We start from the raw sequence: 144,179 nt of genomic DNA, 5'->3' as shown, positions 1-144,179 counted from the left end.
TATTAGAGTTTTAAATCATCTACTTTACATGAGATTAAAATGTTTTTAAATAATTTCTTAGCCCAACTGTTGTCCTTTGAAAATGTACAACATGAAGCAGATATATTGCTCTAAGGACATGAGTAAGGAAACATAACTATCTTCTAAACGTAACCCTGCTCTTGATATTTCATCACTCTCTCATTGCCACTTAGTTTTATCCATCCTCATCTCTTACCGTGATTAATGCAGTATCTCCAACTAATCTTATTTCTACCCTTGAGTTTTAAACCTTCAAATAGATGCCAGAGTGATCTTTGAAAGACAGAAATTAATATCCAACAGTTGCCTTCTCAAACTCTTTAATGACTATTTGGCCTCCATAGAATTCAGTCTAAACAATTCACCATGGTTCTGGTGTCTGATGTCAGTGAATTCATCTTCTACCCCTTGTATTTTTCTGAACTTATTTTCTGCTAGCCTCCCCTGAATCTCATTCTTCTCTAACCATGTTTTTGCTTCCCTCAAAACCACACCAAGCTTATTCCAACTTCAAGCACATTTCACTTGCTGCTCTCCTGACCTGAGAACTTCTTGGCTTAGAGTTTGCATGGGTTATTCAATCATTTTATTCAGGCCCCTATTCCTATGTCAGCTTCACAGACAGAGTCCCCCTGGCCCTATTTAAATTGGCCACATCCATTTCCCTTCATACATATTATCACTTTATGCCCTTACAATGCCTTATTTTATTAGAACTATCAAATCTTATGTTTATTTGTTCATTTTTAAGAATCCAAAACATGCTTTAGAATGTGAGTTTTGTAAAGGCATGGAGGTATTGCTGATGTTCATCACTATTATTTTAGGACCCAAGATAATGCCTAGATTGGTGCTCAATAAATTTTTATTGGAAATATAAATGAACTAAGGCTATTCTATAACAAAGTAAACACAGTAGACTTAAAAATTTACATCAGTTTTTACTTAAGTGTCCTTGGATAAAAATAAACATAATCCATTTCTATTTCTGATGGTAACATATTTTACCCTTATCTACAAAGTATATTTTGGCTATTAGAATTATTAGGATTTTAGAATGGAAGTACCTCTTTCTCCTTTCTGGGTTGGATGCTGAAGGAGGAACATATGCAAGAATCATTGATGAAACAGGGAGTAAAACATTAAAATCATTAATTTAATTAATTAAATGAGCTCTATTCAAAAATTCTGAGAAAACCCAGATTGGAAGACATGACTTGAGTAAGAGGCTGAAGTGGAGGTCTCCTACCTACATATTTACTCTGTATGTTGTGTAAAAAAAAAATTTCAGTCGCATTAAATCTAAAGGAATTTAATTGAGCAATGAAGGATTCACTAATCAGGCAACTCCCAGAGTCACAGAAGACTTAGAGAAATTCCAGAGCACCATATGGTGGAAGAAGATTTATAGACAAAAAAAAAAAAAGGAGGGAAATGACATACAGAAATTGGAAGTCAAGTATAGAAACAACTGGATTGGTTACAGCTTGGCATTTGACTTTTTTGAACATGGTTTTAACCGTTGGCTGTTTTGTTGGCCAAAACTCAGTGATTGGTGCAAATGTGGGCTACGGTCTGTTTACACCTCCACTTGTCATAGTTCACAATGTACAGAAAAACCTTTAGGCTGAACTTAAATATACAAGGAGGCAGTTTTAGGCTAGACTTGATTAACAAGTGAGATCTACATTTACACGTTTCTAAATTGTAATATGTTCATAGTGCAAAAAAACTCTAAGATACACCTTAGATACCCAGTAATCAGAAGATCCAAGAAAACTGTCAGTTTCTGCCCAAGAAAGCCCTGCCAAGGTCAAGCTTTTCACTCTCTTCAAATATGTAATATGCTCCCACTTCAATCTTATTTTCAGAAGATAATTTCACATCCTAATTTATAGAGCAAAAGAATTAATATAACAGAAACTCCCCCAAAATTGTTTTTAGTAACCCTCCACATCTACAGGTATATTTTTACACCTACCTTATACTTACAGAGAAAGTATACCTTCTCAAGTAAATTGCTCAGCTTGTGGTAGGAATCCCTCTCACTCTTGTTTCCTGAAGAGACTTGCCTCATCATTTAAGCCATCCTTGTTCTATAATTTCAGTCATTCTCTCTGCTAGATTCTTCCTACATCCAACATGTTCTCCAATATGTCCAAGTGTATCTAACATTGAAAATGAAAGCTAAACTAACTTGTTCGCAAAATCCCTCTTCCAGCTACCAACTGGTTTTTCCTCCTTTATAGTCAAATTTATTCTGAACACTTACTTTTTTGGAAACAGTGGCTCACTTCTGTAATCCCAGTACTTTGCGGGGCCAAGGCCAGGGTATTGCTCAAGGCCAGGAGTTTAAGACTAGGCTAGGAATCGTAGAGAGACTCCATCTCTGCAAAAAATATTTTTTCAAAAATTAGCTGGACATGGGTGGCATGTACCTGTAGTCATAGCTACTCGGGAGCTGGAAACAGGAAGATCACATGAACCCAGGAGTTCAAGGCTACAGTGAGCTACAACTGTGCCATTACACTCCAGCCTGGTCAACAGAGCAAGATCCTGTCTCTCTGTCTCTCTCATATATATTATATATAATATATATAGCATGTGTGTGTATATTGTGTATATACATATGTACACACACATACATATACACACATATATATGTATATATGTGTGTATATATACGTATGTGTGTATATACACACAATATATACACACACACAGACACACACACATATACATACATATATATAGCTACATTTTTTTTCCTCACTCATCTGCTACTCTATTCTGGTTTAAACCCCTGTCGCTTCATCAAAGGGTGTCTTGCTGAAGTAACTGAATCCTATGAGCTTTGATTAGTTCTTATTTCAGTAAGTTACCACTGGTTTTCCTCTCCCTTTTTCTAACAACTGTCTACTTTCCTTCTGTAATATCAGTTTTCCTGATTTTTCTTCTATTTTTCTGGTTTCTTCTTTATCATCTCCCCCTTGAGGCTCATCTTTCTCTACCAAATTAATAAATATTGCTTCTCAGGTCTCAGCTGTATATCATCATCTTCATCTGTGGCCTTTCTCTCACATGATTTCAACCACCCTCATGATTTCAGTTATCCTGTTTTACATTGGCAATTCCTAGATGTGTAAGCTTATTTGTGTAAGCTTAATAAATCTATAGCCCACGACTTATTCAGCACCACCACTCTGGTGAGACAAATGTGTCCAAAACCAAACGCATAACACTTTTATTCCTCAAACCTGATCCACTTCTATAGCTTCCTATTGCAGTAATGCATCATAGCTATTGTTCTGCAAACCAAGATCAAGGGGCATCTGTGAAACCTAAGTGTCTTATTCCCTACAGAAGTCTTATTATTTATACCTGCATATTACTCCCAATCCACCCTCATCTACTTCTTCTACTCTTCCTCTTACCCTAATTAAAGCTGCTTACACACTTCTCACTGGGAAAACTGCAGCATCCCCTTAACTTGTCCCACCACATCCACTTTTGCTTCATTGCAACTTGTTTTTCATGTTGCACCCAGGTGATCTTTTCAAAATCAAAACCTAATTATGTTTCTTCTTGAATATGTTTTCAAAGATTTCTCATTACTCTCTGGAGAGATAACAGAATCACTATTGGCTAATAGAGCTTGACTCTTAGGGCTGAGAAAAGGTCCTAAAGCACATGGCTTACTATCAGCTAAAAAAAAAAAAAAAAACATTCTCTTATTTAGGAAGAGGAGGATTGACAGCCAACCCTGTTTGCTACCCTGCCATTTAGTAAGGAACCCCTCTGAACACATCATTCTACTGTGCTTTGCTTGGTGTCTATTCAAGTGGTTACAGATGGACATATGTAACCAATTTTCATTGACAAGAACAACCTTTTGTGGGATTAATAGTGACATTGAAATGGCTTACACCTTTAAATAGTTCTTCTGAAAGCTGACCACTACAGTCACAACTGGGACACAAAAGGAATTCCACCACCTAACCGGATTGTCTTTATTTCAAATAACACTTCGCTGTCCTGGAAATGTAAATGGTCCACGAAGACCAGCTAAATTTCTTTATAGTCAGTGTGCTTGCCGCTTTGTAAATGATGCTCTAGTCATTGAGCGTTCTCTTCCTATTTCCTTGTTTTCCTCCTGACTCTACTGGACACACCACAGCATGGCATTTCTCTCACTTTCTGTTTGTTCCTCGTTGTTTCTCCTTTTCCTTTAATACATTCCAAACACACATCGCTGTGTCTTCAATATATGCAGAAACAGCATGAATTCCAATCATCAAGACAATAACAAAACCTTAGAACAGACAAAAAGAAAATCCCTGCAATTGTATCTTGTTTACTGTGTTGCTGGTTTGAATAGACTCTGCAGGGGATTGTCTCTATAAAACTATTGTACACGATATTGAGTTTTAAGGTCACTAAACAGTATGATTGACTGTAGATAAACTGAATCAGAGATGAACTTTGTTTTTCTTGCCTTTCCAATCCATATTCTTTGTTTGTATTCCATTTTTCAGTATCACTCCCAACCAACTGTTGCCCCACTTCCTGGATCTCACAGCACCCTACTGAGCCTTTACCTCTGAATTTTGTGTATCTATCTATGGCCAGTGGCAGGTCTCTGAATTTTATGTATCTCTATGGCCAGCCATGAGACCCAGCTGTGATATACCATTTGGCAATATATATGTAAACTTATCAAAAATTACTGGCTGTGCCTCATCTAAGCCCAAATATCTGAGGATGAATTAAATAAATTTGGCTTATTAAATCAAGGTTATCTATGAGTTATCTTAATGGCTTTCCAGATTATATTTTACTTTTAACAGCAGGCACAAAAATAACCCAGTGATCTACCTATAAATTTAAAATGCCCTATTGTGGTCAATAATGATTATATCTCATAGGGAAGAGAGTGGTCATAGGTACTGCAATCCAGAGGCAGGTCTCAGAAATTTGCTCTAGTCATGTGAGCTCAAAAATTGCATAACTACCACTATGCTGCACAGTGAGTGTGGAACTTGGTAGTCAACTTTGCCCCTCACATTGAGTAACAGTAAGATTATGTGGATGACAGACATAATAAACACAAACCTAATAAGGTAAATCTGAAAAGTAGATTCACATTTCAAAAAAAGAAAACTGTTATGGTACCTGCTAAGTATGCCATTTTTAAAAGAAATTAAGAATAATTTAAGCATATTTTAATAGAGGTAAATTAACTTTTAATATGAACACATTGGCTCTAGTATTAGCTACTCGTTATGGGAAAGTAATAAGAAGGGGACATATCAAGTTTCTAGGGTCTTGAGGTTTTGTGAAATTTCGTAGAGCTCTATTTTATAATTTGTGTGCATGTGCACAAGTGTGTGTATAGATGCATATTCAATTTGCATTTTTTAATATGTCTAGAAATTTGAAGTGAGATCTTTTTAATGAAGTTTGTCTCTTTTCCATGTAGACCTATTCATTCTAATTTTGTATTCCTTTTAGTCTCTGTTTTCAATCCGTGAGTGGTCATTAACCAACTTTAGCAGATTTGCTGAATTGAAAAAAAAAAATCAATAAAATACTCTGTGGTAAATCTGTCCAGACAGGATAAGGTCATAAATCATTGCAACCTCTCTGCACATGAGGCAGCCTCAACATGGATCAGTAGATAAGAACCACTTATATCTGAACATAGTAAAAACATTGACACTAGACCTAAAGAGTCCAAGATTCTTCTATTTCTTCCATTACAAGTGAGGGTAAAAACCCAATAGCCAGACAAATTCATAGAAATTGAGAATTTCAAAACATTTTAGAGACCATTAATCACAAGCATTTCATTTTATAAATGACTAAATAGTAGCCAAAAAATTAAATAATTTGTGTAAGGACTGGCCCAACTATGTGACAGAAATAGAATCAGACCTCAAGTCTCCTTATTCTCAAGTCAGCACAGTTTCTCTCTGAGTTTCCTCTCCCTCATCCTAAAGAAAGCTCTTAACATGTACAGTAATTTCCTCTTATCTGCTGGGGATTTGTTCTAAGACCCCAGTAGACGCCTGAAACCACAGATGGTGCCAAACCCTCTGTATACTATGTGCAAATCTGTTTTTCCTTGCTTACAATTTCATGGCTAGAAGATTCATTCTTACCACAGACCTTACAACTTCACCATAAAGTTTTGATTTTCTTTATTAAATTTAGAAATTTTACGTTTTTAGTTAAAAGAAGCACTTTTATCAGCTCTCTTTGGTGTATACAAATTTTCCACATGACTAATCTTGTGCTTTAGGACAATTATTAAGTAAAATAAGAGTTACTTGATTCCAAATACCGTGATCCCGCAACAGTCTATCTGATATTCAGGAGGGCTACTAAGTTACAGGCAGATTGTGTATGTAGCATGAGGCACATGTCCCATGTGGGACAGAGCAGGATGGCAGGATGGTGTGAGACTTCAACATCATATTCAGAAAGTTGTACAATTTAAAATTTATGAATTATTTTTTGATTTTTTCATTTAAGGGAAGACCACTGTATGTGTGTATATATGTGTATGTACATATATTCCATGCAATCCCACCATATTCTTTTTTGAAAATGAAAAGCTTCATCTGCCATGGAGTTTCTCAATTACTCTCCAAATAACAGCTTTAAAATTGCTTCAGAATCATTTCAGCTATTAAAATGTGTGTATCTCAACTACTAAATTGTGGCTTCATTTATTAATTGACATTATTGACTGTCTAGTTTATGCCACACACTACAATTAGTGCTTGGTACTCAGAAATAATCAGGAAAATGGCATTTGCCATTGTAGTACCTTAGGTCATAGATAGATATTAAAATAGTCATCAAAAAAAGTGTATGAAATACAGCATTTGACTTCATGTTTTATGTTTCACTGCTGACAGCTTTTGAAACCCACGACTTCCTCTTCCCTTTCTGCCCCACATCTGGGAGAGCAGATATGAAAGCCCCAGTGCTCCCTCCTTTGTTTCTAGTCGTATGCGCCCACACTGCCTCTGACACACACACATATACATACATATATACATGAAAATTGCCCCATAAGAAAACGGACTTTATTTTTAGCAACCACTCAATTATTCTACAGTATTTCTGAGTACCTCCTGTGTGCTAGAAACCATAGTAGGTATACCAATTAGATAGTAAATAAGACAGATACAGCTCTACCTTCACAGAATAAAGGAGAATTAAAAAAAATCATTACAGTAGAAAGATAAGTGTAATAAGTATGTACCAGAAAATCATGGGAGCTTATACATAGGCTAATCCTATGTACAGGAGCTCAGCCAAGTCTAGAAACTCATATTAAGCTTCCTAGAGGAAGTGACATTCATTTATTTATTTGTAGCTTAGTTCAGGGGTACATGTGCAGGTTTGTTACATAGGCAAACGTGTCACGGGGGTTTGATGCACAATTATTTAGTCACCAAGGTCTTAAGCCTAGTATCCATTAGTTACTTTTTCCTGATCCTCTCCTTCCCCCCAGCCTACCCTCTAGAAGGAGCAGAGCAGACCTGATTCACAAATGATTGTGTGTGTCTACTCTAATTTGGATGGGGTTACATAAAGAGCTGATACAAGGTATTCATCTCTGTATCACCTAATTTAAAACTCAGGCCAGAAAAACAGTGGACATTGCTCAAAAGTACTGCAAACTGAATGAACAACCTTTAGTTACATGGAACAATAATGCTTTGACAATAAAGTCAAGGCATTATTGTGTTTGTGACTAAGACCTGCAACAAGAGAGATTTATTTTAGGAATGTAAGAGTGGTTCAACACAAAAGACAATGCAATATACCACATTATTAGAAAGGAGGAAAGACACCCACATGAAACTTTCAATCAATGCAGAAAAGAAATTGGCAGAATACAACATTCTTTCACAATTAAAACAAAAACCAGAAAACTTGGTGTAGAAAGGACCATCTTCAACGTGACATGAAAACTACATAGCCAAAGTAATACACAATGGTAAAAGACTGAAAGCTTCCCTCCTTAGATGAGAAACAAGGCAAGGATGTCCACTTTTGCCACTATTATTTAACATTGTACTGAAAGTTCTAATTTTACTCATAACTTATACCACATACAAAATCATGCAAGCTGCTCAAAACTGAAATGTTTGTTCAGTTTGTAGTATTTTTGTTATCGGCATCCACTGTTTTTCTGGCCTAGGTTTTGAACCTAAACATAAAAGCTAAACCATAAAATTCTTTAAAATACGTAGAGATAAATTTTTATGACCTAGGATTTGGAAATAACTTTGGCCATAAATTCTTGCCTCAAAAACACAAGCAATCAAGGAAAGAAATATGTAAATCTGACTTCATTAACATTAAAAACTTTTGTTCAGCAAAGGACATTACTAAGAAAGTACAAATGAAACCTATAAAATGGGAGAAAATATTTGATGCCATATATCTGATGAGGGTTCAATGTCCAAAACATATAAAGAACTTCTACAATTCAACAATGAAAAGACAAAAAAAATTAAAAATGGGCAAATAACTTAAAATATTTTAACTCCAAAGAAAATATAAATGGAAGTAAACAGATGAAAAGATAAACAGCATTATTAATTATTAGGTAAATGCAAATAAAAGCCACAATAAGATAGCACTTTACACCTAACAGCATGGGTATAAGAAAATATGAAAAGGAAACAGCACGTATTGGCTAGGAGGTAGAAGAACTGGAATCCTCATATTATGCTATCAGAAATGTAAAACGGTGCAGCCTCTGTGGAAAAGTTTAGCAGTTCTTCAACAAGCAAAACATGAAATAACTATTCGACACAGCAATTCTACTCTTAAACTATACACCAAAGGATTGCAAACAAGGACTCAAACAGATATTTTTATATCTATGTTGTGCACCATTACTCAACAATAACCAAAGGTAGAAATAACCCACGTGCCCATCAACAGATGAATGGATAAGCAAAATGCAGCATGGAAATATGATGGAATATTATTCTGACATAAAAATAAATTAGTTCTGATATGTGCTGCACCATTAATAAACCTTGAGAACATGAAATATGCTAAGTGAAAGAAATCAAACACAAAAGGACAAATATTGTGTAATTAAATAAAATCTTTAGAATAGGCACATTCATAGAGACAAAAAATATTGGTTACAAGGGCCTGGGAGGAGGAAGAATAGGAGAGTTATTACTTAATGGGTACAGAGTTATTAGGTGCGATGATGAAAAAGTTTTGGAAATGGTAATGGTGATGGTTGTTCAACATTGTGAATGTATTTAATGCTATTAAAGTATACATTTAAAATGATTAAAATAAGTTTTATGTTATTTGCAGTTATTACACTAAAATATTCAAAATAGGCAAAAACATAATAAATTTATATTATAAGTAATATACATCTTTTAAGATCGATAGACAAATAGATATCCTTTTTTTTTAGTATACTTTAAGTTCTGGGGTACAAGTGCAGAATGTGCACTTGTTTGTAACAGGTTACATAGGTATACACGTGTCATGGTGGTTTGCTGCATCCATCACGCCGTCATCTACATTAGTTATTTCTCCTAATGCTATCCCTACCCTATCCCCCAACCTCCTGCAATCCCTCCTCTCACCTCCACCCCAATAGGCCCTGGTGTGTGATGTTACCCTCCCTGTGTCCATGTGTTCTCATTGTTCAACACCCACTTATGAGTGAGAACATGAAGTGTTTGGTTTTCTGTTATTACATCACTTTGCTGAAAATGATGGTTTCTGGCTTTATCCATGTCCCTGAAAAGGACATGAACTTATCCTTTTTGTGGCTGTATAGTATTCCATGATGTATATGTGCCATATTTTCTTTATCCAGTCTATCTTTGATGGGCATTTAGATTGGTTCCAAGTCTTTACTATTTTGCATGTATGAATTCTACCAGAGGTACAAAGAGGAGCTTGTACCACTCCTTCTGAAACTATTCCAAACAATACAAAAAGAGGGAGTCCTCCCTAACTCGTTTTATGAAACCAACATCATCCTGATACCAAAACCTGGCAGAGACACAACTAAAAAAGAAAATTTTAGGCTAATATCTATGATGAACATTGATGCAAAAATCCTCAATAAAATACTGGCAAATCTAATCTAACAGTACATCAAAAAACTTATCCATCATGATCAAGTTGGCTTCATCCCTGGGATGCAAGGCTGGTTCAACATACACAAATCTGTAAACGTAATTCATTACATAAACAGAACCAAAGAGAAAAACCACATGATTATCTCAATAGATGCAGAGAAGGCCTTCCACAAAATTCAACAGTCTTTTATGCTAAAAACTCTCAATAAACTAGGTATCTATGGAATGTATCTCAAAACAATAAGAGCTATTTATGACAAACTCACAGCCAATATCATACTGAATGGGCAAAAACTGGAAGCATTCCCTTTGAAAACTGGCACAAGACAAGGATGCCCTCTCTCACCACTCCTATTCAACATAATACTGGAAGTTCTGGCGGAGGCCACCAGGCAAGAAAAAGAAATAGACCTCCTTTCAAAGTCTTTGGCTTCTTACTTGAAAAATGTCTTCCCAATATACTCATAAGCCCAAATGCAATATACAGTGTGTTTGGAAGATAGAATAGACGTAAATTCTTTAAAAATTATATAAGTATTTCAAAAAGAGATGAGTAATCCAATGCAGGCTGAGAGTTAAATAATATATGTTGAAAATAAATAGATCTCTGAGAACTGCTTAACAAGGTCTTACGATCAATACACTGAAGGGAATGTTCTAAGTTTTAGTATTGTCCTTATTTAAAAAAAATTAATATCAGGATACTCATTTTGAAATAAAATTATTTATTATTACAAAAACCTGTAAACAGATAAATCCACCAAATACTGTATTTCCAAAAAGTGTGCTTTGCCAAATATTTCCTATAAAATTGTCCTTATAAGAAAAACACAAATATAGTTATTATTTATGTCTTTGTTATAAATTATAATACAATTTCTACATGCTATCATTTAAAATGTAAAGAGCTTCTTAAAAAAATGTTAAATACCGATATCTTAATCTTTACATTCTTTTCCTCTTTTTAATCTATAAATACATTTTGGTATTTTTTTGACATCTACATGTTTTAAATGTTTCTCTTGAAAAAAATGTATACCTAAACAATAAACACCACGTATCTATATACTACAACACATCTAAGGAAAATTAATGTCAGCAAAATCATACTATTATTGAATATCTTACTCTTTGTGGGTATATTACTTACCTCTATGTGTCTTTATGATTCTTATTTATGAGAAAGGCAATATAATTTTGTAAACTTATTTTATAAGGTAATTAAAAAGAATTTAAATTATGGCAAAACCACTGATAATCAGCATATAAGATGTTTGACAAAATATGTAAACTCTCCTCTTTTTAATCAATAAAGATTTGCAAAATTGTAGTTATTTTCTTCTTTATTAACTTTGCTAGTCTAGTAAATTTGGCAAGAAAACAATAAACAGATTTTATTCAACCATTTGTCAACAGTAACAAATTCTTATATTACTTTGGGATGTAAACCATGTGTCCTGTGAAGGATTCATTGACAAATGCATTTATGCTTTTCTACTCTATTGACAAGCTTTTAAACATAAAGAATTGGTCTCTATGATTCATATTCTGATTTAACATAGGAAGTAGGTTATGCTAGGTAAAAATCTAAAGATACTTTTGATGCTCAAAGCTAAATGCATTTATATGTCTAAATGAAATTGTGCCTTCCGATTAGAATAGGTATGAATAAAACCTGATACTAAAATATTCACAATTAAGGCAAATATTTATATTTACATAAATAAGCATATTTTGAAATAGTACAATAAAGAAAAGATAGCTAGATGGAAAATGATAAAGATTAAATCATCTACAATAATGTTTTATTTTTTGTTTTATATTGAAATAAATAATTTTAATGATGTAAAAAATTCATCATATCATCAAAAAACATTATGAAAAACTTTGCAGTCAAAATAACCACATATTTTGATTTCTTTATATATGAAATTTACTGTGGTTTTAGCTGCAAGTCACAGAAACCTCAACTCTAAAAGTATTTTTTTCTTTTTGAGACGGAGTCTTACTCACTGTCACCCAGGCAAGTTCAGTGTCACGCTCTTGCCTCATTACAGCCTCTGCCTCCTGGGTTCAAGCTTTTCTTCTGCCTCATCCTCCTGAGTAGCTGGAATTACAGCCATGCACCCCTTTGCCGAGCTAATTTTTGTATTTTTAGTAAGGACAGTCTTGCACTATGTTTTCCAGGCTGGTCTCAAACTCCTGAACTCAAGTGATCTGCCTGCCTCAGGCTCCCAAAGTGCTGAGATTACAAACATGAGCCATCATGCCCAGCCAAACAGTCTGAAATTATAAAAAAATTAATTATTTCACTTAAGAGAAAATGCAAAACTATGGTAGGCTTCTGAGTTGGTTAATACATTGGATTAATGATGTCATGAAAAAACATAGTTCTTTCCACTTCTTCTGATACTGAACGAGTTGTCTGTTGACTTTCAGCTCCATTCTAACTGTTGGCACTCTTCTCTAAGTCACAGAGCGTGAGAAACTCTAAACTGCATTTTAAGACATCATTGAGCCATGTGGTTTTTCCCTGGCAATGTGTTTTTGCTCAACGGCATCACTGAGTGACAGTGGATGACTGCAGGCCAATACAGAAAATATCAGGCATTATTGGCATTTGTGGGGTTTTCAGCAGCAGAGTGAGAAGTGCAGGCCCTTGCACTCCTGTTCTGCGGCACTAGCACTACCTTTTGCAGATGGCCATCCAGTGTAGGGTCAAGGGTTTCAGCCCAAAGGTTTTACAGCATTATAATAGGTACCTGTATTTTTTTATTTTTCATTTTTAATTTTCCAGCCTTGTACTTTCTTTCCTACCCCAGCCCTTCCAATGGCTTTATAATTTTCTGCATTAAATCCTTGTCTGCTTGAAATACCCAGGGTTGCTATTTTTTCTGACTGGACTCTGATTGATGTAGCCAACAGGCTGGAGCAAGATGGCAGCAGTTCTGAGCATTAATCCAGTTATGATAATATTCATAGGGAGAGAAAAAAATGTGTCTCTTCTGCAGCTCTCTCTGAAGATTTCAGCATCTTTACTACAGAAGACCCCTTCAGATAAACATTTATTTCACATTGGACAGTACTGTCTTAAGATGTGTTAGTAATTTTAGGCATCATACAATATTAAAAAAAAAAAGCTCATTGTTTCCAAAGATAAACTTTTTTTCTCTCTCAATTAAGCATTTAGATGTCGACAGTTTGAGACTAGTAGTACATTGATTCTGGTGTTAAATAAGACAGAGTCAACTTCAGCTTTTTTAATCCACTCTCTAGGATGTGATTCTAATACTCATAATCTAAGATCACTCTCTAGCTTTCAAATCCATATTGAATATGCCAGGATGGAGGAAATGGGGAGAAAAGGACCTGTTTCTCTCTTTGGGACATGATCCAGGCCTTCCACAAATCACTTCGGCTCATGCACCAGTGTCCAGAACATAGGAATAGGGAGATGCTAACTTAAGAGGAGAGGAAAAGGAAATTATCTTTATCCTGAGCATTTTTGTGTTTGGGTAAAAATTACAAATTCCATTAAATTATAATAAGATAATAGATACTGTGGGGAAACCATTAGTCTTAGCCAGTCTGCTCCTTTTGTATTATCAATGTATACCAATCTTCCTACAATAAAAACATTTTTGCTCTCTTCCTAAGAGAGAAAAGCACCAAGCCTCATCACTTTATTGCATCCAGCAAGAACCAGGATCCCGTAGTGATTCTTCCTTCTGTAAATGTAGCTTTTTGTGGATAATCTATAGATTAAACTTATCTGCTCCCAAAACAATACAGGATAAGTGTTCACATTTAGAAAAGTGTCATGGCAATTTGTACATCCCACTGGACAGCAGTAGCAAACATGTTCCTTTCTGCAAGTAGAATCAATTTATTAGCCACTTGGCAGCTGCTTGTTCTACTTTCTGCAGATAACTGTCCATCATCTTCCACAGCCATGTTTGACATGCACTTTAAAAAGAATGGTATTCTTAGGGGCTTTTACAGGCCACTTACTGCTGGTGCAGGTTTAGGAATCAAACATTGTCTTAAGGCAGGCTTGTAGTGCCATTGGCAAGCAAGTTTCTTGAACCCTTGATAGAGTTAAGATTTGTTTCCAGTTAACTCCATGTGCAAATTACCACAGGCAAAGTTCTCATCTAGCCACAACTTTTTCAACCTCAGGACACATACCGGCCTCTGTACTGCACTTATTCCACTCCATCTCAACTTTCTTAAGGTTCTCTGAAAGTATAATTTTGACTTGTTTTAGGTTAGGTCTTCCCTACACCCAACACAGAGTCCCTTTCTCTTATGTTGAAGTTGCTTATTTGGGAATCTGCAAAGTCCAAGCATGAGGGATTGGAAATTGAATAGGGAAGGAAGCAAAGATAGATCTACAGATAAATATAGATTTATTTCATATTGGTTTTGTTTCCTTGGAAACACTAATACAGGTATTATCAGGCAAAGTAAATTAAATCTTTCACAGAAATGTTCACTGTAACAGAGGCTGGAATCAGAAGTAAATTAAGAGGAAGTAAAGCACCTGCACAGATGAAGACTGACAACAGTGGCAAAGTACCATCCTGAATCTGATCTTTGCTGCTGAACTCGCTCCCATTCTCTTCCCTTAACATTTATTTTTTTTTTTCTGTTAGTAAAAAACTCATTTATTTTTGTAACAGCATAGATAAAAGCAAATATTAATATATATGTATATGTATTTATTAGTGAACATACATATTTTTTTTTAATTTTTTATTGGATTATAGGTTTTGGGGTACATGAGCAGAGCATGCAAGACAGTTGTGTAGGTACACACATGGCAGTGTGCTTTGCTTTTCTTCTCCCCTTCACCCACATTTGGCATTTCTCCCCAGGCTATCCCTCCCCACCTCCCCCTCCCACTGACCCTCCCCTTTTCCCCCCAATAGACCCCAGTGTTTAGTACTCCCCTCCCTGTGTCCGTGTGTTCTCATTTTTCATCACCCACCTATGAGTGAGAATATGCGGTGTTTCATTTTCTGTTCTTGTGTCAGTTTGCTGAGGATGATGTTTTCCAGATTCATCCATGTCCCTACAAACGACACAAACTCATCATTTCTGATTGCTGCATAATATTCCATGGTGTATATGTGCCACATTTTTCCAATCCAGTCTATTATCAATGGGCATTTGGGTTGATTCCAGGTCTTTGCTATTGTAAACAGTGCTGCAATGAACATTCGTGTACATGTGTCCTTATAGTAGAACGATTTATAGTCTTTTGGATATATACCCAGTAATGGGATTGCTGGGTCAAATGGAATTTCTATTTCTAAGGCCTTGAGGAATCACCCCACTGTCTTCCACAATGGTTGAACTAATTTACACTCCCACCAACAGTGTAAAAGTGTTCCTTTTTCTCCACATCCTCTCCAGCATCTGTTGTCTCCAGATTTTTTAATGATCGCCATTCTAACTGGCGTGAGATGGTATCTCAATGTGGTTTTGATTTGCATCTCTCTGATGACCAGTGACGATGAGCATTTTTTCATATGATTGTTGGCCTCATATATGTCTTCTTTCATAAAGTATCTGTTCATATCCTTTGCCCACTTTTGAATGGGCTTGTGCTTGAAAAAGTCTTTAGGCCACACTGATCTTTCCTACAAAGACTACTGCTTTCCAGCCATGACATGTATCTGCTTCCATTTCACATAGCAAAACACTCAGATTTTTGTGCCCTGCACAGTCCTGACTTATCATGCTCTCAATCAGTTTCAATTACAGGCTGCAGCAGATAGTACCTCCTTTTATCTAAGCAATATTCCCTTTCATCTCCGTTTGCAGGTTGACTAGCTCTAGCCTGAGTCATATCACCACTGAAGAACTTGTTGAAAGCAATAAGAAACAGCAAGACAACAGCATTCTGAAGATTTCCTTCCATATAGGGAAAAGAGTTAAATAAGCCCATTGCTATCCTTTAAAATGTGGGAAGCAATAATTTTACTAACAACTTTGCCACAGCATAACAAATATCATGGATTTTTCGAAACATTGTGTGAGTTACATAGGGCAGGGCTTCCAAGTAAAGAGGTCTAATGTTTGTAAGAGAACTATCTATTACAGGAGCCCCAGATGAAGTCATTAGTGAAGTCAGAGGGAAACTAAGAGAGGGGCATCGAAGTTACAGGTATCAAGTGCTTCAAGGAGGAGAAAGTGACTGTACCAAATATCTGTCACAGGTTGGAAAGTGAGTTCTGAGAACTGACTACCAGGTTTAGCAATGAGGTGGCCTTGAGTGACAATGATGGGAAATGCTTCTTATGAATGTAGATTCCAAGACTCCTTGTTTTTTGGAGAATATTCATCAATCCCAAGGAAACTATCTACACAGTCTCCTGAAATAAAACAAAAAGAGTCCTTGCTTTTAAGCATAATGGTGATGATTTGAAACAAGCACTTCTAAAAAATGGCATTAAACCTAATGGCATTATTTACTCCAAATATAATTTCAAAAGACCTATATGTGTAAAATAAACTATTGCTAAGAGAGACATTTTTTAAATCAAATATTTCCCAATAACAGGAAAGAACATCAAGTTTTAATTTTTAAAATTATAAAATCATTAATATAACCTAAACAGTCAAAATTTATAAAATAGAAATTTTAGTAATAAATGATGTTAACTTTATGAAGAATGTCAAACATGAGCTTAAATTCTGATTTTTCTAATACTCCTCTATGTAGCTCAAGAATATTGTGCTATTCACAATTAATTTTTCCTTTAATCAAAAATTAAAAGTAACTAACATCACTATTTGGAAAGGAGGAAGGGAGATAAGTTGGGAGGCAATCAAAGAAGTATGAATTGGATTCCTTGTTGACACTGTATACATATATAACTATATATTGTATTTACATAATTATATATATTATGAAAAATTATGATAGACTTTGAATAAAACCATTAAATGAGTATGACTTAGGCAGGTAGTAGACATGCCCTACTACCTGCAAATAACCCCCCGGTCTCTCTACTTTTTTTATATAAAGGACAGACCAGTTTTTCCATGGGGAACTCTTAAACTCATTAGATATGTGGTATTCATTATAATTAGTTTCACTTAACACCACAAAAAGGACTTGTTCACAGGCTATTTTACCCTCTTCTTCCTCTCTAGTTGATTAGCTGTGTTCATTTTTAAATGGAAGATATACTCTAGATATTTAAATGTAGGGCACCTATCCCTTTCAAATTTCAGAAAGAAAAGCATGCTTCAGTTTCTGTATGGAGAGCTCTGATACCCTGCCCCTCTTAATGAAGGAGGAAAGAATACTGCCTCCCCTATTCTTCTTTGTCTTCCTCTCTTCATCAGCATTGAGCCTCTCTACACTTTTTCGGACCAAAAAATATTTGTCTCATTCCAGGAAATTCAATATGTGTACTTTACGAAGTAAATGGAGGAGGTTAGTCTTTAATTACAAAAATAGAACAGTGATGGTATTAGTTCTTAAACAGTATAAAACATAGATGCCTTACTGCATCAGAAAGCCTTCTTAGGACTTCACGTTCAATAAATGGCAGTTAACAAAAATGTTTTGGCAACTTACTCGACAGTTTTACTAACAGGTTTTTATTCATGATGATGAATCTAAGGCATATATTGGCACTAGGCATTGAAAAATAATGTGAAGACATTTTAAATTGCCTTATTAACATCTTAAAACGCACTTATAAGGGAAAATATACTTTTACATTTATAACAAGAAAATCATGAAAATGTGCATACATGCAAACAAAATGTAATTATAATTCCAACTAATGTTAACTACTTTGTTAATTGCCTGAAGCATACTCAGCACTTACATGAATTTCTTTCATTAAACCTGAATATTAATATTTTCACCATGACCATTTTATAAATGAAGAAATTGAGGCATAGAGATAAAATGATTCACCTAAGGTTACCTTGTAAGGAGAAAAGTTACACTCAACTCAGATGCCTCTGATTCTAATCCCCATGCTTTTAATCACTATGATATACTGCAGTTGATTAAAGATAGAATTTGAATGTGAAAGCTTGGATTCCAATTTCTAATGTGACCACATCACCATGTATTCACCTTCTAGGGGGAAAAAATCTAATATGTACTGACATTAATGACAATACTACTTTAGAGGCATGTTCCAGAGAAAAATAATACCATTCAAATACATTTTTTAATCTTTGTTTTTTGGGGGTGGAGTTTTGCTCTGGTTGCCCAGGCTGGACTGCAGTGGTGCTTTTTTGGCTCACCACAACCTCCACCTCCCGTGGTTCAAGCGATTCTCCTGCCTCAAGCTACCTAGTAGCTGGGATTACAGGAATGTGCCACCATGCCCAACTAATGTTTGTATTTTTAGTAGAGACAGGGTTTCATCATGTTGGCCAGACTGGTCTCAAACTCCTGACCTGGTGATCTGCCCACCTTGGTCTCCCAAAGTGCTGGGATTACAGACGTGAGCCACTGTGCCTGTCTCCAAATATATTTTTAAAGTTTAATTTTTTTTTTTGGTTTAACTTTGTTTCCTTATTTTCTCATGCTAGAATTAAAGGAAAAACAAAGACTAAACAATTAACATTCCTGGGTCATAGGTGAGTGTGTGTGTGTGTGTGTGTGTGTGTGTGTTTGTGTGTTTGTGTGTGTGTGTGTGTGTGCATGTGCATCTATGCTTACAAATATGAAAATACAACTTGCAAGAAAAGACAAGATCCAAGTTTGCATTTGTGCAAATAGTAAATACTGGAAAACCAGTGATCTCCAGTACAATAAACTACCACTTTCCTTTTGTCATGAATCAAACTCAGGGTATTTAAAACTTACAGTATTTCAATTGAAGAAAGTATGTCTACGTTAGAAAATGTATGAACGTAAAGTGTGTTCATTTAGAAAGTTTAGTAAATATTAAAAAATAAAAAAATTAAAATTAACTCAATATCCACAATATGTGCTGTTATTGTCAATGTATCATATATATTTGTACATAAACATAAACATACATATACATAAATACATATATACTTATACATTATAAATGTATGTTTATATTTATAGATAAAGTTTTATATACTTATATTTTAAAATCTTATTATTTTATTTTATTTTTAGGATATTACTAGATGTGACTTTTAAAATTTCTATGTTAAAAATCACTTTTAGAGATGATTTTTAATAACTCCTGGATACTATCTTGTTATGAGCCCTCATGAAGATGTGTTTTTAATGTCAAATAACAAAGTTTTCTAACTACTGGTAGTGTAGATCCTAAGGAAAATAAAAGAGTCAGTGGTTCTTGATCCACAGGAGCAAATGCCTAAAGAGTTCTAATGCCTTCAGTTGGTTGAGCAAAGGACAATGGTTATAAATTATGTGAGAATAAATTATGTGAATAGTAAGAATCGCAATGCTTTTCTGGGAGTTCAGTGAATCTTGGTCATTCATTAAGAGATAAGCAAAACTCTGGAAGCTCAATGTGGTGCACAAAGATCTGGATCAACAGTGGGGGCTAGATCAGTTGATAGCATTATCTACCAGTTGATGCATAAGACTATCTGTCTGCAGCTACCAATGTGGCATCAACGAGCAGTGACAGGAAGGACTGATCAGAGTCCATCCTTGTCACACTCAAGCAAATGTTGGCCTGCTACCCTCTTGAAATGCATAAACTCCAGAGTTTTAAGATCATTTAGGACAGAAGGTTTCCACAAGAGTGGAATACTGACATACACAATCTGGCAAATAGGAACCTGAGCACATTTTAATGTGGAAAACAAAAGATACATGATGGTATTCCCCCTCAAGTTAATGAACAATTCAGGAAATTTATCATATAATGCTTTCACTAATATCACTTTAATAAAACTTTTGCTAAATTTTGATATAAAAAAGTATCTATCAGTCTACACTTTATTGATGGAAATATAAACTAGTAGAGCCATTATGGAAAACATTATGGAGGTTCCTCAAAAAAGTAAAAATAAAACAACAATATGATCCAGCAATTTTGCAATTTCACTGCTGGGTTTAGATCCAAAAGAAAGGAGGCCAGCATATTAAAGAGATACCTGCACACTCATGTTTATTGAAGCATGATACTCACAATAGTCAAGGTATGGAATCAACTTAAGAGGCCATTAATAAATGAATGAATAAAGAAAACATAGTATATCTACACAATGGAATACCATTCTGCCATTAAATAAGATGAAATTATATCATTTGCAACAACATGGATATAACTGGAGGACATTATGTTAAGTAAAATAAGCCAGGTACAGAAAGACAAATATTGCATGTTCTCACTCAAATGGTATCATGGAGGTAGAGAGTAAGAATGGCGTTTACCAGCATCTGAGAAGGGAACAGTAAAGGAAGGAATAAAAATAAGTTGGTTAAGGAATACAAAAATACAGTTAGAGAAATACATTCCAGTATTTAATAGTGTAGAAGAAAAATTATAGTTAATAATTTATTGTATATTTCAAAATAGCTAGAGGTAAAGAATTATAATGTTCTGACACAAATAAAAGTTAAATGTTTGAGGTGATGGATATCCCACTTTCTCTGATTTGATCATTGTATATCGTACACAGGTATCAAAATATCACATATACCCCAAAGTTGTGTACAACAATTACATATCAATCTAAAAATCTACCTTTTATTACTTATACGAGCTTCTGTGAAGGGCACAAACTGATTAAAGAATGACTAAAGGGATGATAACCTATTTTAGAAAAGGTGGCAGAAAAGATCTTTAGGACAAGGTGACATTTAAGTTGAAAAAAAAGAATAAGAAGCAAGTCAGATGAAGAGGAGGAATAAGAACATTACATGAAAAAAAATAGCTACTAGAAAGCCCTGCAATGGAAAATATTATAGCGTATCTGGGTAAACAATCTAATACCCGCATGAAGGAAGTGCAGACAAGATGCATTTGGGAGGATTGATAGGGGCTAAAATCTACAAGGCTAAGGATTTTGATTTTATTTTAGATGCAAGTTAAAGTCATTAAATAGTTTGAAAAAAAAGTTGAAATGATCAGATTTGTAGGGAAAATTACATAAAAATTTCTCAAAGTACAACAAGGGAGAAATTATATGGCATAGATTAAGATGATGACGATGAAAATGAAAAGAAATAAGAATATATAATACATATAATATATATAAACTTGAATATAGATTATAGAAAACTCCCTGATGTATTCTGTGTTAAAAATGAAGAAAACTAAAGAATAACGGCTTATTCCCAGGTTTTGCTTTGAGTCAGTATACAAATTGTCATGCCATTCATTGAGAGAAAAAATTTCCAGAATATCAACTGATATAGAGTGATTGCCAAAGTACCTTAAAGGGAAAGTATAAATGAGTATCTACAAATAATAGCAACTCCCATGCAAAAAAAAGAAAATGTAAGAAAATGCACATCTGTGGTCCCAGCTACTAGGGAAGCTGAGGCCGAAGAATCGCTTGAACCCAGGAGGCAGAAGTTGCAGTGAGCCAAGTTTGCGCCACTGCGCTGCAGTCTGGCGACAGAGCAAGACACCATCTCAAAAAAAGAAAAAAAGAAAAGAAAATGCACATATATCTCCTTATTTGTGCTAAAAGAAATGTAGAAATGATAAACCAGAAATTAGTGTAATTGATTATCTATAGGAAGCAGATAGAAACTGGGCAGAAAGAACAGTAGAATGGGAATGGAGTAGAAGGAATGACATTTCTAGGAGTATACCTTTTTGTATAATCCTGACATTGAAACAATGGAAAAATCTTACATTTCTAGGTAAATAAATATTTTAAATCAAGCAGGATTTGGAAAGATATCAAAATGGAACACAAACTGTGACAAATGAGCCTAACTTTATTGCAAACAAATAACAAAATTACACTGAAGAAAGTGGAGAACAACTAAACTAAAACTTTAGAAAACAGTATCTTAACCATACACTGTTGAGCTTACACATACTGTGAGGGGAAAGACAAAAAGAACTGTACACAAATACTGTACTTGTGTGTTAGTCCATTTTCATACTGCTATGAAGAATTACCTGAGACTGGGTAATTTTTGAAGAAAAGAGAATTAATTGACTCATAGTTCCACAGGCTGTACAGGAAGCATGCTTGGGAGGACTCAGGAAACTTCCAATCATGGCAGAAGGGTGATAAGGAAGAAAACACTTTTTCACAGAGTGACAGGAGAGAGAGCAAGGAAGTGCTACACACCTTTAAACAACAAGATCTCATGAAAACTCACTATCACAAGAACGGCAAGGGGAAATCTGCCCCCATGATCCTATCACCTCCCTCTAGGTCCCTCCCCAACACTGAGAATTACAATTCAACACGCGATTTTGATGGGAATACAGAGCCAAACCATATCAACTTATTAATTTTTTTTCATAGTTCACAAAATTCTTATGTGTATTCTAGGACTGAACAAATGTAAGTAAATAGAATGTGGATAGTGAAAATCTGGTTTCTCACTGTTAAAGAAAGAAGTATAAGGTGTAGGGAAGGGGTCCAAGTTTAGTTTTCTGCATGTGGCTAGACAGTTTTCTCAACATCATTTATGAAATAGAGAATCCTTTCCCCATTACTTGTTTTTGTCAGGTTTGTCAAAGATCAGATGGTGATAGATGTGTGGTGTTATTTCTGAAGGTTCTGTTCTGTTCCTTTGGTCTTTAGAAATAAAAATTTCTCAATTTTTATTTGTGTGTTTTGGTACCAGTACTGGGCTGTTTTGGTTACGGTGGCCTTGTAGTATAGTTTGAAGTCAGGTGGTGTGATGCTTTCGGCTTTGTTCTTTTTGATTAGGATTGTCTTGGCTATATGGGTTATTTTTTGGTTCCATATGAAATTTAAAGTAGTTTTTTTTTTCTAATTCTCTGAAGAAAGTCAATGGTAGCCTGATGGGGATAGCACTGAATCAATACAGGACTTTGGTCAGTATGACCATTTTCACAATATTAATTATTTCTATCCATAAGCATGAAATATTTTTCCATTTGTTTGTGTTCTCTCTTATTTCCTTAAGCAGTGATTTGTGGTTTTCTTTGAAGAGGTTTTTCAAATCCCTTGTAAGTTGTGTTCCTAGGTATTTTATTCTCTTTGGAGTGATTGTGAATGGGAGTTCACTCATGATTGGGCTCTCTGTTTCTCTATTATTGGTATACAGAAATGCTTGTAATTTTTGCACATTGATTTTTTATCCTGAGACTTTGCTGAAGTTGCTTATTAGCTTAAGGAGGTTTAGGGATGAGATGATAGGGTTTTCTATACATACAATCATGTCATCTGCAAACAGAGACAACTTGACTTCCTCTCTTCCTATTTGAACACTCTTTATTTCCTTCTCTTGCCTGATTGCCCTGGTCAGGACTTACAATACTATGTCGAATAGGAGTGGTAAGAGACGGCATCCTTGTCTTGTGCTGGTTTTCAAAGGGAATGCTTCCAGCTTTTGCCCATAAAGTATGATATTGGCTGTGGGTTTGTCATTAATAGCTATTATTGTGAGATATATTCCATCAATATCTAGTTTACTGAGAGTTTTAAAAAATCAACTCAAGATGTATTAAAGACTTAAATGTAAGACCTAAAACCATAAAAAAAAAAAAAAAAAAACCCTAGAAGAAAACCTAGGCAATACCATTCAGGACATAAGCATGGGCAAAGACTTCATAACTAAAACACCAAAAGCAGTGGCAACAAAAGCCAAAATTCACAAATGGAACCTAAGTAAACTAAAGAACTTCTGCACAACAAAATAAACTGTGTCATCAGAGTGAACAGGCAACCTAAAGAATGGGAGAAAAATTTTGCAATCTATCCATTTGACAAAGGGCTAATATCCAGAACCTACAATCAACTTAAATTTACAAGAAAAAAACAACCCCATCAAAAAGTGAGTGAGGAATATGAAAGACACTTCTCAAAAGAAGACATTTATGCAGCAAACATACTTTTAAAAAGCTCATCATTGCTGGCCATTAGAGAAATGCAAATCAAAACCACAATGAGATCATTAAAATTGACCAATTAGTATTGAGATCATTAAAAAGTCAGGAAACAACAAATACTGGAGAGGATGTGGAGAAAGAGGAATGCTTTCACAGTGTTGGTGGTAATTTAAACCAGTTCAACCATTGTTGAAGACAGTGTGGCTATTCCTCAATGATCTAGAATCAGAAATACCATTTAACCCAGCAATCCCATTACTGGGTATATATCCAAAGGACAATAAATCATTCTACTATAAAGACACATGCACACATACGTTTATTGCAGCACTGTTCACAATAGAAAAGACTTGGAAACAACCTAAATGCCCATCAATGATAGACTTGATAAAGAAAATTTGGCACATATACACCATGAAATACTATGCAGCCATAAAAAATGATGAGTTCATGACTTTTGCAGGGACATGGATGAAGCTGAAAACCATCATTGTCAGCAAACTAACAAAGGAACAGAAAACCAAACACTGCCATGTTCTCAATCCTAAGTGGGGGATGAAAAATGAGAACACCTAGACACAGGAAGGGGACATCACACACCAGGGCCTGTCAGGGTGTGGGGGGCTAGGGGAGGGATAGCATTAGGAGAAATACCTAATGTAGATGACAGGTTGATGGGTGCAGCAAACCACCATGGCACGTGTATGCCTACGTAACAAACCTGCACATTCTGCACATGTATTCCAGCACTTAGTGTAATTTTTAAAAAAGAAGAGAAAGAAAGAAGTTACAAATTAAAAAAGATTGAGAGATAAGGGCAAAATAAACCCTGAGTTGGACTGGAATCCAGGTATCAATTTGCACTTACACTTTTATAGACTGATAATCATACACACACACACACACACACAGGTATATACACACATATAAGCACACAAATAAATATAAAAACAGATGTTAAGGTGTGTATGTCAATTCTGTCTGCTGATAGGGCAGTTAGGCAACTTGAGTAGTAGTAAATATAACTCATGCCAAGATGCTAGGACTACAGGTGTGTGCCACCACACCTAGCTAATTTTTTTTTTTTTTTTGGTTGAGATGGGGTTTTGCCATGTTGCTCAGGGCATAACATCATTTCTGTGATGCTCCTGCCAAGTATCACATAACCTCAGTCTAACCTTGAGAACATATCAAACAAACTCGATTTGAAGGACATTCTACAAAATAACTACGTAGGATTCTCCATAATCTCAAGGTCATGAAAGCCTAAGACCTATTCTAGATTGAAGGAGAATAAGGAGATATAACAAATAACTGAGATAAATGAACCTGGATTTGAACCTAGACTGAGAGACAATAGGCAATATTCAAGTATGGTCTGTAAGGCAGTTAATAGATTGGTATTAGTGCAAATTTTCTGACTTCCATGATTGCACTGCGGTTATGTAAAATATGAACACTTGAGAAAGCTGAGTAAAGGCTATACGGGAACTGACGCCTTTATGTTTGAAATGTTTTGGTAAATTAAATTTAATAATATAGTTTAATAAAAGTTTGAAAATTTCTGAACCTTTTAAAATTTCCTATGAAGAAAAGCATCTCGTTTAGGAATATTACAAATTTGATGGAGAAGATAATATTTACAAAAGATTCATAAGGTGTGGTGAAGGAAACAGTCAACCCTGAATGATGACTTTTCAAAACCTTATACAATTAAGTGTCATGATGAGTGGAATGCATGAACTACACAAATTTTGGGGGCATTAGAAAACCATAGAATCATAGAATTTTCTCACTGTAAAGGCCCTTAGAATTTATTTTTTTCAACTTCTTAGCTTCAACCTCTGCTGAAATATTCAGACAGGGAGTTTATAATTTTAAAATGCTATCTATATTGTTTTGAAAGGTTCCAACCATTAAAATGTTCATCCTTTTATGAACTTAAGCCTGGCTCACTGGTCTAACATCTGTTTGGAACAGCCTAGCCCTTTTTTCATAGGACAATGTCTCAAATATTTTAGAACTGATGTCACCTAGTTACCACCTAGTCTTGCCTCGTTCATCTATTCCCAGTTCCTTTAGCTATTTCTCATTTATTTTAGATTCCAGACAAATCATGGCATTGATCACTCCCTAGCATGATAACTCATTTGTCAAATGTGGCATTTTAAAACTGGAAGAGGTTGTTTATTGTTATTTATAAAAAATTCAAACATAGTATCTCCAATCAGGCAATAATTCTTAGCCTTAAATGATTCATATACACCAGTTGACAAATAAAATGAAAAAAAAAATCCCAAAGGATTTTATTTCTAAGGAGTTAGAGTATGCATTTATCTATAGGGTACAGGTATTGTCAATTTTCTTTCCATGCATCGACAACATTGCTCTGTGACAAAGGAGAAGGGAACGCTCCATTGATGTTGCCTAACTGTGTTGGTATAAACATCATGCTATGAACTAGAAGTTAGATATTAGAAAGGATTCTTTTTTACCACTATACATGCATAATACAATTTTCCCTATTCTTTGAATATTTCCCATCTTGATCCCTCATCCATTATCCCTTAAGCATGTTCACTAAACTGCATCATAAATATCAAAGTGGACCACTTTGCTTTGTTTTTTATGAGATTATTATGCTTACTAACCAATATTTGAGCTCTTAATATGGGCAAATCATTCTAACTAGCAAAGTGCAGAGGTTCAGAGCATAAAGTTTAAAGTGTAACACCTAGGCTCAGGCAAGCAGCTTAATCTAACCAAGCTTTCCTTTTCTTTTGTGTAAGGTAAGAATAATTGTAACATAAAGTGGACGGTAAAACACATTTAAGTACTGCCTATTCAGAGCTTATTTGACTTATGGCAGCAAGTGTACATCCACTCCTGCCACCATGATGATGATGATGATGATGATGATGATGATGATGAAGTTACCAGCAGGTGTACAAAATAAGAACAGGTGAATAAGCCACAAGATTACCTCTGTGTAAATTTCTTTCCTCAGGCTAAACACCTCTGCCCTCTATCCCTTTGTTCTCACTCTTCAACTATTAAGGACTTCATAAGGCAGCTCAGGTCCCTCTCTTATATAATGCTTTCCTTAACTACTCTTTTAGAATTAGCTTAAAACATGTTGCTTACACTCATATTATGTACAAAATTCTGCAGCGAAATTTATAACACTTTATTGCAGTTTGCGTGTTCTTCATCAGATTGCAACTCTTTTGAGAAAGAAAACTGTCTTATTCCTGGAACATAAAATAGTTCCAAGCACATAGCAAGTTATCAATAGATAATGTTTTGTAAATAAAATAGTAAATAAAAAATTAATGATTGTTTTATGCTACAAGTCACAATGCTTTGTTAAGTGCATCAAAGTTATTTTTTTCTAATATGGAATAGAAAATTATTAATAAAAGTTTGGGCTCACTCATGTATGCACAATATTAAGAATGAGATTTCTCATAATTTGTATAGTTCCATATGCAACCCTAACAAGTGAAGATTAATTAATTGTGGACTGCCTTGTATTTATATTAATATATTCTCAAGGTAAAGCCATCATATCATACAGAGTTTAGTTGAAAAGTTTGAGAGTTTTAATGTTTAAATAATCGTGAATCTATCTCTCTTATGTAATTCTGTATTCTTATATTTTAAGATAATATTAACATTTTAACTTCTTTGAATATCATCATTTCCAAACTCAGTGGGGGCCTTAACATAATAGCAAGTTTGAAAACTAATACAAGAGAGGTAAATGTCCAACAATTTGAACCTGTTTTTATTAGTCTCAACATTTCTTTAAAAATAATTCCTATTTACCACAATATCTACTACCCCTTAAGTCTTTTTTCCTACTAAAAACAAGAAAAAAAATCATGTTGACAGTTCCAGAATTATCCACGAGGGGGCAAACTTATAACACATGCACAACGCAGGGAAAATTAATAAACTGGACTCACTGGAGAATAAAAATGGCAACTGAGTCATTAATGACATTAAGCCCATATTAGAAAAAAACAATGTTAGCATAACTCTTTGAAGATAAGGTTTTTGTTTAATTTCTACTTTTTATTCCTATTTTTAATGCCAGAGGAAGTACGTACATCTGAAATTTAGGGTCAGACATAACAAAATCATACAAATGTCTCTTTAGTGATAAGCAAAGCACTTGAAAACACTGTAAGCTCTGTTGTACTTATTTGTAATCTGACAGCTTTACATATTAAAAGTAGTTTTTAAAAATATATTTCTGAGATTACTTTATCAAAAATGTGTATATCACCTAAGATGCTATCATCGTCTTAAGAGTCAAGAAATTAGAGACAGGAGTTCAGCTAAAAGAAAAATGGAAAATTTCTGTACCATACAGTGAACTCTGAGTTCTAGTTGTGTTTGTCCTTAACACACTGTTTTAAGTCAGGGTTTTCAGCCCTTGTGATTCAAAAAGTTAAAATTAAGTGTAAGACTAGTGCCCACAGTCTTAACGTTTCAATTCCCTGCTTACCCAGATCAGAGTCCATGGTTCCCATTGGAATCACTCTGATGTATTCACTCCAAGCTCCAGTGACCATCACTCTTGGTTGTATTGGCTGTACAAATACCAATCCCAGCAAAACAGAACCGTAGGCCAACTCAGCACCCGCACCAGTCAGCTAACCATGGCTAGAGAAAACCCAGAAACTTTGTTACTTTGTCTTGTTTAAATTCATAATCATAAGCCTCAGTGAACTTGCTAGTAGTACCTATAGAAAACTCAATGCCAATCAGTTCTTTTTCACTTCCTTCTAGGTAAATGTTTTGACACTTCTCTTTCCTCACATCTCCAGTACCAATTTGTCTTTCTAAATTCTCAGCTTCTTATTTCACTGGAAATACAGGTGAGATCAAAACAGAATTTCCAGGAACTCTGAACATCAAGTTTACCAATCTATCTGGGTCTGTCTGATACCACATGCTCTGCCTTCCCCTTTTCTTTCGGGGAAGAAATGCTTGTCCTCTGATCTAAGGTCAAATCCTCTCTCCTGCTCTAGATCCATTCTCTTTTGAGTGTCTCTTTTTTCCTGCATCATCAGTTATTTGTTCTCTACTAGTTGTTACCATCAGCATACAAAAATGTCCCTCTCAAAGAAAAAAAAAATTCTTCTGTATTCCTATATCCTGCTCTAATTATGGCCCACTTCTTTATTTTTATAACAAAACTACTATTAAAAGGCTGCTCTTTATTTTTTCACTTCATTTACTCATTTACACTAGGTGATTTGTTCTTTTGATAAGAACACAGAAATTGTTCTTGTCAAGGTAATTAGGTATCTGTATGTTGCCAAATCCAATTATCAGTTTTCATCTTAATCTACTAGCAGCTAGGAGCAATAAAACCTCCCTCTTCCTTCTAACACCTTTTCACTTATGCTTCTGGGACAACTCTCCCTATCTCCCTGCTCACTTCTTTTCAAACCCCTTGTTGGATCCTCTGGCATGCTCCACGGCTCAGTCCACCAACATCATCTATTCTCTTCCTACACTTACCTCTAAAGTGATTTCATCTGATCTAAAGACTTTAGAGACCATGATGATTCACAGATTTTCATCTATAGCCATGATATCTCTCCCCCGAATGTCGGACTAGTACATCCAGTTGTCTACTTCACACCTCCACAGATCTGATCAGAAATACAAATTTAGCAAGTCCAAAAACAAAGTCTTAATCCCCCAAATCTCATTGCCTTTTAGGGCTCTAAATTAACTTTTATGCACCTACCTTTCTAACCTCATATCCTAATAATTTCCCCCTTTGATCATTTCATTACAAAAAAACTAACCTTTCAGTTCCTGGAACACATGAAGTATGTGCTCACCTACTTGCATGTGCTGAACCTCTTCAAGTGTTCACTTATCTTGCTTTCACATTGTCTTCAAATCTCCGCCCAAGTGTCCCCTACAACCTTAAATAACTCCCTATACCTGCATTCTTACTCTGCACCTTCATGGCCCTTTCCACCAACTAATATGGCATATTAGTGGGTAGTAAGGGCCATGGAGACACAGAGCAAAAATTCAGTCTCCTTTTACTTGGACAAAATTTTCAGAAGAAGAGATGTATTTGTTCATTTTTGTATCTTCAGTGATTAGAACAGCAGTACTAATACATTATGCTCCATAAATAATCTACTGAATGAGTATCAACTTGTCTGAACACAGTTTTATTGAAGCTTATTTTTAAATGAAACTTAAATTTACCTTTTTTATTAGCCTAAATTGTATATAAGAAATTGATGAAAATACTTTCCATTCATGAAGTATGATAGAGAAATCATTCTTTATTAAAATTATTTGATAATCTAAATTGTATATAAGAAATTGAAGAAATTTCTCATTCATGAAGAATGATAGAAACAGAATTCTTCATAAATATTATTTGATAATCGACTCATCACAATAGAAAAGTTTTCATTAAACCATACTTTTCTTGAGAAGGGGATTTTATTGGTTTCATCAGGTTCTTAAAATATAAAAAGTGAAATAAAATGTAAAGCATTACCTAAGCAGGCTGTTTTATCTCATGGTTCCATAATGATAATTTTTTAAATGTTTGAGTATTACACCATACTATTGAATGAATCATGTGCCATTTACTAGGTATATCACCTAAGCACATAGACACTTCACAATTAAATACAGAGTTCTGATTACAGCACAGTAGCTGCGTTACATAGATCTAGAATTTCATGTCAACTCCTTACCAGCATAAACAAAGTGAATTCTTACTAATGTCAAAACAGTTTCTGTTCTGTTTATAGTCACTTCCCCTTCTTGCATTGTCCTATTTCTGTTCAGTCTGCTGAAACTCTTCAAGACCTAATACCAATCTTCACATAAATGATAGGTTTTTGTTCCTCCTATCATATATCAAAGTGTTTTCATATTAATATAGAAAATTCTTAGCCTACCTATAGCTACTTGAATGTAACTGTTTCTATTGCTAGCTTTGCATTACATTTGTATATATTTTACATGATCCACTTTCTGACCTCATTAAAAGAGTAGATGCTTTGTCATAAAATTGTAAAGCTTCTGTAGAGCATGATTAATCAGCCTAAGCCTAGCAGACACACAGACACACAGACATACACACATACACAGGCACACAGAGTACTATTACCATGGAAATCCTTCTACTACCCTTTCTCTTAAGTCAAAATTATGTAAAACAATATTGATTATTATTCACTAAGTGCCCAGTTCTTTCCTGGTAGACCAAGTTCCCAGCTTAGGCAGCCCCCTATGGGGTGATGAGGACAGGAGACCTGGCAGGCAATGGGGTGACAGATGCCAGAGCCAAATCACCCTGACAACTCCTCTCAATAATAAATCTGAGAATCCAATCTCTGCTAAATTGTTAATAGCTGCAAATGAGATACTCAGTTACTCCTTCTGATAGTGTATTTGCATTTAAATGAGTCCCTTCTGGAAGGATTCTCTTAACCCAAAGGAGTGGTTCTAAATGCTGACAGCTCCCAGCACACAGGGCCTCTGGCTCTGGTTTCACAGTTTCCCTTGCTGAGACTCATGATATCACTAGGCCACTTGATCTCTAATTTGAGATTATCAGGAAGGAAGCATTGCAGAACTCAAAGTCAAGATCCAAAGTTTAGGGGTTTTTTTGTTGTTGGTTTGTTTTTTAAGGGGCAATGTAAAGTCATAGGTTAAAAAAAAATTACATATTGGTGTATGTCAAGTTCAAAGAAGACAGATTCAAACTTTACATATTGACATAAGACATTTCCCGGTATCTTTCCTATTTTCTTTCTGGCTTCCCTATGTCTCTTAGCATGCTATGGTATCAGAAGGAGTTCAATCCTGCCATTTAATGTCTTTGACTGTTGCCTTTAACACCATCAACACAATGATCCCTTTCCATGAATAAAAAGTACCTGGTAAGATTATTTTGATAGATGCATGCATCTGTATTATCACCAGAAACTATCTTCAGTGAGTCTGGTTTCGCAGATGGAAACTACACCGGAGGGACAAGAAAGTGTGTTCTGGACTGTCCTAAGCCGCCACAGATGCACCCCTACTGCCTCAGACAACTTGAAGGAAACATCTTTCACTCTTGAGACAATTGCTGTCTTCATTTCAGAAAGAAGACAAAGTCAGGCTGTGAGTGATGGGGATCCAAGCCCAAGTCTGTTCAGCTACAAAACCTCTAACCTTCATAGTCATCTCAACATTCCAGTTCTCTTCACCTTCTCATCCTCCTGCCTTTTTATTTTATAAGGACCTTTATCTTCAACGTGAGGTACTTAACAAATCCTCCAACTAAATGATAAATTATGAAGGCTGAGCATGTTGTCTCATTCAAGGTATTTAGAACTTTCAAAGGAGAAAGGAGACAGACGCCTGCCCAAGTATGCAAGGAAAACACTTATAGACTATCAGCTCCCCTGAAGTTCTGCAATGGCAATTACAGACCATCTCATTACAGCCTCACATCACAGTAAGTCTACGGTTTAGATCCTAACTTTTTGCCATGGCTCCCTTTGACAATCTGAAGCAACCTACATAACTCCTCTTAAAATAATGCTTTTAACTGCATAAAATGTAATATGTAGAACTGCAAAGGAAACTAATTACCAATTTTAAAATACCATTATCAATATAATTTTAAAAGGCCAGACACAGTGGCTCCCATCTGTAATCCCAGCACTTTGGGAGGCCGAGGCAGGTGGATCACGAGGTCAAGAGCTCGAGACCATCCTGGTCAACATGGTGAAACGCCGCCTCTACTGAAAGTACAAAAAATTAGCTGGGCATGCCGTTGTGTGCCTGTAGTCCCAGCTACTCGGGAGGCTGAGGCAGGAGCTTGAAATCGGAAAACGGAAGTTGCAGTGCACCGGGATCACGCCACTGCACTGCAGCCTGGCGAGTGCAGAGCAGGCGAGCGAGCGAGCAAGCGAGAGACTCTTGTCTCAAAAAAGAGTTCTATATACTACTATATTTAAAAATTGTGATAATGTGGGAAAGGGCTAACAATTTTTATACTGCTTTACATGTACACTGAAATTGAACAATTAGAACAGTGAATGGTGAGAGCCATGATTCTCACTATTGAAACAGGAATTTACAGACAAAGGGAGGAGGCTAGAATGATCTGTGTGCTAAAAGATTAAAGTTGGAGACATAAGTATTTATGTTTATATATAGCTTAATACAGGTACAGGATGGTTACATATAGAAATACGTATATATGCATGGGTGAGTATACACATATATTTCTTCACTGTCTTAATTGAAAGCCCTAAACAAAATGATGACCCACACCAATAATGACCATGTCTAGGGCCCAAATCTTGATTTATATTACCATTCTCCAGTAAAAGGAACAAGGGCTCCTTGAAGTAATGGCTGATTCTAGGAATGAAGCAGGAAGTATACAAGTTGAGCCTGGAGGAACTCATAATACCATAAAGTAAGGGACTGTTAACTATCCTGTCACTTCTGCCACACACACACAAACACACACACACACAATCAAAGAGGGTATGTCAAAGGAGCACAGGAACCTACCGAAAGAGCTTCCAATGGGCAACCTGAAACAAATTGAACAACAAAATAAACTAGTAATTGATTACCAAAAGTATAAAATATAATAAATCTTCATAAGTCTATAATGTTGATATCAATAAATAATTGAATACTGGGTAGAGAATAGACACATCTTCTAGGCAGAAGAATTCCAAATACTTTATGTACACACTCTGCTCTCAGGGAGGTAGAGCTGAAGTCCCACTCCTCAGGTTTGGGTTTCCTGTAGTTACTTCCTAAAAGTACAGTATGGAAAGGATGAGCAATAACATTACAGTGGAGAAACCTGACAAACACTGCCTCAGCCAGGCGGTCAAAGTCAACATCAACAGTCATAAATCACATCGATATTATAGTACCTTGATATGATGTGAGGAAAATGGGACTCTACCTCTTTCTCCTACCAATAGTTTGCAACTCCAGTCTTATCATGAGAAAAGCATCAGACAAATTGCAACAGCAGATTATCTTAGAAAATAGTTGACCATTATACCACAAAACAGTCAAGGTCATCAAAAACAAGAAAAGGCTGAGAAATTGTCACAGCTAAGAGGAGCTTAAGGGGACATGACAACTAAATGCAGTGTGATAGCCTCCATGGGTACCTGGAACAGATTTAAGAATATTAGGTAAAAACCAGGGAAACTTAAATGTAGTTAGAATTTATTTATTGACTAGTTAATAATAATGTATCAATATAGATTCATTGATTGTAATCAAATAAGAAGGTTTGGATTTGTGTCCCTACCCAATAACATATCAAATTGTAATACCCAATTTTGAAAGGGGGCCCTGGTGGGAGGTGACTTGATCATGGGGGATCACCTTGCCTTTCTGGTGATAGTGAGTTCCCATGAGGTCTAGTTGTTTAAAACTGTGTAGCACCTCCCCTTCTCTTTTTCCTGCTCCAGCCATGTAGGGCCTGTCTGCTTTCCCTCTGCCTTCCAGTATGATTATAAGTTTCCTGAGACCTCCCCAGTCATGCTTCCTGTACAGCCTAGAGAACCACGAACCAATTAAACCCCTTTTCTTTATAATTTACCTAATCTCAAGTAGTTCTTTATAGCAATACCAGAATGGACTAATTATACCAAGGTACCATACTAATGTATGAGGTTAATAGGAGACAATGGGAATGGGATATATAGGAACACCCAGTATTATTTTCTCAATTTTTCTGGATACCAAAAACTGAAAAATAGAGTCTATTAAATAAAACAAAATGTAGTGATGATTTGATTATAAAATCAGTATAGTGATATATTGAGATATCTATAAAAACAGCAATAGGGAATTAGCTGTTGTTTCTATTGGTAACAAAGTCACAGGTACTACTAACATTCTGGTGGTTGGTTGCCTGCATTGAAGGATGTGCTAAATGCCAAATTTCAGTTAGAGGTTAGTGAAACTAAAAATGAAATTTTCTCATCCAAATTCCACATTCTGGAATTCTATTCATACACCCCTTTTATAAAGATTAAGAATCTCCTGCTCTATGGTAATATTAATGGCCTAATGTTATGAAAGTGGGTCTCAGATGTATTAAGTTGTTCTGGCTTTCAAAGAGCACACATTCTATGACCAAGAATTCTAACTACATTTTGTTGGAAAGCTGTTGGCTACATTACTGCCTAACTTTGGGACCGATAGAGGGATGGATGCACTTCATTTAGCAAAGCTACTTCCCTGGCCTTGCACAACGGCACCGTTTAGATTGCTGGACAAGTCTATAGTGCAAAGCTGGCTTATATCAAGTGATGATCAATTCGAACAGCAAGGGAACTTAAAAGAGGAAACTCCATTCCACAGAACCCTAGTGTCAAGGAACCTCCCTACTGGAAAATGACTCAACAGTTAGGGGGAAACCCTGGCTCAGCTACAAAGAGAGCAAATTTAGGCCCATCTTTCCTTAAACACTCACCCTCAAACATGAAAAGATTTGGGAAAAAAGCAAAAGGGGATGGTGGGGGGAAGAAAGAACAATCTTGTTAACAGCTAGTATCAATTTAAAAAGAAAGGAAAGGGCTTATATGAATACATGCTCATTTCATTCCTAAGGCAAATTTTCATAAATCCTTAGGGAAAGGAAGATACATTCATCTGCTAATTTGGACTCTCTTTTTGATTTCCAAATGTTACAGCTGTCACCACAACAGTTTGCCCAATTAAGTGGCAGGGAGGGGAGGGGGTCCAGGGGAGAGGAGGGAGTAGGAAGAGGTGTTAGAGGAAACATCTGTGCACAAGCGCACCATAAACAACAAAATCCTGGGGCCACCCTACTGTTTCTTTGAGCACTTTCTCGGGTTGGTCCCACTTCTCCAGTCTTTTGAGAGATTCCCGTTCTATTATGTAGGCGAGAAGACGAAAGGTTCCAGCTTTCAAAACTGAGTAGTTTGGCTGTGTGCGTACGTGTGTGTGCGCGCGCGTGTGTATGTGTGCCTGTTGGAGGGGGCCGATGAAACGAGCTACGAAGGGCTTAGAGACGTTCATTACCAATTTAAATTGTTTTCTCAGCACTTGAATGTTTATCCTAAAAGACAATTCCTGCTATCAAATTCAACCAAATGAACAATGCTGATGAGGAAGACGAAGAGGGTGGGAAACCCACACAGGCGAATGGAGTAGTCCATACAGCAGGGGTGAAGGGGGAGCTCTAGGAGAAAGGACGCTGTGCGGAGAAAGCCCTCTGGCTCTTCTCTCTCGGTCTATAATCCAGCGATGCTGTAGCTGTAAAAGCTTTACTAGAAAATCAACCCACAACCTCGTGGGGCGGCGATCCTCTGGCGCCGTTTTCAGGCGCCTTTCCCTGGGACCGGGAGCGGCCTCGCTCCCCCCACGGCTGGCGCAGAATGTGGTGATCCGGCTGGGGCGGGGATGACTTCATGCGGCCGGAGCTCGGCGGCGGGAGCGGCGGCTGCAGCTGGCAGGTGGGGCGCGAGCTGACGGAGCACACGGCGGGCGCGGTGGGACTGCGGCCCGTGACGGCGGGCACGGGGACCTGTGCTGACTCGGTACGGTGAAGGTAAGCAGCCTGGCTCCTGTGCACCGTGGCCGTGCTGTGCGATTTCCGCTTGGTTAATAATGGAGTTTGCTGCACAGAGGGAAGGATGAGAGAACCCCGCTGAATTCTGCAGTGGGAAAAGGAGCAACAACTAGGATGGAAATGTTAGGCGGCCAAGTGCAGAGGTTGGAGGAATGGTGTTACTGGGCAAACAAAGAAGGCGTTTTGCCTCTCTATATTCTTTTGAACGTGATCGACCGTTTCAGTGCCAGATTCGCGTACACAGTGAAGAGGACTCAAAATGTGAAATAATTTGAGTTACTCTATTGCCTTTCATGCCTTTTACCTTCGCTTGACTATTTTGAGGATTTGGAGCAGTAGGTCCCTGGCAGCAGCCTGGGGTAATCAGAAATCGTCCTTTTCTTCCTATAGTCCTTGGTCCTCTCCCTTTCCAGTTATCAGAATGGGTCTGTGCCCCTCTCAATGTCAAAACACTTGCTTCAAGACTGAACCTTTAGAAGGAGCCTCTATTTGGAGGGGAAACTTCTCTTATCTCCTACAGTTCAGCTTGGGTTGAACAGCACTTGATATCGCTTCTCCCTTCATTTGCCATTTTCTCTGTCAGTCATTTCATTGATCTTTTTTTGGACATGCTGTGCCCATTCACAGGCCAACTCTTGTCAGCTGTTATCTACCACCTGGTTTCCATGACCGATTTTGTCAAGGTCCCAGAAAGGGCACTGCCTCACACAGGCTTCTTACTCGGTATTATCCCTGTATACTGTTACCTGTGTCCTTCCCCCAAATGCATGTAACGAAATATCCTGCTTGTAGCCCTGTACCAACATGGTATCCCATTAACTCCCTTCCATGTAGTCACTGTGGCTTGAAAGCTAGAGAGGACAAATAGAATCTATTGAAGTGTGAGGGGTGTTCCCTGTGCATAGGCGTAGGTTGAAGTAAAAATGTGAATTGCAGGCCACTTAGTTTTTCCTGAAGCGATTTTAGTCCAGCTAGGTTTTGAAAGAGCTAGCTCTTAAGGTTTGGGACTAATCCTTTCTAAAAGGCGGGGAAGTCCGTTTGCCTCTAGGATTCCTCAATAACCTCAAAAGAGTTTCCGGTGAGGTTTCCCCATAGGCAGTCAAAGCCATTGGAGCTGCCCAATGTAAGCCTCTGGTTATTTGAGTATCCTCTAGATTGTCTTGCCATTTACAGGTTCCTATCCCTCCTCCTAGAATTTTCCCCACAGACCCCTTGCTACTGAGACCAAGTACCTGTGCTTGTTGCCACCTAGAGATATACATTTGAATAATATGCTGTGAAATGCTTAAGATGGCTGTTGTAAGGATTGCAAATGTGCCACTTCACCAACAGGGAACAGTTGCAATAAGCCAGATTGTGGGGTATCTGTGTGCCAATGTTCTATTTAAAGGGAGATCTGTTATCTTTAAACTTGAAATTAGACTGTCTGACTCAACAGCCATGCAATTTTTAGTAAATTAGAAGATCAATGAAAAAGAAGGGGAGAGTTTGTAGCTTAAAATTTTACCTCTGCTTCCTTTCCTCTTTCAACATTATTTTTAAAGATACTAGTTATGGAAAATCATGTTAATTACATATCATTATTGCCTTTCTGATTATAAATTTCATTTTTACAAAATAACACTTTAGAAAGATTTGAATTTGTTTCTTTGTCTCTATCTTCAGTATATGAGGCATAGGGAGTTGGCAGGGGTGGGACAAAGCCCACTACTGAGTGACTACTCCAGGAACTGTCCCTTGGGGTCTTAATAACAGCCCTATGGCCCCTTTTTGTTATTATTATGTGTCAAACAGGGCTTTAATTTGAAATGTTAAATTTTTGAGATTCTAGAATTTTTACTCAGTCACATCAACTACAAGAGGTAACAAAGAACAAGATCAACAACAAACCCTCTATTCTACCACCTTTTTTCTAATATTAAAATTCTTAACAATATAAATTATTCTGAATAATGAATATTAATATAGAATAATGAATTTTAACATAGTCTTTTAAATAAATTAACCTAAGATACGTGAAATACAGATTAGTAAAACTGATCTTAGAAATATAGTGCAATTTCTGTAATGTTGACATTCATCTTTCTATTGTGGAGCAAGTACATGAGAATATTCTAATGATGGTTAAAAATTGAAAGTGTCTATTATTTAATTTCTGAAGAAACTAAACTGTTCGGCAAGAAATAGATTCAGGATTAGGAGACTGGTGCTACCGAAGGTGGAATAATACTTGCCGGTGATTTTGCAGGTGAGTTGAACCCACTAAGTTCTGGACTGGAGTTAGAGAACTCTTATTGAGAAGAAAGAAAACAAGTTAGAAAATTTAATTTTCATTTCTGTGCAACTGAGGAAGTTAATCAAACTGAAGGGATTTCTGAATTTGGACTTTGTTATGTTTAAACAAGTTTGAGGAAAGTTTCTAAATTCAGAACCCTAAGCAGAAATAGATGTATGATTCTATGTGTGAAACTGATTTATGACTTTATTTCCTTTCCTTAAAATGTTTCTCAGGGAGAGGAAAAACTAATTGGCTGGTGTTCAGAATTGAAAGAGGAATGAAAAATGGAAGGATGTGCATGACTAGATACTAAATGATTAGATGCTAAAGGAACTGCAGGCACTTTTGTGTTTGACAACATAGACCTCAAGTCAACCGACTGCTTTCCAATCACGTAAAAATAAATTTTATTCTGCTAGGCAGAAATTTAGAGAGTAAAAATTTAGGAGTCAAAGTTGGCCTCTCACAACAAAATATCTCTTTCTGGTGCTGCATTACTGCCATTAGTTACAACTGAAATAGCCTTAACATTTGAGGCTGAGGCAAGAGAACTGCTTGAGCCCAGAAGTTTGACGCTGCAGTGAGCCATGATGGCACCACTATACTTCAAACAGGGCAACAGAATGAGACACTCTCAAATTAAAAAATAATTTTTTAAAAGTTAAGAAATTTTGAAATGGAAAAGGAAAAAGTATAGTAATAATAAGGCTCAAGTAGAAATGTCATTTCTATTCAACCAGTGACTTCACTGAGAATGGGTAGAAAAAAGTGCTATTTTCATAGTGGCCAGTGACCTTAATTACCAGATTTCTATAATATTTCACCTTGTTTATTTTATCTTTATAAGTTCTCTTCTAAGTGTTTCTTTAAATGTTTTTAAAAGGCATTACTATTAATAAGTACTATGTATCAGGCACAGTGATATCTTTTAATCCAACTTGTCTCTAATTCCCTTAACGTACCCCATGCCCAACCTAAACCAAATGGATCTTCTTTCCAATTTTTACCCCATGGTTGCATTCCTATGTATCTTCATTTATTCTCTTAGCCCATCCTATTACATGTTGAAACCTTGCTCTCATCAGATACTGCCTCATTTATGAAGCCTTCTCCATACCCACCTTCCTTCCCCCATCAAATGTGCCCCTCTCTTGTCTAAATTCCTGTAGCACATTCTATTGTGGGTTATCCTTTCATGTGAACATGCTTTGTCTGCTCTTCTTAAAAAGTTCTTGAAAGCAAGGTCTGGGAATACGTTTTTATTACCTCTAATTCTGTGGTGCCCCACTACATATATGTATAGTAGGTGTTCAGCAATTTGATTTTAGTGAAGATACATGTTATTGTCCAGACTTATAAATCTATCTACCTAGTCTTCTCCACCAGCCATATTAGGCTCTCTGTATATGTGCAAATACTAATTTGTTTTTTTTTAATCTTTATAATAATAGTAAATACACTGACAGTAAATTGAAATCATTATAATCTTCAAAAGGTTTTGTGAGTTTAATGTCCTTAAATTTATACTAAAAGCATGGTAAGCTTAGCAAAACAAAACTTTAATGAAGATATTGCACCTGCTTTCGATATTCTTGCATTCTAAGCAGGGGAAGGCATCTTACACATATGAGCATTTATCTTGTTTCAAGCCACTCCGCTAGAGATTTTCATCTTTGGTATCTCATTTGATGTTTCTACTATATGCAAATTTTACACTGAGAAAACTGAGTCTCAGAGATGTCACCTGAATGGCAGAGATTTTTTTCCATATTACCACCTGCTCTTTGAAGTGTAACACAGTGAGGAAAAACATTGTAAAAACACAAAGTCAGAGCCATCAAAATAGTTTCAAATTGCCTTGTGATCAATCTTTCCAATGTTTTTTAAACTTTTAAGTTAACATCCCAAACTTTTGATAACTCAATAGACTCTATACATCTTCTCCCCAAGTACATAAAGAAGCATGCACATATAATTTTGCATACAAATGCAGTTGTTTGTGGATTCACTAAAGCTCTCTTTTAAGAATGGTTAAAGAACATCTATTTTTGCTCGCTTGGACAATATGGGTGTCCTTTATTAGCTCTTATATTTCCAGTACTTGAGATGAAGTTTTTCTTCTATTGTTCTCCCTGCTTTAAGACCTGAAATGAGAGCCCTTCAGTACCACTGACACAAAGACAGCTGATGACTAGGAAGCAAGTGCAAGTGAGAATAGTAACTCAAAGAACATTGATTCACAGAAAAAGCAAAGAATGGGAGCTCTGAACATTTCACATTCCAAATGACTTATTTAGGGTTTTCCAATCAATGCTATTTTTACAAAAAAAAAAAAAAAAAAAAAAAAAAATGGTTCTCAGACTTAAGAGTATCATACTGCCACATATGTCGGAGAACATTGCCAGAAGTTGATTGGTGTGGTCCAGTTTGAAACAGATTCAGTTCTCTTAGGATGGACTTATATCTGCCTCATTATTAATATTTCTTTATGGTAATACCATCTGCAGTAATATATTTGCTTCTGCCAAGTTAAGCAAAAAATGGTAATTTAATGTTCACCTCTTCTAGGCTCTAAAATAAGTGCCAGCCTAAAAGAGCTGCATATCATTTCAGATTCATAAAAATGCATTCAAATTCTCAGATGATACTTAAGGGGACTGGTACTAGCAAGCATGCTTCCTGCTGATATATTTAAAGAGTGTTCAAAGGGGTGTGACAAGAGCAACATTAATCTAGAAAAAAAAAGAGATGGAAAAAACTCAAAAGGACAACTTAAGCTGTTACTTTCTTTACATTTCCCAAATATCCTTTTTGTACCAAAATAAGATTATAACTGTATAAGCTTCTAAAATAAATAAAATGTTATGAAAACTTTATAATGTGCTCCATATAAGGTAAGTTTATACTTTATAGATTTTATAATTAAAAATCTTTTTCTGGTAAAATGTAGAAAACATTTACCGTTTTAGCCATTTTTAAGTGTATAATTAACAATGCTGGGCAACAATCACTATCAGTTTTCAGAACTTTCTCACCACAAGCAAAACATTAAACAATACCTGTTCATTCCCTCAACTCCTGGATTCTACTCTCTGTGCCTATGAATTTGCATATTCTAGGTACCTCATAAGTGGAATCACACAGTATTTGTCCATTTGTCTCTGATTTCTTTTACTTAGTATAAATGTTTTCAAAGTTCATCAATATTTCAGCATGTATAAAAATTTCATTCCTTTTTAAGGCTGAATACTATTTCATTGTATGTATATAATATATATGGCAATTTTGAATTGCAAAACACTTTCAGTACATTGTCTATTATAACACCACCATATTATCTTTCATAGATGTCGAGTAATATATACTGTCAGGATGCCATAAGTTATTCTGTCAAAACCCATTGAAAAACATTTATCTAATTTGAAATTGTTTTGTGTCTTCAAGCTATATGGTAATAAACAGAGTAGTATTAATACATATTAGTAGTTTTTATATGTTGGTGCTTTTACTTTTGATCAAAGAATGCTTGGAGTGGTATTGTTGTGTCAAAGATTATGCCCAGATATTTATAGTTTGAATATGTACATGGACTATTAAAATTCTAACATTCTGCAACAGATACTATTACTGCATGTTGAGGTACCCTTTCATACTGCCTTAAAAACAAATGGAGATACTATAAGAAAATCCACTGAACATGATCTGAGCAAGGAAATAGTCTCACTTTTTTCATTTCCATTTCATGGTGGAAAAATACTATACACAAATATTGAGAGAATTAAAGTCTCTCAGTCATGCATTTTGTTATCTCAGGATATTATAAAATGCCTCATAAATGTCAGTCAAGTCTTGTAATAACAATGTGGAAGAGTAGAAACATCTCTAGCTAGTTTCTAGGTTGTTTTTTTTTTTCTCACCAGCAATAGGCTATTTGTATCAAACCTAATCTAAAATTTGGGTTTTTTTTTGTTCAAATTTATGTACCTGTATAATGGTAAACCTTTTATTTTTTTCTTAGTTTCTCTTTATTATTTTTAGTTGCTCCTGAAATAGAATAATAAAGTAAGAATGTCTTACTTAAGCTAAACTATGAAATATTCAGCATATGTGAAATATAAACAGTTGGCAAGACTTTTAACCTCCTTCCTCAGCAGAAGACAGTCTCTATTGCATTGGCCAGGAGGAGAGAAACAGAAGACTTGCTGGAGATTGCATCAGTTTTTACTTAAACACTAAAATGCTGAAAGGGCAAAGATAAAGCAACATGTCTTATATATTTGAGTAGCTACTTAAAACTGAAGGGTTGCAAGAACATTTAGTTGGACAGACACACTCCATAGTGTAGCTGATCCCAGACATGTCACAACAGCATTTTAAAGTATGTTTTGTCTTCAGTTAATTGGGGTGGAGGGAATTATTAATAAACATTTCTCTTATGGTTTACCTTTATCATTGTCTGATTAAACCCTCTTTGAAAAGCAGACATAAAACAAATCAGCATTCTGACCTTTGCCCAAATAAACAACCACATGGCCATACCTTCTTAATGCACTGCTGTGGTTATGAGACCAAAGGGTAGAAGCATCAGTTATTTTGGTCATTGCAATAGGTGCAGCGATACAACCTGCTGCATTGCTTGCTTACATACTGTAGAATCTGACTGCATAAACATAGAAAAGTCAGTAATATCGTTAATGCAATTATTGTATAACTCTCCATGATCTTTCATACTCAGCTTCTCTGATAATTGAAACGCAGGGGAAAATAACCAGAATGTTAAGACCCCCTATCTATTCACAAAATGGAATCTTGCTAGGACTTGCAGAAATAACATTGAATCTAATATTGGTGGGCATCCAGTGAAGTCACTGGGAATAATCTGTCAAAATCATCCAAATACAAATTCAGATTTAAAGAACAAAAAATTATACAGAGTAACTATGGGTAATATATTAACAATTTAGGAAAGGAACATTATAAATATATGGGTTTCTATTTATAAGGCATACTCACTGGAGAATAATGTATTTTTAAAGTAGATTCATTTTGAAAAGACTATTTTACCACTTTTTAAAATGCCATCAAAAATAAATTGTGACAAGTCACTGTCATCCAAGTTAATCTGTCACCTGGCTCTCAAGGAAGTGAGTAGTTCTTGGGGAAATGGCTCTCTTCAAATTTGTGCTTTCGTGCAGTGAGTCAAGCTGAGATAAAATGGAGCTGATGTTCTTAACTATTTGTTACATGCCCATATTTATTAGAATTACATAATGACCAATAAAAAAGGGTTTTATGATAACTAAAAGTATACCTATTGATAAAAGTTGGCTAAGTAATACAATAGAAGAGAAATCTAAATTAGTTTTTTCATCTTCTTCATATTAGAGAATAACTTGGGATTTCAAAACAAAGCATGAAAAAGTTGCATTTGATATATTTTATCAATGCACTCAAGAAATGTAAATTGTATTATTTCATAAGTAAAATGTCAACAGCACAAAAATTTCTGTAACTCAAGTGGCCACTATAGTACATGGCTTTACTATGGGAGCTGACAAAATATTAGTTGAACAACAAAATGAACTAATACTATTTATGTTTTAATGCTACCCCTCAATACAAAATGATTGGTTTTCTACACAAGCTTACTGTGATTTATTTTACAGATGTGGTAGGAGTGAATTATAGCTAGAACTATCCTCTCCCCTGGTTCTTTTCAAAGCATACTCTCTTCCATGTGGGGTATTACAAGGCGGAAATTAGAAGTGAAACATATTTTAGTTTGGAATTTATCTAGTAAGCAGTTCAAGACACTTAACCATATACTGTCTATTTACCCAGGGCAGTAAACATGACATACCTCTTTTCTTCAACTACAGCAGATGGGGACTTTTAGAAAACTCAGAATGCAAGATAGAGACTATAATGATAGAGTATTAGTCAGCACTTCTTTTGCCTGCATCACGTTTTCAATCTCATTGATTGTAAAGAACATAATCATAGAGAAAGGACACTTACTGTCAATTGAAAATTTTGTCAACCTGCATACACGTGTGAGATAGTGGGCTTGTCTGTCACATCTTCACAAGATGTGTTGGAGTGACTATTTCACCACAAAATTCAAATCTGACACTAAAATTATCTGACAACAAACAGTCTATTAAATAAGAGAATGTTGGCATCTCACTCATCTATTTAGAAAAAATAATCACTAACATATTTAGGCAAAATACTTAAATGTTTACATTTCTTCTAATAAAAAAGTGGAAAATGAAATAAAATGGCATTACAGAGATATGAAAGCAAAGCAATTAGGTTAATCTCAAAATGTCTGACTGTAAAGTTGTAACAATTTTATTCTTAGAGCTCTCAGGCAGCTTTTGATCATTTTCAAGTTCAGTCAAATCTCTAACCATTATCTTTAATTATATTCTGATCACTGAGCTTTCTTCTTCCTTTTGCTATTTATTTTTAATTTATTTATTGGGGAGGTTTTGGCTACCACTTATGTCCAGATCATGTCTTTCAGAAAATGAATCTGGGCTATGAATTGTACCTTAACCATTTTCTAGCTGTGTGATTTATACAGTACTCAACCTCTGTGAGTTGTTTCCTGATATTTAAAACAGGAAAATCACAGAGTTGTGGTTAAGATGAAACACGATAACATAAAGGAGAACTTAGTGAAGTGTCTGAAATATATATGATAAAGGTTAATGTTTTCCATTTTTACCATTTTTATTTTCACTGATAACTTACACAGCCAGACTTCATTACCACATCTTTTCCCAAATATTCATGAATTATTTTTTCTACCCTCCCCCATGTAAGTCAGACTAAGCCTTGAGATAACCCTGAATCTCACTGGAAAATGTCTTAATGAAGATATTGTTAGGGTCAGGAGAGGTTGGGGCCACCATGATGCAACGTTGTTAGGCTCTGATCAGCAGTGGCCATGGGAATTAGACCTAGCTTCTATTTTTAACTCTTAAAGTAGTTGATTGGATCACCCGGTAAAAGTCAATTGGCTAGTAATTGTCCATCTTACTTTCTTTGAATAGTACCATATGTCTAATCACTTGTTTCACTGACTCATTATCAGAAATTATAGGGCATTAAATAAGGGTGTTTATTTCAGAAGCAAAGTGCTATATAAAATAGAAACGTCAAAAGCCTATGAAGAGTCTGCTGTTTGGCTGACTCAAATAGTTGTTGTTGTTTTTAATGTGTAACTATTGGAGAAGTTTCATATTATTAAGTTGGCTAAAAAGGAAAATTTAACTCCATTGTATATCATATAGTAATGACTCTTGTTGGTCTGTTATACATTTCTATTTTATTGACACCCAAAGAATGTACAGAGACAGTGTAAGTTTTATTATTCAGGGGCTTATTACCAGGTACTACCTATTAGATTTGATGAACAACGAGACCGTAAACTAAAATTAAAAAAACAAAAAATAGAGCCTCACTTAATGTGGAACCTTTACTAGAAGAAACATCAGCTTATAAAGGCTGCATTTTTAATGAACATACTTGCATTCGTATGATGACAATTTTTGTTGGACTTGAAAAGCACAGAATTTTACGTTTCATTTTTCTTATATGGCTTTCTATTATTGATATGGGCTATTTGGGTTTTAAAAAACAAGTACAAAAACTGCCTAGGACCTTATATTTAATACGAAAATCACAGTTATTCCCAGGGGAGACTTTTGTGGCAAGCAAGAACTCCAGCCAAATTTGCAATAATTTATTGCAGTTAATAGAGTCTCTTCATGTGTTCCTGAGAATAACTTCACTCTTTCAAGTAAAAAATATAAATCATTAGTACAAGTTTGTCTTAAATTTCCAAGCCAACATTGCTAATTCCTATTGAAATACTGAACTGACTGGCTCTTTACCAAAGGCGTGAGGGGTAAATTTGGAGCCTACTCTGATTTTAAGATGAGATGTTGCAAACAATAAAAATACATGTTTAAAATATATATGTACATATAAGTATACACATATTTTATATATTATAAACTATAACTAATTATATATATGTGTATGTGTATGTATTCATTAATATTTTCTTCCTATTTCAAATATTTGATTCCTTGAAAGTTGGATTCCATTTAAAATAAAGAGACAAGCGCTTGGAAAAGCATGTGAAAAATCTTTCTTTCCAGAGCCAAGTTTAGCAAGGAAAACTTTTTCATTGGCAGTTTATGTTTCAAAGTTATAAAAATGTTTAAGATTTTAAAGTGATTTCGTAAATGAGTATCAATATGAATTTACCTATTTCAGACTGCTATATATGTCATATTAATTTTAAAATATATATTTATCTATTTAAGCTTTTCTAAGCTAGATCTCACCAGGTTATCACTACTGTCCAATAATGTGAAAACAATAGCATAGTTGCTTTTCTGCTTGGAAAATGCACTTGTTCCATTTTGCTATTTTTTTTGAATCGTAAGTTATTTGGCCTTCCATCAGTTTTTCTGTTTTGAGGAATACACTGTCCATGCATAGTAAATTATTTTGTACATCTGTGTTTCATGCCATGATTTTTTAGTGTCTCAAAGAGTTCTAACTTGGAAGATCCTCATTTAAATCAAGTTTTTCAGAATATAGACTTGTTATTTGTGAATTGTCAGATCTGTTTGTTAGGTTTTTCTCCCTTTTTATTTTGGAGAATGAGTAGAGAAAGGGAGGAAGAAAACTGTACCATGGGGCATTTCAGTTCATTTTCTATATTTACAGCTGATAACATGCCTTCTCTTAGTAAAGCTAGAAAGCTAAGAACTGCAGTTAAATAGCTTCAAGGTAGGACACAGACCAAAGATACTAAAATTTGTTCAAGTACAGTAAGAGAACCAAACTTGGTCTGGCATTTAATTTAGTCTTCCTCGCTACCCTAAACCAAGTACTATACTATTTAATAGATTTTAAAAACATAACCATTTATTGATTAATGGTGCCTATTTTGCTTCTGCTTCATTTTAACTTTGTTTCATAACCCTATTATGCAGAGGATTATTATAACAAATTCCATGAGTTGGATCATTGGGTTTTTCTTCTGCTTTATAGCTGATTAGCTCTACAGTACAAAAATGCTTAAAGGCCAGACCTGTCAATTAGAAGATATAAGCACAATAGAAATGATGTTTCTAAAATTAACTCTAATACATCTCTCTTAATGTTAAATACATATAATCTGGGACTGGGTGCAGTGGCTCATGTCAGTAATCTCAGTGACTTGGGAGGTTGAGGCAGGAGGGTCACTTAAGGCCACAAGTTCAAGACCAGCCTGGCCAACACAGTGAGACCCTGTCTATATGGAAAAAAGAAAAAAGCAGTTATAAGTCCAGGCATGGTGGCTCATACCTGTAATCTCAGTGCTTCGGGCGGCCAAGGTAGGCGGGGGGATCACTTGAGGCCAAGAGTTAGAGACCAGCTTGTACAATTTAACAAGATCTCCTCTGTACAAAAAAACAGAAATTCCTTCTAAATCATTTCTAGAACACGAATATTTATGACATTTCTATAGTTTTTTTAATTTAAATATTATCTACTTATATTTCATAGGAATTTTGTATTCATTTTAATTCTAGTTTAGAAATTTTAATTTAGTGTAAATATACTAATGTTGAAATTGCTAAAACTTTAGGGTCAATATTAATTTGAAGATTATTGAAGTTACTGTTTTGGTTTCCAGTAACTGGTGCCTCTAATAAATGCATCAGAAAAATAAAAATATACATGGTTTAGAGTGTCTGCCCTATTAATAAAATACTAAGATATAGCTATGGATATGGATATTAACAAAATGATTTAGTTTAGATCATAGCCTATAAAATGGTTTTCCAACTGACAGGCAGCCTTTGACAATAAAATATACCTGCTACTTCCTTTTTTGCAAATTCATTGTACCACATCAGCATTATGTCAATAGTGTGATCGATAGATGACTAGTAATGTTCATTCTCTGTAATTCACATCTTACCAATAATTAACAAAATATGGAGTGGGCAACAATTCTATAGTTTGTAATCAGATTTTCATTTAAACTCAAATATGATCAATATTCCTATTATGCTTTTATATCTACCACCTCACTTAAGTAAAAGGAAGTTTTCTAGAGTTTTTAATGTCCATTTTCAAATCAAATGGATCAGTCTTTTAAAAATATTTTTTATTTAAATATACTAATTAAAATTTGTACATGGTTTTTAATTAAATATAAATATTGAAAGTCTATGAAATATATGAAATGATCAAACAGAAGTATGGGAATATCCTTTAAAGCATATGAATTTTGAATATATTTACTTAGATTATTTATGCTAAACATAATAGGTCACAGTTGTTGCCTTTACTATTAAGTGTTATAAGATTCTTAAGAGTAGAAAATAACATATAAACAATTATTTTTTTGTAAGATGTTAAGTGCAAAGACCAGAGAATTAAACAATAAAATGATGCATATACATAGAGGAAAACATTCAAAGGAAATTTAAAATTTTAAAGTCAATTATGAATGGTTAAGTCAAGAAGCAGAGTCAGTGAGATTACATTTTTTATTTCCAAATTTATTCAATGTGTATATATTACATGTAGAGCTGCATAAAAAGAAATTTACATATTTGGATTTTTTTTTTTTAACCATCAAAACATTGCTAAGAGTTAAAGAAAAATGTACCATGGCTAAAATGTTCACTTTTTATGTAGATTTCTGGAAAATCTAGGCTGGCCTTGAAAATATTGAATATAGTAGAAGGTAAGTTTTCCTCCATCTTAAAATTACTATGATAAATTATATTTTTAAAGTATCATATAATTTTCAAAGCATTTTTATAGACATTGTCTTACTGGACAATACCAGCTCTCTAAAGTTGGTAGAGCTAGAATTGCCCTTATTTTGCAGACAGGGAAGTCGAAGTCCATGAAATTTACTAATATGCTCTCTTAAGCAGTATGTACAATTACTAAGTGTTGGAGCAAGAATTCAAGCCTGTTTTGTGTCATGGCCAATCTAGTGCTGCCGTCTATCCTATAGGAACTGGCATGTTTAAGAGATAAGCACAAACATGGAACTAAGCCTGGTCTGCTTCTGGGTACAAACCCCACTGGATCCTGAACTAGGACAATCTGTAAGGGTTACTTACTTTCAACAACCCGAAGATGAACATGTTAAACAGGTACTTAGATTTAATTAAACTTTTTTTTCACCATATCTTTGTATCTATTAACAACTCCTTTTGAGTATACGATAGCTTTGCTTAAAGGGTTGCACTGCTTAACACATAAACATATTGCCGATCACTTAGCTGTGTTAATTATGCCAGTCTAATTTGCACTTATGTAATGCTGACATTCATGAGATTCTATCATTTATTACACACACACACACACACACACAATTTACTAGGTCTAATTTAAGTTTTGGTCCTTACAAGAACATATAATTGGCAACCTAATTGTAAGACACAGTAATATAATCTATCATTTTAAAAGATAACTGAAATTCACAGAAGTCTCTCATATAACTACATCAGGCAGTTTTAATGGGTTTCTACTAAGCTTTGTTAAGGATAAAATTTTTTGAAAACAGGTCACTTATAGGATCTGCCTTAGTTTTTTAATGCTTCTGAAATATCATCACTATAACCTGCTTTTTAAAATAGTCTGACATGTACTAAGTACCCTTTCACCACCCACAAGAAAGCAAGAAAAAGAAAGCATATATATTTTTTATTTTAGTGAAGAGTTCTTGATTTAAGAATTAGTCATTTGCTGTCATTTGAATTTCAAGTACATTGCAAGTACTCGAGGTTCTTTCTGTGTGAATTTTCAGCAGAGTTTTTACATTTTTCATCATTAATTTCGTCTTTCACTTGGGATCACCAAATCAAAAAGTTTATGTTCTACCCTTTCTTAGTTCTCTTCATTGCAAATATTCAGAACCTTCTCAAAAATAATGTTATGGTTTGTGACAACTGTTTATTGACAACTGATATGCCAGAAATTAGTGATTCTGGTTTTCAGTTGAAAAAGCAGAATGAGAAACTAAAGAAATAGCATTTTTTCCCTCCATTTAGCTAATCGGCTATTCCCATCAGTGATCATTAGCTTTTGAGACTATGAATATAAATGTTAATATTTTGTATATTCACAGCAGTGAAAAATAATATGAGTTATGTTTATTCTGCACTAAGCACTGTTCTAAAATCAAATAGATTTCTCCTAAGAACAACCCTAAAAGTTAGGCATTATTATTACCTTTTTGACAGATGGGCAAACTGAGGCCCAGAACGACTGAGTAAAGTGCCTGTAGTCACACAGCTAATAAAGCACAGATAGGATTTAAACAGGTGGTTTGTTGTGACTCCACATTCCGCCCTTAGAGTTAATATATGGCTTTGGATCCCTACTCTTTGTTGTATGCCCATTAAATTGTTTTGTGAAAAGAAAGAAAAGGAGGACAGAGAGAGGAAGAAAGGCAGTAGAGATGGCAAACTCTTCTTAGCTGGTTGATATGGGTGTGCTATAACTTATAATGATGTTCAATTTAAGGACTTGTAAAGAACGAATAGTTTTAAATGTTCACTAGTGAAGTGTATGGTAATATTATCAGAAGGAGATAGCAAGGAGATAGAAATTATTAAATTTCTATTTAATAATAACCATAACTGAAATGCAATAGCAATCTCATATTTGGAACAAATACAGTTCAAGTAATTTTTTTAAATTTTAAGTTCAGGTGTATATGTGCAGGTTTGTTATATAGGCAAACTTGTGTTATGAGGTGTTAGTTGTATAAATTGTTTCATCACCCAGGTATTAAGCCTAGTACCTATTTTTCCAAGTGGAGTATTTTTCACAGCAAGAATTCTACCTTTTCTTAAAATAATTATTAGGTGTTTTTTTCACCCCAGTACTCTCAGCTTACTAAATTTTAATAAATATTTCTCTTTCTTAGAAGTCCATAAAATTTAGTAAGGTTTTAAATTAGGCTTGAATTACGAAAACAAAACAAATGTAGAGCTTTTAGCAGAAAGAAAGTACCCTCATTCCACTCCAGCCCACCCCTGCTCATTTTATCATAATTACTGCTCTAAGAAAGAAGAAATTTTTCAGATTGGTCAGATTGAATTGAACATTCACTAAGTCATATTTTACATTTGCATGCGGTCACTGTGTATTGAAAAGGGCACAGCAGCTCACACTGATAATCCCAGCACTTTGGGAGGCTAAGGCAGGCAGATCACTTGAGACCAGGAGTTCGAGACCAGCCTGGCCAACATGGTGAAATCCCTTCTCTACTAAAAATATTAAATACAAAACATTAGCCAGGCATGGTAGGGCATGCTTGTAATCCCAGCTACTTGGGATCACTTGAACTTGGGAGGTAGAGATTGCAGTGAGCCAAGATGGCACCACTGCACTCCTGGGTGACAGAGCAACAGAGTGACTCTGTCTCAGGAAAAAAAATGTACAAAGCAATGGCACCCACATTCTCATTTGTCTAGTGCCTGGCCTTGTGTGAGCAAGTACAGTGTGTATCCTTGAAGCCTGGGCCTTCAAGGTCCTCTCCTCTTTCATTCCATGCACCAGGGTGGGCTTCATCCAGGAGAACAATGGACTCTTATGTTTTTTGCCTGTTAGTCCCATGCAGATTGAGTCAGGAGGCTTCATTTGGAGCGCAGCAAATCTTACATTCCCTCTTCTCAACATCTTCCTTTACATATGTCTCAGTAAATATTAACATGCTCTAAATATACCCTTGCCATGCCTCTGAAAGTAATTCCAAATCTGAGACATTTTCCATATCTTAATCAGCAGATAATTTGTACTTACACTAACATTGATTTGATTATTCACATGTTCTTTTGCAATTTGAATCTAATTCTGTCTTCAAGTACTTAAAATTAAAATAGGTATAGACTTTAATCAAGATACTTTAGGACTTTTATTACATACTTGTTATGTACCTTATTGCAGGCACCTATTGTACTAGGTGCTGGCATAGAACGTTAAACAGAATGGTGTACAATCTATGTTCTAATTTCCAAACAAGATTGTTATGAAATGGTTCTTACAATTCAAAGAGGAAAAGGGGGCTGGCACAGTGGCTTACGCCTATACTCCCAGCACTTTGGAAGACTGAGATGGAGGAGTGCTTGAGGCCAGTAGTTCAAGACCAGCCAGGGCAACACAGCAAGACCCCAATCTCTACAAAAAGCAGTTTTTAAAAAAAATCAGCCAGGTATAGTGATGGGTGCCATAGTCCTAACTACTCTGGAAGCTGAGGTAGGAGTATCACTGGAGCCTCAGAGGTCCAGCCTTGGCTGCAGAGCAAAACCCCATCTCTAAACAAATACAAAGCTAAACCAAAGCAAACCAAAACAAACAAACAAAACAAGAAAGGGGTACAGAAATCATATGTAAAAAGTCAGTTTAATATGCATGTTTGGCATTTTAGAGATAGAAAACATCTAGCACAGAAGCTCTACAAGATTAAAGATGGATTGTAGCTTCAGCTGAACTTTGTTTTATTTAAAACATGCAAAGTGATTGTTTATTCAAACCAAGCCAGAAAACCAGATAGCAATTATCCAGCTTTACGCTTTCTCACTTATCAAAGAGAGAATGCTTTTACTTGTGACTTGTAGTAATATTAATATCTCAAGAAACTAACCTTCAGCATTTTCGAAATTAGGTTAATCCATTGATAAAAAAATTCCAAGAGTTTCCCATCAGATTGTTTTCATGCCTCTAAAATTGGATTAAAATGTTCCAGTTTTAAGTGAAAAACTAGTATATTAACTATTGACTCTAGGGTTTCAAGTTCTATCGGAAGGTAAGTGAGAGAAATCCCCAGCTCAAGAACGTAAGTCAAATTTTAATTCTGAAGTTCTTTTTCTTGGTAGATTGGTAGATGTTGGTCCACAGTGCCAAAGGACATTGTCAAGTTATTGTCAACATTCAGTTCAGCACTAGGTTTTGAGAAATTAGAAGTTTTTTCATTACTTTTTCTCCTCCTACTCATTAACAGATTGCTTCCAACTCTAAAAGTGCCTTGACTCATTCATGTGCCATACATTCAATACATACATACATTTGAGTTACTGATCATATATACTATTCCAGATAAGGTGCTGGTCACTGAGGCATCAAAGATGACTAAGGCACAGACTTGGCCCTCGAAGGATCCTAAATGTCGTGAACCTCTGCTTCTTACTATTCAAGTAGTATCAATTATATGGGACCAGAAGTAACAGGAAGTTAAGTAGCATTCATATCACAATTAATTGTAGATTGGGCCATGTAATTTCTCAAAAATCAGATTCAATCAAGGAAAGCATAGACTGTTCTTTGGGATTTGCCCTTGATGAATGTCATTACCTATTCTTGAGAAGTCAGTGAGCAATTCATCAAATACAGCCCTATGAAAGCCAAAATGAATATTTTCTTCTTTAGTCATTGACTTCCTAGACATTGCTAAGGCCTTTAAAGTTTCCCTGCCAAGAAATCACGAGTAAACAGCAGTGATGGTAGGTGCTGGCTATTTACTGCCATGAGCTGAAAAAATTAGTGAGCTACCTTTTGACTGTCAAGCATTTTGACATCTTAGGACAAAAAGCACTGTTTAAATATAAAGAGCAATTCATGTAGAATTGCTGTAGGTCATCCTCATGGGGAAGTGATCTATCAAGTGAAAGACTGGAGTATAGGAGAACTGCCATGACATAAGATTGATTTCTGCTAAAGAGACCTTAAATTTGCTGTGTGTTAATTTGTGGTTCCTTTCAATCATTTATAAATTACCCACAGTTAAGTACACAATATAAAGAGCTATTCAAATTTACTTTCCAGCATACTCGCATTGGGGATTTTTTTTGCTTCTTTTTTCTGTTTCTCTCCCAGATCAAAAGAGGAGCAGTAGATCTCAAGGTTTAGAGATGGGGTCCACTTGGAGTGAGTGACTCAGTAAACCTAAGTGTGACCACAGGCCTTCCATTTTTAACAAGTTCCTAGAAAATGCTTTTGCTGCTGCTCTGTGGTTCACATTTGACCAATCACTGCTGAAACAGAACTACTGGGGTAGGTGGAAGAAAGAACTATGAAGCACTAAGCCAGACCCTGGACTTTCTCACCCAAACTGTCCAGTATGTTGTGAATGTAATCACTGCTGCTCAGGAACATATTAAAAGTACATTCAGCCCTCGGTATCTGGGATTCTGCATCCGTGGATTCAACCAGCAGATTGAAAATATTCAAGGAAAAAAAAGATAACAATACAACTATTACAAATAAAATAATAGACTATAACAACTATTTACATGGCATTTCCATTGAATTAGGTATTATAAGCAATTTAGACAGAATTTAGAGTACCTGAAAGGTGTGCATTGTGGATTTTGGTATCCACGATTTTTGATATGGGAGTGTCCTGGAGCCAGTCACCCCATGCATACTGCCAGGGCATGATTGCAAATGGTCTTCCTCTGAATCAGTGACTGGCTAAGGGAATCAGGAAGAACAATCCTTAACTTTCTGCTCGAGCTCAGGCTCACAGTTTAATCTTTTAACCTCCCTCTGCTCCAGTCTTTCTAAGTTTCAAATAATAATGGTAATTTATCTCCCTTGTTATTAAAAAAAAAGACCAAAGAAAACCACAAACAAAACCTTATCAAGACTGGCAAGGTACGACCTGTATATTTTGAGCTTCTTAAATTTGTTCTACTACTATTTAAAATTAAGAGAATATATTTTTCTATTTATAAAACACTGCCAAATGATAACTTTTTCTTATCCAACATTGGTTATAAAGAAAAAAAGCAATTCCAAACAAAAATAATATCACAAAAAAAACTAATAATGTATTTTATGAAAAATAGAGCTGCTTCAGAGACAATGAGAGGCTATGAAAATAAAGGAAACCCATCTGAGCTCTGGTTAGACTCTGGAAGTAGTCAGGATAAATTGCCTTGAAAGAAAAAGAAGAGGAATCTGATGCAACAGACAACCCAATTCTAGTTACTATCTTTTTATTCATGATAGTCCATAGTCTAAAAAGGTACAAATACTCTTAACTAGCCTGAGGAAAAGGTGGCAACTACATCTCATTCTGAAATGGAAAAATCCAAGGAAGGTAGAAGAAACAATGCATGAGAATTATTACTGACTCAATTATTTTTTCTCTTTTTTTTGAACTTTGAAAAAGCATATATAAGAATTTCTATTGACCCTGAATAGTCTATGTCTTTACCCAGAAATATTTATATATCTTGCTACTGCAGCAGGATCACAAAATAGATTGCAACTCTACTGCAGAAAGAAAATATGTTTTTATATAATCTATAATTTATCTGGGTAGCTAGAAAACATATATTCTCTCTCTCTCTTATACACACACACACACACACACACACACACACACAGACACACACACACACAAAATACATTTTAATCCAGGCATCTCAGTCAATCCCCAAATCTGAGTGTTTTTTTCAAATAATGCTCTGAGTCTCCAGTTTTACCTTTCTTCCTCTAAGCAGTGTCAGGGCACATGACAGGAGAAAGTTGGTACCTAGACCTACATAGAACTCCTTGGAGACCAGTAACAAAGGGCTTGAGGGATCTATAGGTCACTTCCTTTTTCTAAACCTCTGTGCCAGTTCTTCTCTTAAAATTTCCCCAAATAACAAGGTTTAGTGTTTTGTTTGTTTTTTTTAGCTTCTCACTCATAACTTTATTCCGTGGCATACCACGATAATATTTTTTCCTAGGTGGAAAATTATTTGGATTTATCCATCTAATACTCTGATATAGTAAAAGAGAGCTACAAACTTTTAGCAAAATTTATCTCTATGAAAAATTTTAGACTTTCCTTAAAGAGATAATCTACAAAGCCCTTTTTAATCTACACCGTCTCCAGTACTACCAAAGTCTTTGATTTTGTCCATATATTTGTTTCTATCTGATAATCAATATATTTTCAAGTTAAGTTAGCTTATTAACCCCACCCCCACCCCCACCTGTCTCCCCCGACAACTAGAATGCAAATTCCGTGAAGGGTCTTGGCTTTTTATTGTTTATTTATTGCCTGCAATAATTACTAGCACACAGGAGCCACTCACTAAATACTTCAAGAATGAAAGAAAATAAAAAGGTGATGTATGCTTACAGTAGGTTATCCACTGCAAATTTTGTGCTACCAAGCAGGGCATCTTTTGTGCTACTGCCTCAGATGGGCCTTCTGCTGCCTTCATATTTACCCATTGACATTTCTTTAGAGCCATCATCACTCTTTATGTTACCTTGCTTTAAATTATGCTGTTGCCATTCCCTAGAATGTTCACTTCTGAACCTTCTTGTCTTTCACACTCCTACATTTTCTTCAAAACATAAATCAGGTGTCCTGCTCTCCAAAAGTATTTCATGATAAATTTGTTATTTCTTCTATGTCCCTATGCTGACATATAACTCCCACACCCTATGCTGGCCCTTAACCCACTCTTCATACTATTTTCTCTGATGCAAACTCATTATGGACTTTGCTAATGGACCCAGTGAAGGCAAGGACTGTTTTCTATTTCTGGCGTCAAAAGCAAAATGCCTGGTGCATGACAACTATTAATAAACATTGAATAAATGAACAACAACTCACCTTATTTTTTTCTCATGGTAAGCTAATCTTTATTGTTTTAAACTTCTATTGTTATCCTGGGGAAATATGAGAGTAATGAGCGTTCTTGAAAGTAAAGAGCATGAACACTTATGGCAACACCCAACTTGAAGATCAGCTACATCAAAGTTTCAAGACTAACTAGAATAATTCTCAAGGAAAAGAAACTAGGCCGTCAAGCTTATTTTGGAGAAGTAATAGTGATTCCGGTGTCCAAACTGCCACAAAGACAACCACTGCCATATTAAGCTCCTAAGTAAAGTGTCAGATATATATGGTGGTAGTTCCTGATAAAACTTTTCAGATACTTTTCTCCACTTTACTGCATCTGGCATCTCTTGGTGTGTGCAGAGGTGATATAGGAAATTTACAGTGTAATCAGTTTAGAAATTATTCCCCTAGGGAAGAAAGATGATCAGGAGACAAAGCTTGATCTAAAATGGATAGCCTGGGAGACAGGCAGGATTTGGATGTGTTACAGTAGCGTATGTGGCTCAGTATTGAATGTGGAAAGATATTAAGGACCCATCCTGCACAAAACCCAAAGAAAAATGACTGGGCATTGTGAAAGAGAGTGGGTGCCTTGGCAGAAAGGTATTACATCGGTTTCTTCCATATCTATGAGTAAATTATGCATGCTATTACAGGGAGGATTTGTAAATATGAGAAATCTGAGGCAAAAATGATAGACAAAAAAAGTACAGAGAAACAAGGTGAGTAATGAAAGGCTCAAGTGGTATATTGGCAGGCCTGGAAATCAGCTGTGAATAATTTGAGTTAATTAAATGTGGTATAAAAAATGTGGAGGAAAAGGATGATGAGATCCAATTAATGGGCAACAGAATTTTCTGAACAGTAACATTTGGGCTATATCAAAGACGAAAATGGCATGTGATAAGAGATTGAGAAAATGAATATGATAATTCTTTTGTCACATGAGGAAATCTGAGGTGAGAATGAGAACCCTGTTGCAGTGTAAGGAAGAAATCATCTTTGGGAAATGGCAGTTGCATAAAACAAAAAGGGAGATTCGGGGGCATGAGCAAGTGGATAAGAACTTGTCTGATTTATTTATAAAAGATCTGACTCCATTTAATTCTGTTCCTCAGATTTCTTGGGAATTAATAAGTATATTTTCTCCATAGCACTTCTTGAGATGTAGAACATCTAACAATAGTATTGATTATTGAGTTTTGTTGTTTCTCTAACTCAGAGGTTTTTTTTTATGTTAAAGCAGCAGTGAGCAATCTATAATCCACAGCAGTAAACTATAACCTACAAACCAAACAGATTCTTAACTAAGAATGCTTTTTGCATTTTTAAAAGGTTAAAAAAAAAAGAAAAAATGAAGAATATTGGATTATGTAGTCCGCAAAGATAAAAGTATTTATTACCTGCAGGGCTTACATTTAAAGGGAAAATTAATTAGAGAAATCTTCAAATTAAAATTATTCATAATATATAATTAAATGTAATAAACAATTATATTACGTATAATTCTCTAATGTAAAGATCTAAATTTGAATGTGAAGATTTCTGTTTATATATATACACACACAAGTACAGTTTTATATGAAAGAACAATTCCGTCTTACACATTGTATGATTTTACACCTTTGAGGATAGATTGATAGATAAGAGAAAGGAAAATATATTTAGCAGTTTCATGGTTCATTGGGGTCAAGAAGAAAGGGGAGTGTGGTAAGTTCATTTTTTTTTACAATTACAACATCAGAGAAGAAAATGAAGTAAAAAAAAATGCGCATCAGAAACCTGATTGTAGAAGATACATGGAGAGAATGAATAAGGCAATAACAGGGTATAACTCGCTTCCCTAGGAGTTCTGATGCTAGGAGGAAAATGAAAAATAAAAATGTAAGTCCTGAGTGTGCCAACTCTGCCACCCCACTGATCTCCCGCCCCTACCTAGCAAGTATCAGAGAGAGTAAGAATTCCATCTGCTAAGCTTTTGCTGACTTCTCAAATGAGACACTGTATACATAGTCCCTCAAATAGACCTATATATTCACATCTCTTTTGGATGGTATTTAGCTTCTTATGATTGCGTGTGTAAAGCACTTTGAGCGTGCTGCTCCTAGTCAAATACATGCAGGGCCAAACAAACTGGGGTAGATCAAAGCCAACAAAGACAGGAGAGGCTGTGACAAACTGGGTATAGACTGTGCCCTTTCTAAAAGGATTAAAATTACATTAAATTAAAAGCTAAATAAATAAATAGTTTGCAAGCCACAGTTACAACTCCTGCTCTCTTTTTCCTGTGAACCATTCTGCTTTTTCTGGTAGAGGGAAAGAGGGGATGGGACAGGGACTTCTTTCAGTTGTTAGTTTTTGTTAAATATTCTTTTTGTGTTCGTAAAAGTCACATGTGTATACTCTAAAAATGATTCCATCTACAAAAACCTGCATTACATATAATTATATTTAAGAAAAATTCAATCGGTTCTTCTTCCGAAAGGAAGCCTGTATCACTTTATTAAAATAAAAGTAATATTGAATAGCACATTAACCAGATATTTTGCTAAGCTATTTCTGCATAATTTCAAAACTAAATTGGAAAATTTTATTTATTTTAAATTGACAAATATTATGTATGTTTATATATTTACAAGGTACATTTACAAATTTTTTAAACAGTTTAACCTTTTTGAAACTATTCCAATTCAGTTCAGCCCAACCTCAGCATCTCTACATTTCCCCTATGAATACATTTACTATCATCATCTATTCTCCAAATTCCTCCTAATAATATTCTTAGCTGCAATTTATTAGGCATTTAAATTTATATTGTTTACTATTTATCAGTGGCAATTAACTCTCCAATTTTTTTTTTTTTTTTTTTTTTTTTGAGTTGGAGTTTCACTGTTGTTACCCAGGCCGGAGTGCAATGGTGTGATCTTGGCTCACTGCAACCTCCGCCTCCTGGTTTCAGGCAATTCACCTCCCTCAGCCTCCTGAGTAGCTGGGATTACAGGCATGCGCCACCATGCCCAGCTAATTTTTGTATTTTTAGTAGAGATGGGGTTTCACTGTGTTGACCAGGATGGTCTCGATCTCTTGACCTCGTGATCCACCCACCGCGGCCTCCCAAAGTGCTGGGATTACAAGCGTGAGCCACCACGCCCGGCAACTCTCCAAATTTTATCCACATTTTACAAATAAAAGTTGCAAAGTTGGCAAGTGGTAATCTAGGATTCAGACCCAAAGGTTTCAACTGAATGTGTCATGCTCTTAATCATAAAGCTAAACCCACCTCAAAAAAGTTAACTACTGTTTTAGAGAAATGAAAGGCAGATACTGGATCCCATATTTGCAACAGCTTCAGGTGGAAATATCTGACAGAAATGTATTTCCATTGAACTCTTCTATTTCTCTCACAGTAGCATTGAATTAAAAAATAACACATTCTTATTAAACATGATCTCTCTTTAAACTTGATTATTTTATAAATTTACATATATAGTAATGTGAACTTTTGTTAAAGCATTGCAAAACATCAGTTGAATTGTACTTCAAATAAATGTATCACCTTCCTCAACATTGACTTAATGTGCACTATTGTTCATATTTTTCTGGATAGTATAAAACTATTAAAATGGTAATTAAAGAGTGTCAAAACCATGTTTTAACACTAGTTTTTATTAACTCTGATGTCCATGCTCCTAACAAAACAGGCTTCTTTGTTCTTCACATTTTCTGACTTCTTCAGCTCAATTAAAATTTGGATTTTGTTTTTAGATCCCTTCTACTGTCTCCAACAAAAGTTTAGCATTCTCTTTCAAGCACATAAGAGCCAGAGGCTGAGTATGGTGGCTCATACCTGTAATCCCAACACTTTGGGAGACCAAGGTGGGTGAGTCACTTGAGCCCAGCAAGACCAGCCTGGACAGCATAGTAAGACCCTATCTCTACAAAAAATATATTTTAAAAAATTAGCTGGGCATGGTGGCATGCACCTGTAGTTCCATCTATGCAAGAGGACTGCTTGAGCCTGAAAGATGCAGTGAGCCACGATGGAGCCACTGCATTTTAGCCTAGGCTACAGAGTGAGACTCTGTCTCAAAAAATAAAATAAAATAAAATAAGAAGAGCCATGTTGTTCCTTGTATTTATGCCACTTTGTTTTTTCTTCTACTCCCATACTGCACTGCCCTAGTTTGAACTTAATGTTAGGAAGTACTACAGCCCTCTTTCTGTTCGGGTCACTTATATTCACCCCAGAACCAGTGTCCATTTGTAATCAACAAACTTGACTTTGTTTCTATTATTTCTTTAGCTTCAACACCTATATTCATCTATCTCATAACTTCATTTGTCATGCACATCTCAAAATTCAGGCTTCCAAACTCCACTGCAACAATAAAAGGTCAAATGAGCATATGCGAGGTGACCAGAAATTAAGATATTGTAAACAACAGGAATTTAAAAGTCCAACCACTATATGTTCTGCAAATTAATATATTGTTAATACTAAAATTTGTAGTCCCAGCATACAAGTTTGCTTTTTTCCAGAATCTGTTATATCTTTACCATATGCTAGGTTTTGGTTTCATTTTTCTTCCTAAATAGTAACAATTTTTAAAAATTTGTTTTCCCAACACAGAGTGACAGCTTGACAAAAATATTATGGTATGTACCAAATACCAAGATGCCCCTACCTGTACTCTCTTTTGTATTCCCAGTCATATCACCATAGTTTAGATTCTATTATTATTTCAATTTTTACAAAATTATAACCAGTCTTTTAAATAAAGCATTCTGAAGAAATAATTTCTTAGGAAGAAAGATGTATTTATTAAAATGTTACCTGTGGATTTATTTGTAGTAAGGAAAAAGTGAATACAAATTAAATAGCCCATATTAGAGACCTGATTAAATATGGATTATATCCATAACATATTATATATTCTTTATTATTAAAGGCTCTCCCAAACTGTAATATATGGAAAATACTTTCACTATTGGAAATAGTAAAGAAAAAAGCTAAACTACATGCTTTCTATAATTGTAACCATGTAAAAATATGCTTCCTTATTAAAATAAAAAGACTTGAATGGATTTTGCAAATATATATATGATTTCTTTTTTAATTCAACATTTAGCAATGCTATTGTTTTTCCGATTCCTGTCTTCGGAGAAAACATTGGGAATACCTTTTGGAATCTTAGAAGATGACACCTAGCAAGCAAATCAGGTGACTTTGGGTTAGAGCTGAAGAATATCAGTTGTAGGCTGAGATAGAAATACCATTTCCATGGCAACCACCAAAAATTTCATAGAAAAGGCATAGCTTGGATTTTGTTTAATGGAGATGACTAACAAGATCACATTTGAAATAGTTCTGATATGGTGTGGGATAATGTACAGTAAGTCCAATCAACAATTTTGCTGGAAAATTGGGATAAAGTGGCATAACCTTAAGATCAGAAGTTAGAATCCCTAGTGTAGGCTTAGCATATTTTGTATACTAAAAAGCTTTTATTGACATAATACTAATATGATACCAGTCTGTCTTCCCTGCATGTAAAAATATCTTTAATAACATTATAATTCTGTACTGATAATAATTCTCATTATCAATGAAAGAACTTGAGGTTTCTTGTCAAGGGAATTTAAAATATTTTTCTAGTTCTTTATGAAGACCCAATTATGTGTGTTCAGTGTTCCTCTGGGATACTATATATAACCTACTGGAAACAGAGGCTTGTGGAATTACTGACAGCCTCAATAAAAATCATCATGACTCCTTCCTTGGAAAGATCATGTTTCATCAGTCCCATTTGCCTCATTTGCATTGCCATCTTAAGTGACAGATATTTTCAATATCCAAACTTCCTGCAAATAATTATGTATTTTAATTCCATTCTGTTTGAAGTTAGATCAAGAATGCCAGTTAAATTATTTCATGAGCTCAAGTTTGCTAGAGTTTACAAAATCTGACCTAGCCCACTAGCCACACAGTGGCTATCTTCATACAATAAACATTTCCTTAAGAGTGAATAAAATGTATGGCTTTGTCTCATACATCCACTAATACATTAAAACTACTAATTCTGTGACTATGCTGAGAACATGACTACTTTATTTGGAAACTACTTGCAAAATCTGCTTTGCCTTGCAACCTTGCTTCTTTGAGGGCATATCCTCAAAGCTCTCAGTGGAGAGCTTTCAGTATCTTGCACAACTAGTCAGCCTAGGTATAGAACCATATAGTTAAGAAGGAAGAGATTGTCAATAATTACAATTTACAATTACAAAATTGTAATTATTTTAAGGCTGAAATTTTAATTAGCATTTTTTTCTTTCAGGTAAACTTCTATAGATCTGCATTTATCATAAATAGCCACATATCCAAAGTATCACATTTCTCATGCCACATACAAACTTTTGACTCTAGCTTTCAGTGTAACATTAAAAAAAAAAAAATCAAATCATATCACTTCAAAATAAGGGCTGTGTGCCAGGATTGGGAAAGATTATAAAGTGAGTTAAAATTAAAGGAGGTGTGGAGTGGAGTTTGAAACCCTTGCCATTCAAACTTCATAATTGAAATTCGCACCTGATTGTTGTTGCAATTCCTATTCATTCAGCTCTCACGCCAATTAAATGGATATCTGGATACCGTAAGTATGTTGATTCTTGTAACCAATTTAGTCTATTTGTTTTCTGAAGCCACCAGTAAAACTAGTCTGTTTAACCAGCTACTGAAGATAGAGATCACGTTATAAATCAAATGGAATTATTAACTTCTTGACCACAAAATTAAACCTTGTGTTTGTACATATTAATCCAAGCATTATAATAATGTGAATGAGATCTGTCCACTCATTCATTCAACACCCACTTACTGGGATGCTATTTCATTTAAAAGACTATTCTAAGAAGTTAAAAACTGTTTGAGGATCTTACTGTCTAGTTAGTCATACAATTAATCATCACACACACTGAAGGTATGAATCAGAAAAGAAAAAAGAAGTTTACCAGTATTTTTTAAATTTTGCACACAAATAGTCATAGAGAGCGCAGAGGTAGGACTTATTCCATTGAAAAAAAATATGACTTCTCTATAAATAATTTATATATCTTAACCACTTATGTTACAAATGAGAAAAATATAAATCTACCAAAATCATTCTGTAAAGTCACTGCTACTTTGAGTCATATGAATACTTGTTGCTAGCTTGAGGCTTTCTAAATTTCAAGACATAAGTTGAGTAGTTAATTACCTTGAGATTTAATTAGGAAAGTGATTGGTGGATGACTAGACAGCAAGTTGTTTGCACTAACTTGATTTATGTAACCCTTTTCAGGTCAATCTTTTAAAAATCAGCCAAACAGTAGAAATTCTCCACTTTCAAAAATTAGAAGGTTTACTAATTTTTGAATCTGGGTTAAGTTTCCCAGATTAATCCAAATGCAACTAAAATGGGCTGAAAGATGAAGCTCATCTTAGTTTTCTTAATCTAGTGATCTACTTTGTCCAGCTTACTTAAATTCAGAATTTTCATGTACATAATTTGAACGAGGTGAGTACCTCTCTAGGTATACTGTTCTCTAAAATTCTAGGACTAAATAAAATATTAATAAAATGTCCCAATAATTATCTCACAAGCATATTGAAATAGTTGAAATAAGTTTAAAAAAATAACAGTAACAGCATATTAGAAAATATATCTTAAGAGGGATTAAACTACACAGATATAAGGTTTGATGCATTTTCTTAAAAGCTGAAAACTTACTACCAGAAACATGTAATATAGTAATAGCCTCATTATGGAGTTGAGATTCTCTCTTCAGCATAAAGCAATTAGGGAATATATGTTGTTTTATTTTTTATACATTGCTTTTATTCTTATGCATTTCCAATCATGATCTCCTAGTGTAATTGCATTTAAATTGTGTTCTTAACCATATATTAATTAAACTCAACATAAAGATTCAATCTAACTTTCTTGAGTAATACAGAGTTAATAAAAACTGAAGCTCATTGGAATCTAGAGTATTACATGATCTTTGCATACCTAGCTCTTAAACTGATTGGTTTTGGATTATGGAAAACTTAGCACCTTGGTTAAGTGGCTTGTGAAAAAATTTTAATAAATACATCCACCTCACATAGATCTAATAGCTATGTGTTTGGCAAGTATTTTGTGGAAACAAAGAATTAAATAGAAAGGAAAGTTGGATTTCCTTAAAAACACTGAATCATATAGAGATTGGGTAATTACTGGAGACAAATAGGACTGTAAATAAAAGTCAGATATATGCAACTCCCTCCTTTTGCTGAAAGTCTTTTATTCCATGTTGAATTAGATATTAAAAGACTATTGTATTTCCAATAATTATATTGTTATAATGCATAGGATATATTTCTCACCTATGACTCTACATCCACAACATATGATGAAACAAAAGATATACTTATTAAATACCATACTATCATATCCAACTCATTGTGATAATAAAGTACATTCTAAGCCCTATTTAGTAGACAAATACATGCACTATCATGTCGTTACATGAGTCTCCATTATATTTGAAAAAGGTATATGTGGTGACATTAAAACCACATTTCTATCTTGTCTTAAATTATAACTACAGAAAATTAACACTAACGTTAATTATCACTTATTAACGTTAATTATCACTAACGTTAATTATCACTTATTTATACCAATAAAAGTCTGCTTCCAAACAAGAAAGATGTATTGGGTATACGTATATGGACATTTATGTGCTTTAGATGACTGGCATATTTTTAAAAACTGTCCAAAGGAGTTTGAAGTAATAATTTTAATGTAGCAAGAAGAGATAAAGCCATTCTCCTGTATTTCCTTAATGCTCAGATGCTATGTGTTGTATGACATGATGTATATAAGTTACTAAAACTTTTTTCTAGAAGAGAAAATGCTAGAATAGCAGATATGCACGCTAAAAGGCAAAAATCTGGTTTTACAAATTTTATAATTAAAAAGGTGACACACTGAAAGAAATATTTGTTTAACTTAGAACTAAATTCAAATTTAAGCTTAACTTTTACAGCAATATTTAGAAAATTTTGCTATGTGGCTTTCTTTAAGATTATTTGTAATTTTGTATCATTGATTTAGAAATTACCAGCAAATTTTAAAATTCAGATTTCTATATAAAATCATCAGTTATCTGAAATCCTTTCTCAATCAAGACTGCCCATGAAGCCAAGTACCTTATTTGATCCTACAATAATCTTCATTGAAAATCAGCAGAGAGTCCTTATTAATTTATAAATGGACATGATTAATTGTTCCCAAGTTTTCTCACAATTCTGAACCCTTGAAATCATTGAAACAACAAAAAACAAACAAAACAAAAAAAGCATACAGCTATTAGGAAAAGAGATTACTTTAGCCTATTCACAGTCTGACTGAGACAAAGGTCCATTTTGTGCATAAATGTAAAGAAATATATTTTCGAAAAAAAATTCTAGTTACAATCAGAAAATGATGAACTCTGAGGTTTCATTTATTGCTAGTGAAAGAGTTTAGAGTCATTGTAAATAGTTTCCTCTAGACAGTAATATGATAGGTTTATTTTAATCAGCAATTACAAGGACAAAATGTCACTGAGTAGAGGTGTTACTGAGTAGAACATTAGGCAAAGATCCATTTCTTCTCCTTGTACAAAATCTAGATGCATCCTTTTAAAGAACAGAATTAAACAGGCAAGGAAACATGTATTCAAGACTATTTCAATAGGGGGTAAGACTGAACTTAACGCTGCTGAAATAAAAGGCAGGTAAGTTTTTAAATGTTGTGGTGAGCTAGTGAAAAATGCTGGAGGACATTATGGAAAGTTTGTCAATGTGATTAGACATCTGTGTTTGCGAATGGGAGCTTAGCCAAGTTAAGGTCCTGTCCTTTTGTGCAGATTGGGAAACCGAAATCTTTCTTGATTATTACATTTCAAAAAGATGGTCCGCAGGTCTATCAGAAAGACCTTCCTGGGTGGTAGAATATTTACAGCTCAAAGAGTCAGAGAAATAATTTACAACTGGAAGTTTTCAAAAGTAAATGATCTTGAAAAATGGTAGTTAGAGGTCTGCGGTCCCAGAAGGAAGAATCCTGCCTGAAGTTCATCAAGCTGAGTGGGATCTTTGAGGCTGTCTTGGTCAATCCAAACCTGGAACACAGATTCAGATCTGACTGCCAACTCCTGAGAAAAGTTTGAAAAGACAGAAGCTCCCCTGATCACCCACCCTCCCTTACTTGACTTAGGTATTTCATTTATTTCCATTATTTTAATTTTTTTCATAGGTTTTTGGGAGAACAGGTATTTCGTTACATGAATATATTCTTTAGTGGTGATTTGTGAGATTTTGGTGAACCCATCACCCAAGCAGTGTATACTGACCCAATTTGTAGCCTTTTATCTTTCACTCCCTTCCCACTCTTTCTCTCTCTCCAGACCTCAAGATTTGTATTTTTCTTATGTCTTTGCATCCTCAGTTTAGCTCCCACTTATGAGTCAGAACATACAACGTTTGGTTTATGTGTTACCATGGAGGCACAAGATTGCCAATGTCACAGATTTTATCTGGCTGAATTGCAATTTTTTTTGTCTGTTTATTAATCTTGACAAGAGACTATGAAATTTATAAGGACAAGAATCTTGTGTGTTTGTAATCTCAGGATTCACAGTAATGCCCCTCACCTCATAGTAATTCAATTAATACTCGTTAAAAAAAAAGACTGAATTTTAAAGATTTCAGAGAATAAGAAATAAGGATATGTGAATGAGTGTGGTTATCACAAAACAATTAAGAGTCTTTAGTTTGGTAATATGAAGGCTGTAAAGGAATAGGATCAGAGACATGTTCCTAGAGGTATGAACTGTTCTAGTAAGTAAATTCTAGACAACTAAAAGTGTGTCATACCCAGTAAAGACAGGAAAGGAAACTTATGTCTAAGGTATGGTATATGGTAGACACCATGTAAGCATATCTAATTTAGTCCTTCATCTGGAAGAAAAGTATTACAGACTCCACTTTCTAAGTGGAAAACTGACAGATAGCATAGCCATATAGCTATGCTTACCCTCACCTCAATAGCCGCAAGTTATAAAGCCATTAAACTTGGTTGCCGTAAACTTAAATTGTAATCATTTAATTTTTAGATAACAGAAAAAATAGAACTTTTAAGTTTACGTATTAGATGATACCCCCAAGAAAGGATCATCCACAAAATATAAATACAGTCTATGCAGTATTAGACATATATTTAAATGCTAGAGACAAGGAAGGATAAAAATGGGTATGGTTTAGGGTACCTTCCAAAATGTTTGAAGGGAGTGTCAACACAAGGAGAATCTGTTTTTTTTTTTTGGGAGAACCATCGGCAATGCAACAGTTTGGATAGTCTGGTCCAACCACATGGTTTGGACCATCTGGTTTGGATGGTCACTGAGATGGAAGTTAGTGGGGCCCTTTTCTGGTATTTAGAATATTCTCTGTGATTCTTTGCTAATCACGTATCTGTTTCCTTTGTTTCATTATCATGGGAAAGATGTTTAGGGGAATAATCTTTCTGTGTTTTCAGATGTGCATTGAGAATGGTATTTCTTTAACTCCTATTATGTGCTGGAGAGGTATTGATAGTTCCTGTATATATCTCTGTATGTCAGGACAAGAAATATTATAGCTGATTGGAGCCAGTCCTATCTGGTTAAACAAACATTGTAAAGGAGTATAATCCTGAATTAAGGCGTGATGTCTGGGACAAGAGCAGCCAAAGTGGAGAGAACTTAATTAACAATTTGGTTCCATCTGAAAGCCCCACAAAATTCAGATACCCATGTTGGGCTGATGTGATACTATTTTCAAAATAATATGGCTTGATACTTTTTCTCAAGAATTTGTGGTGAGAAAAAACTAATGGTCATCTAGTGAATAAAAGAATTACTTACTTTCCTCACAATTCTTTGAAATCCTGGACTTGCCATTTGACTGATTTTATCATTTTTTAAAAAAAAAAGAAAAAGAAAAAAAAACAGAAAAAGAAAATTGCATACTGGAAAAATGGACCACTTAATGCTTGTCTGATGCATTGTTGGCATTCTTCCAATTCTTCTGGAAAATATCATTTTATCATTTATGGTCCTGCAAAACTGTGAGTCAAAATAAAAAACTGTATAGCCTCTTACAAGTAACAGGATATTCGTAAAGGGGCCATATCCAAACAGATTTATTTAAAATAGTTATTAGCTTATCATTATGCCCCAACAAGACTGCAAAGTTGCTTAGCAACAGAATCAGGCACCCTTAACAGGAACATGCATGGCAACAATGGTGAAACATAATTGAGCCTTAAAAAGACCAATTATTTGAACTAAATCTTCTTGAAAAGAAAATGCGTCGTAGGGAGAATGAGTATTTTAACCTAAGACTTTTTCTCTGAGTGTTATTTTATAGCTAAATCATGAGTGTCTTCCTATAGAATAAATAGAACAATGATACTTTTAGTCTTTATATAATTTAAGGCACTTAGATTGTTTATTAAGGTTAGCTCAGCAATGCATAATATCTCTATTTTGAGCAATCAGCTTTAAAATTGTAGAGATACATAAAGACAGGAAGGCTCTTTAAAAAATGCTACAAAATATTTGATGAACTACAAGGGTTTTATTTTTATGTTATGTATAATTTAAACTATCAGAAACTCAAAAACTGTACTTTTATCTTTTAAATTTGAATAATATACATTTACATATACACACATACATGATGTATCTCTCTAATTCTCATTTGCAGTTAAAAAAAAGAAAAGAAAAAAGTCTGCAAAGCACTGTCTCTTCTAGAGTACTTTTGACTAATTTGACGTAGGCTCACTTTATACTCCAATCCTGTAAATGCACTGTCTTGCTTCTTTTAGTAATAATACAAACAAACCCAGTGCATGTGGGCTGTCTTGATATAATGCATAAACATCTAAAAAGTTCAGTCAAGGAATACACTCAGGGTCCTCTCTGTGGAGGCACAGAATCCCAGCTCGGATCCTAGTTCTACTTCTGGCTTTGACCACTCTCGACTCATACTCCTCATCTCTAAAATGAGACTTCTAAGATCCCTTTCAGATCTAATGCTTCTGAGTTTATGTTCATCCACTCTTAAGTAGTGTCATTCTTTTTTCTCATGGAAGAATTGCTTGCTTTATTGAATTGGTTATTTGACTGCTGTTTCTATGTAAATACTAGAAGCGGTAGGCCTATTTGCCAACACTGTTAGAATATCAGGCAGAAAAATTTCCCTACTGGCTTCTTTTTGGCTTTTGTGTGTGATTATATGTTGCAGGGCTGATTTTTGTTCCCTGAAAGCTGAAAACATGCAGGTGTAGATGTAATATGCTCCAGCTTTTTATATCAAACCACTCTTAAAACCACTGGATTTTTTATTTTATTATTTTTATTTTTTTGCAGCCTTGAGAAGAAGGTTAGATGACCAAATCTGTTTTCCTTTTCTTGAGAGTTTTATAACATCACAAAAGGTCATCCTTAAGCAGTCAGAAAAGATTAACAACAAAATCTTGGAAAACAGCCAGTGCATCAACAAAACAAACTCAGTGGACTGTTTACCAATATTAAGTTTAAATGAGCAACAGAATATGGGATGGGGAGGAGAGGAGAAATACTTCATAGACATAGTAAATATTATCTTTAAAATTATAGAGACACATAAAAGAAGAGCAAGCTACAGAAATAATTTCCAGAGATGACCCATGACACTGGACTGTTGGGAACCAGTATCAGCAAAAAAGCCTGGCACCCAGCAATATGTAAAGTGCATTTATAAGGATGTTGGAAGCAGTAAGTCGTAGATCACAAGTCACAGAAGTAGAATCATGGGCCATACCCATACTGGGTTCTTCATGCCATTTTTAATGAAAAGATAAAATAGTGGAAATATTTTATTTGGAAAGAAGTGAAAAAGTGATTTTTAACACCACCAGTTGGTGCCAGGCCAGGTTTTTCACTATGCAACCTAGGATGTGGCCCTAACGTCTTGACAGCTAAGTAGGGAAGACACTGTTCTCTTCCTTCCAAATACCACTTCCCTTACTAAGGATTCTAAAGGAAGAGAAAGCTTTTAACAGAGAAACACCTAAGAGGAAAGCCAACAATATTTAAATCTAGGAACTTAATATTTGCCTAAGCAGCAAGTAGGCTTAGGAAAGAGCAAGTTACAGAAATTGTTGAAGGCTTTGCACATTTAGTTGAAATTTTTTAAATTCTTAATAGAAATAGAGAATTCTCTGCAGTTTGTATTTTTCAGTGATTCAGATGTGACCTATTAGAAGTTTACCAGGATGAAGAGTAACCTACTGAAAAATGTGGATGACGCTAATACAAAAACAATGATAAAAAGCAGAGACAGATATTTGTAACAAAGGATTTCTCCAGCTTTCTGCCTGTATCCCAGCACTTTGGGAGGCCCAGGCAGGCAGATCATGAAGTCAGGAGATCGAGACCATCCTGGTCAACATGATAAAACACCGTCTTTACTAAAAATACAAAAATTAGCTGGATGTGATAGCATACACCTGTAATACCTACTCAGGAGGCTGAGGCAGGAGAATTGCTTGAACCCAGGAAGTGGAGATTGCGGTGAGCCAAGATCGCATCACTGCACTCCAGCTTGGTGACAAATCCGTCTCAAGAAAAAAAAATAAGAAAAAGAAATAAAAGGCTTTCATGGTTGATACAAGATTTCGATTGTAGTTATACTTGATATGCATTTTAGATTATGCCATACATAAACATGCATTTAGGTGACATAATAAATTGCAGATCATATATAGCAGTAGTAAATGTTACATTCTTTTCAATGAATAATTTTACAGTATTTTGTGGTTTAAGGAAACTAGGTTTTTTTTTTTTTTTAAAAAAGCTTGTCTTAAATTTGAGAAATGAGCAAGATAAAATAAGATGAATCAAATTTCTTCAATCTACCTTCTGATGCTCAAGGTGGAGAGGCTACCAAATTGTGTATGACTGAGACTATGGGAACCTGCGTTTTCTGCACTGTGTGAATCATATTACATATTCTGTAATATGAAGGGGTACAAAGTACTTACAGTTTGCATTTTTCAAACTTTTACGAATGAACAGTCACGTTCACAGCCTTCTCTTTAACTAATTAGACCTTAGACAAACTCATATTTGCAGAAGTTTTATCAAGCTCTTTCTGAATTTCTTTCCCCTTTGAGTCTATTTATTCACTCTGTTATCTAATACACTTTACAGTAACTGTATGCCCTGAAATTCTCTTCCCTCCTCCACATCATCAAAACTTGCTTTTGGATCATTCAGGCTGAGGTAAAAAAAAAAATGACTAAGATCTTAAAGTACAGATATTTGGATTTCAATGGAAAAGAAAGGCTAAAGTATTGAGGTTCTCAGGCAAAGAGATGAACTTTTCAGCTTTTCCCAATTATAAGACTAGTCATATAAGCCACATAGTTGGAGAGAAGTAGTCTTTCAAAAGGCTCAAATATAGGAAAACAAAAATAAAAATCACTTCTTCTTAGTTCATAAATACAATGTAGGTTTACTGAGGAGATCATTAAAATCAATCCCTGTTTTCTGATCTCAAACTGGCCAACAGTGAAAAGGAGCTGGATAAAGTGGCCTTGGTGTTGGTGAATGCAAGAAAAAATTGTGTAGAATTATAAAAGAAAAGCAAATGTCAAAATGATGTATGTGTGTATGTCTGCGTGGAAACCAGACATTTAAAACTGCCAGTTATTGACATTTAAAACTGCTAAAGTTATTAATGCATTGAAAAGAAACTATTAACTTCAAAATCATTCTATTGCTATATCAACTCATATTTGAGGAACAAATCAATAGTAATGACTTTCTTGAAATATCTCCCAAGTCTATGATTTGGTTTTATGGCACTGGTGGGCAAAGGGGTTTGGTCTGAAAGGACACAAACAGGTAATACCATCAGTTAAGAATGTTGGCAGTAGTTGAGCAAAAAAATAAAATATGATAGAAAGTACAGTTTTGTTTCATACACAAAGTTAAAAAGAAAAAGTGAAAAAAAGACTAAATTTTATGTTTAGCAGTTATGTAAATTAAAAAACTTATCCTACTACCTATTATGTTTATTCAGTTATGAAAAGAACATTTTCTTTGGATGAATATGGATGCATTTTTTCTTTTAACAGAATCAGGCAGTCAAAGAAGGCTCCCTGTTATTTATAAGAGTCAGTATTTACTTGCCCATATAAGCCTGTTTCACTAGTGTTACAGTCAGATAATTCTTGTTATGATCAGGGAAAAAGCAAGCAAGAACGAATGTGATGCCAATTAATATAACTATGAACTAGTATTAGTAGTTATTGATCATTTTATGTGGAAAGTAAAAAAATAAATTATCTAATATTCCATTGTTTACTATTATTTTTAACAAAGATGGAATTTTGGGGTTTTTATCAGATGTTCTGTTCTTTGTTAAGAAGTGAGGAAAAAAAGCACTTCCTGATCTTAAGCAAGTCAGCTCTTCAATTTGCCTGATCATGATGAATATGAATACAGGCTTTCTCTCCAGTACAATAGCTCTTCATCAAAAGCAGGCTGGCTCTAACATATTTCACAAACAGAGAAAAAATGTGCCAAGACACAGTCAGCAATGCTTTTTAATGTTTTGAGGTTTAAAATATTACCGTACTTTGTATGAATTTTACATTTCTCATGGATGATTTTACTGTGAAATTTACGATGCTATAAAACTATATTTATGGAGATATCTCCACATCTTATATTGGTAACATTTAAATTTGAACACTACATCTTTATCCTTTCATAAACTAGGAGATAATTGTTCTGATGACTAGCAGAAGCAGCTGGCAGGAATGATAGATTTGCCACTCTTTCTGTTGTGAGTCTTGTTACTCTATTTGGTCAATTAATGGCAACACATGACAAAAATCTTCCTGACTACTAATTAACTGACTCTAATTTCACTGTTTTTGTTACTGTTGAAGCATCCTCTAATTTTGTATGTGCATATGTTACCCTACTTGTCATTTTGTTCCTCCCAGCCTTCCTTATCAGAAAGCCCATCTCACTAACTTTACAGTCAGATAATTCTTCTTATAATCAGGGAAAAATGCAAACAAGAATAAATGTGATGCCAATTAATATAATTGCTAATTGGAAGCCACATTTTGAGGACATTAAAACAGAAGAAGAGTAGAAATGATAATAACTTGGTTTTAGGGAAGCTGTTACATATGAATAGAACCCAAAATGGCATCACTAGTAGTTTTCCAGGGACTTAATATTTCTGATACACACTCAATTTGTGCCCATTGATAAGATGCACTAGTATTATAGGGGAATCAAATGGTTACATATTTGGAGAAATCAGGTTATCAGAATGAAGTAATAGTGACAACACTTAACAATGTATTAAGCTTTCCTTGTTTATTATGCTAGAAGTCTTATGAGATTATTTGAGTGAAAACATTTCAATTACTTCAGCATTGTGGGACATGAAGTATAAGGAGAACTCAGGGCACAGAAAAAAAGAAAAAGGAAAGGGTTGAAAGATTAATTATTTGGCTATCAGCTTCTAGGGAAATTTATTTATGTTCTCATAATATTCATAAGGCTCTTGCCAATATGTTATTAAATACCCATTTTATAGAAAAGGGACTGAGGCTGTTCAACTGCAGGTTATTTCGTGGGTATTTATACTTATGATGGGGACAGTTATATCAGGAACTCCAATCCCAGTTAAAATGAAACCTTGCAGAGATATCATTATAGTTTTGATCCAAATTTTGACAATAGTACAATGTTGTTTGTCTTTCTCCAGGATGGTAATCTGATAGTCTGTGTTTCATTAATGACAGTTCTTAATTTTTTTTCTGAATTGTTTGTACCAACTATTTGGTTTTGTAAGTTTATATGACACTTTAATTATAAAATATAAATTAGACTAACTCTAAGCTGTCCTTTTTTTTCACCAACTGTTGATTCTGTAGTAGCAAAAATCTGAAATTACATCTAAAATACTCTTTATAGTTGTTTATTTTAGTAAGGGGATGCAGAGCAGTCAGATTGTGTTGTCAGATTCTCAAAACAAAATCGAATTATCTGATAGTCTGCATTAAATCAGATAATGTATACCTCTTCTGGATCCACACATTGGTTTATTTATAATCTTTGCAGAGTCCCTAAAATAACTATTATCTTCAATTAACACCAAGGAAGCTGAGGCATAGAGAGGTCCAAGTAAGTGGCAGGGATGGAATTCAAACCCAGGTCAGTTTCGGGCTTGAACTTCACTAATTACATACTTTTCACTGCCTCTCTCACTGTAGATAATTTTATTAGCCTGTTTTCATGCTGCTGATAAAGACATACCTAAGACTGGGAAGAAAAAAGTTTAATTGGACTTACAGTTCCACATGGCTGGGGAGGCCTCAGAATCTTGACGGGAGGCAAAATGCACTTCTTACGCGGCAGTGGCAAGAGAAAATGAGGAAGAAGCAAAAGCAGAAACCCCTGATAAGCCCCTCAGATCTCACAAGACTTATTCACTATCACGAGAACAGCACGGAAATACCATTCCCCCCCTCCCCCATGATTCAATTAGGTCCACCTGGGTCCCTCCCATGACGTGGGAATTCTGGGAGATACAATTTAAATTGAGATTTGGTGGGGACACAGCCAAACCATATCAGTAATCAACAAATGTTCACTTATTTCTTTTACCCCAGGTGGGTTAAAAGAACAGGTGTATGAAAGAAACAGAATCAATCACTAAGCAATACTTAAACCAGTGCAGATTAGTTTTAATGTAAATGTTATGTATGTTTTAATGTAAATGTTATGTATATTTAATGTAAATGTATGTATGTTTTAATGTAAATGTTATGTATGTTTTAATGTAAATGTTATGTATATTTTAATGTAAATGTATGTATGTTTTAATGTAAATGTTATGTTAGCCAGCAGTTACTGGATATTCATATTATGTTAGAAACTGTGCATTAAGTACTTTATGGTATTTTTTAGTCTCATTCCGTTGCCCAGGGTAGAGTGCAGTGGTACCATCTCTGCTCACTGCAACCTCCACTTCCCGGGTTCAAGCAATTCTCCTGCCTCAACCTCCCAAGTAGCTGAGATTACAGGCACGCGCCACGATGCCTGGCTAATTTTTGTATTTTTAGTAGAGACAGGGTTTCACCATGTTGGCCAGGGTGGTCTCGAACTCCTGACCTCAAGTGACCCACCTGCCTCAGCCTCCCAAAGTGCTGGGATCACAGGCGTGAGCCACTGCGCCTGGCCCTTTATGAGTATTTTTTATTTCACACATATACTTCTGACTCTAGGAAGTAGCTAAAGTGATCAAAATATCAACATGATCAGGTGTCAGCAGTTAAGTGGAAAGGTGCTTCTGGGGGATGATTTGACCAAGACATTAAGCAGAGAAGGAATGGGTACTGATGGGGAGACTAAGAAGCAATTTACGGCAGGCATTGCTTGCTTAAGAACTGTGGACCCTGATCACCTAAAAAGTCTGGTTTTGATAAAAACCGAAGAGAGATACTTTTATGCAGTTTGAAAAAAAAATAAACTGATACCTGTCCATCCTTTCATGTTTAAACATAACTGGTTTTGAGATGTGTTGAAATTACTCATCTCAAGTTGTCTTTAACATCTGAACTAAATGTCTGTGATGGAGATAGAGGCTATGGAGCTGCTTTCCCAAGGTCATAGATACAGCTCCCTCACTCCAGCCAGTGTTGTACATTCTGGCAAACAAGCATAGTTCCTTTTATCTATAGTTATTATGCATCTAGTTCAGAAAACCTAATTTGATCTACTTAAAGAATAAATGAAATCTGAATTCATCTGATTAGTTCTTCCTGTAAGATGTGTTCATTTCTATCACGTTATAAAGATTTTTGGTAGTATCACAGTGCCAAAGTGATAACCTAGATCACCTGAATCTGCATTCTCCATAGGACTAAATCATACAGATCTCTCTGAAGTAATGTAATAATTAATCCCCAAAGGTAATTTATAATTATATATATGCTGATTTCATGCATATTTGATATCAGTTTGTCTTTCACTATTCATTTACCATGTTTGCAAGCCTTTTGTTAAAAATAGCGGGTACACAAATCATTTCCTGATTGCCACATCTGGAACCCTGATTATATTTGCATTTCAGAGTCGTTAGCCTTTAAAACTAGAGCAGAGTCTGGGAATTTGCAGACAAAATAATGCTTCCTTCTGGAACTTGCATAAAAAGACGTGTAAATTGTGTAAATATGCATTACTGTTTAAAGAAAACTGATTTATTTTCATTCTAAATTTATATGATGCTTTCTTTAAACTAATCATAAAATGTAAATTAGGCTAATCTAAGCTGTCTTTTTCCCCACTAGAAAAAATGACATTAACATTTTGTACAAAAAGAATTTTTTTTTTTATTCACACCTTGAATCGTTGCTCTCCTCTTCTTTGAAAGTTAATTCTGATTAAGATGTACTGGTATCTCACTGAAATCTTTGACAAAGCCAGGTTAGCTATTCTCTTGAGTAATGATTTATCTTACATTAAAAGATCTTAAAGATATGAACATTAATAACTAATGTGATGAATATTACTAATATTGAGACTCAATTCATCAAGGAGAATACTTTGGGGGAGCAGATGGACTGTGAAGGGACAGGGATAATTTTTAACTATGGTCTTGATATTTAGACCAGTGGCCAAGAAAAACCATGAAGAACATGAGAATGGGTTCAATTCATGTCAAGAAATCAGAGTATTTGCCAGTGGTTTAACATTTACTAGCCATGTCCTAACAGAACAGTCTGGAAAGATATATAGCATTTTATCTGAGTCATTTAATTTAACCATATCCCTTTGTGATTGTGTTATCTCTATTGGTAGATGGAAAACAGGCTCGGGAAGATTAAGAATGTTACCTAATTCTAGTAAGCTGCAAAACCTAAACTGATTTAATTCCAGAGCAAAGATCTTTCTACCTTATCAGCATGGTTCTTTATCTCTTTGAGAATTGATGAGCTCTATGAGCCTTCTTCCAGAAAAAAATGCATAAATAAACAATATGAGATGTGGTATATCAGTACAAATCTCACTAACTGATTGGTATGTTTGGACTTGCATATGCTGGTAGATCTTTTGCAAAATGGCTTTCCCCTGAGATAGTGGGCTTTAAGTATTTTTTCCAAAGACATTCCCAAATTATACATATAAGAAACTATTTTCCTTTCAGGCTAAAGAGAATTAAAATGTATTTAACTACATATAGGTGCCCGTGTTGGTCTACATATACTAGGATACAAGCTAAGATGGGTTCACAAACTGTCCATTATACTGTGGTTTGCTTCTGATACTGTGAAGTAGATACAATGTAATCTATTATAGGACAAGAGAGAAAAAGAATGCTGCTTCTTCCTCCTCAACATTATGTAATTAACCTTCCCCACTGCCCTAGGCTAGGCCAAGTGTTTTTTTGTTTTGTTTTGTTTTTTTGTTTAAACAGGGAGCATATTTTAGTGACCCTTTGTCACAATCTTCTCCACCTCAAGCACATCTCACATAAATCTAGCCCTTCCCACAAAGTCTGTGCCAGGCAGTCTTAGTGTCAGGTATACCCATGGATGTATAATCTTGAACTCCTCAAGTAGAGCCATTGTAGTTAGTAGAGCACAGTGGTTGGCAGTGATGTCAAACTTTCTGAGTCCAAATACTGCTTCCATCTCTGGCTAATTATGTCACCCTAGATAGATCACTTAAACTTTTGAAAAGTATCTGTTTTTTCCAGAAAAAAGAATAGTAAATGTACCTACCTCATAGGGTTAATGTGTGAATTCATGTAACATGGTATAATGCATTTTAAGCATTGCACAGTACCTGCCTCTTGTCAGTAATAGCTGCTCTATTATTAATTATCTTCTTTGTATCCCCATTCCCAGCTCCCTTCTAGCATCTAGTAGTTCTTCAGCAAATATTTACCGGATTGAATTAGTTCTAAAACTTAGGTAATGCACCAACAACAGAGTAGTTGCCAGCCCTGAACCATCACTTCTCCCACTGAAAGGAAGAATAGACAGAAGCCAACTATCTGCCCCTTTTCTACTCAAAACCTCTCATCCAGCCTCCAGTTAATAAAATAATATTTCCAAACCCCAGGAAAGATTGGAAATTGTTAAAGTCATGCTAGTTTGAAAACAGTTGAGTTTTTAAATGACATATGTCTCAGGATCCCAGGGTCACTAAGCTTATATTAATAAAATCTAGTTGGGACTAATGGTGATAATTAGTGAACTAGTCATTTTCGAGATTCTTGGGCTCTTAAAAAATTGGTTATCATTAAGCCCACACTTCATAGAGGCACAGCTATTTTATTTTTACAGGAAACTCAACAGTCAAAGTAATCTCTTTAAAAGTACAAAGCATATAACATCACTGTCCTGCCTGAAACTTCTAAAGGTCATGTGGTGCAAAGAGACTAAAACATAAACCACTTAATAAGACTTATAGGCCTCAAGTGCTCTGTCCCGCTTCAACATCTCTTCTAGAACGTCTCAGGTTCCAGGCATGATTGCCTTTTACAAGCCCTCAGATGCAGGAAGCTTGTAACTATCACATGGCTTTGCATTTACTGATCCTTCTGCTTAGATCAGTTTTTCTCCCATCATTTCAGATGCCACTTCTACTACCTTGGCCAGAGAGACCAGCTCCTCTGTGTCTGTCTATTCCATTAACAAGTTTCAATTGTCAATTTGTTTACTTATGAACCCTAGCCCCTTCCTGCCCCCTGCCTTGACACACACACATTTGCTTAAGAGCAAGGACTTTGTGCCTGTTCACCACCAAATCTTCCAAGGCTTTCAACAGAGACTGGTATGTGGTAGATGCTCCGGAAATGAGTGTTGAATTAATGAATGAATATGTGAAGAAATGTAAAAAAGTGAGAGAAATTATAACAAGAATATTCCCCTTTTGAAAGAACAATGTAACAAGGAAAACAACATTCATTCGATTAAAATAAAACATACATAGTTACTAACATATCACTTAGTAGTTCACATGCAACACAAAATGTTTCATTATTTTCTGGTTTTATCCAAGTAATTAAATTCTGCTCACTTTAAGGGCAATCTGTGAGACATTATTTAACTTCCCTACTTTAAAATTTCAGCCAGAGGCAACATCAATTAGTGTTCATCTGACCTTGGATAAATTATAATTAACCTCTCAATGCTCAGTTTTCTCATTTGTAGTGTGGAAACCATACAAGATATATAGATTTATAGGAATAGTCACATGAATAAAGCTCTTAGAATAGCTTCTTGCATATAGTAAACATTATAGAAGTTTGGACTACTAGTATTATTACTATGAGAATTAAATTTCTTGCATATGGCAGACAGACATTATAGAAGTTTTGACTACTAGTATTATTATTATGAAAATTAAATGTGGAGAATAATCTTTCATACAGTTTGATATTTTGTTGAATGTAAATGGAACTCATAACATATTCGGAAATCAGATTAAGGGGAGGCAGTAAAATATACCAAGATAGAAGATTACAGGGGTATAAAAGTATAAAAATATTTTTGTCTTTTGTTTTACTTTCTTTTTTAAGGAAAGGTCTAGAAATATGAGTCTAGAAGTAGGAAGACTAAAACTCTCCATTGGCTGTAGTGACATGGAAATCACTGATGTCCTTTGTAAGTGAAATTTCAGAGCAGTGGACAAAGGTATTGGGGTGAGGAAAGCCAGATGAAAGTAAACTATTGAGTAAATAGGACATGAGGAGTGGAAAAATATATAAAGATAACAATTATGAGAAGGACAGATGTGAATGAGTAAAAGAAGATATTTGATTACCAAGAAAGGTTTCATGTTGCATGTACAGTTTTTAATATTTTAAATAGGAGCTGGTAGTCTAGAATATGTTTAAATTTTTATGGGAATAATCTATAAAGAGTAGGTCAGCTGTGGAAGACACAGTGCTGTGAAGTTCTTGATCAGATAAGGGAAAATGGAATGACCACTACATACAGTGCAAATGGCCTTTCACATTAACTCTTACAAACAGTAATACGAAGATCAGTGAAGATACTAATGGATAAATGGATTTGACAGTGGTCCATTTACTGGCTTCTATTTTCTTAATGAGATATAAAGCAATCCATCAGCTGAGAGAGGGAAGTAAAGAAGAAAGAGGGAATTTTGACGAGAGTGGGGAAGGCTTATTTAAAAAAAAAAAAAGAAGAAGAAGAAGAATAGCCCTTAAGTAGAATGAGAAAGAACTTGCTGGTTAGTCAGAGCAATATTCCCTGTCTTGAAAGCCCATGTGAGGTTGATGTTCATAAATTTATTGGAATACAATTGTGCCCTGTCACGTGATTTTTCTCCAGCTACCTAGGAATAAGTTATGAAGAGGCAGAAAAGAGTGAGAGAAGATAATTAAGAGGAAATACAATTCGTATTTTGAACATATATCTGATGTTCAACTTCAATAGTTGACAAAACATTTGAAGAAAGGGAACAAGAGGGTCCAGTTTATTAATTTATCAAAATCAGTAAGCACATTTTATAGTGTCTTATTTTGGTAAAGTTCTTCATCTAATTTGGTTCCGTAACTTGAAAAGTAATTTGGCAATGTCTAGTAAGATAAAAGTGATCATAGCTTTTTATCCATCAATTTTAATTCTGGAAATTCACTCAAATCATTTATATTTAGAAAATCATTATATAAAGGTGTTCGTTGTCCTGTCATGTGTAGTAACAAAAAAATGGAAACACCTTTAATTTCAACACTGACAAAATGATTTACTAAAGCAAATTATATCCAATTAGTAGAAAATTACACAGTCATTAAAATTACAATTATGAGACTATGCAGCAAAATAGAATAATGCTTAATGAAGAGAGCTGATTTCAAATTTGTCTGCCTTGTGACAACTATGTAAACATAAATATTTATTCAAAATTAAACAAAAATAAAAGTTTAAAAGCTCTGCAACAGTAATGGGAATTTTTACTTTTATTTCAAAATTTTTTAGTATTTTTTTTTTTATAATTTTGCTCTTTAAGAGGAGTGTTAAAGGAGTTTTTTTGGCCCCTTTTTAAAGACTTTCTGATTATTATATCTAACATTTACAAAAAAATAATTATTTTATCAGAGAAGATTAGACTTCTGTAACAGTTCATACTTCCACATTATTTGGTAGAAAAAGAAGAAATATGCACTTAAAAGTGTTTTTAGAAAATTTTCAAGATTTTTTTTCTTTTTCTTTCTTTTTTTCTGTATTTTTCCTGAAATAGAGATTAAGCAAACTGCCTAAAATTCTAGTCATTATTTTTCATTATTTTCATTTTTATTCACTTATCTTGCCCTTCACAGCAACTGCAATGAATCTTCAGGTACATTTGCCAATTTCTTGTCTCTTATCCACATAATGAAGCCATGCTGGTAAGAACATATCCACTATTTTGAGAACTCTTCAGTTATTGAATTATAATTTGGTCTTCTATTATAAGGATTTTATGTAAGTGTAAAATTTGGACTCAACTTCTGGAAGCCTTTTGATTTCTTAGTCTAAACCTGAAAGATCCTCAATATTCACCCATATGAGAACTATTATTTGCATAGTTAGAAGCTCCTAAATTATTGATTAATGGATACCTGGCAGTGCTCTTGCTATTTCTCAGAAGTCTTTTATTAAAGTTTCTCTCTCCCTCTTTCTCTTATACATACTCACACACCCTAAAGTGATTAGGTTTTTTTTTTTTTTTTTTTTTTTTTTTTGAGGATTGCCAGTATAATGTTTATAGTTTCTTTTACATAGCCAGGTACAAAGCAGGCACTCATTACATAGTTAGTGCTGTTACCACTTTTTGGTTATTATTTAGGTCTTCATTTCCTGACTGTGTGAGTTCCCATAAGGAAATACAATTTCCACTACATAGAGTAACACCTGTTATCTGCAGAGATTTGAATTGAGCTCATTACTCAAAAAAAAAAAAACCACACAAAAAAACAACAACAACAGATTAGTTTTCTGCCTTTTGCGTTTGCCTTACATTGGTGTTCAATAACGATTTAATTTGTTAATTATTAAATTATTTTTGAGAAAGTAGAACAAATTGATAGGGTAGAAGAGATGAGAAAACTGTGGGAAAAAATGATCAACTCACTTATGTGCTCAAAGCCCAACTTAGAAGAGGTGCTCTGTTTTGAAAAACACAAAGGAAAAGTGTAAATATGTATTGAGTAAGTTATATTAATTATTTTTAAGAGTTAAGCACAAAATTTCCTGTTGATTTACATATTTGGCACCAACAAAAATCATATGGAATTAGTCATATTAAGATAGAATGTTGAGCTAAAAAAAATAGTCTAATTTATGAAACATGTCTTAGTTGGCTAATAAAAAGTAAGATGGTGAGTGATTTCTGAGTAGCAGAAGGCAAAGAGAACAATTTTCTACATTATATTGTACTTCTGTGTAAAATGTTTCATAAATATAGCTACAAAGCCATATGTTATATAGCTTCTAGGTACCTGCTGTGTCAAAGATATCCCCCGTGGAGACCAGATTTTGCCAAGGAAGGGATTTATAAAAGTAATACGTATGCCAGTATCATTAGCAACCAGGCATGCCAGCAAAGTGAGCCTCCATTTCAAACTGATGAGCATGCTATCCTATAGTATTATTTCCTTGTGAGTTTTCTGGTTTGGATAAGGTGGTTAGAAAATGTATTTTGAAAAGGCTGCATAGACTGAAATAACAATACATTTTGAAAACATAAAATACTTTAGCTAAAGTTATTACAGCATCTTGCATTAATATTTCACTGTATGTTAGACATTGCCTACAACCAATGTTTATGATAATTGCTGCCCTCTGAAGTGGAATAATGCCCATGGCAAACATTAATCTTAAAGAGAATTAAACACTGAAAAAAATTTAGCATTTAAAGACAGTTTGCTTTGATTTATTCAGTGAGTTCTTCCAAAAACATATTACCAAGAATTACTACTTATTAAATTGGAATTACCAACCATTTTAGAGTTAGTTTGTTTCTTCAACATCAATATCAGTGAGGTAAAGCAAACTCAAATATTTATTGGGGAATGTAGAAACATAATCATAAAACAAGAAAACACTTGACTTTTTAAATAGACTTTATATTTTAACAGTTTTAATTATTCAGAAATTTTGAAAGTACAGTATAGAGATTTCCCCTACATACTATACCCATTTTCTCTATTATTAACAACTTATGTTATATTTGTTTCAATTAATGAACAAATATTGATATATCGTCACTAACTGAAGTTCATATTTTTGTCATGGTTCCTGGACTTTTACCTTATTGTGTCATGTTTGTGTCCCAGGATTCCATCAGGATACTGAGTTACATTTAGTTGTCATGTTTTCTTAGGATCCTCTTAGTTGTGACAATTTCTCATGCTTTATTTATTTTTGAAGAACTTGACAATTTTGGATAATACTGGTCAGGTACTTGTACGATGCCCCACTGCTAAAATGTGCCTGATGCTTTTCTCAAGATTGGGGGTGTGCGTTTTAAGGAAGAAGACTACAGAGGTAAAGGGCAATTTTGTCAAAGGACTTATGACTACTGATGTCAATCTTGACCTGGCTGACGTAGTGCTTGTCAGGTTTCTTCACTGTAATGTTTCTCTTTTTTTCTCCTTCTGTATTATACTCTAGAAGGAAGTCACAACGCTCAGCCAACAATAAGAAGCAGGGAGTTACACTCCCCATCCTTAGAGTAGAATAATTACATAAGCTATTTGGAAGTTTTTTTACACTGGAGACTTGTCTATCCCTCAGCCATTTATTTATTTATTTTACTTTTTGTGTGTGTGTGGTGAAAAGATATACATATATTTAGAATTAGCCAGCTGGACTCAGTTTAGATGATCCCAATTTTGTTGGCAACATCCAAAGCATTGTAATCAGGAGCCAGTCGAACACATGCCTTCTTCTCTCCATCAGGCTGAATCAGGGTGTTGACCTTGGCCACATCAATGTCACAGAGCTTCTTTGCAGCCTGTTTGATCTGGTGCTTGTTGGCCTTAACATCCACAATGAACACAAGTGTGTTGTTGTCTTCTGTCTTCTTCAGGGTGGACTCAGTGGTCAGCGGAAACTTGATGACAGCATAGTGGTCAGATTTGTTTCTCCTGGAGGCGCTTTTCCAAGGATATTTGGGCTGCCTCTGGAGTCACAGTGTCTTGGGCCTCTGGAAGGAGGGTGACATGCAGATCTTCTCTTTTTTTGTGGCTGTGGACACCTTTCAACACTGCCTTCTTGGTCTTTAAAGCCTTCGCTTTGTGCTCGCTTCAGCAGCACATAAGCTAAAACTAGAACGATACAGAGAAGATTAGCATGGCCCCTGCACAAGGATGACACGCAAATTCGTGAAGCTTTCCATTAAAAAAAAAGCCTTCACTTTGGCTTTGGCTTTAGGAGGGGCAGGAGCTTCCTTCTTCACTTTTGGCGCCATCTTGTGAAAAGGTTCCCCCAGCCATTTATTTATTTAATCACTTGTTTATACCAGTAAGAATGTGTGGAAAATTATTTTATACTTGGGGTTATATACCACTTTATTTTGTTGCTCAAATTCTTCCATCCTAACCATTATGGCAGGACAGACCCTCGCAGGTGCTGATCAATGTCTCAAAACTCCTTCAGTGGTTCCCTGGCTTCTGGTTCCCGGGCTTCTTTGACATGACACAATCAATGTGGGTTTTTAAAAATCACTTCCTTATTTTCTGACACTACAGGATTGTCTAGTTGCATCTTTTATATTTCTTTCCCTGGTTCTGGAATTTGTCCTTTCTCCAGGAAGCTCTAGTTTACTTTATTAGGGAGTGGTATTAGCACCGAGATCTGGGAGCTGTGTGTGGTCATGGCTACTGCGGTGTCTCTTTTTCTAGGTTGTCTTAGCTGACTGAGTGAAGATATATGTGTATGTATACTAGCAATATGTATACACATATCTATAACTTTTTCTGTATGTTGCTATGCATATGTACATTAAGCTAAGCATGAGTTTTATATTAGTGTCTCCAGCTCTCATCTTAGTAGATGAATGGTCTCATGAATGGTCTAGCCTTCCTTATCTATAAATTTCACCTTCAGTAGAACACTTGACTTCTGTAAGTATGAAAATCAAATTGTAATAACTTTGCTAACCCTTGGGAAGCCATTTATCTAGCTGAATAATTCCTAAAGGGCATGGTGTATATTGTCAAACTTCAATTTATAGCCAACAGTACTTTTTAACATCAATAGACCTCCATAATTCTGGTTCTGATAAGATGGAGTAGCTGCATTTCTCCCAGGTCTCTTACCACCAAAACCCTGAATTGAATACAATACATAAGCATGAACAGTGAAAACTGGAAGGCAGACTTATCTTGGGACTTAAGAAATGACATGGCAATGAGTTCCCTATGCTTTCTTATTGCCTCCCGCGTAGCTCAGACAGGGCACGACAGGAACCTCCAGTCCATAACCACCAATAGACACAGACAAAAAAAAAGCTTCAAGAAAACTCGGTGCTTCTTAGTCAAAGTATAAGAAAAGAGATTTCTAACAAAAGAAAACCTTTCTGACAGTATACATCCCTCTCCAGCCAAACACTAATGAAACCACAGGTCAAAGTTACACTGATGACCCATGACTTTTGTTTCAGAGGGACCAGGTAAGAAGTGGCTCATGCATACCACCCAACTCCTGCCCTTCACAAGCAGGTAGCACTCTGGTTCCTGCACCAGAGTTGTTGCAGTGTGGTTCAATGGAGAGCTGAGCCTCCAACCTACCCATCAAGAAGGAGACTTAAAGAGATCATGCCAGACAGAGCTAATTACAAATGGACTCCCTGTACACAGCCATGAGGTCCAGTGGGGAGCTTAGCCTCCACCTCTATTGACATCAGCAACAGGATATTGCTGACTGGGGGCAGGAGGCATTACACTTTCCTTCAAAACCTGGGGGCAGGGACACCAGTGAGGAATTGAGCATCTGCACACACCTAACACCAATAGGATAGAATAAGGTAGTGTGAAGAAAGAGAGTAGACACTTCGTTTTCCTCTCACCAGTTCAGGGGGCCTGTTAGAGTACTGAGCCTCCATTCCCATTTGAAGGCAACAACATGATATGAATGGTCCTACTCTCCTTGGGAAGGTGTCAGCAAGGCCAAAGAAGGAGCTAAACTTCTACCTCATTTGTCTGCAGTAGGGCCATGTGAGTCAGCATCCCTCTGATGCCAGAGTGGTGCCAGCCAGGCCCAGAGGAACCTGTACATTCCCACCCTTAAAGCCCTCATGCTACACCCCAATATAGGGGAACTTCCTGCTAAAAATAATAATAAGATAAAATAAGATCCAGAGTCATATAACACTTATAATATTCACAATTCGATTGAAAACTACTCATCATACCGAGAACCAGGAAATCACAAAATAAATGAAAAAAAAAAATTAGTCAGCACACACCAACACTGAGATAACTCAGTTGTTGAAATTATCTGACAAGGATTTTAAATATATCACATAAATGTTTCAAAAAGTAATTATGTATTTTTTGAAATAAAAGAAAAATAGAAAGTGTAAGCAACAAAATAAATGTTATAAAACAAAACCAAGTGAAAATTACAGAGCTGAAAAATATAATAACCAAAATAAACACCTTTGTTGGGCAGGATCCAGAGTAGAGTGGAGATGACAAAGCATAGGCTCAGTGATCTCAAGAACAGATCAACAGAATTTATCAAATCTGAAAAACAAAGGGAAAAATAGGCATAGTGGAGAAGTGGGCAGGATCTCAGGAACCTTTGAAACAAAAAATAAAAAGCTGACATCCATGTCATCAAAATCCCAGAATGAAAACAGAGAGCCAGTGAGATGGAAAAATTATTTGAAGAAATGACAGAACAGTTCCCCAAACTGGTAAAAGACCTAATCATACAGATTCAATAACCTAAGCAAACCTCAATTAGGGTAAACACAAAGATATCCATGTCAAGGTACATCATAATTGAACTTCTGAAAAATAAAGAGAAAGGAAAAAAGTCTGTAAAGCAGACAGAGAGAAGCAATGCATTACTTATAGAAAAACACCAATTCAAATGACAGCAGATTTCAGATCTGAAACTATGGATGTCAGAAGTATTGGCATAACATTCCTCAAGTACTGAAAGCAAGGAACTGCCAAACATGAACCTCATATCCAGTTTCTTCTTTGGCTTATATTAATGGACTATTAACTAATCTTTTTGTGTCTAGGATTGCAACTACCCTTCTCCAACAATCAAGTCCCAATATTTACAAAGGGACTTTTCTAAAACAAACAACATCTGATCATGTCATGCAAATAAACCTTTCTATCTTCTTCTCTTTCTAACTTGAACTTTTCTGTTAAAATCACTGAGTGTCTTCCATCTTCCTTAGAAGTAAATTCCACATTTTTATCATGCATACACAAACCATTCTTTATCTGGCTGCTACCGCGGTCTCTGTTGTCTTCTTTTTTTACACCCATCTAAACACTATACCAGTTGTATATGGCATTTCTTTCTTTTCTGCTCCTTAACCATTCTTTTTGTTTCTACTGTGAATTTGTCTTCTCTTTGACTCAAAAATTTACCTCTCCTAAACATTACATATCAATCTCCAGTATTGGCTTCTGTAGAAAGACCTGCTAATATTCCTCACTTATTATTGGTTCACAGAATGAATTAAGACCCTGCTCTCTCTTCCATAGCACTATGTAATAATTTGTGCTATGTGGATGCCCCAAAAAAGTAAATTCTTGATGGTAAGATAATGATTTTAATAACAGTTAAACTGATGTCTGGCTTAATCCTTAGCATACATTAGGTGTTCAGTGAGCATTAAATGTGTGAGTGAATAGTCAACTTGAAATCTTAATTATTCCTTTTTTTTTTTTTTTTTAACTAGGACTGTATCAAAGATACTAACAGGTTTCCAGGAGATTAACTTAGGATCTTTGATTTGATTTCATAGAGGAAATTGTTATCAGTGCATTAGTACTTAATTACCTTAAAAGAAAACTGTCAACCAAAGTTTATCGATTTGGATTTACAAGATAACCTTTGATACCCCCCTGCCACTGTATGCGATGTGGTCAGAGGCCCACCTATATCTCCCTAGTACTTGGCATTCCAGTGCTTATTCATAGAATTGTGCCATCATCTGCAAATATCTCCATAGGGAAGGCCAGAAGTGTGCAGGAGATAATGTATCTGGTTGAAACTTTCAATCCATGACAGAGGGGATTTGGAATATAAACACTTCAGCTTTCTCACCCACTGGTAGGGATAACTCTAGGGAATGTTCTGCAGTGCTTCACAGGACTTCTCTGAGGAACTTGTAACAGTTTTCCTCAAGAGTAACCTGTTCAGTGCTGTACCACCCTTGGCTTTCTTCCATGCCTCTATTCTCAGTACCCATTCTGCTCCCGAGTTTCCTTGATCACCGCCCAAGAATAGTTTGAATTCAAATTCTTCTCTCAGGCTCTGCTTCTGAGGGAAATCAGTCAAAGACAATCCCAAACCACTTCTAGTTTCCTAATAGGCCAATGTTTCTTTAGGGCCATCACTGTACAGTTGTGGAGGTCTGGCTTATTGTGTGTCACTCCTCCTATATCCCTGTTTTCAAATAGATGGAAAAAGGTATGATGTTAAACATAGAAAAAATGTATTTGAGAATAGTCAAGAAGTGGATGGAAAGAGAGATCAGGTCATTTGTTTTCCATGAATGATTAATGATGGTATACAAATTGTGGACAGATGGTCTATACCAGGTGTGACTATAATATGAGAAGGCTACCCCTTAGTCACCCGGAAGTCTGCTATGATTTGTTTCGGAATCACAGTGTTGGAATTTTATTGCATAATTTGCTTCACTTTACTCTAATATCCATCTTTCTAAATCTGTCCATCTTTCTAAATCACTGAGTACTAGTCAGCAGGTTTATTTTCTCCCACCATCTCATCACAAGAAAAGCTATACACACATACTCTAATCCTTTTGTGTGTGACAATGCTTGAAAAGACATTAAAAGTCTCTGTAAAATATCCTTCAATAAATTCTGGTGTTTATTTTATTAATAATTTAGTCAAATTAATTTTCTGAAGATCTTAAGTGAAGACAGAAGAGAAATCTAGATGAAGAATGGAAGTGAAATTAAAGAAAAAGACAGAAAACTTGCCTTTATTGGCCTCTCAATCACTGACTAGTAGTCAACAGATTTATTCTTTCCCCACCACCCCATCACAAAAAAGCTACTCTCTCTCTCTCTCTCTCTCTCTCTCTCTCTCTCAACGAAGGCTAACCAGGCCTTTTTTGAAGACTGCTTGACTTGAAATCCCAAAATGCAACCTATACTCACATCATGTGTTTGTCTTTTGAGAATTCATACTTGTAAATCACGAAATTTCCTGCAGTTATGATACTGTTCAAAAGATAGATGCTTGAACATTTCTTTAAAAATTTTAAAAAGTGAAACTTATATGTACAGCTAATTTCCCTTTCTCCTACTCTTTCCATTTCAGTTTCCTGACTTTCTGAGAAGCGCTGGTTTCCCCACAGAAGCGATTTCTGATAGAAATCTGTAGGTCATCTCCAAGAAAAAAGAGATCAAGTATAGTCAATGAATTAAAGACAAGAAGGTTTCCAATCAGGTAGGTACACTAAATCTTAAATATTTAATTATCTTAAAATAAGTGTGCTGAGAACTGGTTACAGCATGACTGTCTGAAAAAAACAGGTATCTAACCTACCCTACAAAAAACCTGTTTACAGTCCCCTTGGAGGTAGTGATGTTTATCAGACAAAACCTTGGAGGGAAACTCATACAATAACAGCACCATGCTTTTTTCTATTTTTAGCTTGTTATTACTAAGTACACTTAGTGATCTCCATGCTTGTGGTTTAATCCCAGGAGGTTAGACCTGTGAAGCAGCAGATTAACTCTTTCAGTATTTTCTTTTAAGAAAAATTATTTTCATAGGTTCTCTCTATGACCCTCTATGAAGGTCAAGAGGAATAGTCCTAATGAATGATGTGAGGAAGTTGGTTTGGTTCCTATGGGGCACTTCCAGTCTTGGTCTTGGCACAGTCAAAGTGAGTGCATATGGAGAGCTGGAAGGGAGGTGAATGGGACGTGTGAAAGAGGAGCTCTGTTCTCATTTATCTATGCAGGTCAGCATCCACTGAGAATTTTCTTTTCATTTGCAATTTGAGAGCAAAACCTGGGGCAAAGGGACATCCCATTTTATGGCAAGAAAAGAGAAAGACAATAGTAACATCATAAGCAGTGGCTAGTCTTCTCATTAGCAGTTATATTAATATGCACTTATTAATATATACATTTAGCACAGCACTTGATTCCTTGTCAATACCCAAAATGAAGACACATGTTGAATAATGGATGAATGAAGGAAAAAAGTTTGTTCTTATATTGCGTTGTGTGTTGGCTTCTGTAGTCTTCGAACCCATTACCATAACTAACACATGAAATATGAGCCATAAAATTTTTTGAAGGAATGATTAGGCCTCCATGATTCTAAGGACAATTATAAGACTAACACAGAACACATATTTGCCAGGGTCTATGACAGAAATATTCATGATGCAAAAGCTTGAATCTGAGACTGCTGATGTAGCTGACAATTTTTCGGGTCTATGACAGAAATATTCATGACGTAAAAGCTGAGACTGATTTTTAAAGTAATTTACATATTATCCTTTACATTTAGGCACAGTACCTTCATTAGACTTACTATTCAGTGATTTGGGCATGGGGAGAAAATCCATCAGATGAATTTCTTAACTATTTACTTGTAAACTTTTCTCTTTTTTTCAAATTTATAACAAATACAGTAATTGTACATATATGGGGTATAGTGTGATGTTTCAATGCATATATACATTGTATAATGATCAAATCAGGGTAATTGGCATATCCATCATTTTAAGCATTTATTATTTCTTTGTGGGGATAACATTTAAAATCTTCTGGCTATCTTGAAATATACAATATATTGTTATTTGCTATAGTTACCATACTATAAAACATATTTGTTAGAGCATTTTTATAATGACACAGTTAAGGGCAATTTCAGAATCACTAGCTGCTATATTGCTATTTATACTTTTCCATGGGCAGTACAGCTGCAGCAGCTATGTCTCTGCATTCTGTTGTTGCTATCTCCTTCATTTCCAAGAGAGAACAAAATTCATTCCATTGAAGAAGGTAATGTAAAATTTAGCATAATCCAGTTACCAGAAAACCAAAACACTCACACATACTCTCCCATATGTCAAACACACCACCAAATCTAAGAACTAGAATCAACATTGCTGAATCTTCCTTTGAGCTTTTCTCTGGTTCTTTTTTTCTGGCATTGAAAAGTGTAACTCTGCTCTTAGTTTTATATTAGCAATCACTTCATTTTTCTGTATTTTTCATTATGTATGTTTTTTTGTGTTTTATACAATTGGCATCATACTTTATGTAACTATGTTTGCTTTTTCTCACTCAACATGATTATGTTTCTAAGGTACATCTATTTTGTTTTAGTTAGTGTTTATTCATTGTTTCTACTGTATGATACTATGATGTATAGATATAAAAAAATGTATATATTGTCTTGTTGATGCTATCTGAATTGTTTTGGATCTATGGATCTGTTATTAACAATATTTTATTAGCATGTATTTTCATATCTCCTGTTACACACATGTAAGATGTATCTTAACATGTGTAACTAAGATTAGAACTGCTGGATCATTGGAAATTTGAATATTCAGCTTTAAAAGATAATGCCAAAATGTTTTTCAAAGTTAATGAATCAAGTTGCAGTCCTATGACTCTACAGCCTCGCCAATTAGATCAGCCAATCTAGTTAGTATAAAACCTCAAGTGGCCTTTGTGCTAGTTTGCTAGGGCTGCCATAACAAAATACTACTACAGAGTCTACCGCTTCAATAACAGAACTTTATTTTTACACAGTTCTGGAAGTTAGAAGTCCAGAAAGATGTAGTCAGGTTTAGTTTCTCCTGAGGCCGCTCTCCTTTACTTGGAGACTACTGCCTTCCTGCTATGTCATCGCATGGCTTTTTCCCTGTGTGCACGCATCCCCGAAGTCTCTTATTCTTCTTCTAAGGAATCCAGTTATATTGGATTAGGGTTTTATGCTTAAGACTTTGTTTAACCTAAATTACTTCGTTAAAGGGCTTATCTCCAAATGCAGTCACACTGAGGAATGAGACTTTAACATCATGAATTTCTGGGGACACAATTCAGTCTATAATAGTTTCAGTTTGCATTTCTCTAGTTATCAGTTGATTGAAAATCTTTTCATCTGTTTAACAGTCAATATGTTTCCTATTCTGGAAAATTCTGAAGAATATCTTGGGTTCAGTTTCTATTTACTTTTTCCATACTTATTTCTCATTGTTATTTAAGTACAATCAAATTAAATAGTTTTTTGGAGCTTGAGCTTATATCTACCATCTTGCTAATTTTACCTGTTAATAAGATTCAATTTTGTTAACAAAGAAGAATGCACAAAGTTTTTTAAATGTTGTAGGTCAGCTCTGTTCCATAGACATTTCTGTGATAATGGGTGTGTTCTCAGTGCTGTCTAACACTGTAGCCATTAGCCACATGTTTCTTTGAAAAAATAAATGTAAATTAAATAAAATAAAAATTTCAGCCCCTGGGTCAAACTAGCCTACATTTTAAGGATTCAAAAGCCACAAGTGACTAATGAGTGAATGTGCAGCTTTAGATGGTTAGACAATGGACCCGTTAGTCACAAGATTTTGTCTTTGACAGTGGCATAGTGAAATATTTCATGTAACAGTTATTCTGGCATTAAAAAGAAAAGTTAATTACCATTAGACCCCACAATCACATTACTGGTTATGTACCTAAAGGAATATAAATCATTCTATTATAAAGACACATGCATATAAATATTCATTGCAGCACCATTCACAATAGCAAAGACATGGAATCAACCTAAATGCCCATCAATGACAGACTGAATAAAGAAAATACTGTACATATACACAGTGGAATACTATGTATTATGCAGCCATCAAAAAGAATGAGATCATGTCTTTTGTGGGAACATGGATGAAGCTGGGGGCCATCATCCTTAGCAAACTAATTCAAGAGGAAAAACCAAATACCATATTTTCTTACTTTTAGGTGGGAGCTAAATGATGAGAACTCATGAACACAAACAAGGGAGCCACAGACATTTGAGCGTGGAGGGTAGGATAAGGGAGAGGAGCAGAAAAAATAACTCTTGAGTACTAGGCTTAGTACCTGGGTGGCAAAATAGTCTGTGAAACAAACCCTTGTGACATGAGTTTACCTATATAACAACCTGCACATGTACCACTGAACCTAAAATAAAAGTTTAAAAAGTGAACCAAAATTAAAAAAGAAAAAAGAAAAGAAAGGTTAGTTAACCTGGTCATTTCTAACTTTTCAAAGTAACCTAGCATAGTTTTCATGGCATACCTAAATTTAATGAGTCGTATTTATATATGACTACAATTATATACTAAACTACTTCTTGACATAAATGTTCACTTTGTAGTAAAGTTCATTATCCCAAAATGGTACATACCAAAGTATCAGGAGGTATCCTTATTCCTGATATGCTGTAATAGAATGAAGATCTTATCTTATCTGGTCTTTAGTGTAATGGATGTTAATCTTTATCAGTCTTCATATTCAAAATTATATGCTAGTCCTGTGATGTTTGTATTGTGATATCTTTTTCACAAGATATCAATATTTGTTTTATTAAACTAATATAAACATGTATAAATAAAATCTTGATTGCTTTTTCCTAAAATCTCCTATCTTTACATGTCAAAATGCATCTTACTTTTTCCCCCTCTTATAAGATCTTCTTACAATTTAATCCTCATGAGCCTTATTTCTCCTAGCTCTAATTATTTAGAATTTTATTTTAAAATGTAAGATATCACTGATAAGCCTCTTTTTAGTCATCTTATGATGATTGAAGATATTCAAGACAGTATGCTAAAGTAAGAAATAATACTCAGTAATCAGAAAACCCAAGTCTTAGTCTTTACCCACGAAAATGAATCATGTGAATTCAAGTAAGTCATTTTATATGTAAACTTTATTCTGATTCTAAAATTGTTATGATCATTTGTAAAATTCTGCTTCACTTTTGACAAGTCTCAAGACTATAAAGGTTTTTAAAATATTTTAAAATTATGAAAACTCAAATATTTTCCCCATTTCCCCTGAATTTGATATTAAACTATAATCATTCATCTTCACTTATGGCATCCTGTAGCTGCAGTTGATAGAAAGACAAAATATTATGTCTTATATTGTGTACTTGTATCATAAATGAACACTTGTTTAAAATCATGTTCTACCTAAATTCTTGATATCTTTTTCACATTTCCCATCCCTATGCTGTAACAGTCAATCAGTTTAATGGAAAACACATTCTTTGTTCTGTTTGCTAAAAGATCTCTTTAGAATATCAAGTTTTAAGTTATCAATACAACAAACTTCGGAAAATAAGCTCTCATAATTTCCAACACTGATGTTTTGTTTGATTGGCTTTTAGAACACCATACTCTTCTGGTTTTCTTCCTTTCTCACTTCACATTTCCTCCTGGTCTCCTTTGTGATGCCTCCATCTCTTAGTGTTTATTGTTAGAGTGCTCTAAAACTCATTCCTGGCCCTCTACAGTTTTCTGTCTATGTGCATGAGATTTATTTTAACCTCACTGCTTCAACAGGCATATGACTCTGACTCCCAAATTCACACCTTTAGCCTTCACCACTAACCCAAGCTTGAAACTCATAATTCTCATTTCCTACTAAATATCTCCACTTTATACATCATAGATACTTCAAACTAGCAAATACAATGAAATATTTTAGTTTTTTCTGTCACTTTCACTCCAGTTTTTTCCATCTCTGCAACTCATTCATTTGCTCAAGCCAAAAGGTTTGGGTTCATTTTTAAACTTTCACTTTTCCAAAATTTCTACATCTAGTCCATAAGAAACTCTTTCCACCTCTAACTTTAAAAGCTATCCTGAATCCCTCTCACCATCTTCACCCTAGTCATCATTGTTTGCCTCACCTACTGCAACAAGCAGTCTCTTAGAGGATCTTCCTCCTTCCCCTCTTGACACAGTCCTTCTAGTTTATAAACAGTAGAATAATCAAAATAATCTTCCAAAGAAATTTAAACCAGGAACCATTACTGTCCAAAACCCTATCTCTCATCACTTTTAAAATAAAAATTAAACTGCCATCTTTGGCCTACATGGCCTTAGTCACAGTTCCTTCTGCCTTACTGTCCAAACTGATTTACCACTTTCCTCCTCACACACTTGCCTCTAGGATGTTTTTATACGAAAGATGTTTCCAGCATCAGGAACTTTGCACTTATTATTTTATGAACCTGGAAGACCCGTAAGATACCTCAATATAAGACCTCAGAAAATTGCTGCATTTCATTTTACGAAGACATTTGGTGAGAGACATTTTGAAAAGGATAGATACATTTTGCTGTGGAGGCTATTCATACATTTATCAATGAGCAAGTTTATTAAATAAGAAATGAAAAATGATAGAGCAAAGGTGTGTATTTTAAACAGAGAATTCTGAGGAATTATAGACGTGTGAGTTACAAGATAGCTTCAATATGTAATCCATGAGAATCACCTGAGGTGAGTTCCAGACAACCATTTCCACCCATAAAAATTGTGAACAGGAAATCGAGATGGCCTGGGGACTTGGCTTTTGACAAGGTCTTCAGGTTATTCTGCTACATATGGTTTACAGACAACTCTTTCAAAACTAACAAGCTGGGATACTTGTTTAGATACAAGAGACTAAACATGGGCTGGTGCAGCGCACCAACAGTATGCAATTGAAAATCGGCAGATGATATGAATCCTGAGTGGCAAAAGGGGAATAGAATCCAATAAACACCACTGCAGTACCAAGCACTGTTGGCACACAGACTTGCAAATCCATTCATATAAATGAACTGTTAATAATTGAATTGTGCTATATAATTTTTTAAATTGTAAGGTATTAAAATATTTAGCTAAATATTACAAATTTTGTCACGTATATTTTGTTGCTGTAAAATGACGCATACATATGGTATAGATATAAAGATATAGAGAATATAGATATAGATATGTAAAAAATATGTAATCTAGGCCTCATTATTTAGCTGATACTTCATGTTGTCTTTATAACTTCCTGAAGAACCACTTCTAATATTGTTTAGGAAAAAATATTGATCCTCTCCATTCTTTACCACTTTCCTTTCCTCATCCTCTTCCTTGTCCCTTCCCTTCTTAAACAATTTAGTCCAAAAATCATTAGATGAAGCCTCTTAAGCCTTTTTCACCATGGGCAGGGAGGGTATACAGGAGACTGCAAAGTTACAGTGGTTGGGCATTGGCTATTAGAGCCCAAGAAGTGGAAGGAGGATGTCAGCACAGAGGAGCCTAGTGTGAGTGTTGAAAGTTATTGGAGGGAGAGGGGCATCTACATGGAGGAGTGGCCACTGCAGCCACTCAGTACAGATAGTTATAGTCTGTGCTAGGTGGGGAGAATGTTGTATGGGGTAGAATAGCGTCAGCAACAATAATTTGTTAAAATACAGGGAGCTTGATCTAATAAGTGAGAATGAAGGTTCAGTGTTTCTCACTGTCTGAGGAGGAAGTTAAAGTATGATATAGGCAAAAACTAGAATGAACTGTGGTGTTGAGTGAAAATGGGGGGAATGAAAGTGCTGGTTTTTTTATATATATATAGCAAATAGAGAAATAAACATATATGTAAGGTTTGTGTGTGTGTGTGTCTATATAAATGTAGATGAATGTGTTTTCACATGTATGTATGTGTGTATTACTGTATACACATAAATCCCATAGCTCAGTTTATTGTAAAGGCCTGGGGCAGCTATTCCCCAATAGCAATGAGCAAACCTAGTGTCCAGGTCTTGGAGTCTGGATACAATTAACTTAGTGAAGGAACCAGAGCTCTCTGGAGAAATGGCTGATTCAGAGCAGAGAAAGCATAAGATGATCCTAGAACATATTGTTCCAAGAAGTGAGAAACATATCAAAGAATGACAGGGAGATGTCAAAGGACATATGAGCCAAATTGAAGAGATTTCCCCTTGGCAAATCTTGAACAATCTGAGCTTCAAAATAAATAATAATAAAAACTGGTTATAGTTAATTTAATAAAATCATCAATGAGTTTATATCAATATAAATAAATTGAATAAATTATGTTTGGTGATAAATAGGATACTCACTTAAGCACAAAGTATCTTACCACAAAATGTATTAATGTTAAAAAAGAAATAAATAACTTTACAGTGGAAAAGACTGTGTGGCACCTTTTAATCTAATGAGTAAAATTAGTATCCCAATAAGGGTACCAATGAAAAGTTTGCCCAAATTGTCTGTAGATAGAATGTGGTGAGAATAGAGCTTCGCTGTAATTTTCCTGCCGAAGAACACATCTTCTGAATCTAACCATAAGACAAATACAAAGAGCTAAATCCTAAAAAATAACTAGTGTGTATCTTTAAAGCATGCAAGGCTATGAAATTCAAGGGAAACTCAGGAAAAATTTCCAGATAAAAGAAATTAAGACAGGCCAACTCAATGAAATGTGATTTTAGACTAATCCTTTTGTTATTAAGGGCATTATTGGGATACTTCACAAAACTTGACCAAGCCAGAGGTTTAGACAGTACTATAGTAATGTATCAGTGTTGGTTGTCAGATTTTCAGGTTTATATTTGGATATGTTTGTAGGAAGTAATAAGGTGTTTGGGGGGTTGACAGGGCATGGTGTTGACAACTTACTCTCAAATGGCTTGAGAAATAAGCCATTTTTACTATCTTTTTACTGTCATTTCAACTTTTCTGTAACTGTAAGATGGTATTTAAAAAATTATGAACAAAAGACAAGTCCTCCGTGAGTCAGATAATCCTTCTTCAGGCAGCTAGTATAGTTAAAAGCTGTTTACAATGGTAGTCAGCTTCTAGTCTAGTGGTGCTAATACCATGTATTTCCCTCAATACTTCATTTCTTTTTGAGGCTTTGGAAACTTTTCCTAATGATGTTTGTATCAGTCCATTCTCATGCTGCTATAAGGACATATCCCAGACTGGGTAATTTATGAAGGAAAGAGGTTTACTTTACTTACAGTTCCATATTGCTGGGGAAGCCTCAGGAAACTTAAAAACATGGTGGAAGGCACCTCTTCACAGGGTGGCAGGAGAGAGAATGAGTGCAAGCAGGGGAAATGCCAGACACTTTTAAAACCATCACGACTTGTGAGAACTCACTATCACGAGAACAGCATAGGGAAAACCACCCCTCTGATTCAGTTACCTCCCTCTGGGTCCCTCCCACAACACATAAGGATTATGGGATTACAATTCAACATGCTATTTGGGTGGGGACACAAAGCCATACTCTATCAGTGTTTTGTTTTCTTTTGATTTTTTACTCTACAAATGTAGAGTAATAATAAAAATAAAATTAGTAAAGTTCTCTGTGTTAAAATACAATTAACAAGATTCATAAGAATGGAAATAAGTTCTTCAAGAATTTTGTATATTTCTACATGCATTCAAAATTGGAGTAAATGGGCATGAAATTTATAAGAAAAACAAACCATAAGGAACATTCACACTCACAAACTCAAAACAGTTGAACATGTTTACCCTGGTTAAGAGGGCTGTAATAAAACAGCAGGGTGACAACTATATGTCCAAACAGATATGCAGCCTTTTAAATTATCCACGTCAGGCCATGTAACAACTGGGCAATTCAGCAACCAAGTTCAAAAAAATCCTGTTTTCCACAATTTCTTAAATCCACACTTAGAAAAATGAAAAACTTCTCTTTAACTCTCAGAAACCTGGGCAACTATTAGTTAAAGCAAATCTGTTGTCCTACTGGCCTATACCTGGTTATAAATAGCAGCAAGACATGAGAACACCCAGGGACACTGAATGGGCTTTCTAAATATAGTTCTTTTTTCTTACTTCAAAGGCCTTTTAGAAGAATCCCATATTTTGTGAAACTTGCCCTTTATGAAGGGCACACAGACACTAAGGTCAGCAACTTTTAAACCTTGAAAAGATTGAAATATTTCTTTATTTTGGAAGGCATGAAAACTGAAGAGCAGAGAAAGTAATATTTTCCCAACATCAAATGGCAAGCAAATACTATGAAAATTATGGCATTGAAACCCCTATCTTCTAATCAATTGAATGCAGTATGTAACAGATTGCAGTAACCGCATATTTTCATTACCCTCAACACCATGTTCCTTCTATGCCTCATCCCTCTTGCTTCTGGGAGAGGGACGATAGTATTACCTGCAAGTATTGCCTGTAAGAAATACTTTTCAATTTTACTTTTTTATAACTCACTCTTAAAATTCCATTTCTGTGTTAAAAATTTGCGACAGCATTTTCCTTTCTTCTTTAAATGATTCTGCTTGCATTTGCAGTGTTTTATAGTTGAATTACTGTATGACAATAAGTATAATAACATATTTTAGTAGAGGAGATTATAGTTAGGAAACAACAAGGGGACTGGAGTTGTCATACCTTAGAAGGAGATGGAAGAAAGAGACAATGTTGGCTAGACCTAATATATTGTAGCCTTCCTTAACCCATTTATGCCTAGTGTTTCATTATTGGAACGCTAAGCCTGTGGGAGTTATCTATGTCCTACTGTTCAAGGTCATCACCAAAGTCTGATTTTCCACAAAAGAAATTTGCATCCTCTGGCATCAATGGTTTAATTGAAGTCCCAGAGTGATTTCTGTTGTTTGCATTGCTACAGATGAGGGAGTAAAGAAAACAACAAGATTTTTGTGTTTCTCCATTTCATATTAATTTCCTAAGGATTTCTATAAGACTTAAAAAATATGTAAAACAGTTTATCTTTCATTTTTACCCTACTCATTTGCATTTTAACGTGTTGATAAATAGCATTTTAAGTCAATAGTTTTGATTAACCCTGTTCTATAATTTCTAAAAGTACTGGGAATTTGTGTGTGTGTGTGCGCGCTCTCGTTCTGCTTTGCAACCAATAAAAAAAAGCTCTCAGTTGAAAAATGATTATCATATAGACAATAATCAGATTTGATAGTGGGGCCAGCCATTGGTAAGTTTTAAAGTCACCCCAGGTGATTTATCTATGCAGCTGGGTTGAACACCTCCATTCAGATGAAGCATTTAGATGGAAGTATAGCCAAGCATGGCTATAATTTCACATCTGAAACCTGTTTTATCCTGAGTCATTTGGATAGTGCTTATTCTGTGTGTTTATAGAATCTTTGGTTGTGTTATAAAATATTAAAAGTTGGTGTGAATTAATGAAGTGACATGCAATGATGAAAGCCTAGAAGATAAGCACCAGATCCTCTAATTATCACTCAAATGAGTTTGATTGAAACAAAATATTATAGAAATTAGAAACAAACATTACTACTGCATTATGCTGAAATAAAAATCTTGTAGTTATGTAAATATGAAACAAATTCTAATTTTTACCATAAGGTAATGAATTCAAGCATTTTTATTTTTTAAGGATTGACTTTGTACCTTGAATTGTGCATAAAACTCTTTTCTAAAATTTAGAGTGCAAACTAGAAAAATATAAATTTCAAGTAGTTTATATTATAGTCAAAGAAAAGATGTTGAGATCTTTTAATGTCTCAGTTCACTGAAATCTCTTCATCAGAGGGACTGGCTTTTATTTGTTAAAATTACTGTTTACCATTTTAAATACTTTATTGAATATTCCTGGTAATGGAATAGAGTAATAATAATAATTTCTAGTCCTGTTAGTAGAGTCAGTAGTAGAGATGCTCAATATTGATAGCAATTTTGATAATATACAACTAGCCATGATTTTCCATATAACAACTTGTCTCTTGGCGAAAATAAATACACATATTGTTCATCTTGTTACTGTATAAATGTTTTCTTATTTTGTTAATAGAGTGATTTGAACACTTTTTTTAATATTTTAAAATAGTTCAGTGGATAATCTCATTTTGAAATGTCTATTGACTGATATATTCATTATATATTTTATACATATGGGTATATTTCTTATTAACCAAATTTATACTTTCTTATTTACACTTATATTTAAATCACATTTCTGTTCTTCAGCATTTTCTTTTCTCTGAAGCCTATTCTACTAACTTAAAGTAACCTGAAAGATTTGAAAATTCTATTGAAAACAAGTGTATGGAAACTCTTTGAAATAATTTATAACGGTGTCAGAGAAGAGTATTACACATTGTACTGAAGAGCATTCCATTAATAAAAAGATTAACAAGAAATTCTAACAACATTCAGACATGTAATAGCAATGAAAAACATTAATTATCATACTGAACGATGACATTTTCAGCAGTTAAAGGGGATAAAAATGCCATATAGGAAATTAGCATCTGAAAAGAAGATATTATAAATTGGCAGCAATTATGCATAGATTTAAAATATGTTGAAATATGGTCATAGCAACTGTTTTTTTTTTTTTTGGCTGAAAAGAAGTATATTGAAGTAGTTCAGCAGTTTTCAAATGGAGTAGTATTTAGACACTACAGAAAATATTTGCTTGCAGAATGGCAGATATTAATGTGTGTGTAAAATGTATGCTTTTAACTAATGTATTTTCATTTATTCAGAAAGTAAAGATTGCTGAGTTTATCTTAAATGTAGCATTGTGACATATTAAAGTGGCATTCTTAGACTTTCCATGTTGCTGCTCCTTTTGCCTTCACTAAACAGCACTGGCCTCTCATTTATCCAAGGTAGAAATCTAAATGTAATTCTGAAATTGTCAACCTAGAATCCCCTACCTTCATGCTTACCACTCAAAAAGTCAGTACTTTCTGATGCTCCTATTTCACCAGGCAGTATTCTCCAGTGTACCCCTGTTCTTTTATTCTCAGGGCATAGCATCTCTGCCACAACCTGCCAATCGAAGTCACTTCTAGTTCATTATGAGCAGGGCCATTTTTAAGCTTTCTGCCATCCTGGGCAATTGCACTTTTGGAAGCTCCACACTACATTTTATCAAATATATTAAAACATACCCAAATCATATATTTAATATAATTTATTATGTAACTAAAAAGATGCATTTCATGAGTTGTAATATTAGTGCTGATAATAATTAAACATGCTTTAATCTCAATTTTGCATTAAAAAATATTTTGGAACCCTTTTTTTAGGTGTCAAATATATTTGTAGGTCTTTCTCAAACTCATAGCCCCTAGAGAGTGTGATTTTTCTATCACAAGGCAAAACAGCCCTGACAGTGAGGCAACTGAATGTGAGGACCATAACCTGGATAATTAGATCAGATATGTGCGAGGTGGAATAGGAAGTGTTTGTAGAACAAATACAGAAATCAAGAAAAAGACGGTGGTATCAATAAATAGTCTGCATAGTAAATAATAATATTCAAAACCCAGATTCTGTTGAGATGTTAATAGAATATCACCCTATGGAGTAATATCTCAAAACATAATGTAAACTACTTACGTATTTAAAGAGAAATATTGATGGCAAACATTAACAAAAAATGAAGTAAGTCTGGAATACCCCAATACAAATATTGGAAAATGGTAACTGTAAATGGTTAAATCACCTGCTAGTTTCACGACTTAAGATTTCTAAACTTTTGTTATTTGGCCTTTTAAAATTAAATAATGAGAATACCATTTTGAGAGCGTTGTTAAGAAATTTAAATTATATAATCCGTATACACAGAGTGTAATGTATATAATCTGGCACACGTGATATTTATTTTTGTTACTGCTATTCATAAGACACTATTAAACTGTAGCTGTTTTGTTATTCTTATGGTCTTTTTTTTTTTTTTTTCTTTGAGACAGAGTGTTGCTCTGTCAACAGGCACCAATCTGGAGTGCAGTGGCACAATCTCGGCTCACTGCAACCTCCGCCTCCCGGGTTCAAGCAATTCTCCTGCCTCAGCCTCCCGAGTAGCTGGGACTACAGGTGTGCGTCACCATGCCCAGCTAATTTTTGTATTTTTTTTCAGTAGAGACGAGGTTTCACTATGTTGGCCAGGATAATCTCAATCTCTTGACGTTGTGATCTGCCCGCCTCGGCCTCCCAAAGTGTTGGGATTATAGGCGTGAGCCGCCGCGCCCTGCCATGGTCATTATTATATCTTGGAACAGACCAGAAAATATTACTAAGCTTGATGGGATCCTTTTTGTGATTTTAAAGATGAAAAAGTTATTATGAGTTATTTTGAGAAATATGTCAGTGTTTTAATATCCTTTGAAAATATAAATATTTATCATAGGAGGAAAAGTCATAGATTAATGAGAGGTTATAGATTTTAAAAGTATCTTTCTTCCTTGGACTCTTACAGGGCCAGTAAAGGAAAAGACAAAAAATAATTTGGAAAGTATTACATAACAAGGAACACCACCAACCCCAGGCCCTTAATGCTTTTGTGATTTTGATGTGACTAAGCCCTGGTTCCCTTTCTGACATCAGCACTACCACTGACTGGGCAAAACATTGGTCAGATTAACCTCTCGCTGCTTTAATTTCTTCGTTTGTAATGTGCAAGTAATATTACTTGTCATTTGCCAACCAGCAGTACTTCTGCAGCTAATTGACTGTCTCAGCAGGGGTAGTGCAAAGATTAGCAGATAAATGATTTATAAACCCTTTGAAATATTAAATAAATGATATAAAAAGCCTTAACAAGAAGACAGAACAAATTATTCCATGCATTAATTTGCTACCTTAGTCACTTATATTTTATAAAAACAAAAACTTAAAAGAGGGAGCCATCAAAAAAGCGAAAATAGGTTAGATTACTAGTAAGTCTAGATGCTTTCTATTGCTGTTATTTTTTAAAATCTTCTGTTATAATTGTGAATATAAAAAGTGTGCTAGACATCATAATTGCAGTTTATCTTCTTAAGTTTATAAAAATATTTTGTTAAACAGGAAAATGAACTGGGTAAGAATAAGAAAACATGCTCTCTTAGCCTAGTTTTACTATGAACAACTGTATGACCCCAATCGAGTTATTTAAACAAGAAGGATTTTCAGTAAGATAATCAAGAACAATCTACACAATATGTTTTGTGGATTTAAGAATAAAATACAAAATTCTGTGCCATACGTTGTAATGGATTCAAAAATCAAAGACCCACATCCCTAGGAAAATATAACATAAAGAGAAAGTTAACATGAAAATAATAAATTCTCACATAAGACAGAATTAAATCAACACAATCACAAAATTATTTATTCTACCTGGAGATGGAGAATGAGTGTGACTTCCAGGGTGGACTTGAAAGAAGAGAACAGGTGGAGAAGACCAGGAGGAGAATACCAAGAGCATTGCATGTGCTGCTGTGATTGGACCTTATTATGAACAGGAGAGATATTGTGGGAAAAGAGGCTAGTAAAGTAGTTCAAACTCTTAAGGGCCATCAAAAATTTTGAAATATGTTTTGTGAGTTCCTAGGAACAACTGAAGATTTTTGAGTACTATTTATGTTTTATAAAAAGTTAATTCTGCTGATGCTTTAGAGGGTAAATTAGAGAAGAAGGGGTTTAGATAAGTTGAGTTTAAGCCTATAATTGCAACATTCAAGAAAGAGATGATGAAGATTGTTGCCAGAAGAATGGAATGAAGAATATTTAAGAGACAATGAATAGATGGAATTAACTGCTAAGGTTTGATAAATGATTGGATGTGAAGAATTAGTGAGAGGGAGTAATGGAATACAATTCTGAGATTTCTATCATTTGTGCCTGAGAAAATAGTGGAAATATAAACAAAATAATAGAAAGAGCAAAGAGTTTTGTGATAGGAGATGAAGATGAAGAAAGCAAAAGATCCCATTTTGAACATACTTTGAGATTTTAAAGACATCCATAGTGGAGTAAAATTTAATAGTCAGTAGAAATTCTCTAGTAAAGCTTTAAAAAAAATCAGCCTCCAAAATTATAGATTTGAGTAGCATCAATTTATAGGTGGTAGTTAAGATTATAGGGTAAATGGGATTACCAGAAAGAGCATTAAAAAGAAAATAAAGATTTATTCTAAGAGGTAAGTATTGGGAAAAGCAAGAAGTACAGGAAGATTATGAAGCAACCAAAAGAGTACAGTAACTATAGCAGCCAAGGGAGAAGAATGCTTCGAAAAGAAAAAAAAAAAAAAGTATATATATATATATAAAATATATATCTGTAGTGATTTATATCACTACAGATATATATTCTCCTAAGTTAACAGATATATATCTGTAATATTACAAGGAAAATTAAAAATAAAGCAGTGTAGAGGAAGCAGGGAAAATTAGTATCTACCTCTTTTCCTATATGGGAGTAAATAAAATAAAAAGAGATTAATGTCTAAAGAGCATTCAGGGTTGATTGTGCCATTGCACTCCAGCCTGGACAAAAAAGGGAAATCTGTCTCAAAAAGAAAGGAAAAGAAAAAAGAAAAAAAATGCAGAATTAAAAGATAAAAGATTTTATAACAGGGAAGGTGTAAGCAATTTTGAAAGGCATTAGTGAAATAACTGAAGTAAAATTGTGACTCCAGAAGCAAGAGGCAGAATTGAAGGAATGATAATAGGGGAAAAGATAGAATCAAGAGCACCTGTCAAGTATTAATGGTAGGCGAAAGGACTCTTAAATAAGGAGATGGATGGATTTAAATGTGAGAAGAGAAAAAGAATTAAAGATGAATGATGACTTTGATCTCCACAAAGTTATTAGGTAAGATTTGCTATGGAGAGTAAGAAAGCAAGATATAAATAAAATTTAAAGAGCATATAAATAAACTTTTTATTAGGGATAGTATAGGGGTAAACCAGAAATGAGTGTAAGGATTTATGGGTAGCTTTGAGGTCACTCTCTGCCAAAATCATAAAAATATTTTCTAAAGAAAGATAATGTTTCTGACATTTTAAACATTTACAGGTAAAGATTTCTCATTTTGAAGTTTTGATTTGTTTCAATTTCAGATCCTAGCTCACCATCAATGAAGTCCAGCCTACCTGTAACTATTAACCTTTCTAAAAGTTTTCATTGCCTTGGTAAAGCTCCAGAAATGGATGATGGTAGTGACTGCACAATATTTCGATTGTACATAATGCCACTGAACTGTACACTTTCAAATGAGAAATCTGCACATAGCTAGCCAGGTTTCCCAACACTATTTATTAAACAGGAAATCCTTTCCCCATTGCTTGTTTTTGTCAGGTGTGTCAAAGATCAGGTGGTTGTAGATATGCTGTGTTGCCTCCGAGGCCTCTGTTCTGTTCCATTGGTCTATATCTCTGTTTTGGTACCAGTACCATGCTGTTTTGATTACCTTGTAGTATAGTTTGAAGTCCAGTAGTGTGATGCCTCCCACTGTGTTCTTTTTGCTTAGAATCGACTTGGCTATGAGGGCTCTCTTTTAGTTCCCCATGAAGTTTAAGGTGTTTTTTTCCAGTTCTGTGAAGAAGGTCAGTGGTAGCTTGATGGGGATAGCGTTGAATCTGTAAGTTACTTTTGGAAGTATGGCCATTTTCACGATATTGATTCTTCCTAACCATGCAGAAACTGGACCCCTTCCTGACACCTTACACTCAAATTAACTCCAGATGGATTAAAGACTTAAACATAAGACATAACACCATAAAACCCCTAGAAGAAAATCTACGCAAAACCATTCAGGGCATAGGAGTAGGCAAGGACTTCATGACCAAAACGCCAAAAGCATTGGCAACAAAAGCCAAAATAGACAAATGGGACCTAATCAAACTCCACACTTCTGCTTGGCAAAAGAAACTGTCATTAGAATGTGGGAAAAAATTTTTGCAGTTTACCCATCTGACAAAAGGCCGATATCCAAAATTTACAAAGAACTAAAACAAATTTACAAGAGAAAAACAAACAAGCCCATTCAAAAGTGGGCAAAGGATATGAACAGACACTTTACAAAAGAAGACATACATGAGGCCAACAAACATATGAAAAAATGCTCATCATCACTGATCATCAGAGAAATGCAAATCCAAACCACATTGAGATACCATCTCATGCCAGTTAGAATGGCGATCATTAAAAAATCTGGAGACAACAGATGCTGGAGAGGATGTGGAGAAATAGGAACACTTTTACACTGCTGGTGGGAGTGTAAATTAGTTCAACCATTGTGGAAGACAGTGTGGCGATTCCTCAAAGACCTAGAAATAGAAATTCCATTTGACTTAGCAATCCCATTACTGGGTATATATCCAAAGAATTATAAATCGTTTTACTATAAGGACACATGAACACAAATGTTCACTGCAGCACAGTTTACAATAGCAAAGACCTGGAACCAACCCAAATGCCCATCAAGGATAGACTGGACAGGAAAAATGTGGCACATATACACCATGGAATATTATGCAGACATCAAAAATGATGAGTTTGTGTCCTTTGTAGGGACGTGGATGAACCTGGAGACCATCATTCTCAGCAAAGTGACAAAAGAACAGAAAATGAAATACCAAATGTTCTCACTCATAGGTGGGTGTTGAACAATGAGAACACATGGACACAGGGAGGGGAGCACTACACACTGAGGTCTGTTGGGGGGAATAAGGGAGGGACAGCAGGGGATGGGGAGTTGGGGAGAGATACCTTGGGGAGAAATGCCAGATATAGGTGAAGGGGAGGAAGGCAGCAAATCACACTGCCATGTGTGTACCTATGCAACTATCTTGCATGCTCTTCACATGTACCCCAAAACCTAAAGTGCAATAAAAAAAAAGAAGAAGGTAGTTAAGGCTGAACAAGGTCATAGGAGTAGGATTCGAATCAGAAAGAACTGGTGTCCATCGGAGAAGAGGAAGAGACACCGACTTCCTCTCCACAAGCACAGAAAAAAGGCCATCGAGGACATAGAAAAAAGGTGGCCATCTGCAAACTAGAAAGAGGGGTCTCACCATAAACCAACCCAGGTATCTTTATCTTTTAATTCTAGCCTCCAGAGCCATGAGAAAATAAATGTTGTTTAAATGAAAAAAAAAAGAGAAATCTGTATGTTATTTTTATCATAATAAACAAAAAAACTTTAAAAAGTTTTGATTTGTTAAACATTGTAGGGGGAAAATAGTATTTGAGTCTGATCTAAAAAAATTTGAGAGGAGAAACTAAGTAATGATGCCATTAGCAGGGGAGAAAAAAGAAGGCTGACATTTGCAGAAATTATGCAAAAGCAAGGTGGGGGTGGGCAGGGAACTGCTGGCACTTTTGCACTAAGCAAGTCAGTGGCACTAAACACTCCTAGGGATCTATGTATTCTGCACCCCTATACACACACAATTAGTATTTTTTTTAGTGCCAGGATGTACTTGATGAAGCAATAAAAAAATTTATTTTCTTCAATCTCAACCCTTGAGAATATATCTTTTTAATATTCATGTGATGGAATAGGACATCTCATAAATTCAGCACTTTTGCCGTGTATCAAACAGGTGATTATCACAAGTAAAACACCTTGCGCAACTGTAGGTTGAGAGCTGAGTCAGACACTTTTTTCACGGATCACCATTTTTACTTGAAAGAAAAAGTGACAGGTAAACTGTAGTTGTTCAAACTTGGACATTCTTGAAAATGAACGAAGTAAGCTTGTCACTTCTAGGAAAGCTAAATCTATCAGTATCTGTTGCCAATGAAAAAAATCTGAGCTTTCAAACAAAAATTACAATTTTGGAAAACTTATTATCTGCCCCTGTGAACTTGTCAGTTTCCCAATTCTTAAAGACCTTTCAGATGAGATAGGTGGTATTGCTAACAAATATGATATTGTGTAAGTAAATGTTCTACCATTTGGGAAATTTACATAACCCAGTGTAGCATTACTTTCCAGATGACCAATGTCTTAGAGTAAAAAAAAAAAAGAGAAAGAAAGAAAAAAAAATGCATGGACAAAAGACGATTTCAACGTGCAAGAAAGGCAATGGGAAATTTCTAAAGGCAGAGTATGGAAACATATTGATATGACTTTAGATTCCACATTGAAAAAAAGCCACTATTATCTGAAAAGACTATTAAAATTCTTCTCAATTTTCCAGCTAAAAAAATAATATCTGTATGAGGCCAGATTCTCTTATATACTTCAACTAAAACAACATATTGAGATAGATTGAATGCAGTAGCAAATATGAGAAACGAGATGTGTTTTATTAAGCAGACATTTGCAAAATTAAGCCAGTGAGTTTCAAATGTAAATAGATGCCATACTTGTCACTATTTTTTTTTTGGCTTTGGAGAATATATTTTATTTTCATTGAAGATATTTATATAAAGTCTGATGGGTTTGTTAATAGTATTTGAGCTAAATTAATAATTATTTAATTTTTTTAGGTTTTTAAATTTCCTATATTTAAATATTGGTAGATTTAATCCTGGTGAATGAAAGCTAAGTGGGGTTCTTCATAATTATGAGTATGTAATGGATATCTGTACCAAAACAATTAAGATATACTAACATAAACCAAGTGCTAAACACATAGTAAACTACTCAGGGGCTTTTAAACATCCTTCCCATGATTTTACAAAATCAAAGTTGAGAAGTTATATAATTGCATTTGTAATAGTGGAAAAAAGGGAATTACTTTCTTTATCTTTCTTACTTTCTTTCTTACTTAAAATAAACCATACTATTCAGATTAAAGAGAAGTCTTCAGTGCCTGCTGATGACATTCTCTCCATTCTTTCCTCCAAGTCTGTGAGTCTCATTTCATGTGTCCCATTTACAGGAGTAAAATTAGCATGTTATCCAGTCACCATTTGGCTCATGACTCAATGTCACTATAAAAATCATTTTAGCAACATCATAGGCCTAACTTCTTCTAGAATCCATCGATGTGGAACACTTCAGTTTGTTTAACACAGGAGACGTAAGTACATACGTTTCATAGCCTCTTGAAATCTATCTAAATCTGTAAATTCGACTATAGTAATTCCTTTTGCTTTATTCTCTCAGATAATTTGTGTGTATGGTATTTTTAAAGATAGAACAAGAAAGGAAAAGCTCAACACAGATCATCAGGCTCAGTTTAGAAATCCATTATCCAAAGATTTGTAAAGCAGCAATATTGCTTCTGTTGCTAAAGAATAAGAGAGTGAGGCTGTTTTAAGAAGGGGGAAAAGAAAGAGCAAGCTTATTTCTAATTCATAGATTTTGATTGAATTTTTAGATGTCAGGTTTTAAGATTTATGCTTTAAAATTTAATATAACTTTAAATGGTCCAGTATTTAAATAATAAAATATCCATTTTACTCTTTCCCTATCCCATAAGGTTGAATATTAGTATAATTTGATCTTTTGTATAACTGGATACAAAAAAATCACCATATTATCTTGTCTATATTCAATATCATCATTTTGTCATGTCTAGAAAATTCCAATTATAGCAACATAGAAAGGAAATTCTAGTGAAGAATTAAAGTCTACTTTTAATAAGTTTTTCAGATATTTTTCCTGATTGTTTTTATAAAGTCAGAATATGTGCTAGTTGCTGCTCTATTAAACTTCCATCTGCTGCTGACATTTATTTAACTTTTTTTGAATTTTGTAATTTTGGGGGGTTGGATATCTGTCAGACATAATTTTTATGACCATTCACCAAAATTTCAAAACAAAAGTTTATCTATACAAGTATACAAGTAAAAGACATTTATGTCTCGGAGTCACATCACTAAGTTAGAAGGCCTATGTCTACATGCTTGACTTAAAAATATAGGCACCTTGCAGGTAAAAATAACTATTTTTGAGTACCTAATGGGAATTCACTAAAAGCACTGTAATCATAGATAGCATCTGGAGTCTACAGTATATATTTTCTTTAAAAATGTAATTGTATGCTTTCCTTCATTCACATATTTGGTGTGTGCTCTTTGTTAGCTATTGCCCTTTTATTGGGAAATAGACCCATTGTCTAGAGAAAGAAAGCATAATAAGCAATGAAATATTACTTTTATAGTAATAGCTATTTGTATTATAATAATTATAATGGCTACTGTAATTGGGTATCCAGTACTTAGTTTCCATGTTACTTTAAAGGTGCAGAATTGGGCACACATTAAAGTAAAAACATATTTCAACTTTACAGGAATAAGCTCTTCTCATAATTGTCGATATTGTCTTTCATTCTATTGAAATGAAAGCTATATATGAAGATTTTAAAAGTAAGCGCACTATATTTTTATGTCTTTCATTACGTCATTTCTTCCTTCATGTGCTCATTACTTGGGAGTGCACTAAATGAAAATTCAAAGTAAGTTGTTGGTTACCCCCATATAAGTAGAATTGCTACCAAGGTCTTTTAAAATTCCCAAATCAATAAATCATAGCACAAGACACATTCTTTTAATACGTATCTTTTCAAGGAAAATTTTACCACTTTTCTTTGCCTCATTTTGATATTTCATATCTTTTAAAAACTATTTTCAGCAATGAGAATTAGATATAAACCCCAAAAAGACATGTATTATTATGGCAGTCTGCATTTAGAAATGATAATGGCAAAAAACAGAAATCTTTACCTCAAAGTAGAATGCCCTTTAACACAAAACACAAAGACATAGTTTAAGTCATAGTTATATGTATGATTTAGTGATTACTTAAAATCTCTGAGACTTATTTTCTTCATCTGAAAAATGAGGATTTGTTTTCCTACTTTACAACATTGTTAATCAGATGAGAAATAATAGCACTTGTGCGTTTTATTAAAGCCTATGTTTTTAAAAGCCATAAAATGAGGCTAAGAGTGAAAATCATTGTGAACAGAGCTTGAATATATCTTGGGACTCCACCTGTCCTTAAATATGTATAAGATGTATTTGCTAGGTTGATGTGCATGTTCAGTTCTAAACCTTTGAAGTAATGCAGAAACCAAATACCGTGGTGGTTAATGGTAATGCAGCTACAATGAAAATATCTTTACAATTAATAACACTGAATTACTCCAAGGTCAAAAACTTTATTCAAACTCCGACTTACTCATAGACAGGCTGCCTGATAAAGTAAAAAGCATGGGCAGAAACTTTGCAGACTTAAGTTTTAAGTACTTAATCCATTAACTCTGTGACTATGGGCAGATTACTTCACTAACTATGTGAATATGGTCAGAACACTTGAATTATCTGGTCCTCAGGTTCTTCATCTATAAAAACTTCTAGACTGAAGTGGATGAATTTTTAGTTTTTAGTAATGTAGTACAATCAGGAAGCAGGAAAGTTTTCTGTGGCCACTGATGTAATGCAATTAATATATTTCTTCCTCACTGATCAGTTCTATACAACATATTCTTATTTAACATTGGCCATATGCAAAGGACTCTGCTAGAAATTGTATGCGATTAAAATACTAACAAATGCAGTTCCTGCCTTGTCAGAGCCAATAGACCTTGTCAGAGTCAACAGATCTATTGAGAAGGAGAAGTAACTATAACGCTAGTTAGAATTTAAATGCCCTGTACGGGTACAAATCAAACCTGTAAATTGCTAGCTAAAGAGACAGGGAGATGAGGTAAAAGAGAAGATGATGTTTGGCTGAGTTTTGAGAGCTAAGTCAACTTTAACAAGCAAGTTTGTTGGGGAAATACTTTTACAGGTGGAATAACAAACTTGAACCAGTACAGCAGCAGAGAAGCTCTGGAATATTTCTTATTATTCTAAAACATACCAAATATGATAGCAAGTGGTTGAAGCTAAAAAAAAAGTGAGTCCTTTCCAGATCATGAAAAGCTTTAAAAAAATGATAAAAAAATTCAAAATGTGTTTCATAGGCTGTGCAGCAGGCTGGAAGGCCTTTGAGATAACAGCATTTAGATAGGTTGGGATGCATAGAAACTTAGGGAATGGAAAAACTCAGTATTTGGTTGATGTTCATGCTCCCATGTTTTTCCCATGTTTTACAGGAACTAAATATGAGTTGCATCAAATAAAAACCAATATGACCTGGCAAGTGATTAGACATGGATATCAAGGGAGGGAAATTAGGGAAAATATATTCTCCAACATGCGTCATGTTAATGGGTAATGGGTAATGGCATTAGTTGTGGAAGTAAATAAAATCAATAGCGTGTCCTAAAAAGAAAGGTCAATTTCTCCATAAAAGAAAGAATAGTGGTTATACAGAAAAATGTTGTTTGAAAAAGGAAGAATCTTTAGAGAATTTGTAACAGATGTCCTGTCTTCTCAGAGGAAGATGCAGAGTCATCTCTCAAGGTAGGTGGTGTCTGGTGTGTAGACTGGAAAGACTTTGGAATCATTCCCACAGAGAATAGCATAAGGAAGAGTCAACTGGAGGTGAACAGAAGAATTTCTGAGCAACTCCATCCAAGTGTATTCTAATAATAGAGTCCAAAATTTCTAGTTCAGCCAGTTGGCACAATTTTATTACTTTTTCTGGTAACACTCAGCCACCCAGTACTGAGATCAGAGAAAATATACTATAGTATTTTCCCAGCAGTGAAGTGTAGGTACAAAAGTAAAGATAACAATAGACCAAAGGGACTTCTTGATGCTAACAAAAAAACTGCAAAAACTAGTGGGTAACTGATTCACGTAGGACTAGACCTAGAGGGAAACTAAAATAAAGTGGTTCAAGGAATTAAAGACAGCATTAGTGTAAAGAATTGGTTCACTGAGTACAAGAGGAAAAGAGAAAGAAAAGGTGGCTGTGGCCAGAGGAATTACCAAATTCAGGATTTTAGAAATGAAGTGGTTTTTGGTTTTGTTTGTTGGTTTTACTTCCCAACTTTCATTTTAAGGTCAAGGGGTACATATGCAGGTTTGTTACATGGGTAAATTGCATATTTGAAGGGTTTGGTGTAGAGATTATTTTATTACCCAGGTAATAAGCATAGTTTCCTATAGATAGTTTTTTTATCCTCACCCTCCTCCCACCTTCCATCCTCAAATAGGCCCTGTTGTCTATTGTTCGCTTCTTCGTGTCCATTTGTACTAAATTTTCAGCTACCACTTATAAGTGAGAACGTGCAGTGTCTGGTTTTCTGTTCCTGCATTAATTCACTTAGGATAATGGCCTCCAGCTCCATCCATGTTCCTGCAACAGACATGATCTCGTCCACTGTTGATGAACATTTAGGTGGATTCCCTGTCTTTGTTATTGTGTAAAGTGCTGTGATGAACATATATGTGTATGTGTCTTTATGGTAGAATGATTTATATTCCTTTGGGTATATACCCACTAATGTGATTGCTGGATCTAATGGTAGTTCTAAGTTTATTGAGAAATCTTTAAAATGCTTTCCACAGGGGCTGAACTAATTAATATTCCCATTAGTAGTGTATAAGTGTTCCCTTTTCTCTGCAACTTCACTAGCGTCTGTTATTTTCTGATTTATCAATAATGGCCACTCTGACTGGTGTTAGGTGGTATCTCATTGTAGGTTTGATTTGCACTTTTCGAATGATTAGTGATGTTGAGCAGTTTCTCATATGCTTCTTGGCCACATATGTGTCGTCTTTTGAGAAGTGTCTGCTCGTATCCATTGCCCATTTTTTAATGAGGCTCTTTGCTTTTTGTTTGTTTATCTAAGTTCCTTGTCAGTTCTGGATATCAGACCTTTGTCAGATGCATAGTTTGAGACTATTTTCTGCCATTCTGTGGTTTGTCTGTTTACTCTGTTGATAGTTTATTTTGCTGTGCAGAAGCTCTTTAGTTTAATTATGTCCCATTTGTCAATTTTTGCTTTTGTGGCAATTTGTTTTGGAGTGTTTGTCATAAATTCTTTGCAAGGGCCTATGTTCAGAATTGTATTCCCTATGTTTTCTTCTAAAATTTTTACAGTTTTACGTTTTACATTTAAGTCTTTGATCAATTTAAATTGACTTAGTCCTTGAATTGATTTTTGTACATGGTGAAAGGAAAAGGTCCAGTTTCAATATGCATATGGCTAGCCAGTTATCCCAGCACCAATTATTTAAGAGGGAGTTCTTTCCCCATTGCTTGTTTTTGTCAACTTTGTTGAAGATCAGATGGTTGTAAGTGTGGTTTTATTTCTGAGTTCTCTAACCTGTTTCATTGGTATTTGTGTCTGTTTTTGTACCAGTATCATGCTGTTTTGGTTACTGTAGCCTTGTAGTATAAAGTTGGCTAGTATGATGCTTCTGGCTTTGTTCTTTTTGCTTAGGATTGCTTTAGCCATTTGGGCTCTTTTTTGGTTCTGTATGAATTTTAGAATGCTTTTTTTTTTTCTAATTCTGTGAAAAATGTCATTGGTTTTGATAGGAATAGCACGAATCTATAAATTGCTTTGGGCAGTATGGCAATTTTTTTTTTTTTTTGAGATGGAGTTTGTCTCTTGTTACCCAGGCTGGAGTGCAATGGCGCGTTCTCGGCTCACCGCAACCTCCTCCTCCTGGGTTCAGGCAATTCTCCTGCCTCAGCCTCCTGAGTAGCTGGGATTACAGGCACGTGCTACCATGCCCAGCTAATTTTTTGATGTTTTAGTAGAGACGGGGTTTCACCATGTTGACCAGGATGGTCTCGATCTCGACCTCGTGATCCACCCGCCTCTTCCTCCCAAAGTGCTGGCAATTTTAATGACAGAAATGAGAGGGTTTTGAGTAATCACTGTTTTTGTACCTTTTGACATTTTATTTCCAAGATTTAATCAAGAGTGTTTGTTACTCCTCTCAAGTAATGACTTACCAAGGGGTACATGGGGAGCTGTTTTTCTGGACTGGGAGAAGTATTTGATCACTGAAGATATTTAGAATTGCTGGTGCATGACATCATAGTGGTAACAAAAAGAAAACTGAATTTTGGTCCATTGCATTAACAGACTATACAGACAATGCACTCACTTACTGCTCACCCCTAGGATGAACCACTTTTCACTCAATGCCCCCCACATGATCTCAAGTCCTCTCTGGAGTTGAAGAATGACTAAAATGGTAATAGAGAGATAAACTAAATGTCAACAAACTATGGCATGCAGGCCAAATCTGGCCCATTCCCTGATTTGTTTATTATATTTGTTTTACATATTGGCTATGGCTGCTTTTGCACTGTAAGGACAAGGTTGAGTAGATGGAATAGAGATCATATGACCCTCAAAGCCTAAATATGCACTATCCTGTACATTAAAGGTTCCCAGACCTTCATTCTCAATACTTAGGACCAGAAAAGGCATTACTTGTTTTGTGAACGTGTAAACAGGCCAAGTGTTTCACATTCATATACTAGGCCAGTAGTTTAACAGTTGTCTTTGTTAAATGTTTAGCATTAACTACCATTATATTTACCTATTAATTTTTCTTTTTATTGTAGTCCCTGCTATGTGGATATTTGGTAGCAATGACTGATGTGGAAACTACATATGCAGATTTTATTGCTTCAGGAAGAACAGGTAGAAGAAATGCAATACATGATATCCTGGTTTCCTCTGCAAGTGGCAACAGCAATGAATTAGCCTTGAAATTAGCAGGTCTTGATATCAACAAGACAGGTAAGTCATCTGGCACACATTTCTCTATGAGCATGGAATGATTTGCAGCATTTTACTAAGTGGGATTAAGACACTAAAAGCCATCTTTGAAAGTAATCTAATATAAAGAGTTTTAAGCAGTCTAAGGCAAGATGAAAGTCTGAGACTAATCTCTTTCTTAATCACTCCTGCTCTATTTTCAATGATGTCTCTTTAGAAGGCTTCCCACTCAAATGCAGAGTCCTTAATCTGATTGTATTAATGCAATCAATAAAACACATGGTGTTTTTTTAAATCCTAATTTCTATAAAAGTTCTGAAATTGCTTACGTTCAGTATTTTGCAAAGTTGGAGCTCCTATCTTTGACATTATCGGCCACCTCTAATATTTACTAACACTTAGTAGATAGATTCAGAGGTAATTATGACAGACTTCAACTCTAAGAACAATTTTAGAAAAAAAGAGTCTCCAGGACGAGTTTTATTAAGAATGGAAGTAAAGTGATCTGTTATGTAAGTAAGTCTTAGGTAAAAGGGCCTTTTGGTTTCCCTTTCCAGACAGAATGAGTTTGTGAAAAATTTGTCTTCTTAATGGGCCTTGAATTCTTACCCAAGGAGTCTATCTTTGTTAATGAAAAACAAGTCTGACAGATTAAAATACTTGACATTTTTACTTCTGAGTATTAGAATAAGTCCCTTGATAGTTCCTCCACCCATAGCTTTTGCAGATAATCAAAGCTGAATGTGTTTCCTTGAGAAGACTTGTATAAAAATAACCTTTAAAAGTAAAAAGAATTCATGATTAGAGAACTCTGATATTATGTGCATGGAAAGCACTTATCACAGATTCCGACTCCTAATTATTCAATAGGTCGTCACTGTTAGAATTTTTAAGGCAAATCTTTTAGATTATTAGAAAACTGAAGAGTGTGTGTGTGTGTACACACACAATATACATTTATATATACACTTATTTATATATATTTATTTATAATACTATATATAATAATTATATATATTTATAATATATATAATAATTTATATATTTTTATAATTATATATAAATGAAATGGCTCAGCATTTCATTTTAGCCATTTCATTTATATATATATAATATATACATGTGTGTATAATATACATATATATTATATATATATACTCATATATACATGTGTGTATAATATACATATATATATACTCATATGTATATAATATATATATTATATATCTACACACATATGTATATATTATATTATATATATATATATCAATAAAATGGCTCAGCAACATTACTTTAACATACATAAGGATAGTATGTTATTCAATGGCTAAAGCTTAGTAGTTCCAGACTGGTCTTTTCAAATTGACATTAATAATAAAACTTTAACATCACCACTTTGGAATATGTAGACCTATGTATATCTTAGGTTTCATTGTTGTGCTATTATTACCACCAGTAGTTACTTCCCAGAACAGCTCTGAGATAGACTGTATAGGGAATTATTCCAATTTGGTAACATGAGATGGATAAATACATTTTTCCTGAAGTCTTTCATAAGATTTATATTTTCTTTTCTTTTTTTTTTGAGACGGAGTCTTGCTCTGTCACCCAGGCTGAAGTACAGTGGTACAGTCTCAGCTCACTGCAACCTCCACCTCCTGGTTCAAACAGTTTTCTGCCTCAGCCTCCTGAGTAGCTGGAATTACAGGCACCCACCACCACGCCTGGCTAATTTTTGTATTTTTAGTAGAGATGGGGTTTCACCATCTTCGCCAGGCTGGTCTTGAACTGCTGACCTCGTAATCCACCCGACTCAGCCTCCCAAAGTGTTGGGATTTCAGATGTGAGCTACCACGCCCTGCCTATATTTTATTTTTCATACAAATATGCTACTTTAAATAGCCTGCATTAATTTTAGCCACTCTTAATATTAAGACATTTTTATTCATAGTGTAATTTAAGTTCTGCTTTTTTTATTTTTCCTGAAGTTGAGAATTGTTAGCCCTAAGATTGTTTAATTTTCCTGAAAACATATTAAATTATTATACATCATTTACAAAATAAATTGAAATTTTGTATTAATAAATATAAATAACTTTTTTCATTATATTATTAAGTAATTTAAAATAAGTTATCTTTAAACTTCTGATTGTCTGCTTTTCTAAACATTTTTGCATGTTAATGGCAATTCACTAGACTCTTGTAACATTTTCCATTTCTCTTCAAATTATAAAGTCCAAAACCAGGCATAGTATAAAAAGCAATAACTATGTTTATTCTAAGTACAAAAAAAACTAAAAATAATAACTGTATAATATGAAGATCTAAAACATAAAAAAAAGACAAATATGTAATGACAAACTCAACATCACTGAGAATTGCAAGGAATTTCCTTTGTAATTTGTAAATTTTCAGCTTCATTTTAGTTTATCCTCAGCAATATTGCTGTTTCACATTTACCTTTATTTTTTAACAGTATCTATATAGCAACACCCTCTATGTTTGCAGCGTAATGCCAAGCTCTGAAAAGTGTCCCCAGACACCTACAAGGTCTCAAGCCCCATGAGAATCAAATTCCTCAATCTTGTATTTATACAATCTCTTTTATCCTTAAATATTCTACTGTCTTAAGTAAGCCCTAATTTGACTTTATTTCTTTGGTTACCGAAAGCTTCTTCTATTTATCAAGTTCCTGTTGCATGCTGATCTACTCATCTCAGAACCAGGCCATCTGCACATCATGGGAGCCTCTCATAATAAAATAGTGCATGAAAATCAGATATAATGTCTGGTCATACCCTTGGTACAGTTACTAGAAGAAAATATTTTTATGTAGAAGAATTGGTTTTAATTTCCCTAAAGATTAAACGTTGTGGGAGTATGGTGAGGTGCTTTGTGTGTACTTTCTAAGAGTAGAGGAGAAACTGCATTATAACATTATGGTCTAAAGAATGGACCAGCCCACTTACCTGCTTTCATTTGAATTATAATAACAAGCACTTAGCAAATATTGATTCATTTATATTATTGCAACACCAGAAAACATTTTGTCCACTAAGCTATATTGGTTGTCTGATAACCATGCAGATATTTGAATCTTTGAGTCTAGAAATGCCAACAGCTTGCACTTACATAAAGTGACCTAATATGGAGTGAAAGCATTGTTCAGGTTTAATGTTCATTATATCACTGGATAAGATAGCTACAAAGGGTGCAGTTATGAGGGTGGTTTTATTGGAATTGTGCACATGTTCTCTAAGGGCAGACCAGAGGCCATTATAACTATGTGACAAGGGACTGGCCAGCTGACATAGTGTCTTTTTATTTCCCAATACTGCTTTTACTTTGAACTAAGAGAACCTCTGAGAAATTAGCTAGGTTATCATCAAGTGCTATAAAAAGCAGAAAATGCAGTTTTAAACTATTTATTCAAATAAGACAATTAGGCATAAAAAGGTTAACATGCTGCCACTTCTGATTTCTACTTAAATATATTTCTGATTTCTGCAACCTGTGAAAGTATATTTAAGTGACATAAACTGCCCATGAGATTTCTGAGCTATTTATCCGAGGCTTAGCTGATCACTAACTACTCTGAAAATTTGAATATTATTTGTTTTTGAGTCATGCTATTGCAAGTTCACAGAATTAATCAGTCCTTGAAAACTTAAGCTGTTTTCTTAGTGGTGAACTGACTACTAAGAAATATACTTGTCCCTATGAGGGTTTCAGGCCTCTTTAGTATTTCTGAAGTTGCCAACATGACATATTGAGAGTTGGTAAATATAAGCAATAATTTTTATGTTGCCTTTATTCTGTTTTTGTTTTTCTTTTGCAGAAGGTGAAGAAGATGCACAACGGAGTTCTACAGAACAAAGTGGGGAAGCCCAGGGAGAAGCAGCAAAATCCGAAAGCTAACACCCCACTTTGACCCTCGACAACACCTGACAATGTCTCAAATCTCCAGGAGTGTCTGGAATGCATTTGTTTCCATGAGTGAAAAGAGGAAAAAGAAAATGGCTGTGCTGCATTGCAGGAACCTGCTCATTATCGTGTTAAAAATGAGGGCAGAGGGTGTGGCTGCAGGCAGACTTTTCCCTACCTCTGTCATTAGCAATGGTTGAAATCATGTGGCTTTTGTTTGGGCGTCATTTTTGTATGGATCCTTTCACTTGATCATATGATGAAATGCTTATAGAGAGTAGCACCGACCTAGATGATGATTCTTCCTGTAGCATCTGGCCCCTCACAATGTCAGAGGATTTAATTGTGTCTAATTGCGAAGGGTTGATTAAACACCAGAGTTTAAATATCTCTGCTCTGGCTCAAGTGTTCACCCAGTAAAAGAAAGATCAAGAAAGCACTGTTTTTAGCATTATGTATCTGTGTGTTACTGCTGTGTTATTTACACTGTTTTGTATTGTACAATATAGATGCTCAGCACTGCCCCTTCTCTGATTGCTTATGAAAAACAAAATAATGTACATTACTGTGAATTTTTATACCAATCATTTTTAAAAGGGCTGTCTCTTTTTTTTAGTTTTCCATACTGTGGTGGTGTACACAGGATAGAACACACTTTTTAAAAACAGTCTTTCCCCTTGCTCATTGTATGTTGATGAGTTAAATCTAACAGATTTATCAAGACTCCATTGCTTTATTATACAGACATTTGAAAATATCCATAAATGTGAATATTACCTGAATTCAGTCTGTTTGGTGTCTGCACAGACTGAAATTCAATCTGTCAATTTTGTTTTATTCTCAAGTGGAGAACTTCTCACATGTAATATATACACCTATATGTATATAAGAATTTTGGACAACTGGAAAAGTGTAAAGGAAAGCCAAGATCATACTGAGTACTGGAAATATTTTGTTCTATGGAATCAAATTTCTCACAATGCTGTATGATTCTATTTAAATTTGGAGGACAACTTATCTTCACAAAGCTGAATAAGGTGGAAAAAGTAATCTCCTTGCAATCATGTGGACACCAATCACAAAAGTAAAGCCCTGGTGTTGTGTTTTCATGTCTTTTTTCAGCCCTCTCAGATACAAATGTTATTATGCACTTTGTAATGTTTGTAAACTTTTACTAATAATAGTGTGAATTGCATTCTGATACAGTAATGATTATCATTAGAAGCTAACAAAATTCTTGTTACTACTGTGTTTGATAGCCTCTGCTGTGTTTTAACATCGTGGTTCTTATATGGAAAGTTTTTGTGAGCTGTGTAATGCCTCTGGTCAGTATTATGAAAGCATTTGTCAGTGGTAATAAATAAGGAACCAGTAATATGCCAATGGTTCATGAATTACTGGACAAATAGCAGACAATGGGAGTCCCTTTACAGTAACAAGTTCCCTTAGCTGTCCTCGAGGACTTAGATACTGTTCCATATGAAGTAGGTAGAGCAGCATTTCAATAGGTAATCTGTGTGGTTGTGTCAGAAACTCAGCTCTTCTATGTAAAATTACATACAGGATAAAAGCTAAGTAAGTCTGCTCACATCTCCTTCCATAGGACATTTCAACTGACTGGAAGTAAGGGCATGGGTGGCATTTAGTCCTCAATCAGATATTACTAGAAATGAAATTAATAATGTCAGCCTTTCCAAGGGCAGAAAGAGGAAAGATTAAATTTTAGAATGCTATCCTTCTACCTAATCCATCAGGGGCCAGAATGCCTAGTAAAATTCACTTGATCTTAGCCAAAAGGCCAAGAAGCGATGTGCCCAGTAAAATTCAAACACATCACCCATTAATAGACTCACAAATGAGAAAAGAGGTTTCTAGGGTTATTTTAGGCAATCTCTGGTAATCTGTTTAAACCATCGAAACTCTACAGTTTTCAGTATCTTCATTTAATATTTTAATAAGTTTCTTGTGAATCTAAATTTCTCTTCTTTCTTAAGGTTGTGAAATTCCAAACTGATTTTATGTGATTTTGTAAAGTTTAGAACCAGTGCTGAGTATATGTGGAAGGTTTATGTTCCTATGTGATATACTATTATTAATGCATGTGGTGCCATGCTTGTCTTTGAATATATAAATAGTGCTAAATTGCAAAGTCATATGGAGCCTTTGATTTAGTTTGACTTATTACTACTGCTTTGTCTGCTATATTGAAACCCAGGGGCATTCCCAAGCTGGGGAGATAAAAATTAATTTTTTCAAAATGACCACATCTTATAAATTTTGCTTATTCACAGTATCTTCCAAATATTATTTTAATTTCTTTTATTTGCAAGTCAAGAATACACATGGATCTGAATTTTAAAGGAGAGAAGGAAAGGGTAGGAAACCAGAGCATTGGATGCCTATTAACCAACTATTCATATGCTAATGATTTTGCAGCACATATTCTCCCATTTGATCCTCAGACAATTCTATTAGAGTGGTATTTTTATCCAATTTCACAGATTAAAATATTAGCACTCAATAAAATATAACCTTTAGAGGCTTAAAAAGCTAATAAGTGAGGAACTTAGGATCTGAACTCATGTTTGTCACCAAGGAGATTTCTAGTGCACATGTCATAAAATTAGAGCCAACTGCAGAGCTGTAAGGGAACTTTTAGAGATGAACTTCTTTGGCCTCCATATTTTAGAGAAGAAAACTTAATCCCAGAAGGAGAAATGGCCTTTCTTAAGGCTCTAGATGGGTAATAACACAGATATGAGTAGGTCATACAAAGTATACCTTTAAAAAAAAGGAAATTCAATTCTATCTTATTTGGGGGCGTATATTTCCCAGAAGGTAATTTTCTGGCATGTGGTCTGTAAACATAACATGATTCTTTTTTTTTTTTTTTTTTTTGAGATGAAAACTCGCTCTGTCACCAGGCTGGATTGCAGCGATGTGATCTTGACTCACTGAAACCTCCGCATCCCAGGTTCAAGCAATTCTCCTACCTCAGCCTACAAAGTAGCTGAGGCTACAGGCACATGCTACCATGCCCAGCTAATTTTTGTATTTTTAGTAGAGATGGGGATTTCACCGTGTTGGCCAGGATGGTCTCGATCTCTTGACCTCGTGATTCACCTGCCTCGGCCTCCCAAAGTGCTGGGATTACAGGCGTAAGCCACTACATCCAGTCAAGATTCATAGTCTTTGTTTCATGCTACTCATTTTGTTTAATTACCAACAAACATGGGGACTTTGGTTTTTTGACTTATTTACAATAAGCATAAAATTGTTAAATTTACCTTTTATCAATTGTAAGCAACCTATGCCAACATATTATCATAAATTCATAGGAATATTTTTCCAATAAATAACAGAGATTGAAATCCAGTTTGTAGATAATACTCCCAGAACAGTAAATGGTAAATGCCCTATGCTTGAGTCTTACTCAGATACGGTAGCAATGTACGATTTTAGAAGATGAACAATACTGTTTCTCTTCAGGGAAAAAATAATGGATAAAGAAATGTAACTGCCGGGTAGCAAAGCTTCTACGTGAAACCCATAGTAGTAGTAGAGAGAAAATGTGTAATCATCAAGTGAAAATAAGAAAGGATCTATGATTTATGATGTCTTAATAGACCCTAAATTGTTCTTTAATTATAAGGGTGGCAGTCTCTGAAGTCATTTGTGAGCTTGTATGACTTTTGTATTTATCAATGTTGCATGCTCACATAATTGATAATTAAAAGTAACACATTTTTCTGAAATGTACACAGTCTATTAAGAGTATTTATTCAATTAACACTATGTACTTGGTGTTAGAGAGTGCTGCAGGTGATAAAAGAGAAATTCAATGCCTCAGTCATCCTGCAGTGGACAAAGCTAGGACTCCAGGTTCACTCTTTCCTGGCCTTTACAATAATCATTTTCAACTCCATTCCACTCAAGTAGCCCCCTTCTTGGTCTTTGTCAACTATCAGAACCATCCCACCTCTTAGACCTTAACCCCCAATACTATGCCTATGGTTCTTACTTGCTCATCTGCAGGGAGATGATTTTTAGTCAGGAGAAAGACAGGTGTTTATCAGAATTCTTGGAAAGGTTTTACAGCACCCACCCTCTACCCCTCCACACAAAGACACATTCACACACAAACACTCTTTGTCTTAAAATAAGTTTCTACATGACTTTGATCCTTTTCTTCCACCCACCTGCATCCCCACCACTTTAGATCTGATCAGAAATTCAAGGCTTCCTGATGTACCCACCCTGCCCACTCCACTGCAAGGCTTTGAAATGAGTCAGGAACAAAATGCAGTCCTCACAGATGCCCATGGTTTTACTGCATTAAGGGTAACATTTTAGGGTAGAGCAGCAAAGAGAGCTTATCTTCTTTTATCTTAGTTTTTCTCTCTTTCCATCATTTTATCTTTATCACATACAGGCAGTAATGACCAGAGACCCAGGTGGAGCTTGGGAGAAAGTAGGCATCAAACTGCACTTAGCCTGAATCCAGGCAAGTTCTACAGCTCAAAGAGCAAAAGGGGATGTAAGTTCATCTTACTCAGATTGCAAGGATAAAACACTACATAGGTTTTGGGACCAAAATAATGCCAGCCAGTGAAACAAGTTACAGAGCCTCTAGTGTCTCTTCTCGTTGTATATTTCTTGTATCTGTGGTTTAGGTGTGGGGATTTGGGATCCTTTTCATCTTTAATACTAAAGTCAAAATTAACAAAATTATATGACTATAACCTATTAACTTCCTAATTTGCAACACATCTTTCTGACTGGATTAATATGGATGCTTCCTCAGCAACCTTCCTCCTAGTCCTAGTCCTAGTCTAGAATCCACTGTTCATCTTTCTCCTAGGTGTTCCTCAGGTGCCACATTTTCTTGCCTTTCTGCCATCTCTGCCCCATCAAAATCAATTAGACCATCTCGTTTCTCTTTGCTTGTCTTCTGGATGACTGTAAAAAGTTTAAAACAATGCTTATTCATTGTTTGCAACCTCAGTCTGAACATAAGTGCTGCACAGCATTCTCTTTTTATGTCCCTGGGGACAGAGGAAGCTTCCCACCTTCTGGCTAAGATTTATTCCTTCATTTGATGTTTTGAAACAATTTTATTCTGACTTTAACAGGAGATCTATTAATTATCCTTTTTCCTTTACTGACTTTACCATTTTTCACAAATGTGCTCAAGTTTTCCATCTCCCGTTTGCTTCATTACTTATGTTCTCAAAATAGTAATGTATACTCCAATTTTCGTGCTTCTTCTCCTCCTTATTTCTTATTCTTTGCAATTTGGCTTCCAGTAAAATTTTTCTCCTTGTCAATGACATCTTTAGTAGCTCATTGACTCTGTTATTTCCATTGAATCTCTGACCAATGTCAAAATTAAAAGGTGATGATGATTCAGAGGGTCAGATTTACCTTAAATCAAATTGATTTCTTTTATATTTTTAATTAATACTAGTATGAGAGGGTATCACTGCATAATGAAGTCTTTTTTGACTATATAGAAGCAACATATATCAAAAAAATGTCAGGGTTCTATCAAGGATAGAACTTCCATTATGTATGAATATGCGCTTACTCTATGACCACAATCTCCCCATGTTTGCTTGCTATGTACTCAGATCCAGTAGTACTCATTTCTTTACAGGGGTAGTTTTCACATATCTGGGCACCAACAAAGAACCTAGACGTTCACACATGGGCAAGATTATCTTGGGATGTTGTAAAGTTCTATGTTCCATTACACTCTTGGATAAACGTTAATGATATCACTAGTTCCCCTCAATAGCAGCCATGTATGAGTAAAATCCCAGTCTTGCTTTACTTCTCTGAATTACACCTAAACAAATATATCTATCCCCAAATACAATGGGACATGACCCATTGTATGTTTTATTAGCCTACTCAATGACAGTTAATCTGGTTCACCATGGAATATTTAAAAGATTTTTCATTCGCCTTCCTTTTTCTTCCAGGTGTCTTTAGTGATTTCTTGTTCCTTTCTCTCTGACACCTTCTCACTCTCCTAAGACTGGTTCCTCCTTGTCTACCTCCCAACCAAGTTTAATGGTTCCCTGGGTTTCCATTCTCATTCCTCTTCACTAATCTCTCTCTCCAGATGACTTCTTCCACTCCCACATCAGCAGCTACATTCCCTATGGTGAATCTCACATCTTGATCTCAAGCCCAGCAGTCACACCTCATGGATCGCTAAAAAAAATTTAAAATTTAGTATTCTAATACTAAATCCATGAACTCATTTTCAAACCTGCTTTTCCTCATATGCTGCAGATTTCGGATCATGGTAGCACTGATTTTCCACTGGCCTTAAATCAAAATTCTTGGAGCTCTTTTAGCTCTTCTTCCTCTGATTTGTTTGTTTGTTTTTGGTCAATGGACTCTAATTATTCACTATTTATTGAAACTACCCTCTTTTTATCTGCACTTCAATCCTTTAAATCATTACTTATCTGTTATAATTCAATGACCTGCCTTATCCAGCATTCTTTCTAGCCATCTTGCCACCAAATGTATTGCTCTGATACATGATTCTGATCATGTATCTCTCCTAATTAAAAAATCCTTAAGTTTAGCCAGACAAAACTTTATGGTAGAAGTACCACATTGTATTTGTGTATAACTCCTTGCTCTGTCTTAGCTTTTATCCTGTTCCTAAAACATGCCTCATGCTTCTTGGCGAAGTCTCATTGATTCTTTCAGACTATGCCTCATTTCATCCTTTTTGGTAGAGTCTTTCTGACTCACATATCCATTCCGAAGCCCTACCCTAGGAAATCAGCTGTTCTATACTCCTTGCTCTCTAACAATTTATCCACAAATGGATCTCTATATCATAGCTGTTTATGCACATGCATATCTCTCCACCTTGAGTGTAAGCTTTTTGAGGGCATCAACTCTCTTTTATTCATCTTTGTATCCTCATTGTTTATTACTCAGTAAATGTTTGGAAATAAATAATATCTGCCCTCCTGAAGCTGACAATAAAGTTAAGAGACAGAATCTACACATAGATCAATTAGGGAAAAATGCAACTCAGAGATAAAATTGATGGTTGAAAATAGTGAAGTCTCAAGAATATTACATTGCAGAGGGAAAAAACTTTGTTCCTATTACCGTTTTTTTCTGGTTTCTACAAGAATAACTATTTTAACATTTGTGTCACAAACTGATGTGCTGCATTTACACACAAACACACACACACACACACACACACAAACAGAGAGATATTTGATAAGACATAGAGAAACGAGATGTCCAACAGGACAACACATAACTAGACAAGCAAATTAAGGTAAGCCATCCAGCTAAATAATGTCTTTGGTAAAGGTATTTCCTGGGAATTCTGTAGCAGGAATTGTCTTCAGATTGCTGGAATTAAGAAGAGCAAAAGGGGGTTATATCTTACTCTCTTGGCCTAAGCAATACATTGTTCAAAGAAGATCTCCGGAAGGATCTTGCAGGCCTTGAACAAAAGTTCACTGAGTTTCTGAGAATATGCCTTTACAGAACTGCACTTAAACAGCCTAAAGAAATGAGAGTTCTAATAACAATAAAATAAACCTCAGTATCAGGAATTCATAGAAAAAAAGTGGAAAAAGAGTAGAAAGGTATTAAGAAATACATTTTTATATGCTCAAGAAAAAAAACTCACTGATATACACGTGAAGAATGTTAAAGACTTTCCTGAATAATGTATCTTTAAAAAAAATTGGTAATAAAATTAACTTTGGAGATCTAATAAGACTACATAAGTATTGTGAATTTTTGGTCTCTGAAACTAAGAAATAAGACTGACAAAGGTGATGATGTAGGTTACTGCTAATAGAACATGTTTAAACTTTGGCTGCCATGATTCATTTTACACATTGCTTGAGTAGGATGGTGTGACTATTATGACTGTCCTGTTGAATTTCTAAGTTTTCCTTTATCCCACATCCTCTTTGAAATTCAAAAGCCGATATATAATCATGAAGTTTAAAGGGTAAAAACTATCTATAGCTAAAGAAGGACAACTTAAGCTGATTCTGCCTTCTCGGGTGGTCCCAAATACAACTTACTAAATCATCAAATTTGTCAATGAAATAAAATTTGAGCATTTACTAAATCTTTTTTATTAGGTGCAATAAGAGTGAAATTTTTAAAAGACCACAGAATCCAATAGACCAATAAAAACTGAAATAATGATGGGAACCATAGTTTTTCTATCAGTATTTCCAGTCTTACCCCATCATCACTCCAGCATCCTTTTAAGAACATATTATTCAATTCTACTCTTTAATGGGAATTTAGTTTTTTCTCAGCTGATTCCTAGGCTTTTTGCAACAGGAAAACAATACTAGAGGTTTTCTTGGTGGCTCAAGCCTGTAATCCCAGCACTTTGGGAGGCCGAGGCGGGTGGATCACGAGGTCAAGAGATTGCGACCATCCTGATCAAAATGGTGAAACCCCGTCTCTACTAAAGACACAAAAAATTAGCTGGGCATGGTGGCGCGTGCCTGTAATCCCAGCTACTCAGGAGGCTGAGGCAGGAGAATTGCCTGAACCCAGGAGGCGGAGGTTGCAGTGAGCCGAGATCGAGCCATTGCACTCCAGCCTGGGTAACAAGAGCGAAACTCCGTCTCAAAAAAAAAAAAAAAAAAAAGGAATAAACCAGGAAATGATTGTAACAGATTTTTTAAAAGTTGTTTAACATTAACGTGTTTAAGACAACATGCGTAATTTAGAATGAAGAATTACCGGAAGGATTTTAAAAGCAGTGAAATAGGTTTTTAAAATAACTTTGAGAGGTTTGACAAGTAAGATGTTTAAATGAAAATACAGAATGAAACAAAACTGGAAGGAGAAAAAAAAACCTTTTATTCTGAATTATATCTTCTTTAACATCCTACAAGGTATATAAGTAAATATTGAAAATTCTTTTCTATTATTTCTGGTTTTCAGATGAGACATTTTTGGATTAGGCTTCATACGAAGAGGAGGCCATAGGGGACTTGAAGGTTTATTAAAGGATATTCATTTAATATAAATGGTAACAGAAGCACATATATATCTATGATAAATGTCTGAAACTGTTAAATAGTAACAAATGAACATGGAACATTCTATACCGATTCTGGGAAAGAAACTGCCCTTGACAATGATATATTATGAAGAAGAAATAATTGAAATTATTTCTTGTAATATGTATTTCACTGAAGAAAGAAAAATTAGGCATTCAATGTAGAAAAACTTATATAAACTAAAGTACACAGGTAGGAAAGCATAAGATCATATAATTTAAAAATTATCCCTGTTAGCCAGAGCAGAGTGTGTAGGTGCTAAGTCTGAGGAGAGACACTAGGCCAGGTGGAGAAGAAATCTGAGACTCTGTGGAGAAGGACCTGGAAGTCCCCAAAGCTGATGAAAGTCAGTGAGGATTTGAAGGTGTGCCTGAACAGTTCTGAAGTGGCCAGCAGTCCAGCTCCCAGATCAGAGAGAAAAGTGTAAATATCAAGGCATGTCCCACACACAAGGACCCTGAGCCATAGATAAGGCTCATGCTGTGAAGTCTAACATAGAAATGAAAGAATTCTGAAAGTGAAAGTTAAATTTTTAAAGGTAGGCTAAGGGCTAGAGATAAAAGTAGACATAGAACTTATTCAAAGGTTAATAATTCAGTAGCTGGAAAAGCCGAAGAGATGTCGGAGGGTAAATGAGAAGCAGCAGAGGTGCATATGATGAGGCACAGACAGGGTTCTTTCTGGCAAAGCAGCTGCTGCTGCCCTTTATCCATACTGTCTCTTACTCATGACCTGATTCACTCCTCAGTTTTTAAAGGCACCATGTGTCTCCACTTACAACATGTGATTCAAGTATAAGAGAAAGATGTCTTTTTATATAGCACCATAGAAAGGGGGTAGAAGACTTGTCTCAGAGTAATAGTAACTGTTATGTTCTGAACATGTTTCAGATGCTTGATTATATTACCTCTTTTTTTCACAGTTACTCTGAAATATGAATATATTTATTTCCTTATAAATGAGCAGTCTAAGACTCAGAGAACATAAGAGCCTTGTCTAAGGCCATGTAGGTTTTGTGTTACAAAGGCAGGACTGAAAATTGTGTCCATCTTCTCAGATGACAATTCTCATGCTCTTTCAACTACACATGAGCTACCCAATAGAACAATAATGCAAGCTGAACATGTAGTTTTACATTTTTCATAGCCGCATTAAGAAATAGAAAGCAGTAAAATAACTCAATATATTTAAAATATGGTTGTTCAATACATAATATAAAAATTATTGGCATATTCTTTATTTCATAACAATTCTTCAAAATCCAGTGTCTGTTTTGGCTGATTTCAATCCAGACTAGCCAAATTTCAGATGTTTTGCCTACCATATTATACAGCACAGAACTCTATACCATATTCTGCTTTCCAACAATTAAGCAAGGAGAGGATTCACTTTTGCAGGATGGAGGTGTACAGTGTGGATGGGTGTGTATAGCCACTTTCTCAGTGTTGCTAAACTCTGGCTTCCTATCCAAATTAGTTAGAAAACTTTTTAAAGATTAAGAACTCAGCCAAATTCCCAGAGATTTTAATTTGATTGTAAGGAGAGATTCAGGTATTGGTATTTTTAGCTTTGTATTAAAGTATAATAAATATTTAAAAGTGCACATAAATGTGCAATTTGATGAATTTTCTAAAATGAACACTCTGGTAACCAAAATTCAGATCAATGGTCCAAATATCATAACATCCTGGATACTCCTGTCATGCCCCCTTCTAGTCATTACTCGCTAGAAAAAACTGCATCCTCAGAGACTGGTGAAGGCTAAATCTTCATCTATCCTCCCAGAGTAGGCTTCTAAGTTCAGCCCAGAACAGTCACCTAATGCATTAAGGAAGGCTCACTGCAAGTCACCTTTCTGTAGAGTTTATTATGTTTCTCAGGTCAATCTGAAGCTCCCAAAATCATAACTCATGTGCCAACCTACTCATATTTCAGAAGTCTTTACTGAAGAAAGTACAGGTCCTTTAAACCACTATATTCTCTGGTCCATGAAGGTCCAATCTCCATTCAGTTCTGAACCATCAAGCTGGCTCCATCTTTGTTCAGCTCTTCTTAGCTGCATGATCCCAGGGATTTGGTCCTGTCCCTGCCTTTCCTGAACTATCCATCTATTTTTCACCTAAGCTTCCCCTCCCTCATTATAAAAAGATCAGATGAACGACAACTTCATGAAGCCGGTATCACAGATTCAGTTCCCTGGTAAACAGGTTATAAGTCCCAGACTTACTCCCCTTATCTTGGTACATAATTTCCCAACATTTTGCTCTCGCCATTCTGATTACCAACACAGATCCTCTGGTCCCATAAGCTAATTTCTGTAGAAACAGTATTTGTTTTTCCTGTTGGTCATTTACCTCCTTCAGATTTAAGTGATTTAAAATATATTTATTATGAAAACTGAAAATCGGTATCTTTAATACAATGGTGTTCCCTTACTGACATAATCAGAAAATAATCATCAATTAAGATATTTCCTAACTCTAGCCAACCTGAAAATCATAAAGTGGATTGAATCCTTAGGCCCTATGATTCAATAAGTCCTGAGGAAACTGCTTCTAGAAATATTAAACACCCAGCAACATTTGGTCTGTCATTTACTGGAATTAAAATTGCTTCACAGTGTTGCTTTTTTCTGTGCTCTCAGAACAATGCCTTGTTGTATTTCCAGCCCATACAAGAATATTTTGAATGAATCTGACTTTGCAAAGACAGCACTTGCAGTTGAGAAAGGGAAAACATGACCATCTGTTCTCTCCCTTCATGGATCAATCTGACAATATCCTAATACAGCTGTCTTCCTTCTTGACTCCATCCCACTCAGCCCACCTGCCTGCTTCTGCCAGTTTCCTACTTGAGCTTCCTCGCTTACATTGTGCCTCTCCACATTTCTCTCCTCCTACTCACATATCACTATTCCCCTTCATTTTATCTCTTCATGATTTTTATAATTCTCAAGAATGCCTAATCAGTTGCTCTCCATTCTGCATCCTCCCAGCCTCAGCTTCTTTCCTCAATCTCTCTGCCTAGCGCTTCCTGAACACCTCTCAGCCACTATCCACCTTTATGTGGGAGGAAGAGAAGAAAAGGAAATGAGCTCCAGACTCAAGCTGCCAAGATATGACTCAGTCTAAAGTTTGTTGGAAGTATGGAGCCCCTCGGTATTGGCAAGGAACAGGTGGTACAAGGCAAAGCAGGAGAGGAAGGATGCATAAATAACACTGGTGGTGAGAGTAGTCTTCACCTCTATTATTCATCAACTGAATGACACCTCTGAGTCATTCATCAACTAGGAGAGAGGTGGTGGGTGGTACCCAGTTCCACTAACTGCTGCCACCACCAGAATCAGAACTTTTATGAGTTCCCCAAATATTAGAGAGACACCTTCATTTCTCATCTGTCCATCCAGTGGAAATCCAAATGACTTACAATTTTAGAAAATACTTGGAAAATATACATATGAAATGCTGATTTTAATCGTATAGCTCAGAATCTTTTATTCTTCCTCAGTGGTTACCAGACTCTGCCTAGACTCCTTACTCATTAAATGTATGATTTTGGACAATTTACTTAACTAATCAGGTCTCAGTTTCCTATCTGTAAAAGAAAATAATAAAGCATCTTTTAGGAATGTTGAATAATAACTCCTAAAATGAATGTTAAAATGTTGAGATTAATCAATAAATATAAAGTATTGGGAACAGTGTCTGGCACTTTGTGTAAATAAATATTAGCTTCTAATGTGGTTGTTGTTTTTTGTTATATGAGATATGTAGATTATAGTCTTAAATGACTCCGTCATATGGCTTTTAGCTCTTATAAATTAGTGCTCTCATCTGCAAAGTGATTGTATTCATTTATTTACTGAACAGATATGAATGAGTTCCTACCTAATAACCTAATATGTGCCTAATATAATAAGATATTTTCAAGATGCTGACTATCCAATGATTTAACCATAGTCATAAAACTCAGTTTAATTGCATCCCAGGGAACCAAATATTTATATTGGAGGGTTTCCTCTAGTTTAGTTTAGGAAAGTCAAATTTTGTGGAGCAGAGTGTTGTCAACTATTTGAATCAGGAGTTAAGATAGGAAGAGATAGAAATGCAGAGACCGAGACAAACAGAAAGATGGGGCGAGAGGAGAGGGGAACTACCTGAGAGAGAGAGAGAGAGACTACTCAGGACTACCTTAGAGTCAATGTAAGAAGTTCAGCTCTAACTTTTTATTAATAACTGTTACCTTTGCAGTTTCACAATGTCATTAGATAGTAGAAGGGGGACATGAAATTTTCTTAATTATATAAAATATAAAGACATCCATCAGAAATTGGCACTAGAAGGACAGTAGGAAGCATTGGAGAGGCTTAGTCATTTGATGACATTTCCTTTGGCACCTCTGAGAGGTGCTTTCTTGACAATTTTCTGATTCAAATACAGATAAAATTCCATTCTCTTGTCTCCCTTAGTAAAAATGAATTCAGGCAGAGTCTGGTAAACACTGAGGAAGAATAAAAGGCAGAAAAACAGAGAGAGTATACATTCACCAGCTGACTAAAGGAAGGTTTCTTTTTTAATTTTTTAAAAAATATTTATAATCTAGTTAACCTCAGCCCAGGATCTTTAGGCCTTCATATTGTACGTGAATTCTCCAAAGAAAGATAAGAGTCTGTCTAGAAAATTTCTCCTTTTTTAGCTGTAGGCTCTTCCATTCCAGTTTCTAGACTAAGAGAGACTCCTATTATGCTAGGTAGATGTATCATGAAAGCTATCTTTAAGTAAATACCTACTTTCACATATAGTATTAATTATGTGATTAACATAACACTCAAATGTTATTCATCACACTGATGAAGTATTTTCTGACTAATTTAAAAAAAGATAGTCCTGAAAACTCACATAATCTCAACTAAGATATATAGGGGCTATGATAATTATCAATCTATTTACTCAGTTAGAAAAGCTAACTTATAGAATTATTTATACAGTAGAAAAATAAAAAGTATTTTCCTCCCAGACCTAAGAAAACTCCACATAACAGACATTTTGGGTAATCAATTATTTACTGTATCTTTGAATAAATATATGTGTTTAATCAAGCACATTTCTCAATCAGATAGGAAAGTCAGGTTATTTAACATTAACCCAGTCTTTCATATATCACAAGTAAAAAATAAAAGTACACCATTATATGTTTTTTATTTTTCTGTATTTCTATTTTATAATCTTTATTTCTATAACTATGACAAATAACAAGTAATAGATATCTGCCTCCTGGTGGCCATATACAGTTCTCAGAGGAGGGAAAAAAAAGTACCTTGTGTCTCTTAAAGCACAATCAAAGGATTCTGATTTAGAAAACTGCTTACTCAGAAAAGCACTGTACATTGGCTTGGTGCCAATCAGGGAAAAAGTCAACAGTGGTGGCCAATATGACTGTCTTTCAAGAACACTGTGGAACACAACAGGTCCTGTTTTCACTCAATTGACTTGTAAGCCATAAACATATGCATGTGAGCTTCAAAACATTCTTAGGAAAACAAATTAGAAATGAATTAAAATGCTTGCCTGGCAATTCTAATATATTTATCAAGAATATCTTCTCTAAATCTCCAAGATCTTACAGTACAAGTTGCCTTTGTTATCTTTAGCTCACCAGAATATGCTTCATATTAGTTTTTTTGATTTAAAACCTCTCAGCGGATTAGATATGGCCAAAAAAATACATGTTTTTTTGTGTGCTTAAATGTCTTTATCTGGCAAGAGAATAAATCTCTTGGGAAGTATCAAACATGCCTTGACAGAAACATAGCATTGCTTACTGGAACTGCCTGCTAGAAATAAAGGAGGCTTCGCCAAAACAATAATGAACTGAAGCAACTTTTCACTATCAATTATCAAAAATCTTAATTTTTGAAGCATTGCCTCAGTAGAAAAAAAACAGTTACATATATTGTATTTTAAGTAAGTAATAAATATTTAACTTAAATACTTAGAAACTTTATGATACAGAATAATACTTTGAATATAAGAAACACATTTCAATAGACAATAAGAGAAGCTAAAATTATCCTGTAATTTTTAAATGATTGGATGAATTAACCCAAAACTAATTAAGCTGTTAAATCACTTTTTATTGGAATATATAAAGATGCTATTGGGAAAATGATATGGAACATATTTATATTTTGTTCCAAACATGTTAGTGATTAGTGCTGTTCTGCAGATGGGAAAGGATTGAATGGTTATTATTTTAACATAAGAAACATAAGAGACAAGTTAACCGAACTCATGTCATTGAGTATACTGGTATACAAGATATTTCTTTAAAGTCTAGCAGAAATATTTTCTTTCTCTCTTTTTAAAAATTATTTTTTGAGAAATACAACAGGATTATATTATCATAGATAAACACTTACTTAAACAACTGAAGAAACAATTCACAAGAAGAGATAATATATTTGATTACTAATGACACTCATTACAGTTCTCTAATATGAATTATAATTTTTAAAAATGTTGATAGAAAATGTTAAGCATAAATCAAGTAAAAAGCAGTGTAATGAACTTCCATGTAGCCATTATCCAGCTTCAACATTCTTAGAAAATCTGTTTTTGTCTATATTTCCACCAGGAGTATAACCCACTGGATTACTTTTAGGAAGATCCAAACATCCTATCATTTTAATTTTAAATACTCCACTTTGCATTTGTAACATAGTGTTTTACACATAATCACAATAGCATTTTATAACTTAAAGAAAGTAATGCCTTATTATCAAATAGTCACCCTTTCAGTTTACAATTATCTCAGCTATAACTATATAGTTAGTTTGTTTAAATCTGGGTTCATAATGGGTCCATATACTGTAATTATTGTTAAGCCCCTTGAAACTATATTATTAAGTTGGTGCAAAAGTAATTGCTGTTTTTGGCATTAAAGGTAATGGCCAAAAAAAATGTTAATTTCGCACCAACTTACTAATAGATTTTATTATTCAGAACAGTTCTAGATTTGCAGATTGATTGAGCATACATTACAGAAAGTTCCCATATAAACCTTGCACACAGTTCCCCCAATTACTAACATCTTACATTAGTATGGTAAATGTATTGGAACTAATAAACCATGCCTGTAATCCCAGAACTTTTGGAGGCTGAAGATCACTTGAGGTCAGAAGCTCGAGACCAGCCTGGCCAACATGGTGAAACTTTGTCTCTACTAAAAATACAAAAATTAGCCAGGTGCGGTGGCAGTCACCTATAATCCTAGATATTCATGAGGCTGAGGCAGGAGAATCACTTGAACCCGGGAGGCGGAAGCTGTGGTGAGCCGAGATCATGCCACTGCACTCCAGGCTGGGCCACAGAACAAGACTCCATCTCAATAGATAGATAAATAGATGATAGATAGATAGATAGATAGATAGATGATTGATAGATAGATAGATAGATAGATAGATAGATAGATAGATAGATAGAAAAATAAGTTATTAACTCAAGTCCGTATGTTATTCAGATTTCCTTGTTTTCACCGAATATCCTTTCTCTTTTCTAGGATCTTACTCAGGTTACCACATTATGTAAACATCTTGTCACAGCTCTTTAGGCTCCTCTTGCCTGTGGCAGTTTTGCAGGCTTTCCTTCTTTTAATTATTTGATGGTTTTGGTGAGTATTGGGTCAGATGTTTTGTAGGATGTCCCTCAATTCCTCAATTTAAATGTGTTAGATGTTTTTCTCATGATTAGACTGAGGTTATGGGTTTGGGAAAAGAAGACTGTGAAGGCAAAGTGGCATTTTTATTACATCATAATAAGGATAGATATTATCACCCCAACTTATCACTGTTGATGTTGACCTTAATTACCTAGCAGAAGACATTTTTGTCAGGTTGCTCCCTTGTAAAGTAATTCTTTTAATTTTCCTCTTTGCTATACTTTACCTTTGAGAAAGAAGATATGATATGAAGCTCACACTAAGTTATGGAGACTCATGCAAATGCTCCTTTTGGGTGGAGTTTCTGCATAATTTATTTGGGGTTCTTCTGCATGGGAGATTTGTCTCTTCTCTCCCATTTACTTATTTATTCAGTTCTTATAGATTCAGATATTTATTTTATGTTTTAGGTTATAATATAATACTTCTTTATTTTGTTACTCAAATAGTTTCAGCCTTGGTCATGAGAAACTCTTTCAGTTAGTTCCTGTGCCCCTTGGACATATCCCAATCACAAACTAGTATAGGATTTTTGGGGGGTTTCATTTCTGTTTTGGTTTTGGTAATGGAATACATTCTTACTTTCTGGCACTACAAGATGATATAGGCTCATCTTGAATATTTCTGCCCCGCTCTAGAATCAGCCATTTTCTCTAAGAAGCCCTGATTCTTTAATTGGAAAATGATATTAGAATTCAAGATCTGAGTGCTAGACGCAGCCATTGCTATTAGGGTCTCATTTCTTTTAGGCCAACTCATGAGACACAACAAAGAAATATGTATGTACCAACCTATGTATATATACACACAAGTTGAGCATCCCTTGTCTCAAATGCCTGGGTCTGAAGGAGTTTTGAATTTTAGATTTTTTTGAGTATTTTGGAATATTTGCATTTACATAATTAGATATGTCTGGGACCGGACCTAATTCTAAACATGAAGTTTATGTTTCATGTATATCTTATACACATAGCTTGAAGGTTATTTCACATAATATTTTAAAATAATTTTGCGTATGAAACAAAGTGTTAACTGTGTTTTGACTGTGATGTCACATGAGGTCAAGTGAGGAATTTTCTACTTATAGCATCATATTGGTGTTCAAAAATTTTTGGTTTTCAGAGCATTTTGGATTTTATATTTTCTTTGATTCGCTTTCTTTATTTATGGAGATCCAAGTTTCTGCCCTCTATAATTTTTCTTTTATGAATTTTTTAAAACATTTCTTGTAGGGCAGATTTGCTGGCAATGGTATTCCTCAGTTTTCATTTGTCTCAGAAAGTCCTTATTTCTCATTCACTTTTGAAGAATAATCTTACTGGATATAGAATTCTAAATTAGTTGTTTTTTTTCTTTTAATACTTTAGATATTTCATGGTACTCCCTTATTTGCATAGTTTCCTCCATAGCTAAGGTCATAAGGTATTTGCTGTGTGTTTGTTCCCCTTCACCTTATTTCAAAAATTGTTTTCTTGTCCTTGGTTTCCTACAGCTTGAATATGATAGACCTAGGTATAGATTTTTTTGGTATGTATCCTTCTTGGTGTTCTCTGAGATTCCTGGATCTGAGGTTTCATGTCTGTCATTATTATTTTTTTTTAATTCCCAGCCATTGTTATTTCAAACATTTATTCTTTTCCTTTCTCTCTTTCTTCTTCTAGTCGTCCCATATGCCTATATTACATTTTTTCTAAATGTTCTAGTTCCAGGATATTCTGTGCTATTTTTTATACTTTTTTGAATTTCATTAGGGAAGTTTCTACTGTGATATCAAAGCTCACCAATTTTTTACCCTAACATGTAGGTATTCCTAATTTCTTCAGAGTGATTTTACTTCTAGCACTTCTTTTCATTCTTCCTTGGAGTTTATATCTCTATATTTACATTATCCATCCACTTTTGCATATAGTCTCCTTTCACTATTAGTGACTTTGGCGTAATAATCATAGTTAAGTTTCCTGTATAAGATTTCTGAAATCTCGCCATATATAAGCCTACTTCTAATGTTTGCTTTGTCTCTTCAAACTCTTTTTTCCTGGCCTTTGAGCATTGAAAGGCTAACGTAAAGGGTAAGGTTCTTGAAACTCTTTTAATTCACATGCTTTTTTCTGACTTTATTTTCTAGCTGTTTTTTTCTTAATGACATTTCATACATAATATGTCAAAGAATACAATGTACTATATTATTTATATATTTAGAATATATACAGGCATATATGTATGCACACACATACAAACATACAGATATAATATGACTGTTGAGATTGTGCAAATTTTTTTATTCTCAGAATATAGCCTGCTCTAAATGAACCATTAAATTAAGGTCTTAGAAAATCACTTGAAATTATCCTCTCTAGGTAGTTATAAATTCACACTGATCTACAATTAGGATCATTTATTTATTTTGCTTTAATTTCAATTTAGTTATTTATTGAATTTTGTTAATATTTCCAAAACAAATTACAGTCCTTCCTGTAATTTGGTGGAAGGATCGTAACAGGGGGATTATTTTGAGTACTGCAATAGATATTAAAACCTGCAGATACTCAAATTTCTTCTATAATATAGTATAATGTGTATATTTAGAGAAATCAAGTTGCTATCTTTGTGCCTCTTTACAATTTTCTCTCTTTCTCATAGGTAGTCATTATGTATTTTACATTTTTTAAATTTTTACTCTAAATAAATTTACATATGCATTGGGATGAACATCTTTTTTTCCCACCTTGCTATTTTTGATTTATAAAACTTACTGGAGTTCACTCCATAGCACCATATATAGATAGCCTTCATTCCTTTTTACATATCAGAGTATCTCTTATGGGGATATATAATTCCAGTTCACTATTGATGGACACCTGAATTATTTCCTATGTTTTGCTCCTGCAAATAGTACAGTAATAAATATCATTGGGAATGCATTTTTTTGTATTTTTCCCAGTGAATTTTGGAATAGGAGCTATGAGTCTGAGTGAAAATGCATACATATTCTTGCTAGATATTGACAAATTCCCCTCAATAGTGATGAACTATTTTACATTTCAATCAGCAATGTAGAAAAGTTCAATTTCTACAGAAATCACCACCAGAGTATTTTAATTTTTATTTTACTTATATAATTTTTATTTATTTTTTAAGAAACAGGATTTCACTCTGTTACTCAGTCTAAATTAAAGTAGTTCAATTAAAGCTTACGGCAACTTCAAACTCCTGGGCCTAGGTAATTCTCCCATTTTCCCACCTCAGCCTTATGAGTAACTGGAACTACAGACACATGGCACCATGCCAAGCCCAGCTTTTCTTTTTCTTTCTTTCTTTTTTTTTTTTTTTTTTTTTTTGTAGAGACAGGGTGTCGCTATGTTTTCCAGGCTGGTCTTAAACTCTTGGCTTCAAGGGATCCTCCCACCTCCACCTCACACAGTGCTGAGATCACAGGCTGGGCCATGATCTCAGAGTACTTTAAATGAGAAAAGATATGACAGTACAGTTAGAATTTGTGTTTAATGAGGTATATACCATTTGCATTTGCTTTTGTTGAACTGTCCAGATAAGTTGCCCATTTTTCTATAGTACCATTAGTCTTTTACTTTAGTCTTTTGAAAAAATGATAGATAGATAGATATAGATAGATAGATAGATAGATAGATAGATTGATTGATAGATAGATATTTTGTACAGATAGATATTTTGTTTGCAATCTAAGTTGTGAATATTTTTTTATTCCCAGGTTGTCATTTAAAAAAAGTGATTTTAGCATTTTTGCCATGTAAAAATGCTTTTTATGTAGTCAAATGTGTTCATCTTTTTTTCAGTATTACTTTTGGGTGTTGAGTCATAGAGAATATTTCCCAATTTATAGAAGAATTCACTAACGTTTCCCCTGGTTCTTTTATAGTCTTACATTTTACATTTAATTTTCTGACACATTTCGAGTTTGTACTGATAGAACAGCTGAAATTTTATCTTATTTTATATGGATTCCTAATACTATTTATTTAAAGGTCTGTCTTAACTTTATATACTTGAAAAGGAATCACTATCTTATTTTAAATATTCATATGCAGTTGGGTCTATTTCTGGAGTTTGTTTTCTGTTCTATTTTTGGTAGATCCAGTCAAGCAAGGACACCATACCCTTTTAATTATAAAGATAAAATATAAGATGCTTTAATATCTGCTAAGGACAATAGCTTATCACCTACAGTATTGTACCCCTTCCCCAAGGTTTTTCTTAACCATTTGTTGTTTATTTATACTTCCAAATGAACTTTATAATCAAATTTTCATCTCCAGAAAAAAATTCTAATGTCATGGTTATTGGAACTACTTAAAATTTTTAAATTAACATATAAGAAATTGACATCAGTTTGATGCTGTTTTTCTCTTCAGGAAAATAGTTGTTTCCTATTTGTTTAATTCAACTTTTAAATTAACATATAAGGAATGGACATCAGTTTGATGCTGTTTTCTCTTCAGGAAAATAGTTGTTTCCTATTTGTTTAATTCAACTTTTGCACCTTATAGGAGTATTTTATAGTTTTTGTCACACAGGTTTGGGGTATTTCTTTTCATGCTTATGCCAAGTTAATAATTTTTTTTCTGTATTTTCGTTTAGCAGTTTTAGTTTTGTTTTGTTTTCTTTTCTTTTGTTTGCTGCATGAGATTTCTTTTGATTCCATTAAATTTTCTAACTGATTTCATTTACCTGTATAAAGACTATTTATTATTACATATTGACCAATTATTTGTTGTATTTTTGCATTGCTCCTTAAGTTTTTCTTACATGTGATTGTATAATCTACAAATAAAGATAGTATTAACTCTTAAAAATTGTTGTCACTAAACGCTTTTGTTCTCTATTTTATTGGCTATTACTTGCAACGTAATGTGAAATAACAGCGAAGATAATAGGCATCCTTGTACAGATTATTTTATTAGAGAGTCTCAGCAACTTTACCATTTG

General features: G+C 34.7%; 1 protein-coding gene, 1 non-coding gene and 1 pseudogene across 4 annotated transcripts; 2 read left to right on the top strand and 1 right to left on the bottom strand.

Annotated features, from left to right (window-relative positions):
* Window positions 1–36,645: 36,645 nt before the first annotated feature.
* PKIA (cAMP-dependent protein kinase inhibitor alpha) lies at window positions 36,646–126,171 on the top strand. Of its 3 annotated transcripts, XM_002759016.6 has the most exons (4): window positions 36,646–36,770; window positions 91,432–91,560; window positions 118,332–118,509; window positions 122,327–126,171. In XM_002759016.6, exons 3-4 carry the CDS (start codon window positions 118,359–118,361, stop codon window positions 122,404–122,406), a joined length of 231 nt encoding a protein of 76 aa, XP_002759062.1. In that variant the 5' UTR covers window positions 36,646–36,770; window positions 91,432–91,560; window positions 118,332–118,358; the 3' UTR covers window positions 122,407–126,171. The 3 variants fall into 3 exon arrangements, with proteins under 3 accessions (XP_002759062.1, XP_035133243.1, XP_002759061.1); XM_035277352.3 differs by lacking the exon at window positions 91,432–91,560; XM_002759015.7 differs by lacking the exons at window positions 36,646–36,770; window positions 91,432–91,560 and adding an exon at window positions 111,869–111,924.
* Window positions 85,618–86,479, bottom strand: LOC144579728 (large ribosomal subunit protein uL23-like; annotated as a pseudogene).
* LOC118148671 (U6 spliceosomal RNA) lies at window positions 86,181–86,287 on the top strand. Its single transcript, XR_013528298.1, has one exon. It is a non-coding gene; the product is annotated as a U6 spliceosomal RNA (small nuclear RNA).
* Window positions 126,172–144,179: the final 18,008 nt, after the last annotated feature.

The sequence above is a fragment of the Callithrix jacchus genome, chromosome 16 (assembly GCF_049354715.1).
Source record: "Callithrix jacchus isolate 240 chromosome 16, calJac240_pri, whole genome shotgun sequence".
NCBI lineage: Eukaryota > Metazoa > Chordata > Mammalia > Primates > Cebidae > Callithrix > Callithrix jacchus.
Note: the sequence above shows the minus strand (reverse complement) of the source record. Positions and strands in the feature narration are given on the sequence as shown.

Bases quoted from the DNA above. Each gene is read 5' to 3' on its own strand.
- PKIA (XM_035277352.3), top strand. From the start codon at position 118,359: ATGACTGATGTGGAAACTACATATGCAGATTTTATTGCTTCAGGAAGA. The intron at 118,510-122,326 runs GTAAGTCATCTG...TTTCTTTTGCAG, and splicing joins TCTTGATATCAACAAGACAG to AAGGTGAAGAAGATGCACAA.